This window comes from Emys orbicularis, chromosome 8 (assembly GCF_028017835.1).
Source record: "Emys orbicularis isolate rEmyOrb1 chromosome 8, rEmyOrb1.hap1, whole genome shotgun sequence".
Lineage (NCBI taxonomy): Eukaryota > Metazoa > Chordata > Testudines > Emydidae > Emys > Emys orbicularis.
In genome coordinates, this window is record NC_088690.1 from 108,160,237 (window position 1) to 108,269,196 (window position 108,960).

Genomic DNA, 108,960 nt, shown 5'->3' on the forward strand with positions numbered 1-108,960 from the left:
AAACATTCCAGTTTGATGGCTTAGTCCATCCTTTGGGATACCGAACGGGATAGAACATAAGGCTTTCTGAGTGCTCGGACGATGTTGTCTGTTCTTGTGGCTAGTTCTCTGAAAACATCTGCTCAACGTGCAGTGGCAGTCAGAAAAGCGAACAATGTTAGGAACTACTAGGAAAGGGATAGATAATAAGAGAATGTCATAATGCCACTATATACATCCATGGTATGTCCACACCTTGAATGCTGCGTGCAGTTCTGGTCACCCCATCTCAAAAATGATATATTAGAATTGGGAAAAGTACAGAGAAGGACAACAAAAACAATCAGGGAGATGGAATAGCTTCTATATGAGGAGAGATTAAAAAGACTGGGACTGTTCAGCTTGGAAAAGAGGCAACTAAGAGGGGATATGATAGAAGTCTATAAATGAATGGTGTGGTGAAAGTGAACAAGGGAGTGTTATTTACTCCTTCACATAACACATGAACCAGGGGTCACCCAATGAAATGAATAGGCAGCAGGTTTAAAACAAACATAAGGAAGTACTACTTCACACAACTCAGCGAACCTGTGGAACTTGTTGCCTGGGGATGTTGCAAAGGCCAAAAGTATGAGATAAGTTCATGGAGGATCGGTCCATCAATGGCTATTAGCCAGGATGGTCAGGGACGCAGCCCGAGGTTGTGGGTGTCCCTAAATCTCTGACTACTAGAAGCTGGGACTGGACAACAGGGGATGGATCACTTGATAATTGCCCCATTCTGTTCACTCTGCCTGAAGCATCTGGCACCGGCCACTGTTGGGAGACCGGGCACTGGGCTAGGTGGACCATTGGTCTGACACAGTATGGCCGTTCTTATTAACTCTGCCGTTATCGTTACTACCGAGGGTCTATGGGGGGAAGGAGGAGTGATACCTTTAATCCCAGAGCTCCTGCAGGGTAATCCCTAGACATCTCATATACTTTGTATCACTAGATAAATACTTAATATGGAACCGCAGCCCCTAATACGTCAATGTTGACTTCATCTACATCTTCCTTGGACACCTCCCATTGGATCAGCTGAGCCCATGTTTACTGGACAAACCACACAGGTTTGTATCCTGTAAATTACCAGACAGTTAAATGTTATGGCATCTCCAGGCTCCATTCCATATTTTGACCCTTCAGATTATAACTTAGCACCAGCAGAAACTCACAAGCAAGGGTAAACTGACAAAAGGAGGTTCCTTCATGTCCAGTATAAAGAGGGGCTTCTCCCTCCCAATGTCAGACCGCTGGCACTTTCCTTAGTGTGGACAGACTCCTTAGTTCAACTCCTCTTTCCCCATGCGTTGATTTAGCATTGCTTATGGCAGCCCAGGACAACACAGCCTTATTGGCCAGCTATGTCACATCATAGGGAGAAGGTGAGGGTCAAGGGGCACCGTCTGCATTAATGTTAGGGTAATTGAGCTGAGTGGCATTGGACTGGTCCCTAACAGTACTATAACCTTATAAAGGCTTTCCAGAGAGCTTTAGACCAGAAGTCCAGGCTGGACATATGTACATAAGAACATAAGAACGGCCATACTGGGTCAGACCAAAGGTCCATCTAGCCCAGTATCCTGTTTTCTGACAGTGGCCAATGCCAGGTGCCCCAGAGGGAATGAACAGAACAGAGATCCATTCCCTGTGATGGTGTGTCCTATGTGATGGTGTGTTTACTCTACACGAGCCCTGGGGCTCAGAAGGGGCCAATTAACCTTCACGGTTGCACCTGACTGGAGGCCCGGGGATTTATAAATATTAATGGCTGATGAAACCCAACTGGGAGAGAAGCTGGGAAGGGATTATGATGTGAGGAAGTCTGCAGCAGAAAGATGCTGCCGGGACAGAGGCTGCAGTCACTGTCTGGACACAGAGAGGTTGGTAGGAGGAAATCCAGAAGGAACAAAAGCCCTGGGATCCTAGCCCTGCAGGAAGGGTTTATCCAGAGGAGCTGTGGGGAAGAAAGCCTGTGGAAGGCAGAGTAGGAAGAAGCCCAGGGAAGCCGCAGTGAGGGTTGAGGCTGTGCAGGCCTTGGCTGATGATTATAGGGTCCCCAGGCTGGAACCCAGAGTAGCAAGTGGGCCCAGGTTCCGCTACCAGCCATTGGGGAAGTGGCACAGGATTGGTGAAAGCAGCAACTGGACAGATGGACCAGCGAGATGTCAGTGCCCCAAAAGGGGAAAACTCTGTAGTGACCTGGTGGGAGGGCTGGGTCATGAAGCGAGAGCACCCCGAGGCCTGAAGATGAGAGGGGCTGCAGGCAGGACAGGTTCTAGGCAGCAGCAAAGCAAGCATGTGCTTGGGGCGGCACAATTCCAGGGGTGGCATTCTGGCTATTTTTTTTTGCTTGGGCAGTTGTGCTCTCGGAGCTTGGGGCGGCAAAAAACCTAGAGCCGGCCCTGGCTGCAGGGCAAGCAAGCAACAGAAGGGGGTGCTAGACTGGATGAGCACTGATCCCCAGCCACGAGGACATTTCTTTGGGAGTGCCACAGCAGCGCGTGAACCCCATTTCAACATAGTACAGCTCATTTAACACCCCTCAATAATACCAACTGGAATGTGAAGCTCTATATGTTTGTAACACCAAGTCTCCGTGCCGTGACTCTGAATGACTCTCCCTCGCTTATGGATAACACACACAGCCAGAGAAAGAAACAATTACTCTTCAAGGGACCTTTGAGAATTAATATGGCTCATATCATCCACTCTGGTGGCTAGGGTTGGACTTTGTAGAGGTAGCCCATCAAGTCAATGGGTACTAAGAGGCTTACAATAGACAATGGATACCAGAAACCTGATTTGGACAATACAATACAATGGTATGTATCTTCCTGGTCAATCGTAGTATCAATTTAGTACCTAATAGGGGACTATAGACCACACTTGGATGGAATGGACACCGTGACTCCATGGACTCTAGTAGTTCTTTTCTATCTATGGTGCCCATGATTCTGTGAGCTTTCATTAGCCTGGTTCAGACATCCTTTCTCGCAGCACTTTGCAACAAATGAAAGGTGCAGACGGGTGAATAAGCATTAACCGTGCCGGGGGAGGGCGGGGAATGGTGTCACAACAAAGCTTCAATAAAATCTTAGAATCAGAAAGGCAAGAACTGTGATCAGAAAGGCGAGAACTCCAGTGTGGTGGAAGGTTTAATATTGGAACCCATCACTGAGGATGGGATCCCTGGCCCCAGAGGACTTCATTTGAAACAATGGGACAATCAGAGGGGGATGAGATTCATCTAGGGGCTCCCCTTGAAGAGGTGGATATTAGGAGTGTAGGGCCAGATTTTGAAAGGTATTTAGGTGCCTAAAGATGCAGAGAAGGGCCTAGTGGAATTTTCAAAGCTCCAAGGTGTCTAATTCCCATTGAAACCCCTACTAAGCACCTCTCTGCATCTTTAGACACCTAAGTACCTTTGAAAATCTGACCATTTGTGCTGACATGAAGATGTTAGCATCAGCCAGCACCGCTGGCAGGGCAAACCAGACCACCATTTTAGGGTTTGTGAGGAGGGGATCGTCCAGATATTTACTACGATCCAGGAGGGCCAGCCTAGCATGGCCATCCACCCTCCAGAGTGTTGAATGTCTTTTGCCTCAGTCATTAACATGGACAACTCGCAAGGGGAGCTGGGAATGAGATACCACAAGGAGATTTCACGCTGGCACTAGAAGTCATTTTTTCTGAGCCTGCACTTCATTATCTTTGTCCCTGCAGAGTTGAATCTTCTCTGCAGTGGATTGGTCATGCCTCTCAATGAGCCTAGCGTTGAAATCATGCAGCTGTTCATACTTGTCCTGTTAAGATAAAAAACATCTGGAAAAAAATTTACCAAAGAAAAGAAAGAAAGGAACCACCCCTCTCTTCATTCTGACAACGTGGCAACTGCTCAGTGCTCTCTACTCTGGCCTAAAGCTAAAACCTCCTCTAAGGAGAACCAAATGACAGAGGCAGGGAGATAATTATAATAGGGATTTCTTCATATACGTGGCAGCTAAGTGCTGATCATGCACAAAAGCAAAAATCAACTTGCCCTGACTGTGCATTACATCAGAAAACATGACATGGGTGCATGGTTATAATGTCACAATGTTTGCAGTCGGAATCCTAGCACACATGCCTCTTTCCATCTTGTCAGGGTTGTCTAAGGCAGGAAAGAAGCTCCATCCTCTGTGTAAATTGCAGGAGCAGAGTTCAGGATATCCGGCAGATCATAGAATCATAGAATATCAGGGTTGGAAGGGACCTCAAGAGGTCATCTAGTCCAACCCCCTGCTCAAAGCAGGACCAATTCCCAACTAAATCATCCCAGCCAGGGCTTTGTCAAGCCGGGCCTTAAAAACCTCCAAGGAAGGAGACTCCACCACCTCCCTAGGTAACGCATTCCAGTGCTTCACCACCCTCCTAGTGAAATAGTGTTTCCTAATATCCAACCTGGACCTCCCCCACTGCAACTTGAGACCATTGCTCCTTGTTCTGTCATCTGCCACCACTGAGAACAGCCGAACTCCATCCTCTTTGGAACCTCCCTTCAGGTAGTTGAAGGCTGCTATCAAATCCCCCCTCATTCTTCTCTTCTGGAGACTAAACAATCCCAGTTCCCTCAGCCTCTCCTCATAAGTCATGTGCTCCAGACCCCTAATCATTTTTGTTGCCCTCCGCTGGACTCTTTCCAATTTTTCCACATCCTTCTTGTAGTGTGGGGCCCAAAATTGGACACAGTATTCCAGATGAGGCCTCACCAATGTCGAATAAAGGGGAACGATCACGTTCCTCGATCTGCTGGCAATGCCCCTACTTATACAGCCCAAAATGCCGTTAGCCTTCTTGGCAACAAGAGCACACTGTTGACTCATATCCAGCTTCTCGTCCACTGTGACCCCTAGGTCCTTTTCTGCAGAACTGCTACCTAGCCATTCGGTCCCTAGTCTGTAGCAGTGCATGGGATTCTTCCGTCCTAAGTGCAGGACTCTGCACTTATCCTTGTTGAACCTCATCAGGTTTTTTTTGGCCCAATCCTCTAATTTGTCTAGGTCCCTCTGTATCCGATCCCTACCCTCTAGTGTATCTACCACGCCTCCTAGTTTAGTGTCATCTGCAAACTTGCTGAGAGTGCAGTCCACACCATCCTCCAGATCATTAATAAAGATATTAAACAAAACCGGCCCCAGGACCGACCCTTGGGGCACTCCGCTTGAAACCGGCTGCCAACTAGACATGGAGCCATTGATCACTACCCGTTGAGCCCGACGATCTAGCCAGCTTTCTATCCACCTTACAGTCCATTCATCCAGCCCATATTTCTTTAACTTGGCGGCAAGAATACTGTGGGAGACTGTGTCAAAAGCTTTGCTAAAGTCAAGGAATAACACATCCACTGCTTTCCCCTCATCCACAGAGCCAGTTATCTCATCATAGAAGGCAATTAGGTTAGTGAGGCACGACTTCCCTTTGGTGAATCCATGCTGACTGTTCCTGATCACTTTCCTCTCCTCTAAGTGTTTCATAATTGATTCCTTGAGGACCTGTTCCATGATTTTTCCAGGGACTGAGGTGAGGCTGACTGGCCTGTAGTTCCCCGGATCCTCCTTCTTCCCTTTTTTAAAGATGGGCACTACATTAGCCTTTTTCCAGTCATCCGGGACCTCCCCCGATCGCCATGAGTTTTCAAAAATAATGGCTAATGGCTCTGCAATCTCATCCGCCAACTCCTTTAGCACCCTTGGATGCAGCGCATCCGGCCCCATGGACTTGTGCACATCCAGTTTTTCTAAATAGTCCCGAACCACTTCTTTCTCCACATAGGGCTGGTCACCTTCTCCCCATATTGTGCTGCCCAGTGCAGCAGTCTGGGAGCTGACCTTGTTTGTGAAGACAGAGGCAAAAAAATCATTGAGTACATTAGCTTTTTCCACATCCTCGGTCACTAGGTTGCCTCCCACATTCAGTAAGGGGCCCACACTTTCCTTGACTTTCTTCTTGTTGCTAACATACCTGAAGAAACCTTTCTTGTTACTCTTAACATCTCTTGCTAGCTGCAACTCCAAGTGTGATTTGGCCTTCCTGATTTCATTCCTGCATGCCTGAGCAATAGTTTTATACTCCTCCCTGGTCATTTGTCCAATCTTCCACTTCTTGTAAGCTTCTTTTTTGCGTTTAAGTTCAGCAAGGATTTCACTGTTTAGCCAAGCTGGTCGCCTGCCATATTTACTATTCTTTCTACACATCGGGATGTTTTTTTCCTGCAACCGCAATAAGGATTCTTTAAAATACAGCCAGCTCTCCTGGACCCCTTTGCCCTTCATGTTATTCTCCCAGGGGATCCTGCCCATCTGTTCCCTGAGGGAGTCAAAGTCTGCTTTTCTGAAGTCCAGGGTCCGTATTCTGCTGCTCTCCTTTCTTCCTTGTGTCAGGATCCTGAACTCGACCATCTCATGGTCACTGCCTCCCAGGTTCCCATCCACTTTTGCTTCCCCTACTAATTCTTCCCTGTTTGTGAGCAGCAGGTCAAGAAAAGCTCTGCCCCTAGTTGGTTCCTCCAGGACTTGCACCAGGAAATTGTCCCCTACACTTTCCAAAAACTTCCTGGATTGTCTGTGCACCGCTGTATTGCTCTCCCAGCAGATATCAGGGTGATTAAAGTCTCCCATGAGAACCAGGGCCTGCGATCTAGCAACTTCTGCTAGTTGCCAGAAGAAAGCCTCATCCACCTCATCCCCCTGGTCTGGTGGTCTATAGCAGACTCCAACCACGACATCACCCTTGTTGCTCACACTTCTCAACTTTATCCAGAGACTCTCAGGTTTTTCTGCAGTTTCATATCGGAGCTCTGAGCAGTCATACTCCTCTCTTACATACAACGCAACTCCCCCACCTTTTCTGCCCTGCCTGTCCTTCCTGAACAGTTTATATCCATCCATGACAGTACTCCAGTCATGTGAGTTATCCCACCAAGTCTCTGTTATTCCAATCGCATCATAGTTCCCTGATTGTGCCAGGACTTCCAGTTCTCCCTGCTTGTTTCCCAGGCTTCTTGCATTTGTGTATAGGCACTTAAGATAACTCATCGATCGTCCCTCTTTCTCAGCATGAGACAGGAGTCCTCCCCTCTTGCGCTCTCCTGCTTGTGCTTCCTCCCAGGATCCCATTTCCCCACTTACCTCAGGGCTTTGGTCTCCTTCCCCCGGTGAACCTAGTTTAAAGCCCTCCTCACTAGGTTAGCCAGCCTGCTGGCGAAGATGCTCTTCCCTCTCTTCGTTAGGTGGAGCCCGTCTCTGCCCAGCACTCCTCCTTCTTGGAACACCATCCCATGGTCGAAGAATCCAAAGCCTTCTCTCCGACACCACCTGCGTAGCCATTCATTGACTTCCATGATTCGACGGTCTCTACCCAGGCCTTTTCCTTGCACAGGGAGGATGGACGAGAACACCACTTGCGCCTCAAACTCCTTTATCCTTCTTCCCAGAGCCACGTAGTCTGCAGTGATCCGCTCAAGGTCATTCTTGGCAGTATCATTGGTGCCCACATGGAGAAGCAGGAAGGGGTAGCGATCCGAGGGCTTGATGAGTCTCGGCAGTCTCTCTGTCACATCGTGTATCCTAGCTCCCGGCAAGCAGCAGACCTCTCGGTTTTCCCGGTCGGGGCGGCAGATAGATGACTCAGTCCCCCTGAGGAGGGAGTCCCCGACCACCACCACCCTCCTCCTCCTCTTGGGAGTGGTGGTCGTGGAACCCCCATCCCTAGGACAGTGCATCTTTTGCCTTCCAATCGGTGGAGTCTCCTTCTGCTCCCTTCCCTCAGATGGGTCATCTAGTCCACTCTCCGCATTAGTACCTGTGGAGAGAACATGGAAACGATTGCTCACCTGTATCTCCATTGCTGGTGCATGGACGCTCCTCTTTCTCCTTCTGGAAGTCACATGCTGCCAAACCTCTTCACAATCCTTCCGTCCCTGCTGTGCCTGCTCTGAATCTTCAGAACATTGTGGCCGTAGAAGCATCTCCTGACGTCTGTCCAGGAAATCTTCATTTTCCCTTATGCAACGCAGTGTTGATACTCGTTTCTCCAGCCCTCGAACCTTCTCTTCCAATATGGAGACCAGCTTGCACTTTGTACAGACAAAGTCGCTTCTGTCCTGTGGAAGAAAGACAAACATGGCACAACCTGTGCAGGTTACAACAGCTGATCGCTCACCTTCCATATCCCTGTCCTCTTAAGAGCTTCCTCAGCTGTTGCAGGAACTACTCAGAGAAACCTGCAGATGAAAGCCTCAGTGAGCTCTCTCCAGGCAAACTCCCTCTGTTAGCCTCTGCTGTTCGCCGCTCAGCTGGTTCGCTGCTGACTGCCCTTATATACCAGTCAGGCCCACTCAAGGCCCACCTGGAACAAAGCACTCCCAATTCACACTTTTCAAACAAACAAGCAAGCAATCAAGCACACGGTCAAACTGACCAACTGTCCCAGCAGCAGACACTCAGATACTCACCAACACAGCCCCCCTAATGCAGCACTTAGCGTACCTCCTCTCGGACAGCTCCCAGGCAAACTCCCTCTGTTAGCCTCTGCTGTTCGCCGCTCAGCTGGTTCGCTGCTGACTGCCCTTATATACCAGTCAGGCCCACTCAAGGCCCACCTGGAACAAAGCACTCCCAATTCACACTTTTCAAACAAACAAGCAAGCAATCAAGCACACGGTCAAACTGACCAACTGTCCCAGCAGCAGACACTCAGATACTCACCAACACAGCCCCCCTAATGCAGCACTTAGCGTACCTCCTCTCGGACAGCTCCCAGGCAAACTCCCTCTGTTAGCCTCTGCTGTTCGCCGCTCAGCTGGTTCGCTGCTGACTGCCCTTATATACCAGTCAGGCCCACTCAAGGCCCACCAACACAGCCCCCCTAATGCAGCACTTAGCGTACCTCCTCTCGGACAGCTCCCAGGCAAACTCCCTCTGTTAGCCTCTGCTGTTCGCTTATCTTATCTCCTAGAACTGGAAGGGACCTTGAAAGGTCATCAAGTCCAGCCCCCTGCCTTCACCAGCAGGACCAAGTACTGATTTTGCCCCAGATCCCTAAGTGGCCCCCTCAAGGACTGAACTCACAACTCACATATAATGCTTGATGGGCACATTGCTAACCCTGGATTTATTTTATTGTCTTGGGTGCGGGGGATTGCATTGCCCAGGAAGTGAGAAGCTGGCAGAACTGGCTAAACCCTCCAACCTCACCAGCTTTATGAAGACCTGTGGACAACTCAGAACTAGCAAAACGTTCTTATGGAAACTTCTCGTGGGTATTGTAAGGCTTCCTGAGGCCACAAAATAATATTTTAGATGCTGGAAGGATGTGTCTGGCTCACTGAAGACAGATTAGATCTTATATGTGGTAGAAGTTGCATCTCAGGAGAAGGTGATCGAACGCTCGGAGAACAAGATGGAAGAAATGGATAAAGCTGAGAAGCATTCTTCAATGGTATAGGAAGAAAGGAAGGGATTATATCAATCTTTGGACCTCCTACAGCGCAACTCATTCTGCTGTGCAGTACTCTCTGCTGCTCCAGACTTGAGTCCCTACAAACAGCACTGTCAATGCATTTCACTTTTAACCTGCAGCACCCCCTGCTATTCCTCTCCTGGGTCCCTACACAGCTGTCTGAATGCACCTCGGTCCTGATTTGCATCACTCCTTGCTGTCACAGCCCCAGCTTCTCCTGATCAGAGACTGTCAATCATTTTGAGAGATTCATGATAGGGCTAAATATCCGCTAGGGGCTAAGATGAAAGACTCATTTAAACTCATTTTCACTCTTAACCTGAGTCAGGATTTGAACTTAGGCCTGCTAGACATGACAGTAACTCACTGCACGATCACACCTCCAGCTCTACGGCATAACATGGTTCTGTTTTCACATGGATGGTGAGGTTAAGTCCTGACTGTGTGATAACACCACTCACTACTGCTTCACCAGCAATCCAATCGAAGAGGGCTTGGCTACTGACTTCACTTTCCCTACCATCCCTCTTCAATCCAGATACCAGACTGAAATATACAGCCAGCCCTTGATTTTTCAAGGCTTATGTTATTCTGAAAGTTCTCCGTCAGGCTGTGATCCTTCCAATCTGAGGGACTGGCTCAGTGCCCTCCATGACAATAAATCACCATATGTAACATGTGAAACAGTCTGTGGTTTGACCACAAATGTTTTTGCCTTGTTGACACAATTTCCATTGATCCCCTGTATGCAGAGGAACCCATGAGCAGATTCTTTGCCAGTGCAAACTGGTTTATCTCCATAAAGGTCAATGAAGCTATGCCGATTCACCCAGCTGACAATCGGATCCTTACCATGTACCCTTAGAAGGCTGCCAAGTTTCTGGAACTAGGGGTGCTGGGGGTGTGGCAGCACCCCCTGGTTTGAAGTGGTTTCCATCATATACAGGATTTACAGTTTTGTTCAATGGCTTTCAGCACAAATTGTTCCAGCACCTATGGGGCTGCCTCCCCTTCCAAAGAAATGTGCTGCTCTCTAGAAGGGACACACTTATCCATTAGGAGACCCAATGCTTTGGAGCTGTGTGCCTCTTCATCACAGCCCCATTGCAGTTCTTCAGAGCAGCAGTGATACCTCGCAGTCCTGTGCATGAGGCAATTGTGGGAAGGGCCAGCGGACAGAGAATAAAAAGGACAGACTCTCCCATTCACAAATCCTGCAGTACAAGAAGCGCCTCCTTCTTTCAGCTTTGGAAGAATTTCCCTAGCGACTTAGTTCCAGAGCAAATGGAGTGACCGTCTCAATCGGCAGCGCATGAGTGGACGGTATATAAAGCAGGGCATATATAAATAAATACAACACTTAGGGACCACTTTAGGAATGTCATTGGATATATCAGCCGCTGCTTGATAGGAGTCTGAACACTAAATGTCTTGCATACACCATGCAACTGTCCCAGAGTAAATCAGGGGGGAGGGATAGCTTGGTGGTTTGAGCATTGGCCTGCTAAATCCGGGGTTGTAAATTCAATCCTTGAGGGGGCCATTTAGGGATCTGGGGCAAAAATCTGTCTGGGGATTGGTGCTCCTTTGAGCAGGGGGGGTTGGACTAGATGACCTCCTGAGATCCCTTCCAACTATGATATTCTACTTTATGATCACTGCTCAGAATGGTTTATGCTTGTCTGGTGAGGACCCATAGCCCTGTCTATAAGAAAGACTAGAAATAGTAAATGCAGAACAGACAGGACTCTTGCTTATCCCAGGGAATGTTTGCACAGCCCAGGCATCTTTGCACACCAAGAGTGTGTCATTAGCTCCTGGCTGAGGATTGTTTCCCCCTTTGCCTCATTTATAAGAAACTTAGTGGGCTGGGCAAGGAGATTGGCTGGATGTGTGTTAAAGCACACGACTGCCCAATGCTCACATCACAGGATTGCATGTGCTGTCATCATGGGGACCGATGAACCCACACTAGCCAGTCAACTGGATCCTAGTATGGCAGGTACACTCTAGGCACTGCAGCATAATCACAGCAATTACATTAAGGGGTGGAACAGAGCTACTAATCCATTTAGCCCAGGGGTTCTCAAAGTGGGGGTCGGGACCCCTCAGGGGGTCACGAGGTTATTACATGGGGGGTCGCGAGCTGTCACCCTCCACCCCAAACCCCGCTTTGCCTCCAGCATTTATAATGGCGTTAAATATATTAAAAAGTGTTTTTAATGCATAAGGGGGGTCGCACTCAGAGGCTTGCTGTGTAAAAGGGGTCACCAGTACAAAAGTCTGAGAACCCCTGATTTAGCCCATCCATCTACCACTGCAAGATATTTTCTAGTGCTCAGTCTAGTCTAGTGAGAGCCTGAGGGAACCCACCGCTCTGCAAATAGCCTTGGGGTGCTTGCCCAAGCATTAGGTTTTAAATTCTAATCAGAACATGACTAGCGAGTGGGGCTGCTGATTAGTTAGAGAGCAATGCAGCAAGATGAGCAGATGTTACTGCAACACCAAAGATTTCCAGCAGCATGCCAGGGACTTGGGAGATGGGAGGGAGGAATCAATCCAGCGGTGCATGACTGTGTGGTGAATCATGATCTTTGGAGAGACTTGTTTCTACTGCTCAGACCCAGCTCCTCATTACTGCGGGATAGTTCACTTTTTCCATGGGGGGAGAGTCACAGCCCACATTCCTCGCTATGCATTCTACCCCGTAGCAGGGCAGATCTCTCATTTCCCCTGTCCTCTCCTCACAGACATGAAACGTGGACATGTTTGAATAAGGAGAAGGCTGTCTCTTCTCTCTCTCTCAAACACACACACACCTTCTCCATCATCTCCTTCAACTGCACCTCCTCTCCCAGCCAGGAGTTTGGTGGAGCAGCGGTTTGGGGGGAAGTTGAACCCACGTCCTCTGGAACACAGCAGATCTCAGAGCGACGCTGGCATAAGACCCCCTCAGCGCCCACATGTTCAGCTTTAACTTCCTCTCAGCTTCATCCAGAGCTGGGTCTCAAATATAGCCAGCATCCAGCCATAAACCCCTCCTGGCCATTGGGTAGAGGCTGAGGTATCAGCCTTCCTTTTCAGGCAGTTACGGACCCAGCTGTCTGCTGATATAACTCCATTGATTTCACTGGGGTCACGCAGCGGGCAGTCAGGCCTGTAGGCCTTTCACAGGTCCTGTTCCTGGTAGGCAAATGTGCTGTAAGCAGAGGCTCAGACCCCCAAACTCTTCTGTGCAGCCTATGGACCAGACAGTGCTGCCCCCGGAGTGCCCACGCCATGGCTGTGAGCTGCCCCCGACTCATCTGCACAGGCTAGCCATACTGCAGACACTTGTGTGGGGTGGGAGGCGCATCTCTGGGAGGGTTTTTACAGCCCCCCACCCAACTATGCTTCAGGCAGGGAACGGGTGAAGTCTTGATTCTGTTTCCACCCCCTCGCCCCATGTACTGTCTAGTGCAACTGTGCTGATGCGCCAACCAACAGACATATGCTGGGCCAGGCATAGGGCTGGGGGAGGGCATATCCCAGCAGAGACAGGAACTGGGTGTCACCGTCTGCTTCCTGGCACGCTCCCAGGGCAGTGCAACCAGCCGCTACCCCTTGCTCAGACCAAAACCCAGATCAGACGCTGTGCTAGCACTGCTCTCTCCCCTCCAAGCCGCTGGCCTTTAAAACGGGTGATGAAGGCTCAGCGTGAGGGACACAACAAACAGGGCAACGCCTGGGCAGCCCCGTCACCTGGCCCAGATTGGCCTGATAACCTTTCCAGGCTCCTCTGTGGACGCACGTACCGTATGGCCAGCATTTGAAAGCTATGACTAGGAGGAGATAAACAGGATACACCGTCGAACGCTCTTGGCGTGCATTGGACTAGGAGAGGTGTCTGGATGGAGAGTGGGATGATGGTAGCTGTTGTGCCTGGATAAATAGGACCTGGCCCTTCTAAAAGGGAGGGGTGATGTACACACCTTGGCGGGGGCCGGGCCTCCTCATAACATCCAAACATTGGCCACCCGGCCTCTGCAGGCCAAAGCAGCAGGAATAACAAGTAGGAACAATTTAAGCTACAGAGTGACGGGGTCCCTTGTTCTTGTGCTGGGCTGGCGTGTGCCTGACAGGCAACTGCTAGTCCCAGGGACAGTGGGTGCATGCTGTGAACAAGCCTCACTGGGGAGAAATGGCAGATGCCACCTGTAATGAGAGGAGATGTCCTGCGGGATGGGGAGAAAGGCAGGCGATGCTGAGGTGAGGAGAGGTGTCCGAGAAACAATCAAGTCAACTGCTCTGGGGCCTTGCAAATTTTATATAGGGAAGGGCAAGTCTCTGAAAAGACCAGTCCAGGAGAGAAGGCACAGTATGCCCCCGCTCCTGAAAGATGCTGCTCCAGGAGGTGCTGAGCTCTCTCCCATTGAAGTCAATGGAAGTTGAGGTTGATCAGCACCTTGCAAGACTGGTCCCTATGGGAGCCACCGTACATGTGTTGTGGCCTCTTGTTGCTTCCCCTTAGGAGTCCAGCTAGTCACAAGAATGGGGCCAAAAGTGCCTGTGTGAGCTCTCCTGCGTGGAGGGCAGTGTCCCGAAGGGAGGGCTGTAGCTGCTTAGGATGGAGCTGGTGAAAGAGCAGAGGCCTCCAGACGAAGGATGTTGGTTGGGCCCATGATGCCGACCCTTGTTTGATTCACTCAGCTCTCCATGTTGCAGATTCCACAGTGACCTTTACAGCCAAAGGCCAAGATTTTCCAAAGTTTCTGTTGCGCTTCGGTGCCTCCATTTTGGGGCCTGCCAACTTGAGAGCCCTTAAAGCGGCCTGATTCGCAGAGGGCAGGTGCTCTGCACTTACTGAAGATCAGGCTCCATTTAAGGCCTCTCCGTATGCCCCCCCCTCCCAAAAAAAAACCACACCCACCCACCTCCCAAAAGAACAGAGGCAACCCCAAACCACTCAAGACTTTGGGAAATCTTGGCCTAGGCTTGGAAGTTCTGGTTTCTTGAGGTGCTAATGGAGAAGTTTGCTGCTTTGAACCAGAACAGTGACAAAAACTGTGTTCAGGCCTGCACATTGCTGATGACAAATGAGACTAGGGGAGGCTGTTTGGGGGGTGTTGGGCGAGTGGTTTTACATGAAAATGAAACAGAAGCCTGGAAAATGTAGTAATTCCCTTGTGGCGGCTGAAAGATGGGATTTTATTGTCCTTTTAATAACACTCAGCTTCAGTGAACGCTTGTTAAATGCTCCCCCCTCTTGCCTCAGCCTGTAAGTAGTTTAGTGACTGGATTGCACTGGGTGTCTCCTGTGTGAGTTCTCCCCCACCCTCCCTCCTTCCTGTGTTATTGCCAGCTGTACAAAATGGCTGCCCTGCAGCTGGGGACAGTACATGTCCATATCCTGCCCAAGGGGCGTGGTTCTGCAGATGTGGTTGTGTAAGTTGGGAGATACAGTTTAAGGGATCCCAGGAGGCCACGTCCCCACTGGCATCACTCACAGTCAAGCTGTTATTAGTATGCGTGTAAGGGTAACCAGTCTGTACATGAGCAGTAACGTTGGCTCGTCCCCAGACAAAGCCTCTGCAGCAAGGTACACAGAGTCGGGCGTGTGTGTGTGTTTTTACAACAGACATACCACAGGCACACTGGCAGAGCGTGTGTTTATATTTGTGCATTATGTGAGTGGCATTTGTGTTGCTTGTGTTAACGGTTTGGGCAAGTCTGTGCTTAACCCTCTCTGTGGCTAAGCAGAATTTCCATCTTTAGGGCTGTCACACCAACATCTCTGGCCACTTAAAAGTGCTGAAAAATGCCCTCCAACCTGAGACGTACAGAGCAAAACATCCTGCTTCCAAACTCAAAGGGCTCCACAAGTGGATAGCAATTGATTGATTTTGGTCAAACAAGCTCAGCATATGTGGTAGGGCCCCACATCCCTGTTTAGAAGAAAGAGACTGTACATTGTAAACACAGCACAAGCTGATCCCGGGGAATGGTTAAAAAGGATCCAGGCATCCTTGGAAAGCCATCAGCCCCTGGCTGAGTGTTTTCTCTCAGGCATAAAGCAATAAGGTTGATGCAGAGAGCTGTTGCTTGTTCATTGCTGCTATCGAATTGCGAATGTTCAGTATCTCTCAGGAACAGACCGAAAACCAATAGAGCAAGCAGGAAAGCCCCAGCGTCCCGGTCACAAGTATCTCCAAGCTCTCTCGGACTCTTCTCAATACTGTTATGAGCCATTATAAAATCCTCTGGCTAGGCCGGTGATTAACGTTGACTTTATAGTGGAGAGAGAAAAGGGCGAAGAATTTGATGTACATAAGAGTTCTTATGCCTTTGGCAATCCATTGTTGTATGCGGTGTAGTTGTAGTGGTGTCGGCCCAGGATATTAGAAAGACAAGATGAGATATAATATCTTTTACTGGACCAATTTCTGTTGGTGAGAGAGACAAGCTTGAGATTAGCTCACCTGCTTTGTCTTCAGCCACCCAGATATTTATGACTATGCATAAATATTTCATTCCATGCACGGAATAATGAACCAAGAGACTACTTGCTTAATCCGAGTGGATTTAATTTTATAGGATTTTTTGGATAGGAAGGCTAAAGAAATCAGAAAGCACGGAAACATGGAAACTTAGTCTGGTTAAAAATATAATAACTCAACAGAATATATTAACAAACATAAAATACTTCAGATCCTTTACCACGGAGACAGCGACATTGTTTTTTATGTCCTTGATGATGCAGAAAGGAACCCGTTGAGTCCTGGGTTAATGCACCAGCGCTTCGCTGCTGCAGTGAAATGAGTTTGGGTGGGTCTCAGACTAGCCCCTCCAGCAGCAGTTGTTTGCTCATATCGGCAACCACCAGAGTGTGGCACAATTTGGCAAGACTGGTGCTCTGTCCATGAGATGCTTGGGACAGATAGAAGAGGGGATGTCACGTGCCTCGGGGCAGAGGTGCATCAGCAAAGCCGAATGTGTTTGTGTGGCCAGAACTGAAATAGCAGGGGTGCTGCAGGACTCAGACTGAGAGTAGGGTGACCAGACAGCAAATGTGAAAAATCAGGACTGGGGTGGGGGGTAATAGGAGCCTATATAAGAAAAAGACCCAAAAATCGGGACTGTCCCTATAAAATCAGGACATCTAGTCACCCTAACTGAGAGGCACTGGCAGAGCTGTGTGAGTGGAAGATTGCACCAGGACTGTCCATCCCGTGCCTGGCTCTAACTAACTCTGTGATCCTTCACTTTTAAGATTGCTAAAATTAACCAAATTATACACTGAAATTAGTCCTTTGCCACTGGCATTGTCTCTCCTTGAAGCATCACCATAACTAGGGTGACCAGATGTCCCGATTTTATAAGGACAGTCCTGATTTTTGGGTCTTTTTCTTATATAGGTTCCTATTACCCCCCTACCCCGTCTTGATTTCACATTTGCTGTCTGGTCACCCTACTATAACCCATGACTCATGCCCCCTGCCTAGACCCTCCCTGAACTGATCACAGCTGGACAAATGCAGCTGTTTAAATAAAGTGTGTGGGGGAGAAAATTCACGATGAGCTCGGCAAACATTTTGCATCCATTGATCAGCTGGGAAAGCAGCATATGAGGTGAAGCTGGAGTGAGTGATTACAGGTCCCAGGAGCCTGGTGAATTACCAGCAGCGGCTTCCCGTTCCCCACCAGGAGTGACTGTCGCCGTGTCTTTACCCATCACCATTTGCCAGTCCGGTGTGGAAAGAGATCAGATTAGAGGTGGGTCTGAACCGACCAACCTGCATCCAAAGAGCCCAGAGCTTTGGGGCAGTTTGGAACTAAATCCAAACTGTTGTGGCCTGGGTCCAGATCACAAGTCGCAGGACAAAGACTCCCCATTGTGAGCTCTCTTCCTGGCCCTGCAGGGATGGCTGCCTTCGCAGCACAATTCAGTCTGGCTGCTGTTAATGCTTTGAATGCAAGTGCTGACTCTCCGAGCTCTCCGCCCCCTGGCTCCCCACAATAAGGAGCTGCCGGGTGGGGGCTGCTAGCAAGTTATTATTTGTTGTTTAAAAAATGGGGTCCAAATGGAGTTTTAGAAACACGGTTTTAACATGACGCTTTTGTAACAACCGGTTTAAAATGTCTCATCTATAGAGTGGGAGCCTTCACTAGCCAATCAGAATCGTCCCGTCCTAATGTTTGTTCCTGTTCATTAGCATCAACTCCTCATCAGCTGAAGAATTTTTTTTCTTGACTTTCGGGGTGGAAAATTTTGGAGGGGGGGGGAAGAGAAGCACGTTGGTGATGTTTCTCCCCCGCACAGCTCCCATAAGGAGCAGCTCCTCTGCTGCTTCTCTGGTCCAGCCCAGCCCCAAGAAACCTGCCTCATTCCCTCACTTGTATTAACCTGCCTGCCTGAGCCCTGCTCTGAGTGCAAGAGAGACTTTGGGCACGTCTTCACTACCCGCCGGATCGGCAGGTAGCAATCGATCTATTGGGGATCGACTTATCGCGTCTAGTGAAGACGCGATAAAATCGATCCCTGATCGCTCTGCCGTCGACTCCGGAAATCCACCGCGGCAAGAGGCGGAAGCGGAATCGACGGCGGCGCGGCAGCGGTCGACTTGCCGCCGTCCTCACAGCCAGGTAAGTCGACCTAAAATACGCCACTTCAGCTACGCTATTCACGTAGCTGAAGTTGCGTATCTTAGGTCGACCCCACGCTGTAGTGTAGACCTAGCCTTTGTAACCGGGATCAGAATCCCAGTTAACTCTGTTGCTGAATCACTGGGGAGCCGGCTGATAGCTAAAGAGGTAGGAACGTACCAACTCAGCCTCAGAGGCTGGATGGTAGAGTCCTAATCTGCTGGGTTACACCCATGTAAAACAGATGTAAGATCAGAATCAGGCCCTAGCTCTGCAGCCGGGCGCGTGCTCAAATCTAGGCAGCTTGCGACCCTCTTCTAGAGAAGTTTCTCTCTCTCTCTCTCTCTCTCTCTCTCTCACACACACACACACACAAGCCAGGAGTCCTTTCCCCTCCCAAGTGAGTTGAGGGTTGGAAAATTGTGTTGGCTCCCTGGGATATGCCACAAGCTACCTGGCCCATGCTACCCTATTCCAAGTGGACTTTACAGAGAGAAGATCCCAGCCAGCCAGCTCTCCGCAGTGTGTCCGTCTTTACTGTGACATTACTGAGCTCAAGGGTTTTGCCGCTCCAACTTGTCGCCTTCCAGGGAATTAAAAATAGAGGGGTTAAGTGATGAATCCGGGAAGGAGTTTGTTTTTCTGCTGGATGGCAAGTCAGAGAGAGATTAACCACTTTTCTGCTCTTGCCTGCCCCAAATCTCTCCTAGTTTAATGTAGTTCAGTGGAGTTAAAAAGCACATCCCCATTTTCCCCACAGCTCTAGTCTCCCTGTTCCTAGCATTCCAGTCCTGGCACGCACGGGAGAGGGGGAGAGAGAAAGACAGACATTTCATCTCTCTGCGTGTGCCTAGTGATAACTTGCATCTGGAATGAAAGCAGATCCCTATGATCACAGGCTGACGTGTCAGGGGGTTGGCTCCCAGCCTCCTTCCGCTCCCAAAGGCAAGTTCTACCCTGCAAACTTTCTGACAACGCGTCAGTGATAACAAGGAGCCAGCCGAGAGATCCCTGCGCGTTCCCGGCTCTGAGTCTCCCGTCCATTCTGCAGGGAGCTGAGTGGATTTTTTTTTCTGGCCTTGATTTTTCCATTAATCAGCAGCTCCCAGCCTGTTGCCATCCTAGTCCTGGAAAGAAGAGCTGGAGGGTTTTTTTTTGCAATAGCCCCCACTAGGGACATGTTTTAAAATCACACACCCAAGAGTCCCTAATTCTTTTCCACCCATAGAAAATAGATGATTCTCTACAGCAGAGCCTGCCCATGTTCTCTCTTTCTTCCGGCATCTGTCCCTTTAGCACAGTTTATCCATTCACCAATGTGCTTTGTAGCCAGGCAAGGGTTTGCATCTCTGCCGCTGCTGTTTGCTGGCTTCTTTGAATGCAACCCTCTCATGCTATGTAATAAGAGCTTGGTTTTCAGAGGGGCTGAGCGGCACTCCACTCTGAGCCCCAGTGGAGACCTGCCTTGGTAAATTCCATGCTGATGTCTTGTGCAGATGGTGCAGCTCTCGGTGATGGGGCAGAGAAGGGAAGCAGCTACAGGGGCAGGAGGAGTTGGCAGGACTTGGTGCTGGAGATTGGAAAAGTCAGACAGGGTGGGAAGGGCCAGGTCCCTAATTTAAGACAGCCATGTACAGCAGTGGACAGGTGTTCACATCTCCAGCACCTTGCTGGAGACCAAAGATTCAGTGGGTCACAGAGTCTGAACTGCCCCTCTTCTGGCCAGGACTGAGGTCTGTTGGCAGGATGGCGCAGCTCAGGGTGGCGCTACTGATATCGCTGAACCTGCCCTTGCCCAGCTTCACTCTCCAAGACGTTCAGTCTATCACCTCTTACCCTCACTACGCAAACAACCTAAGGCGGGCTGGATTGCCCCTTCAAAAGCAATCGACCCTCCCCCAAGGAAACCCACCCTCGCCTCCTAAAAACCCCATCAGCCGCGCGTCTGCTTTCCTTGGCTTCTCCCCTGGCAGAGCAGCAGCTGAATGAAGAAACCAAACGGAGAGGAAACCGAGAAGTAATAACAGTGGCGCTGTGAAAGGAGCCCCAGACTTGTCCAGGACGGGCCTGACACAAGCATTCAGCCCACTGAATACGGCCCTGGAAATCAAGTTTTTTCCCACTGAGCTGCCTGCTTTGTTATCTTTTGGCTGCAGTTTGGAGGGCACAGGTGTTTTAACACTGGACCCGGGGACGACATAAATAAGGGGAAATGTCCAGTCCAACATACATCCTGGAATTTTCTCCATCAAAGAGAAACTTCAAACTCTTTTTTCACTTGTAGAATAAAACCTAGTGGGGTGGAGTTAGGTCCTGCGGGACAATACAATGGCCTGGAAGGCCAGCCTAAACCCCACTCACCTGCTTACTCGTCTTTTATCATGCAGTGACCCAACAAAATGGCCTTAGCCTCTCTCTGTATGCTGGTAACACAGCCCAGCCTTGCAGCCATTGCCAGACGCCAGGTAAGAGAGACCCCTCCCTGCAAAGCACTGTTTCTCAGCCCCTTGTGTGCTGCCACAGACAAGGCCATTTCAGACTTGGATCCTTTTTAAAAAGGATGTTAATAAGCCCAGCAGCTATTAGTAGCCCAGAGAAGGACTTTGGAAAGGCTCTGGGGCTGGATCCTGCTCCAGTCCATGCTCAGGTCCCTTTGTGCCAGTAGAAAGGCTGCCCTAAATTGGCATCTTGGGATGCCCTCAGCATGGGGGATTCCTTGGCTGCCATAAAGCAGGGGGACCCAGCTCTATACCCCCCAGCTCAGGTGGGTGCTGGGGGTAAGAAAGAATCATAGAATATCAGGGTTGGAAGGGATCTCAGGAGGTCATCTAGTTCAACCCCTTGTTTAAAGGGGAACTAATCCCCAGACAGATTTGTGCCCTAGATCCTTAAGTGGCCCCCTCAAGGATTGAACTCATAACCCTGGGTTTAGTTGGCCAATGTTCAAACCACTGAGCTATCCCTCCCCCCTGGGACATGATGGTTTTTCTGGATGAGTTTCATCTGAGTGGTTTGAGACTAGGGCAGATCCCTCCAGCCAAACATGGGCTGTGTTGCAAAAACACCGGAGCAAAGCCTGGGGCCCTCCTCTCCCCTGCCCCAACAATATCCCACTTCCTTCATTCCACCGGGGGGAGGAAATCACAGGGCAATATGCTGCCAAGATCCCCATAGGCATGAACTTTGACAGTGAGGCCAGAGAGTTGAATGAATTATTATTATCCTGCAAGGAGAGGAAACTGTAGATTGTAAGCTCTTTGGGGAAGGGGACGTCTTTTTGGTCTACATTTGTACAGAGCCTAGCGCAATAGGGTCCAGGTGCTCCTAGGTGCTACCACAATACCAATGAATAATAGTTGGCTTTGCCTGTTCTGCACTTTCCCAATATCTACTGCGCCCCCCAAAGGGATTACAGTGAGAAATACTGGGAAGGGTCCCTAAATCTGCCTGCATCTGTTCCCTGACTGCAGGATAATCTCATTTCCGGACACTCCTGCTACGTGTTTTACTTTCACAAGAGACACAAGTGTAACAAAAGCAGAATCCCCCTGAGACACAAAAACTTGCAAGAACGCTTATAGCTAGTACATGGCATGAGTTGATCAGGGCTTGTCTACCTAGGCCTGGCTTGACATGAGTCACTGGACGTGGGGGAGGCCTCATTTCTTGGGAGACAGGATTAGGGAGGTAAATGGATCAGCAGGCTGGAAACAGACTGTCTACTAAAATAAGCATTTTTCTGTCCTAAAATTTCCCACCCTTGGTGCCATGAGTTCAGCTCCCCCCATAGCAGAAGGGATTTAAAAAATGGTAGTACCTTTCCAAGCTCTCCCTATAAAATAAGCCCCACCTGCTGGAGATGCTGCTCAGGGTAGGTTATGTAGATGTTTAAAATATGATCACACATGCTCTCTGGGCTTCGGAGGGCTTGCCTGGTGAGTTGAGATGAATAGGGCTGTTCACTCCTCTCAGAGCCAGGCCCTTGTTTCAGGCTCTCTGCAGGCAGACATGACTGCATTGGTTACACTCCCTTCATATGTTCAAGATTTTCTTTGGAGCCATGGCAACCAGAGACTGACTTGGTTTTTCTAAGTGAAAGGTGAGATCCTGCTGCACAAGACAGCACTTGGGAGAGGTGCTAGCGTGCTCCAGCACCACGGATGGTAGCAAGCCTGAGAAAGGAACCTCATTAATGGGGGTAGAGGGCTGGCAGGAAGACAGGGATTAGGCATATATGCATCTTGCAGGTTTTCAGGGGATTTTAAAAAATGATTCACCAAGATCCAAAGAAATTGCTCAGGTAGGATCCCAGAGCATCAATCCAGCAGTGCCTGATGCTTCAGAGAAAGGTGACAAGCCCCATCATGTCTCTGGCCAGAAATGCAATGATGCACATGAGGGGAAAATGCCTCCCCGCTCCCTGTGGCAATCAGCTGATGGCCCGAAACCTGAGATTTCACTATTCCCATCTTAGCACTCTTTAGCCCAAGCTCTTGTTTTTGTTTCAGAGCTGAAAGCAGGCCGGGCTGGAATGCAGGCAGGAGAGGCCCAGTTGTGCCCTCCCAAAACAAACAGAAGATAAAAACTGCTCAGCTCAGAGAATTGTTTTCATTCCCCTCTGTCTGGCTTCCGCTAATAGAAAAGTGATTGAGTGGTCACCCTTTGCAATCTCTTTGCTTTACTCAGCTCCTGGAAAGGCAGATGTGAAGATCACAGTTTTTCATATTGGGAAAACCAGGCCCAGAGAGCGTCAGAGACTTACCCAAAGTCACAGATCACGTGAGCGTGAGAGCTGGGAAGAGCACACAGAAATCCTGATCCCCAGCCCAGTGCTCTCACTCCGAGCAAAGCTCCCTTGGATTATTTAAATTCTTCAAAAGGCCTTTTTAGTTAATAACAAAAATTCTTTAAGAAAATCCTCCCTTTCTCTGGTCTTAGAGGGGAGACCTGCAGAGAAGATTCTGACATGAGATGACCCTGCAGCTACAGACTGGATGCCCCCGTTAGTAAAAAGACAGCTGGCAAAGTTATTTGTATGGCCCCCCACTACTGTAGCATTTGAATACTGCATCATTGTTAATATATTTATCCCTACCACCCTCCTGGGGGAAATGGGGCACAGGAGAAAGCACTCACCCAAGGCTAGCCAGCAAAGCAGCAGCAGAGCCAGGAATTAAACCCAGGTCTCCTGCTCTACTGTCATATCCACCAGGCCACATTGCTGTCTATGGGTCTCAGCCTCCATTCCTCTAGAGACAGCATTTAATGTATCATTATAATTATTATTATTTATTATATCAAAGACAAAATGGGTTCTGCATTTTGTTTAGAGTGAGGCAAGATTTGTGGTCATGCTAATCTCTTGTGGAAGTGAGTTCCACAGGCCAGGACCAGCTACCAAAGGAGCTCTCATTCCTGCATTCATTAGCCTCACCCTTGTTGTTGACAGCACCATTCCTCCTGTCCTGGTGGTGTCTTTTAGGTACTGGCCCCTTAGAGGGTTTTGAGGATTAGCACCATGACCTTGAATTTGACTCCATGTTCAGTGCAGCGAGCTGAGCGCCAGGGTGATGAGCTCTGAGTGGTGTGTATCATTTACTAGATGGGCTGCCCCATTCTGAACCAATCGGTGCTTTTGTCAAAGTCCTAGGAACAACTTACTGCAACCTGCAGTAGAAGCCTGGAGATCCCAGATGCCAGGATCACTATGGCCACATCTGCATCTGCAGCCTCCTAATCAACCCTAGGCTGAATGTAAGCGGGGGAATGGTCCTGCTATTGTGGGGAACTTTCCTGGCTTCTGCACTACCCTGGTGAAATGGGCTAGCGGAAGGATCTGAGTCCTCGCTCCCACTCCCTTTACCCAGAGGCCTCCCTGCCCTGGAGGACTCCACTTTCCACTCTCCTGTCTGGCAGCGTCCTCGTAACCCTGACAAGGCTGGGCCCAGGATTCCTGAGGGGCTCGACCCCCAACCTTGCTGTGATCACCCAGGACGGGGGCTAGGGTGTCCCCACTCCGGGGTACTCTCTCTGCACTGGGCACCTCCCTGACCCACTGATCATTTCATATGATTTAAAGCAAACACAAGTTATTTAATCAGCAATTAGTTTAAAAAAGAATAAGGAAACATGGGAAAGGTTAAAGGAAACACATCACCCCGCTCTGTGGCCGGGAACATCACAAACAGTGTCTCTGGAACGTCAAGGCAGTTCACAGACTGTTCCTTGTAGGTCCCAGGCTCCTTCTCAGGCCCCGGCTGTGCTGCAGAGACGCTGCGGGTTGGACACTTGCTCTGGCGGTGGCCACACACCTCCGGGATTTGGGTGGTGGGACCCTTCTTCCCAGCGTCAGCCCCCCGTTGGGTTGAGATCCCCCTCCCAGTCTGGCCTGCAAGGACCCTTGGCTAGGGGTGTCTTTCTGCTCTGGATCCTTTGCCCAGGGCCCCCCCTTGGCTGGACCCAGTTGTTCACCACACCCGGCTCCAGACTGCTCCAGACCCAGCTCCACTGTTCTAGCTCCGGCTCCACTCGGCCTCAGCACTGACGCTGCTGCTCTGCCTCCAGCCCCCTGGGCTGCTTCTCTGGCCCCTCTGGCTCTGTGGCTGCAGCTCTGCTCCCAGGACAGGATCTGCTCTCCCTGGGCTGTGTCTCTGGCTGGCCCAGCCCTGCTCCCAGCACAGGATCTGCTCTGTGGGCTGTGTCTCTGGCTGGCCCAGCCCTGCTCCCAGCACAGGTCTGCTCTCCCTGGGCTGTGTCTCTGGCTGGCCCAGCCCTGCTCCCAGCACAGGATCTGCTCTGTGGGCTGCTTCCATGACTCTGCTCCCAGCTCTGACCTGCCTCCTAGGCTGCTTTTCTGGCCCCTTTGGCTGGCCTGGCTCTGGTCACCAGCTCAGCTTGGGCCCCTGCTCTCTCCTTAGCTCAGCCCCACTCTGTCTGACCCAGGCAATTCCAGCTCACAGGGAGGACGGGACCCACCCTGGCCTCCTGACTCCCTGATTAGCCTGCCTGCCCTGTCAATCAGACTGACCTGGAGCATTGGCCTCCCCCCATTCTTTTAGTGCTGGGAGCTAGCCAACCCAAACACCCCCACTGAATGTTAGTAAGGGGACAACAGTCCCCTTACATGAAGGCGGCCTTTTTAGCAGCCATGGGTAGCTATTTGAGTAACTACTAGCAATGATGGGTCCTGAAGGACCCCAGGGCCCTGGACCATTCTGATGATCAAAGGCCAGATGCCCTCAGCAGAGGGTGTTCTTGGATTGGTGGCAAGTTTTCTAGCAATTCTGTCCCATGTCTCTTTTGACTAGGTTTGGCTTCAACCATCTGCTCTGCATGCAGGTGCTGGTGCCTCCCAGACTCTATGGTTTGGAAAAGTCTATTAATATTATCTCATGCTCTTTATTCATGCAAAATATGTAAAGGGAAAGCAATGCAACACCGCCATATCTAGAAGCAGGGCATATTTATTTATTTCTGGCTATTATCTTGAGGCACCGATCATATTAGCCATAACAGTAACACACTCTACAGTGTCTCCAAGCTATCTGCATCTGTACGGAGAACCTTGATAACAAAGACCTCTTTTCACTTAGAGAGGTTGAAATTTACATCTCACTTGCCTCCCGTCATTTTCAAGGCTCTTAGAGCCGCTCCGCGCAGCCCAATCCTGAGCACTCTGTGCTGTTATCCTCTGCCCTGCACTGGTCACGGTCTGGGTTAAGGCTGCGGTCAGATCGCCCAGGTTTTTAAACACATTTCTGACCAAATCAATGGAATGATTCTGACAATAGCTGCACACTTTGTTAGTGTCGTACGTGACGGATTACACGAGCGACTCCTGTTTTGATGACCGGGCATTGTGCACCTAATCCCAGCCTGCATGATGCTGACAACGGGCTCTAGGGGCTGAACTCTGCCCTCAGAGGCCTGCGGATGGCAAAACGGGACTTCAGTAAGAGCCACACAAGAGCAGCTGAGCAGGGAATTTAGCCCTGGGATCTAATAGGGAGGGCACACTGTTGGGTGCAGTGGATTCCTCTCTGCATTCCTCTTCCTCTCTTCTTCTGCAGGGGAACAAACCGTAGTCTCCATGCATTTACCAACTCTCGATCTATCGGTTTAAAATATGCAACTGGATCTCGAACTCTGAGATTGTACAGAACAGACTGTATTGCACCGGGAATTTTATAGCAGCAGGGAAGCAGGATGGTTTTGTTTTAAGCATTGCAACATTCCACTTACCGTTGACTAAATTTTGCCCTTAGCTACCCACTGCAGCTCCATTGACTTCTATTAGGATTGCCTGGGTGGAAAGAAGGGCACAATGTAGCCCTACTTATCTGTAGTGTCAGAGATTGTTCTAAAGCATCTTCCCCACACAACGGACAGTGCTACAGTCATGAGTGCAATGGGTATGCAGATAGATGGTAACGTAGGAATTGCCAGATGGGCTCAGACTCGTGATCCATTGAGTCCAGTGACCTGTCTCCAAGAAACGGCAGCGATAAAGGTGCAAGAAACCCTGCTGTGGGTAGCTATGGAACAGTCTATCCACAGAGAAAGTTTCTTCCTAAGTTACATTAGATAGAGACTGTCTTGTGCCCTGAAAGAGAGCTAGATAGATGGTCAGTCTATGTATTGTATTGGTTGCAGTGGCGAATTGCCTTGCGAGCACAGCAGCCAAAGCTCAGCACGTCTCTTGCATCCTGTGAAGCCTCCCAGAGAACTGAACCATCTCTCTGCGAGTCAGGAAGAGTGGGATGCTTGGCAGTGTGTCTTAGCGAAGGCGCCAAGGCTTTCGTGCCATTCATTTGTATTGATCATTCATGAGAGACGTCTCCCAAGCTGCTACCCACCGCCACCCGAAATGCCACTTCCTGTGGCAGCTGCCGGGCCGTGAAAGCAGCAATGCTAATCAGCACCTCCGGAGTCAGATACATTCTCTGTCAGACCAAGGACCAAAGAAGCACGGGGCTCTTACAAACGTATCCCGCCACCAGAGCTACATTTCTGCATGTCATTTGACTTTGTATTCTTTCCCTCCCCATCTGCTCTCAGCAAAATGGTTGAATAGCTTCAGTTTCCACAGTGGGAGCCTAAAGCCAAGCCCTGAGCTAGACCAGGCCAAATTGCCGGAGAAAAGAGAAGCAAAACAACAGCTCTTCGCGGTGCTTCTACATTCCACAGCGGCTGGGAGATGTGATTTTTGCTCTTTATTTTTAACTTGGCCCTGACCACCTTTCCTAAGCCTTTTATAGAGTCACTCTGAAATAAAATATTTGCACACTGGCTTCACTGGTGTGTGTGTTTCCATATTCTGACACCATTAATTAAGCTTGTTTAATAGATGTTCTTTTACTGATTTTAGCATCTGTTTGGGGGAGGGCCTGTAACAGATGTTTGCCAAGTTGTGTCCTCGTTCCCCTCTTGTGCTACATTCACAGCACAGACTGCTGCCTGGCATGGTCAGAAGACCGTGCTTATGTGCATTGGCACGGGTGTCTTGGTATGCCGGCAATCTCATCTGGGATTCGTGTGAGCATCAGGTGCAGAGAGGTAACTGACTGGGTCAGCATGATAAGAATATAAGAACATAAGAATGGCCCTACTGGGTCAGACCAAAGGTCCATCTAGCCCAGTATCCTGTCTACCGACAGTGTCCAGTGCCAGGTGCCCCAGAGGGAATGAACAGAACAGGTAATCCTCAAGTGATCCATCCCCTGTTGCTCATTCCCAGCTTCTGGCAAACAGAGGCTAGGGACACCATCCCTGCCCATCCTGGCTAATAGCCATTGATGGACCTATCCTCCATGAACTTATCTAGTTCTTTTTTGAACCCTGTTATGGTCTTGGCCTTCACATCTTCTGGCAAGGAGTTCCACAGGTTGACTGTGCGTTGTGTGAAGAAATACTTCCTTTTATTTGTTTGATGGCAGGTAGAGAATATTCTGAGCCTGGTCCTGTCCTTGGATTGGAGCTTTGTACTCCTCCTTCTCTTAAGCCCTGGGTTCTCCCTTGTAGGAATGGGTGAATCTGAAGGCCGAAGTTCAGGTTCAGTTCGGAGAGGCACCCAAAAGTTCTCCAGCCAGTTTCCCTGTTTGAACCCCTCCACCTGGATCTTCCGCTGAGGGAACACGGACACGTGTGTTTTGTCACATTTGGCCCCATCAGCATGAGGCTGTAGCGCAACCTGGACTGGTGTTTATAAATTATGACAATAGCCAGCAGAGGGAAACACATGCCTCTGGCTGCACATCTGGCCTGGCTGAACACTGCTCCAGTTCCAGAGGCAACTTGCCAGAGTACATGACAATGCTGAAGCAAAGTGTGTGTGTGTGGGGGGGGGTTGCGTGTTTGCCTGCATGTCAAGCATCACCCAGGGTGCATTTCTAGCTCATGGTTGCTCCAGAGCAGCATTGGGGGGCAGAGCCAAACTGGAAGGTGTGAGCCTGCCTGTGTGTTGCACTGAGCATGTTGTTTTACAGCACAAATTTAAAAGTGAAATTTTAATAGGCAAATGCCAGAAAATCCCTGTCTCGGTTTAATGAATCCCCCATTGTCAATGGCTAACACTCATTGCCCTTCACACCACGTGCCAACTGGATTGTTACCAAAGGAAGAAAGCCTGAGATTCCCATAAGCCAAACCATCCCTCCTCTTTCAAAAAGATCATGAAGAGTTTACAGTTTGCCCAATGTTTTCACTTCCAGACCTATCAGAAAGACCATTTGTCTGTGGTCGCCTTCCTTTGCTTTACACACCGGGCAATGTTATTTTGGAAACTCTCTCACTTCCTGGCTGTTCCACATGAGCTAACTGCTCCTTTGCCCTACACCAGACCCACAATGTCACTTGTTAATTACAAAGAGTGGAAAACCCAGTGTTCCTTAAACGGCTACAGAATAGCCGGCGAGGCTGCTTTTTGCCAATGCACGACTGGGCCCCTTACACCTTGCCGTCAAACAAAGACAAATTCTTGTTTTAAGACTGAAAGGTAAAAGGTTATCCACCCGCCAACGCCAGGATGATGACAGTATCTTTAGACTATGCTTTTGGGGAAGGACAGGTATTGTGTGGCACCGGGAATCCCTAGAGTAGTGGGTTATAAAATACAGTGGTTTGCTGGTAACTGAGACAGCGAGAAAACTAGGCTCCCACAAATGCTTATTATCTTATCAGAAAGGACGCAAGGTGGCGAGGAAGAGCGTGTCCTTGTGGTTGTTGTGAGGACTGGATGAAATGCTCCATTCCTTTGATAAGCTAGCAAGGTTGTGGGATCCCGGGAGCCGTCCCATTGTCCCGCAAGGCCAAGGCTCTGCTCGGGGTAGGGGGATGCAGCGAATCAGGCTTGCGCCGCTCGCTCTGCTCTCACATAACATTAATCCTGCTGCATTCTTTGGGGATTTTACATTCACATTCTCGGAATGCCGCCGCGCTGCAGCATGTGTTAACGGCCACCTGGTACGAGCAGCTCTGTGCTCAGGGGAACACCCTGCTGGTCAGCACACCCCCTCCGGGGCAGAAGGGGTTATGGAACAATGAGCCCTCCAAGTTCTGCTCCCTGGGGCAGGAGGTGGGGGGAGGGGTGGCAGGGAGCAAGCAGCGGGAGGCTCTATGACTATGCTCCTTCACCACCTAAGGGCAGGTATTGCCCCAGGCCCCCTCTCAGCCACAGCTAAGCAAAGAACAGGTTAAGTCTTGCCTGACCTGCTCTTCACACAGCCCATTGGCTCAGGCTACACTGGGGCCAGGGAAAGACCCCAGTGCCCGGCAGGATCTGAAGTGCATGGGAAATGAGTGACGGATGCCTGTCTGGTTCCAACCAGGCAGGAGCACACACCACCATTGGCAGGGTCTGTTCTCGCTGGGCATGAACACCCCACTCCTCTCTCTTGGGCCCTCCAGCGGTGCCAGCCCTGGGGAGAACGCACTGCCGCTGCCCACTCTGCGCCACCCCAGGCACGAGAAGACGCCAACCTCCGGTGCCAGCCAAGTTTAACACATAAAAGCCCCCAAGCACGTCGCTGTGGGATGCGATCCTACCCACCAAAGGGCTGGGAGGGTTTGTCTCCACAGCAAGCTGCTGTTACTGGCATCTGCACTGGGCACAGAGGCTGCTGCTGGAACCCACCAGGCTGAGCGCAGCAGGAAAATTATGGAGGCCATAATGACAGGGTTTTGTTCTCATTACGAGATAATGGCAGGGGGAAGAGAGCAGTGTCCTAGGATAACGATCGCCCACAGCTAGACACATCCAGAGGCATTTCTCAAACCCCAAGGCAGATAGGGGCACAGGGATGGGCATCAGCCCTGGGACATCGGTTCGCTACAGTGAATATATGTCAGCTGCATTCAGGCACCAATGATGGGTCTGTCATGCACCCGCCGCTCCCAGCAGACGCTCATCTGAACCGATAGCGAGAAGTTTGCACAGTCTGGGGGAGTCAAGGCGTTGTTCCCAGCTTCACCCACACACAGCAGCTTAATCCCAATCCAGGCCTTATCTCCCGCCCCAAACAAGCCTACTGGCGTTTAAGGAATAAACCGGCTTCCGCTTGCCTGTGTTTTTAGCGAATGAGAGGCAGGCCTAAGGGGCAGAGGTTAATGGCATCTGGGGGGATTGTGAAGTGCTGCAGAAAGCTGGGTAGTTAGAGAGCCCTTGGTATGCAGGGCGCCCCAGAGTGCTCTGTAAGACAGGCCGATACTTGGGCTGGCACATGTCACAGCCATGCTGTGCTCGACCACCACTCACCCATCCCCTTGTCCTTCTGAATCTGTTTTATCCACAGGGGGAGGCTCCCACTTCATTTCTGATTAACTAGAGGTGCTCTGCACCTGGCTTCCATGTGCGTCTGCAAATGGGGGCCCAAGGAGAGCTCCCAAGGGGCTGCCCATCTCTCCGTGGGTAGGGGCTGGGCACACGGGAGTGAGTGCGGCTGCTGAACCAAGCTACCAGCCACAGTGGCAGATCAGGGTCGTACAGCGACTGCCTTGGGTGAGCTCTGGGCAGCACTGAACCTGCCCACCGCCCCACTAGCATGGGGCACCGCGCCACCACACAGTCAAGCCCTTGCTGTGCCTAGCGCATTTTGAGATCCACTGCTCTGCCATCGGTAGCGTAGATGGGACCCATAGGTGCACGGCTCGTGGGCAAAAGCTTAGGAGAATCCACCCTGACGTTGATGGGAGCGAGGGGGCCAGCATCTCTGGGAAACACCAAGAGGGGAGGAGAGAGGAAAACAAAGGAAGAGCTGGGGAATGGATTCTGCGGCCATAGCAAAGACATGAGCGAAAATTCTCTGATTTATAGTGGGACGGTCAGTGATTGTCCTCTACCAACGCAGCAAGGCCGCAGCGCCTGCTGGTTTGGCAGGGAGGGCTAGCTCCTTAAAGACTGCTGTTTCCACTTAACTCCCACTGAGACAGAGCGGGTAGCTGTGCCTTCACGTCACACCGTTCCCCTCACCTCCTTGTCAAGCTAACGCCAGACTTCCCCGCCCCCTCAAAAAAAAAAAAAAAAAAATAGCCAACGCATGTACGTTATGACTGGCTGCTAAAATGAATGCCCAGCCGTGTCTGCCATACCTGAGCGGGAAGGAAATCCAAAGCAAAGAACATCGAGTCAATAAATAAAGCTGGTTAATGTGAACCCAACGGTGAGGTGAAGAAACTGGGTGCATAACAGGCTGGCCATTCCCGAAGGCTAGGTTTCACCCACTCCGTGAACGTGGCTCCAATGCACATCCTGTGTAGTTCTTAGGAAAGATTCCATAAATACTAGCAGTGTTTGCATTTGATCATAGAATCAATCATAGAATCAGACAATCAGAAGATTAGGGTTGGAAGAGACCTCAGGTCGTCATGTAGTCCAACCCCCTGCTCAAAGCAGGACCAACCCCAACTAAATCATCCCAGCCAGGGCTTTGTCAAGCCGTGCCTTAAAAACCTCTAAGGATGGAGATTCCACCACCTCCCAGCTGGGATCACGAGGTGCTATTGTAATATAACTGTTCCCTTGGATGGGGGAAATGATACTGTTAAAAGGAAGGGACTGATCCCACTGTCCAAAGGATCCACTCAGCAAATCTTGTGCTTCTCCCACATTTCGAGGCCCCCGCTGCAAAGTCTGACTATAACAAAGGTCCACTGAGACACCAACTACTGTGACTTATCACCTAATCAGCATTTGAACTCAGCTCTCCAGAGACATTATCTCAAGCCGACTCTGTAGCCAGCACACAAGGCTCAGTGCAAGTTCCCTGGAGAACAAGCAGTTTGGAGATCCTCTCCTAAGTAACAAGCAGTCTCCTATTTCTAAGAGCCCTACTTGTGCATCGGCCACCTCTCCCGGCTGAAGAAAACACCGGGCACCAGAACATGTATTTGAAAATAGAAGCGGCTCCTTCGTTTACTGCAAGGCCAGAGAGGGAGAGCACACCTGAACCCTCCATTTCAAGAGGGGAGTTTTACAAACTATGGTTCAAGTAGATCCTGGTCCTTTACTCTGAGGGTCCTTCCTCCTCCCAGCCTTCTTCTTTCCAACATCTGGCAGGGTAACCGGGGTCAAATGACAGAGGGTGTCGACAGATCTGTATACAGACCATCTTCTCACTGAAGCCATCATGTTAGCACTCCTGCAAAAACAAGGACAGGGGGAGGGGAGTTATACTGGGGTGCCCCCTGCTGGTTAAACCTTAAAGGAAACTCAGCAACCTGACATCTAGTCAATTTCAAAATAGGAACTGAAGAGTTCCAGGTATTAACTCCCCCCGGGACCCCCCAGCCAGTGCATGTGGTTTCACAACTAGTATCCTCATTTTAAAGAAAAAATCCTCTCCCTTCTTGCTATGTGTAATATTCGCAGGAAGTAACTGGCTGTATGAGAAGCATTGTGTCAGATGTAAAGCAAACTACCTGAAAAGAGAGGAAAACATTTACTGTCCTCCAGCTACACTTATCTAGGAGGTTCCTTGTAACAAGGGTAGACAAAGGATATTCTAAGAGTGATTTTCAAGTAGCAACAGCAACAAATATAATGTACGTGATCCAAGTCCATTCTCTACCCAGTGCTTGCAATTGTCAGAGCGCTACACTAAAGATAAGGGCCAGATTTTCAGAGGCAATGGGCACGTGCAGCTTCCATTGACTTCAGTCGGATGGGTCAGTGCTCAGCAATCCTGAAAATTTAACCCTAAGCAAAGAGTCCTCCAGGGTGGATTGATTTAAATCATAATTTAAATCAGCACCTGGAAAGCCTCAATCTAAATAATCAATTTTAATCAACTTTTCCATTTGCCCTTCAGGTGCATTCTCATTGGTTGATATAACCACTAATACATATTGATTTACAACTGAACAGACAGAGCCTTTACAATAGATTTGGTCCATCTTTTTGCTACCTAGGAGGGTACGCTATAATTATGTACATTTATTTAAGCAATTATATAAGTAAATATTTTCAGATTCTTATTAGCTGTACATTTAGTATGTTAGAAAATGGTAAATGATGAGCGGGGTCATAAATATTCATAATTTGAGAACTTAGCCAATCAGAGCTCAGGTAGGGAGAAGCTAACAGTATGAGAGGGAGACTGAGTCATAAAAAGATTAAGTGACTTGCCCAAGATCATATAATGAGTCACCTGCAGAGCAACGAACTCAGGACTTCTTGGCTTCCTATTCTTTCCTGTTCACGGAATATTTCTTCGGTGTTTTATGTTTAAAAACAGTCTGAGATTTCATAAATTTTTGTGTTACTCTTTTTTTTTTTTTTTACTAATGACATTTTCTTAAAACCAGGATCTTTCTTCAAACAACATTTTAGAAGAATTCAGGGCTTGTCTATATTAGCAAAGTCGCACTGATTTAATATCAGTTTTGTTAAACCCATCTAGTTCAAGCAGTGCAAATCCCTAACACAGACACACTTAAACCAGTTTAATCCTCACTTCAATTGCTTTATCTTAATTCAGGAATTTACCAACACAAACTGGTTTAAATGCGTCTACATTAGGGATCTGCACTGCTTGAACTAGACAGATCTTAAATCTACTTCATTAAACTGGGTGCAACTTTGCTAATGTAGACGAGCCCAGATGCCAGATGGACAGCTTGGGATATCCAAGGTACAGCACAGTGTCAGCTTCCCCTCCCTACCTCACCCCACTTGTCTCTCAACCCTGCCCTGGAGAAACAACCTCTTGTGGCAGGAGGACAGTTCAGTCTGTAGCCTCTCCCCTAAAGGTCTTAGAGGACGTGCAAGCTGCAGTGATGGCTTCTTGGCTATCTACCCACTAGGAACTGGACTGACACCCACAAGGAACCAGACTGAAACCCACTGTCTTCCTTCACAGTGTCCACCAAACCGTTACTAGCTTAGTGCTCCATCTTCTGCACCCTCATGTATTCAAGTCCTCAACTAGGTTAAAAAACTGACTTGAGGTTGGCGCCTCTTTAGTTAATGAGCAATCTCCTGAGCCATCGTCTCTCTGGGTCTATGTCCTGCTCCCTTTTAGCGCTACTGAGACACCGGGAACCTTGTTGGCTGGGTTGTTTTGTGTTGTTCAGGCTTTGTTTTCATTGATGGTACTTTCCAGCAGAGCGTAGATTCAGCTGGGAATGGTGCTACGCTGGTGTTCTTCCACCTCCCCAGAAAAAGTAGCCCAAACAATTAAAAGTCCCATGAAATTCAAACTATTTCCTTTTCTGCTTGTTCTCACTGAAGTAGTGTTCAGCATTACTTGGGCTTAGTAGCAGATAAGGCCCAGGGCCCTGTAGGGAAAAGGGGTTGGTTTCTGACAGCACTAAAAGCAAGACCCGGTCATGTCTCTAAGCGCTAGAGGCAAAGACGGGGTTCCCTGAGCTTGCTGGAACTGGCTGAATCAGCCTTCCCCTCTTTCATGTGGCCTACTGGATAGGGCACTGGGCTAGGAATCCAGAGAGCGCCGTTCTTTTCCTGGTTCTGCCATGGACCTGCTGGGCGACCTTGGACAAGTTACATCCCCTCCTTGTGCCTCAGATTCTCCATCTGTAAAATGGGGTTAGTGATACTTGTGACAGTGTACCCCATAAGGCTTTATGGGGGAGGGTGCTTATAAATGTATGTATGACATAACTGGAATATGTTTTGTGCTGCCTGTGCCACGTAATATATCTCCGTAAAGGTTATGGTCTACTATATCTATTCATCCTATTTGTACATATATATCATTTTCTACTTTAGGTTAAGAATATGGGCTGTATGCTTGCTTGGTTTCTAAGTAAGCTTTTGTGAGGCATTTGGTCAGCTTCTTTAGGAAGGAATTCGCCAGGTTAAGTACCTGATCAGGAAACACTTGGGGAACAATGCATCTTGGAATGCTCCAATCCACATAAGAAGTCTTCCTGGAGACATGCAAGATACCATGTGGACAATGGCTTCGGCCTGTAAAGACTGAGTCATGCAGGGACATGTGCCTTGCCCAGGTGACTCCAGAACTCCATCTTGGAGCTGGACTTTGCATAGGAGGGGGGTCTCCACACACAAGAGAGTCTATTAAAACCCGTGGAAGACCGCTCCATTTGGGTCTTCAGCTGGCTAAGGAAGGAGCCTCTACACCCCCACAGGATACTTGAAGGGAACAGGAAGAAAGGACAGTAACTACAGGGGGTGTGAGTGATTGCTGGACCCAGGCTAAAAGGAGATTAGCCTGTAAAAGGGAGCATTCTGGAACTGGTGAGGAACTTATCTGTATTTAGTTTGATTAGACATAGATTTGCGCATTTTATTTTATTTTACTTGGTGACTTACTTTGTTCTGTCTGTTACTACTTGGAACCACTTAAATCCTACTTTCTGTATTTAATAAAATCCCTTTTTATTTAGTAATTTACTCAGAGTATGTATTAATACCTGGGGGACCAAACAACTGTGCATATCTCTCTATCAGTGTTATAGAGGGCGAACAATTTATGAGTTTCCTCTGCATAAGCTTTATACAGGGTAAAACGGATTTATCTGGGTTTAGACCCCATTGGGAGTTGGGCATCTGAGTGCTAAAGACAAGCAAACTTCTGTGAGCTGTTTTCAGGTAAACTTGCAGCTTTGGGGCAAGTGATTCAGACCCTGGGTCTGTGTTGGAGCAGACTGGAGTGTCTCGCTCAGCAAGACAGGGTGCTGGAGTCCTGAGCTGGCAGGGAAAACAGGAGCAGGGGTAGTCTTTGCACATCAGGTGGCAGCTCCCAAGTGGGTTTCTGTGATCCAACCCGTCACAATACTCGCCTCTTTTGTCAAGTGCCCTGAGATCTACAGATGAGAAGTGCTCTGCGAGCACAAGGCATTCTTCTGAGCGGAGGCTCAAAGGAGAAGGATCAGGCCTAGTCAGGCTTCCCCAGTTCCTGCTCCAGTGGCAGAAATGTTGGCTGCAAAAGGCATCCTTTAACCAGGGGAGAAAGTCTAGCCTGGGAGGAGTATCATCCCAGGAGAATGGCAGATTCCCTGGCCATTCCCCTGTCACATCCGACATGCTGGCACGGAGGAGGGCGTCTCTCGGAATGAGGGGCCATGTCTAATAGGGCAGAAGGGACCATCAGGGGGAGGAGAGAGCCCCTCTCAGCCTCATCCCTCCCCCTATACACACACCGTTTGGTCATCTCGGGGTGGGAAAGGGAAGGAGCCACCCTCTGGCTCCCCTGAACAGCCTGCTAGAGCAGAGCCCGGGGACACGCAACCCCCCCAAACTTGCCCTTTGAGAGATCACATGTGGCTGCTGAAGAAGTAACAGTGATGCAACCACAACGGGGCAACTGCTAGAACCAAAGCTCATATTTGCAGCCAGTCAACATGGTGGAGGGAAGCAGACAGGTTTCCAAATGTAAAGTCTGCGCAAGGTTCCCCCTGGAAACAGCAACAGTTCTTGAATGTCCCTCACCCCGGCCCTACACACGCACCGCTGCGGGAGCATCAGCTCTGCATTCAGAGGGGCCAGTCTGTAGGCTTCCGGCCATGCTGGCTGTGAACGCTTCCACCTCAGATCATAGAATCATAGAATATCAGGGTTGAAAGGGACCTCAGGAGGTCATCTACTCCAACCCCCTGCTCAAAGCAGGACCAATCCCCAGACAGATTTTTTCCCCAGTTCCCTAAATGGCCCCCTCAAGGATTGAACTCACAACCCTGGGTTTAGCAGGCCAGTGCTCAAACCACTGAGCTAGAAACTTGTGTTTCCCATCCCGGATGGGGCAAGGGGCTGGTGCCTTGTGGCAAGGAGGGCAGGGGAGTGGGATGTTATGGTGGTTTTAGCTCCCGTGCCACAGCTGAGCACCAGCCAAACCTTCCTTACGTGCCAAACTCGACACTGGCCATGACTCCCCAAGTCCCACCTCACTGGCATCACAGCTCAGCTTGCTGCCCAGCTCTTCACGCTGGAACGTGCCCAAACCCTGCTGCTACTGCACTGTCGGGGCTGCCCTGACCCAACATCACTTCACGTGGGACCCTGGGCAGAGCGGGTGAGCTCAGGGTTCCTCCTCAGTGTCTTGCATCCACTAGCTGTGTAAGGAGAGCAGCAGACTGACCTCCTTTGGGGTGTGGAGAAAGCCTGACCCTCGGACCCGTCGGCTCGGGGGTTATTTCTCCCCCAGGTAGGAGGCGCTCTTCCCGGTTTTCTTCAGCGTGGCCAGCAAGGTGTCGACGCTGTGTTCCGAGTCGATGCACACCTTCTTGTTGGGCAGGTCGATCTCAAACTGGACACCTGGGGGAGGGGAAAGGATACCTCACGTGTGAGAGGAACCAACCGTGCAGCCTCCAACCAGCGCACCCACCATAGCCATCACCCCCCGACTCTTCCCCCTCCCGTATGGATGGGGTAGAGCTGATGCACTGAGTATCCTGTTAAGAACCAGGTGAGCAGGCTGAAAAAATAAACAAGACTCGGGTAGCGTGTGCCCATCCTTGCTCTGATGCAAACTCAGACATCACCCAACCACTGCTCCTGCTCGGACATGCCAGTCCTGCCCCACCGGTACAGGCCCCCAACCATGCAGCTTCTCATGCTGCTAACTCAACCTTTTGACGTCTCTGTAACCTCAGGAGAGGGCACGAATACCCCTCTACTGCATTTCTTTAGCCCCTTTCCTCCACGGGTCTCAGAGCGCTTTGTGGGGCTCCTTCCCCACAACCTCAGCCCATGGGAGGAAGGTACAGCCTGTCTTATTAGCCCTCTTTCACAGAGGGGGGAACCGAGGCCCAGGGACCTTGTGTGACATTCCCCAGGGTGAGACAGCAAGTCAGGAGCTTCTCAGCCCATGCCTCCAACCACCAGAAGTCCTCACCCCCTTGGTTTAATTAGAGACAATCCTTAAAAGTGCGACTGGCGAGGAAAGTGCTGAGAAGCAGGCCAAGGGTGCAGGGATTCAGGATTGAGCTGAGAGACAGGAATTTAGTTTCCAGTGGCCCCCAGAGCAAAGTCTCTCTCTGTCTGCTAGGGTCTGAAAACTTAGCTCAGGGCACACCGTTAACTAGAAAAACTACCCCCGGGATACATGGAGTACATCGCACAGAGCGGGGCAGTCAAAGGACAGTCTGTTAACCCAGGTTTTGTGCGCCTCCTGCTGGCATGTCAACATATTACCACCACCAGACAAAACTATTACCGTGACCTATCCACTTTAGAGCTCGCCTGCTGCCTCCCGCCTGGCCCTTCCCTTCCAATGGCAGCACTGTCTATGACCTCCAGAGCAGCACGCAGTTACTCCAATGAGAGGCTAAGCAGCAGGGCTGGACTGATTCAGTGCTAGCACTGCCAGCCTGCTGGGAAATGGCATTTTCCTGATCTCCTCCTGATGCAGCAGGGCCACTCAGGGTGAGGGAGGGAGAGGCATCCATGTGAAACCAGAACTGGCACGAGCCACCAGCGCCGGGTGCATTTGCATTCATTCAGAGCGCTCTGACGTTTCTTTGCCCTGTCAGTTATTGTTCCACCTGCCACGTTGCTAGGGAGCGGCCATCTGGTTATCTGGGAACCCCAGCGTGGCTTTCTTGGTAAATACAGCTCAGCAGACACCAGCGTCAATATTTTATTTTATTTTGAAGTCTGTAATAAATAAAAGTTCAGCTCCAGCAGGCCAATTGGAGTGCTGGGCATTCCTCTGGTGATCTTAGCTCTCCAGCTGAAACTTGGGCTAACCCACTCTCAGTCAAGCTGAACAAAGCTGGGCTTTCCATGAGGAGTCGCTCCTCTACTGCGTAGGGAAGGCAGCTGCCAACTTACCCACCCCGGGCCGACTCCACTCCTCTTAACACAGATGGGGGCTGGGGGCTGTCGTTTGGAAGAGGTGGTAAAAGCACCTGGATGGGAAAGTGCAGGCTCTTTGATCAGTGGCTGGGAAGGTCGGCCTGTTTCTCCATAGTCACTGCAGTGATTGGCTCCCTGTGCTTGGCAGGGCCGCTGTTCTGAAGCTGGCAATATCCCTTAGGGGAATCACAATAGCTCTCCCTACGGCAGCAGTGCACAGGGAGGAGTATGCTAGATGCACCAGAGGCATCAGGCCTCTGCTCCTTCTGCTCTCAGGGCCTGGTCCAAAGCCCAGTGGAGGCAGTGGAAAGACTCACAGGGACGTCAGTGGGTTTTGGAGGAGGCCTTGCACTGAAAGGAGAATAGAAACTGCTGCAGTCCGGTGATTGCAACTTCCTGCAGTTACAAGCTAGTGCCGAGCAACTTTCCTCCCCCCGCCTCAGCAAAGGTCACAGCGTCCAATTAGCCATCTTGCCACTGCAGATCAATAATTAGTTACTGACTAACCAGCTGCAGCAGGGGCTCCCACAGGAACAGGGTGGGTGGCTTTCAAGGAGTGGCTTGACCCCTAGCTCATCTGCAGGGAGAGGGCAGGACTGAGTTTGGAACAGGCAACCCTCCAGCCCCCAACTGTTCCTCTGGGAGCGTGGTTGGGCAACACCGTGCTACGCCGACTGCAACGGCAGCCAAAGTCCTTTCTGCTTCTCTTTCCCAGGAGTCTTTCCCCAGGCCTGGGTCGGCAAGTGCCCCGAGAATGGGCTTGAGAGGCCCCATCATCAGACTACAAAGGCTCTGAAATAGCCAGAACGGGTGGGGCAGGGTGGATTTTAAAAAGGAACGGGCACGTCGGGTTTTAGATGTCGCCCGCCTCTCTGCCAAGGATGCCCAGAAAGGAGCTGCATAAGCCCCCTGCAGGGGCTCTGTCCCTCGCTGTCTCTCACAGGTGCAGCATTAATGCCACTGCACGCCCCTGCTTCACGCCCCTTCTCCTGGCTGCCCAGAAATGCTACTTTGCCCAGGCAATTTCTCTCAGGAGAAGATCACCTGGCAGACTCTTGTCTGGTGCCAGCAATGCAACCGATCAGGGACAGAAGGGCCCAGCGAGAGTAGCCTGAACATTCCCCAGAACCAGTCCTGAAATGGTGCCACACATGGCGAAGTGTAAACCGAACGCTAGGAACAAAAGCAGGAGCCGGTTTTGCAGAGAGGGGAGCAGGTGAAGGCTCTAAGTGAGGACCCAGTTCTTTAGGGAAGTCATTTATAACATACAGGGTGAAATCCTGGCTCTATTAAAGTCAACGGCAAACCTCCCCTGGGGTTCAGCAGGGCTAGGATTTCATGGCCCTTCATCCAGGCCAGACAATCCACACTGTGCCTTGACAGGCTATGTCACCTGCCAACAGAGCAGCTCTCTGTTGGTGGAGGGCATCGTCTGGCACGCCGGAGCTTCCAGGACAAACGCCACGGCTGGTCAGTCCAAAACAACACACCTCTCCTGGGGGGCTGCACTGTCTCTTACCAAAGGGGGAGTCAGCAGAACGAGGCCTTTCCTCCCACGTGGGGATTGAGAACTACCCCCGGCGACGGGTGACTTTGCCAGGACACAGTGACCCCAGTGATGCTCGTTTTAACTCCACACACAGTGTTAGGCAAGCAACAGCTGTGACCACGGAGATACGGGGAAAGAAAGATGCCTCTGCGAATAGCAGCCACTGTCCAAATGTTCTGGACATTGCAATTGGCCTGTTAATGTCCCAGACACAGTGATAACACCACAAACTCTCGGTGTTTGGGCCAGAATGGTTCTTCTGATGCAAGGGCTGCCATGTGCCAATCATTAGCTTGAGGCGGGGGCCAGTCTGAGTGGGGCACTTGGACCACAGTTTCCATTTCATTGCCACAGGAGCCGTTGGTCCCTTAAGGCTAGTATGGAAACTCCCACATCCGTGAAAGCTGTTTGCTGATCCCCATGCAATTCTCCACCTGGCTCAGAGCAGTGCCACTCACCTCCCAGCTTGTTGAGAACACGCGTGACCGCGTTGGAGCACCCTTCGCAGGTCATGTCGACAGAGAACTCGTGCTTCTGAAATAAGGAAGAGAACAGATTGGAGACAACCAGGAGCCCTTCTTGCTTTGTCAGCAATGATCCCAATACACTGGCCTGGGACCTCTGGAGACCTGGGTTTGAAACCCTTATAACGTCACATACAAAAGGTGCTCTCACCCCAATCCTACCAGGCCCTGATCGTAATCCAAACACTGCACACCTACTCTGGCATAAACCCAAGCTTTCTGCAAACTCCAGCATATCTAGTTACTTTATCTCATTGCTTCCTTGTGCTCCACAACCTGTCTGTATTCCCCTGCTGTGTTGTCTTAGACTCTTAGCTCTCTGAGGTAGGGGCCTTTTTCTTATGCTGGCCTAGTGTAATAGGATCCTTGTCCATAATTGGGGCACCTAGACACCCCACTGCAATACAAACAATACTACTGTACCTTGAAAACATGAGTAAAGGGACATGACTGGCACATTGTTAAAAAAACAATAACACACATTTTTAATTATGATCCTAGCTGCTACTCAGAGATACTCTATCAGTAACATACAATATATCTGCCTGTGTTATTAATGAACATATTCAGTTATTTCTTTTTTCGCACTAACGCTGTATGTCCGCTGTTCAGATAATAAAACCAATTGGCTTCATTTTACTGCTGCTTCAAGGCTATGGGCTCCTTGACCCTAGAAAATTAGGTTGACCCAGTTACATCATTCGGGGGTGTGAAAAATCCACACCCTGTGAGCGACACAGGTAAGCCGACCTACATCCCCGTGTGGACAACGCTAGGTCAACAGAAGATTTCTCCCGCCAACTTAGTTGCTGCCTCTCGGAGAGGTGGATTAGCTACATTGACGGGAGAACCTTTCCCTTCGGCGTGGGTAGTGTCCACACTGAAGCGCTGCAGCCATAGGGTTTTAAGTACAGTCAAGCCCTTAGTCAGTTTCTGTCCCCCTCCCACAGCATTTGAGTTCCCAAGGTTCCAAGGGAAAGTTTTCATCCAGAAAGACAACAATTTTTGTTCTCGTTGACATTTTAAAAATTCATTAAGGTTAGTTTGATTTTGAGAGAATTTTCCCAAATGAAAAACTTTGGAAAATCCCTCCCCTTCTGTTAAACTGGGTGCAGACATCTGGATGGCGGCAAGAGGTATAAATAAGGGGCATCATGGACCAAGCCCTCCATCGGGCCAGGCGCTGTTCAAACACAGTCCCTGCCCCGAGGAACTTACAATCTTTGCAAGTCAAACAGAGAATACGTGATACAGACAGATGGGGAGCAGAAGGAAGCAATGAGAACATTGCTTGGCGCGATGACAAGCAGTGGTCTCAATACCCCAGCAGCCTGACCTTCAAGCATTTCCTAGCCTCTACAGCAAAAGAGAATATTACGGATTGGTTTGGAGGAGGAGAACGAGCTAGTTTTGCGGATGTTTGGCTTCTCCCAAGCGTGAGGATAAGGATCCCCCATGAGTAAGAAAACCAGGTCCCATTAACCTGTGCTGATGACTATCTCCCAGCGGCCCCCTAACCCTAGAGGCCCGAGCGTGTCCCCACTGTAGCTACTAGTAACAAGTTATCCGATTTTCAGGCAAAAGCCCAGCCCTGAACCAGTTTCCCCTGGTCCCTGCTGGGCACAGCATTCACTGGCCCAGGCCCACCCAGGTTTGGGGGAAGCCTGGATCCGCCTCTGAACTTCGTATCCGGACCAACCCCCCTAGCGGGCCGAACCCGGATCAGGCCCCTCCCTAGCCAGTGGGAATCCAGGCCGGAAAGGGCCCGCTTCGCAGAGGCGTGGGCCCGGGGGCTGGGGATGCTCCACCCCTCCGGCAATGGGGGCCCGTCCCAGCTGCACCCCCTGGCCACGCCGGGGTTCACGCCCCAGCTCCGGGGCAGTCCCGGCCCTGCAGCAACAGCGGCTCCCAGCCCGGGCCGGGCCCAGCCCGAGCGGCCGCAGCACCCACCGGCATAGCAGCGGCGGGCGATGCTGCTCCTCTCCCAGCTCCGCGCGGACTGAGGCACAGGCCGCCGGTACGTGCCGCGCCCTGCCCAGCGCCGCCGCCTTCTCCTCCTCCTCCGCCCGGGGGCAGGCTGCTCGCCCGGCCCGTGCACGCCTCCCCTTGTGCCGCGGGAGGGCGCGGTGCTCACTCGGCTCCCGGCCCCGTCCCTGCCTGGCTCCTCCGCCGCCCCGCTCTGCCGGGAGAGCTCCGGGGCTTTGCAAAGCGGTGTCATTATTGCCTAGGGGGACAAATTGACCCCAGCCCTGGCTTTGCCTCCCCGACTCCATTACCCCTCCCCCCCTTTGTAGGATTAATATAATCCCCCATGGAGCTTTCTGGGGTGACCCAATCGCCCCCTCCATTTCCCCCCTGGCTGAACCCCCCCAGACAGAGGCTGAGAGCTCAGTATGAGCCCCCTGCCCAGTAGCCCAGTGACACTCAGCCATCCCTATTTGACCCGCAGGCTTTTAGGGGGTGTCTCAGGAGCATCCCCCCAGCATTTTAGGCCGTGCTAAAGCTGTGGGCACCACGACAGGGACAGTGTGACCGCTGCCTTCTTGGCTGACGCCCTGGGGATCGAACTGGGGGCCTCCAGAGCTGAAAGCATGGGCTGGAAGAGCTACAGAGCTATCCTACACGGGGCTATAAGTAGACCCATAGCTTCTGTGGCTAGCATAGAAAGGGGGACCTGTAACACAGAGGAAGAATAGATGGGTCCTGCCCAGGCAGGCCATAAAGAAGATGGAGAGCCCCTGAGGTTTGGAGCCCTGCAGTTGTCCAGATTCACTTAAAGGGAGGTGTTATGTATTTATTTATTTATTTTAAAGTGATTGTTACTTTTTGGGTTGGAACAGCCCAGAGACTTGGGGAAGGCCCGTCACAGGCGTGTCGCTGTGTTCCCATCACGCTAAGGGGGCCCAATAATTGCTAATGTGCATCATGGACTTGCCAGGAGTACTACCCCGCACCCAAACGGTGCAAGCCTCACAGGCTATACTCTGCCAAGCTAGTTCAAGGGGAGTGTCCATCCAGCTGGCGCTCCCCTAAGCATCCTGCCGCCGGACATTGCTGTCACACAGCGCCTTTCTGTTCCCAGGTTTTGGGCAGGCTCAGGGCACGGTTGACCCACCATTTGTTACACAAAAGCTGTGTCTACACCAGAGAATAGAACTGCTCCTAAGGGACTCCCTGACGAGGAACCGCTTTAAGTGCAGCTGGCTGGCCTGCTGCATTCACACAGGTCACACAGGTCACGCTGCATTGTGCCTCGACCCTGCCCACCCACACTAGCGCTGTTCTAAACCATTCCAAGTGGCGGTGACTTCTGTGTAACAGTTCCTGTTCCTGGCGCGGCTTCTAGAAGTGGTGGATTCTGCGAGATTTTGCAATGCCACCACTGCACCAGAGGGCAGTAGCCAGAAACTCTACATGGAGGTTAACTGAATAGGGAGGACAAATCAAAAAGTGCAGGGCGAGGATTGAGATCAGAAGTTACTTGCTACTGAGAGAGAAAAGGTAATTGTGGGAGGACTGGAGTTCTCTGTTCATGCTGGGATTAAACTGGTTTAAAGTGAGCTGCCCTGCATTTAGACCTGCTGAAAGCAAATTTAATCCAAGCTATATTTGGCATGATGCATGTGCGCTATTTGGAGAACTTTCGTGGAGGACCCAATGTTTCATTAGGAACCAAATGGCTTTTAGGCTGGTAAATTTCTCTAGCATAGGTGAGACCCAAATGTAACCCCACACACTTACATTTCTCCTCCCTTTTCTACAGAGCTGTGACTGGGACAGTAAATCAGGGTTTGAACAATTTAGGATGAAGGGTGAATTTTTTTTTTGAGAGTAGAAGTCATGTTAGTCTGTATCCTCAAAAAGAACAGGAGTACTTGTGGCACCTTAGAGACTAACAAATTTATTTGAGCATAAGCGTCCGATGAAGTGGGCTGTAGCCCACGAAAGCTTATGCTCAAATACATTTGTTAGTCTCTAAGGTGCCACAAGTATTCCTGTTCTTTTATTTTTTTTTAAATAATGAAAGAGCTTTCACTCCTAATTAGGAAATGGATTAAAGCTGATGTCAAGAGCAGATGCTGAGAATCTGATTGGGTTTGGGGAAAGGAGACTTTCTCCCAGCTGAACTTGCTGGACAAACTGCTCCATAAGAATGTGTGTGAGAGACAGCAATAGAAGTACCTGCTAAAAGAAAAGAGATTTAAAAGGAGGGTGGGGGCGGGGGTGTTAAAGAAAGAAGTTGGTGAAACAATTGGGAAAGTTCTAATCAATGGTGGATACTTAACAGCTGTTGGGGAATTCCACCATCCTTAGTACAGAGCCACATGCACCCTGGAGATTAAAGTGGTAGTCCTCAGCACTGGAATAAAAAGGGTGCTGGTGGCTGGGAGAAGGTCTCACTGGTGGGGAGATAAGTGAGGATTAGATGCCTAATGGGCTGGAGGGAGCTGGCTTGGCTTGGTTGCTTCAGGAAATCATCCTTCAGCCAATGAGTTGTAAGAGGTTATTAAACTGTATAGGAGCAGAACCCTGACCAGCATGGGGTAGAGCATTGAGTGAAAGCCGGATAGGTGCTCTGGTTTTTCTGCTTTAGAATAGGTCGGGTGAAATGACAGACAAAAATCCAGCTGGGAACACTGGAATTGCAAGTACACCTCTACCCTGATATAACGCAACCCGATATAACGCGGTAAAGCAGCGCTCCGGGGGGGCGGGGCTGCGCACTCCAGCAGATCAAAGCAAGTTCGATATAACGCGGTTTCACCTATAACGTGGTAAGATTTTTTGGCTCCTGAGGACAGCGTTATATCGGGGTAGAGGTGTATCTCCCAAGCTCTGGCTAGTGAGCTGGTGGTTCCTGTCTTTGGCCCCCATCCCAATACACTGCATTAAATTAATCTTTTGAAGAAATGGAGTGAAAGAAATCTGCGTTGTAAATTTGAGAGTAGGGTGTGATGGGAAGGAGGTGCTGCACAGTGGGACTGAGAGGCATGGGCAGTGGTGTAGAGATTCCAGGATAATCGGTGTTGAAAGTGTGACAGATCAGGATTGAGATGCATTGGTCGAGCTGTCTGAGGAGCCCAGGACTGGAATAGAAAGGGGCGTGGCAGGTTGGATTAGATGAACTGGCTGAGCCGTGCATGGGGAGCTGAGGACTGGAATAGCAAGCCTGCTGCAGGGCAGGAATGAGGTGCGTTGGCAGAGCTGTGTGGGACAAGACAGGAAGTGCACTGTGTAGGAGGGAGTTACAGGCAGCAACTGACCACTGTGTGCCTGGCTCACCCCTCCCTTGTAAGAGCACCAAGCTTCAGTTGGATAAATAATCTGAATGGGGAGCGTCTCCTGCAGGCCCTTGGCCAGAGCAAGCTAAGTTGCTTCTTAAAGCAATTGTTCTTTGAATCAAGCTTAACAGCAGGTTCCAGTTGCCAGTCATGACTCTCACTGAATTAGCTGGACATGGGCCCACCTCAAGGGAGGCAGGGTGGAAGATGATACCAGCCTTGAGGCCCAGTAGCACAGGGGTCAGGACGGATGCCATTTCACTGCACATGAAAATGTTGTCTTGTTTCACTGCTGTAAAAGTAGGTGCTGATGTGATCGTTTTTATAAGAACGGGGGTTAATCGAGAGACCACGCTGCTGCACTGTGCCGTGTGCCTCTCTGAATCTGTATCACAAGTGTCCCAACTGTGGGGCTGGGAGAGGGGTTATTTTACACGGCTGTCCCTTGGCTTGTATTAAAGTCTGCAAAGGCCTTGCTACTGATTTATGAGCTGGCAGCTTGCAATGTGGCTCAGGATATAAATAGCAAAAAAAAAAAAGGGGGGGGGAATATTAATGCTGAGGATGGCATAATGCCAGCTGTAAATCTCCGTACAAGAGAAGAGGGGAAGAGGCTTACACAATGGCTTCTTAAAAGACTGCCCGCTAGGGGAACAAGAGGCATTATGTCCCTGCTATAGGGTCAGATGTTACCCTCGCTCTGACAACACCTTTGATTTAGTTGGTTTGCACAGGATGTAGGTGAAGGGAAATTTTGGTCCTTTGGAAGAAGAGTCAATTCGGTCCGAGCAATTGTCCGCCCCCTGTCCACCACCTCCACAGACTTGCTGAGGTACAGCAAAAACAAACACATGCTTTAGGAAACTGACCTCAAGCACTGACGGCTTTTACTTTGTTAAAGTAGGGATGTGATATGAAAGCTGCTGTTACCTTATGGGGCTCTTTAATCCTTTCAAGTGACGGAATGCAATGCGACTTGGATTTTATGTGATGGATCAGTAACTGGGCATCTCTTTCCACTTGGACAGTGATATTTTTAGGGTAGAGAACTGAAAAGGCAATGCAAAAAACCTCAACTCCAGGCTCATTTTGGTGACTTGTTTCTTATCAAAACTCTAAGAGCAAGTTTCAGGTGGATTGATTTCTCTATTTATTTCGGTAAGAAATTGTGAAAGAAGAATGCTAATGTACAAACAGGTGAACTAAGCTATTTGTCTTCTCATCCAGGTGCTCCTGCACTCAACTCTGTTTGAGGTGAGCATAGATATCCAGTCTGTGCTTTTCTCACTGATCATAGCGGGTGACCTTTACTGATCTGATATCCAAGCGGACTTGTCACTTGGGATGTTTGCTGGGAAATTCCCAGGATGGAGTTTGGTGTCTAATGGGAATGGATTTTATCATATTCCTATGCTGAAAATTCTTAAGAGCAGGCCCTTCCCTTTCCCAGTGGGTTAAGGGAGCAGTGAAGTTCGAGCACACCTGCCTCACAAGCTGGTAGGGCTTGGTAAACCCAGGGAGCCCTGGGTCAGAACCTTTTAGAGGATGCAGTATCAGCCCCAAGGGCGATGGCACTACTGAACCTTGATACTGAATTACACATTGTGACAGCCCCAAGGAACTAAATGGGAATGGAGACGATTTAGTGCTTTGCACAAAGTGGAGCAGCAACAGGACTCTTCCAGGGAGACTGGGATGGTGGGAAAAAGCACTGAGATACCATGATAATCAGTGCAGCACACGTGCCTAGATGAAGACAGGCGGCAACACCTGTGTGGGCCATACTGTGGTATGGAGACCGTGCGAGGCCTGGGCCCAGCGGGAGGCTGAGCGAGGCAGGTTCAGCGGGTGACTGGGCTGTGCTGGATCTGGAGGAGGCCGGGGCCCAGCGGGAGGCTGGCCGTGCAGGGGTCCGGAGGCTGAGCGAGGCGGGTTCAGCGGGTGACTGGGCCGTGCAGGGATCCGGAGGCTGGACGTGGTGGGTTCAGCGGGTGACTGGGCCGTGCTGGATCTGGAGGCTGAGCAAGGCGGGTTCAGCGGGTGACTGGGCCGTGCAGGGGTCCGGAGGCTGGACGTGGTGGGTTCAGTGGGTGACTGGGCCGTGCTGGATCTGGAGGCTGAGGGAGGCCGGGGCCCAGCGGGAGGCTGCCATGCTGGGGTCTGGAGGCTGGATGTCGCGGGGTCAGTGGGTGACTGGGCCGTGCTGGATCTGGAGGCTGAGGGAGGCTGGGGCCCAGCGGGAGGCTGGCCGTGCAGGGGTCCGGAGGCTGAGCGAGGCGGGTTCAGCGGGTGACTGGGCCGTGCAGGATCTGGAGGCTGAGGGAGGCTAGGGCCCAGCGGGAGGCTGGCCGTTCAGGGGTCTGGAGGCTGGATGTGGCGGGGTCAGTGGGTGACTGGGCCGTGCAGGGGTCCGGAGGCTGAGCGAGGTTGGGGCCCAGCGGGAGGCTGGCCATGCAGGGGTCCAGACGCTGAGCAAGGCGGGTTCAGCGGGTGACTGGGCCGTGCAGGATCTGGAGGCTGAGGGAGGCTAGGGCCCAGCGGGAGGCTGGCCGTTCAGGGATCTGGAGGCTGGATGTGGCGGGGTCAGGGGTGACTGGGCCGTGCAGGGGTCCAGACGCTGAGCGAGGCGGGTTCAGCGGGTGACTGGGCCGTGCTGGATCTGGAGGCTGAGGGAGGCTGGCCATGCAGGGGTCCGGAGGCTGGATGTGGCAGGGTCAGTGGGTGATTGGGCCGTGCAGGGGTCCGGAGGCTGAGCGAGGCGGGTTCAGCGGGTTCTCGGCGTGCTGGGCTCTGTGCAGATCCCTGGCTGTGTAGAGGGTCCCTTGGAGCCAAGGGGGCAGGGGCCACTGGCCTGGGCTGCTGCTGGGGCCCAGGAGGCTGGGGGGAGGCCTGGGCCCTGGTGCTGCAGGCTGGGATAGCCGTGGCAGGCTCAGTGGGCTTGCAGCAGCCTGGGGCGGGATGGGGAGCAGGCAGCCCTTCCCTCCAGCAGGGGGTGCGCTGTCTGCTGGCTGGGGAAGGGCAGCCCCTTTCTTAGTCGTGCGTTTCCCTTTAAGAGGCTCTAGTCTCCGGCCTGTCAGTCACGCCCAGTCATGCTCCCTAATTGGTTATCGCGCTCAGTGCCGGATTGAGTGCCGCCCCTATCTAAAACGGGGTTTACCTTGCTAGATTTCAAGGACGCCGCTGTACGGCTCAACCACGCTACTAGGGCATCTGAGTCCCCGCCTCCTCCAACTCTCACCTAATAGCGAGAGGTGCGTCGCCTCATTGGCCAGCGGGGGAGTCAGTTGAGCTTTGTCCCACCTCTGTGGCTGAAACTGCAACGTCTGTTAGCTGGTACTTACGTCGCTCACATTAACGGCCGCCTGCCTCAAGGCAGTGGGATAGGGTGGGTTGGCTGCCACTCAAACAAGTACCGCCCTTTTTTGCAGCACTGGCCAAACGGCGTCCGAGCAGGGAAGTGCGGCGCTCAGTGATTGGCTGGCGGGTTGCGGCGGGGTTAGGCTGCGCGCCGGATATATGTAGCCGGCGGGTGAGCACGCCGTTGCGTGAGGTCTTTCCATTCCCCAGCCGGCCTGTAGCGAAGCCTCCTGCTCCAGTCCCGCTCCGTCCGCAGGTAACGGGGGAGGGGGCCGGCCGCGGCCTCTCCTTCGGGCTGCTGGGATGGGGGCGGCTGCGAACGGCCTCACCTCCTTCCCGGGACGGTTGCGCCACCTCCCACTCCCAGCGTCACAGACACGCGCGGGCCGGGCTCGCCCAGGCCGGCTGAGCCGGGGGGCTCGGAGCTTCTTGGCGGGATGGGCAACAAATAGAGGGGAGGAAGCTGGTGTTATCTCCCCCCAGGCCCGGCAAAGTGTGTGGGGGGGTCTGTCCCCCGCGTCTGTGCCCCTGTGGGGAGCTCCAACGGCGGTGGCCCGTGGCTGTATGTCACCGGGGAGGGGGGTCGATGTGGTGTCTGTGGGAACGGAGGGGGCGGGGCTGTAAGTCACCGGTGGGGGGGAGTCGGGGTGGCGTATGTGGGAACGGGGGTGTGGGGCTGTAAGTCACGGGGGGGGAGTCGGGGTGGCGTATGTGGGAACGGGGGGGCGGGGCTGTAAGTCACCGGGGGGGGAGTCGGGGTGGCGTATGTGGGGACGGGGGGGCGGGGCTGTAAGTCACCGGGGGGGGGGAAGTCGGGGTGGTGTATGTGGGAACGGGGGGGCGGGGCTGTAAGTCACCCGGGGGAGGGGAGTCGGGGTGGTGTCTGTGGGAACGGGGGGGGGCTGTAATTCACTCGGGGAGGAGGACGGTGGGGGGGGGGGGGGCTCCCGCAGCTTCCTGACCTGCAGGGATCAGAGTGCCCCATGCACACAGGCCGGAGAAGGGGGCTGCCTGCGCTGTCTGTGGGGACAGTAAACCTCGAGCAGTTTGGGCTAGAACCGCAAAACCGTTTCACGAAGCGGTTCCTTTGCTTTGAAACCCCTTGTGTGTTTGGCATCATGGATGTGAACAGAACCTGCCTCTCGCCGTACGGAAAGGAGTGACGCTGTAGAAATGAGTAACCGTTGTTGGAACCGTGGACAATAGTGTTCTCGCTGAAAGCAAACATTTAAAAGGGGGAGGGGGAGTTCAGAGGAGGGACCCAAACAGAAGAGAACGAAACTTCATTGTGTAAGGCTAGATACAAAGCTGCAAGCTTTGTTCTGTGCTTTACGTAGCCTGTGTATTCTATCAAATATGTAAAATGCCCACATGAGGTAGCTAGGCTGCAGAGTTTCTTCCTGGGTTAAGGTGGCATGGAAAAATACCCACCCGTCGAGAGGATAATACTTGGCATTTGTGTAGCCTTAGTCACCTGTAAATCTCTGCATCGTACAAAAGAGGATAAGTTTCACCCCTCCTTTGCAGATGGGGTAACACTCTCCTCTCTGTGGCATTAAATGATTTATCCAAGGTCACACAGCAAGACAACGGTGGAGCTGGGATTAAACGCAGAACTGTGTATAGAATAGTGTGTCTGAAGAGCTCCCAGTCACTTGCGAGGCCCCAGACTGACTTGATTGTGAAAGCCCTACCTGTATTACTGTTCATCACTTTGGATGCCTTCCATAGAGTTAGTTTGTAAGATTGTACTTGGAATTACTGGTATGTGGATGTTATCTGTGTGGTGAGACATCTGCATTAAGCATTATGTATATAATGTATTCCATGTGAAGGAAGTGGCATCTTCCTATTTGGATGTGAGGAGTGTTTGCAGCAAACAGCTATGTTTCCAGTCTGCTATTTTGTCAGGCCTGTCCTTTCACAGACAAATGACTGCTTTAGGAAATGTAGAGGCTACCAAGCCCTGAACATTGTAACTTCTAGTTGGTATAAATAAAATCATTTGGAATGTATGTTAGGCCACTATGCATATCTTCTCAGCTGTGTTTCAGCTACTGAGGCTTACTTTCTCTAGAAAATTGCATCTTCTGTACACTAAATCAGTCACTTCACTTATTCATGGGCAAAAGGGGTTAAGAAAACATGCTAGGTTCTCAAATAGGATTTCAGGGAAGATGAGAGTAGACTGCATATTTGCTGACTGACTTAGATTCTCAGATGTATATGGCAGTTGTTGTTGACTGTGGTAGAATGTTCACACTTCACATCTTTCAGAAGATACTATGCATTTCTCTGACTTGAAGTAAAATCAAGTCATGACTTGCAGCAAAATGTCTAAAGTGCAGCTGCTTGTTCTACCCAGTTACACCTGAATGTCATATTAAGCTGCAAGTTTCCTTTAAGTAGTTGGATAACTAAAGAGCTGCCTGAAACAGAGCAATACTATTGTGTGTGGGGGGGGAATTCATACATCTATGTTCCCAGGTATCAGAAGTGTGCTTTAAACATTAAAATGTATCCCTCAGATTAATATGCCTTAAGAGCAATTTATAAATATCTTATAACATGTAAGCATGCAAAATATACCCATTTACTTATTTTCCTGTGTTAGAAGTTGCTAGAAAGTAATACATTTCAAGTCTCTTGATTAAATCGGTTATCATAAGGTCTTAGCTTAGTAGGAAGATGGGGAAACCTTCAGTGTCTGACTTGGTGATTTTACATTAATACTTAATGTAACCAACTTGAAAGCTAGAAGATGTGGCAAGTATTTTCCCTTTCTTTGCTTCCATGTGTTCTTGACATGCCCAAACTCCCTGGCAAGACATAAATCATTTGGCAATCTTTTGTAGGTGCCCTAATGTGGAATGACATAGCAAAGAATCCTTTGCATGCACCCTTTCATGGTCCCGGGCAGCTACAAAAGCAGCAAAACTAATAAAGGTACAAAAATAGTGTCTTATCGTGTCTGTTAGTGATAAGAGGACATTTTTTTTTTTGTATAATAGTTCACTAGTCCTCAATTGGCTATCTGTCCGTTCTGCTGCAGCCATGGTATCACTTTAGATGGTGACTGGCAAGGATAGTAATGACACAAATTTAAACTTTATCTGTTTTTAAAATCTACTAAAATTTCTGAAAATTAATTTTAAAAAGTCCATTATTTGCCTAGGAACTGTAGTCATGATGTTCTTATCTGTTTGTTAAAGTACCAAACCAGGCTACAAGCTCTCTCAGGGGAAATAACTAAATTCACTTTAGTCTCAAACTTCCACAAAGGTTGCTAGAAATAATGTGAACTACTTTAAAGACTCACTGTGTTGAGTTTACCTCCTTTAGCTCAGTGTTATCAAACAGCATTCTTAAGGCTGAAATTTAGACCAAAATAGGAAAAGGTTTTAACATTTCAGTTCATGCTGCAGAAAAACACCTCACAGGATGGCTTTAGCACATGTCACCTGCTGCAGATAGTTGAGAACTCTACTGAAAACACATGCTAATTGAGGTTGTGCTTTCCCCTTGCACATTGTGTATACCAAATTATACACAGGAACACTGGTTAAAGAAAGTCCCAGTTTAAAGGGCTAGTTTCTCAAACTATAGGGATAGTTGTTTGGTTTTTGGCCTTTAACCTTGGTGACTTTGAGCAAGAGCTGCTGAAATTGACACATGACAGGCCCTGTTGGATGAGTTACGAAACACTTGTAAACTAACTGCTGCAGCTTTCCAGTGACATAACCCAAGCCTTTTTCGCTGCGTATTTTTAAGTGACATGGCAGGTGGGAAGTTGAAGGAGAAGTCAGAAGGTGGATTAAAATGGAGTAGTTCTCAGATCTTATGACAAGTGATGCTGCCCTGTGCATGTATGTGTCAGCTACTGCGTTCCTTGCACTTCATCTTTGGTGTCATTTATGTAATAAGACTTTTTTCACAAAGTATGGGCATGTGTACAGTTATTGACATGCATTTTAATTGACTGATTGGTATTGAAAATCTTTAGCATTGCATTAAAATATCAGTCAGAATTGTTTCAACTAAAGCTGCTGTGTTGGAAATGTCTCCAGCTGCCTTGACTAGGAAAAAAGAGAGGTCAGATATTAAACACAAACTATTAAATGAATGCATCTGATACTACAGCAGGGGTTCTCAAACTCTTCTGAATCATGCCCCCCCCCAACTTTTAAAAATATTTTTGGAGCCACCCCCAATATCCTACACATTTGGAACGATATGCTTAAGATTACCCTTTAAAATCACCCTCTTAACTTTGGTCACTATCTTGCATCTTCGGTCGTATCCCACACCACTTTGGTTCCAATTTAATTTATTAGTGCTATTGTGCTAACTATTAGATGAAGGAAAAAACAGTGTTATGCACTGTGAAGTTACCCAGGGTACAATCTGAACTGATGAACAGCTGTCTCTACTCAGTTCTCCAACATGGGGAGCCTTTTACATTGCTTTGCTCTGAGAGCTACCACTCCTGGTCTGCTCAAACACAGTCTCTAGCATTTTACTCCCAGTTGTATTGTGTGAGTGCTATAGCCAGCCCCTCATGAATTACACTGCAGAACAAGACTAGGAAATTCCAAGTCACACACTTCTGGGGAAAGTCTGGGTCTTATACTATCCAGCTCTCTCCTGGACAATGCATGCTCATGTAAAATCTGTCATTTTATTAATAGAAAATGATCTGCACAAATCCAGTTATCCCAAATGGGGTTTCCTAAACATACTGTTTTAAATAAAACAAATTTAATAATTACAGATGGATAGATTTTAAGTGACTACAAGTAAAATGCAACTAATGCCTAACTTAACAAGCAAAGTGAATTCAAAGCAAAGGTCTCTCACTACATTTTTCAGTCTTGCTGGCTGAATGTCTTTCAGTCAGAATCCCTCCCCCATTCCAATGCTGCTTCCTTGTTCCTCAGGTCTTGTCAATGCTGTGGATAGAGAGAGAAAGGAAGAGAGAATTTGGGGCATCTGCTCTCCCTTTTAGTTCTTTCTCTTCAAGAATCATCCCCAGCTGAGGTCCAGGAGACAATCTGTGATGAGAGCCCCAATCTGTTTTTGTCAAAATGTAGATTTCTCTCCCCCTCCTACACCTTCTTTCCTGCCAAAGAACAGCCACTCAACCATGCGATGGTCCACCAGACGCCATTTGACACCTGACTGAGGTGTCGGCCACCCCCTGTCTCCGTGGAGCTGGCCCACGACTGCTCTCCAGACCTGGAACATGTCCCAGCAACATCACAGTAGAATTCCACAACACTACACACAATGCTGCCATACACATCCCTCCAGGACAACAATGATCACTCTCAAATGATCTCACAAGGCACATCCTGCACAAAATTTATCATAATCTTGTAAAAGGGGTGAATATAGGGTACAGACTGTCACACACCCATTTCAAAACTTCTGGAATCCTGTTTTCAAATGGCAAAAACATTTTTTGCATGTCTAAAGTCATGCCAGCATTGAAGTGAGGACAAGAGCAAGATGGTCAGGATAACCTGCTTTTTTTTTTTTTTAAAGTGTGCATGTTGCCTAACATACTAAAACGATTTTTCCATATGTTTGTCCAATGCTAATTTTGTCAATCTCTCTTAGCATTCATACTTAACTCTAACATTTGTATTGCTACTTAGTTCCCTCTTAAAGTGAAATCTGAGGGGTTACTTGTGTTAACAATAAAACAGGACTGAAATAAGACCTGTGTCTATATTTAGAAGAAGCTGCAATGGCCCAATGAATCCAGATGGAAAAATTGTGGACCTATTGATGAATGATTTTTCTTCTCTTCATTGAGCCATTGAAGCTGCTCTTGACTGTCAAAACAACTGGTTATTATGGCAATAACCTAGCAATAGCCACTCTCACTTTGGTTGGTTGAGGGAACTGCAGAAAAGGTACAAATACTGAAAAAAGCTGACTTATAGGAGTATTGAAGTACTTAAATTAGCACATGGTACACAGAAAATATTGACTATCTTAATAAACTGATACCTCATGCTTCTAGGCTCAAATATCTTGTGAACTTTCAGGACTAGAAACACTAGAGCAGGGGAGGCAAACTACGGCCCGCGTGCCAGATCTGGCCCGTCAGGGCTTTCAGTTCAGCCTGTGGAATTGCCAGCCCCATGGCGCAGCAGGGCTCAGGCAGGCTGCCTGCCTGCCCTGGCCCTGGCTCTGCACCGCTCCTGGAAGCGGCTGGCACCACGTCCCTGTGGCCCCTGGAGGCAGAGGGCTCAGTGCGCTGCCCTTGCCTGCAGGCACCGCCCCCCGCAGCTCCCATTGGCCTGGAACGGGGATCCACAGTCAATGGGAGCTTTAGGGGTGGTACCCGCAGGTGAAGGCCGAGCATGGTGGAGCTGCCTGTCCTGTCCTGTCCTGCCCCACCCCACCCCCAGGAGCCACTGCTGGACATGCTGGCCACTTCTGGGATTTGGCATGGGGCCAGGGCAGGCAGGGAGCCTGCCTTAGTCCTGCTGCGTGCTGGTGCCACCCCGGAGCTGCTCGAGGTAAGCAGTGCTGGGTCGGAGCCTGCACCCCTAACCCCCTGCCCTGAGCCCCCGCCGCACCCCTCCTGCACCCCAACCCCTTGCCCTGAGCCCCTTCCTGCACACTGCACTCCCTCCTGCACCCCAGCCCTACATTCATGGCCCTGCATTCAATTTCCCCACCCAGATGTTATACCCGACCAGGGCTGGCTTTGGCTTTTTTGCTGCCCCAAGCAAAACAAAAAAGACAAAAAACAAACCTGCGGAGCGGCAAAGCGGGGGGAGGGGGGTGAACCTGCGGGGCGGCCGGAGCCAGGGTGCAGGGGGACTCCCTGCGCTGCAGATGTGCCCCACATAGCGGGGGGAGGGGAAGGGAGCGGGGGGAGAGAGACGGGGGGTGGCCAGGGCTTCAGCGGGGCGCTCGCCACGCGGCCCCGACCAATGCGCTGCCTGCTGGGAGGGCGCCGCTCCGGTCGGCGGGCAGGGAAGGACGTGGACTGCCCTGCTGGGCTTGCTGTAGACCTGGCACCGGCTGGGGCAGACGGAGTGCACAGCCCGCTCCCAGCAGGGTGTTCCCCTCATCCGCACTGCTGCCCACTACAGGGCGGCCGGAGCAGCGAACCCCCCCCCCCCAAAAAAAATGGCCGTGCCGCCCTAGGATTGGGTGGAATGCCGCCCCTTAGAATCTGCCTCTCCAAGCACAAGCTTGCTCGGCTGGTGCCTGGAGCCGGCCCTGCACCTGACTGTCATATTAAACTGCAAGTTTACTTTAAGTAAGCTTTAGTTTGCCCACCCCTGCACTACAGAATCAATGCAAATGGTTTTAGGATCAGTAAACTTCTGCAGGCACTGGTCCAGTACCACAGATCAGAAGTTTCCTATGCCTGAACTAGGACCAGCATTTTGGGTGGGGGGATGGGAGAGGGCATTGTGTCCTAGGATTTTACAAAACCTAATGGTAATTCAAATTTCTATGAATTTTCTGAAGCTTTTACTCTGTGTATTTAGAAGGCAAGTAGGGTTGGAGATCTGCTTTCATGTTGAGTTTACAGGCAGATGTGCCAGTAAAAACAAACATTACCCAGTAGTGTTTGCAACACATGGTACAACCTTGTGCTAGTAGCAGGAGAACCTGAAAGTGAAACTGCTTAGTCCATGGTACATCTTATTTTGGACAAAAAGTACTCCTGGGAGAATTTGCCTAAAAATTCTGCATACAGTATTTTAAAATTCTACATATTTTATATATCAAAATAACACAGAATAATGGGGCTCCCGCTGCCAGGCAGGAGTACTGGGGAAAAAAATAAAATTCTGCAGGAAACATTAATTCTGTGCAAATTATGCATTACGCAATGGTGCAGGATTCCAGCAGGAGTTTTAAAAAAACAAATAAATGGTGAAATAAACTGGGTCTGAATTTTTTTGTCTAGAATGTAAGTAAAATCAAAACCATCTTCTCTATACCAAGCACTCAATTTTTAACTCGCATGGTGTCCCTTTATTTGACCCCCTTGTATCCAGATCTGCAAGGGTAAATTTTAAAACTTATTACCTTCTGGTGAAAATAATACTAAATAGATTAGTTCTTTTTTGAGACTGGTTCTTGTGTTCACCTGCTGAGTGATGCTTCTTGTTGACTCCAGCAATATAGGGAAGCTAGCTTCCAACCTGTTGTATATTGCTCTGAAAAAGTGAAGAACTCTGTGTAGGTTAGTCCTTGTTCTTTCACAGAAATATTATAACCCCCCAATACCCCTAGTATCTCCAGCAGCACTGTATAGCAATGTGGTGTTTGGGCCAGGGTATGAAAAACTTACTAGATACCTATTAGGCAGAGAACATTATGAAATGTCATGAAGCTCAGTCAGTGGGGTCCAAGGGCAACATCTTAATGAGAAGCCTTGAGCCCTGCTATCCTCAGGTGCTGATGATGGGAGAAAGTTGGGATTTCTACCAAGTTTCCCTCCCTGAGCCCTACTTATGTGGGACTACTTTTTTAATATCTGCCTTTAGCTAGTAGGTGTGGTGATAGAGTGAAAGCTGCACCCTCCCATGCTCCTAGCTGCAGGTAGGGTAAGCATTTATTTATTGATTGGTCTGTTTAATTTCTTCCCTGCCAAGAGCTTCTCGTCTTCTCTGAGGGGTGCAGGTCTCCACTACTCTATCTTCTCCTTCATATTCTGGGGTTTCTTCTCTTATGAACATCCTCCTGTGCCTGCCTCTATAGCATGAAATTAACATTCTTGATCCACTACTGCTCTGATTCTAAATAGCAGCAACCAAAAGCACTAGTTAGTTTAGCTCTTGCTGGTTGGCAAAACTATGAACCGCAGCAGAGGCACTGGATTTTGTCTACAAACTGGCTGACAATGCTCCATCTATTTACTGTTGGTTCGCCTTCGGAAAGGTTTATTATCAACAATGAGACTAGAAATGTAACTTCTGCAGAATACAAGTCATTTAAGGAGTTTGTGGCTTATTTATTAGTATTGTGTAGAGGCCTGTGTGGAAAGGTTTCCCCTCTGCCATTGGCAAGTGGTGGAGAGTGAGAGAGTGTGTGTGTGTGTGTGTGTGTGTGTGTGTGTATATATAATGTGTGTGTGTGTGTGTGTGTATATATATATGTGTATATAAAATTTCCAAGTATTGGTCTGGGCAATGCTAACTTTAAACTTAATTTTGAGCTGTTTTGCATGTTTTTTACACGTGAACTTTTTAGCATGTGTCATTGAGCAAAAAAGTTGCATCCCTCTAAAAAAATTTTCTGTGTGGTACAAAGTGGATTTTTCAAGGACTCTTTTAAAAATTTAGATGTTTTCCTGTCATGATGGTTTGGCTATATTATTTCAACTGGGAAATATGCCTCTGGTTCAGACCTCTGCCCCCCAGCTGCTATAGTACATCACTCATATATAATGTTTTTCATCAGATTTTCAATGCTCTCTACAAAGGAGGGAAGTTGTTATCCCCATTTTACAGATGGGGAAACAGGAGCAGAGAAGTGAAGTGACTTGCCCAGGATCAGGTAGCAGTCAGTGTCAAAGCCTGGAATAGAACTCAAATCTCCTGAATCCCAGTCAATTGCTCTTTCCAGTAGGCTGTGCTGCCACCCTTCCATAAGTTATGTGGCCTCCCTTCTACAACCGTGACTAGAGTTTATTGCAGACCTAGTGCATGGCTGGCTGAAATGAGTCCATTTTTGTTAGGTACAGCTACATTTTTGAATTAAAATGTCCTTTAGTAATCATAATCCACTTAATTGTATTAGCACTGTACACTTTTTAATTCCTCTATGCTGGGTTGACTGAGGTTCACCTGCTGCTGTTTTCTAGGTTGCATTAGTAGTATTTCACAGGAGAAAGTAATGGAACAGTTAAAATACCAGTTACTGTAACTCATTACAAATTCCGTTATTCAGGGATAAAAGACCTTACGTCAGACATCCCATCACTTAGCTTTGTGCACCTACTTCCAAAGAGATGAGGTTTTGGATTTATTGTATCTTTAGAGGCAATAGAGCAGTTTGTGCCCATTCAGCTGCTGCAGTCTGTTGGCTTTACTGTAAGCTGACTATGCTTGGAAGGCCAGCATGTACGACTTTCTCACACTCTCCCATACAGTAAAAGTACAAAACAGTGCTATTGTCTATAAACAGGTAACTTCCTATAATGCTTTCCGCTTTCCATCTGCCTTTATATAAAGGCTTTCTTTTTCATTTAGGGTTCTTGGCTTTTGAAATTTAATACCTAAATGGTTCACTTTTATAATAATAAAAAAAAAGGCTCCCTTTATCTTTGCGAGTACAGTAGAACACCAGAGTTACAAACTGACCAGGCAACCTCACACCTCATTTGGAACCATAAGTACACAATTGGGCAACAGCAGAGACCAAAAACAAAAACACGAATACAGTACTGTATTAAACGTGAACTACTAAAACAAAAAAAAGGAAAGCAGAATTTTTCTGCATAGTAAAGTTTCAAAGCTGTATTAAGTCAATGTCCAGTTGTAAACTTTTGAAAGAACAACCATAACATTTTGTTCAGCGTTATGAACATTTCAGAGTTACAAACAACTTCCATTCTCAAAGTGTTTGTGACTGAGGTTCTACTGTAGTTATTCCCCAACTCATGGAAGACAGAACTTCGACATTAATTGCCCATGTTACTGTTTTTAACTAATGCGTCAAGATTTCTGTACCTGAACTTCACTGGGTGCTGGCCCCTACCAGTGCTTGCAGTCTTGATTGTCAACAAAAACTGTTCTTTTAATAGCCTCTTTCCCCATGTAGTTGAGGGTGAGTTTAGTGGCCTACCCATTCTTTCTGATCTCTTGTAGCTCAGTATTTGTTACCTTTTTAGTGTTTAAATATGCATTTCCTTGAAAAGTTCACATTACTTATTCTACTTCAGAACAAGCTGTCCTAATGATATGCTTCACCAGCTAGGAGACCAATGCTCTGGATTTCACTTAGAGATGCAAGTTTATCCTGCTTGTACCATATTGTCTATCTGATCTGTAGTGTTTGTAACACTATAGTTTTCCACAGGTACCCACTTGCTGCTCCCCCCCCCCCTCATTTGAGCAAACAAAGCCAAATGGATCCATCTAAAAGATTTTGGGAGCAGAAGCTAACAGAATGGAATATTTATACTCTCATTAATAGTTATCTATATTTTGTTGTTTAGTCCATTTTCGGGGGAGGTGGGGATTTTCTTTACTATGTTCTTTTTCATTTGTCCCATGGTGGACTCACGTTGGACTGTGATTCTAGTGTAGGCTATTCTGCAGTCATATTGACAAATCACTGTTTATACTGAGCCATTCTCACATGAGCAGGTCATTCTCACCTGTTACTAAGCAACCTGGAAAAAACTGAAAATGGCACTTCATTACTGCAATTGTGATTCCTAATGACTATATCTTAAATATCCAATATCCTGTGTCTTTCAAGTATGGAATAGGGTATACAACTTCTATAAATCTCTGTTACTGTGCAGGTTTTTTCTAAGCAATTCTTCAGCTTTCAAAAAGTAGCAATTGATAGAGGTTAAGGAACTACCAACATAGTCAAGAGCTAGGGTATATAGTAACTATAGTCATACCCTGAAGTTTGCAAAAATCCTCACATGGAGAACCTATTGAGTGCATGGTGCCAGAATGTCCCTTCTATAACTAGATAAGATTATGGAGGTGAAAAAACTAAAAATGTGTTGTATTTTCTCAAGGCTATTGTGGGTGTCACTTAAGTGGTGTGACAGTGGTGAGAATCCTTGCACACACTTACGTTATGGTTACAAAGGCTTGGGACAGCTTTCCTCAGAATTCTGTAAATTTACAATAAGTCATAAAAATCGGACGGATGTAACGGAGATATCAGATGTCTTTATTTTTAAATATGGTAACAGTAGAAGATTGGGAATCAGACTGCTGCAGGATTATTCACTTCATTATTCTGCAAAATCTTCCCATCAAAAGAAACTAATGCTTTGAAGTGATTTGTTATTTTGGTAGATATTTTCTCTTAGGTTGAAATGTTGGCAAAAAGACATAGTGATGAGTTAGGTGGAAGATAAAGGTACAAGGGGCTGTGAAGGTAGACTAGTCAGAAAAGACTGTAGCCTGGTCCTGAGGTTTCTAGAAACCATTTCTTCCCCTCTTTGTTTTGATTTCAGCTGTGTAAAGCACCCTTCTGGTAGCACACTTGGTAGTACTAAACACAACAGCAGTCTCCTCAAAAGGGATGTCTGGAATCCTTTTGATTTAAAATGTCAGTTGAACCTACCCCTCTGGGATCATTATGACAGATTAAATGGCTTTAGTGATCACTAGCTGGCCTCAGTGTGAACCTGAACTCTGCATATAGAGCACAGGAGATAAGGATATCTGGAGGAAATGTGACACAACTAGGACTCGCATTGAATTTTATAACTTCAGTCTTGGGTTATTTGAAAAGCACGGGTTAGTTTATTTTGATTATATAGTAATTTGGGTGAATGCTTTAGAAAATGCTATTCAGTTTTAGCTGAAACTAGGCTGAAAGGACACCTATCTATCACAGTCCAGATATGGTCATGAGTTGTTGTGACTCTAAATCTTAATTTGTTGAATGCACTGTTTGCATAAATCAATTTTTAATTTACATAACTGTACTTTGGAAACTCAGTGACTATCACTGATTTTCTGCAAAGTTATAGCATTATAACAGATGGTGGAATTTTCCACCAGCCAAGTGAAGACCAGTTTAGCTGAGGTATTTGTCTAAATTTAATCTCTTGCTTTAATAAATGGCTAGGATTTAAATTTTGGGAGCAGTATACAGAATGTAGTTAACCTGTTAGTTTTATGTTGGAGTAGAGTAACCTAATAAGTTATTCCTTACACTTGGGAGTAAGGTGAATGAATGTTAGGAAATCATTCGGTCTCCAGCTCTTCTCTTAAGGCCCTCTCCCTCATCGCCACTGCCAAAAAGATGGGTGTGTGATAACTCAGGCACTCAGATGCTACTGTGGTGTGGACAGTATAAAATACATGTTTACATTATCCTGTTCCTTGACCATAGGATAATGATAGCAATATATTCTTGAGTGGTGTGGAGCAAATATTCTTTCTGGAGAAATGAGGTTTATATCGTTCAGGTTGTTGGCTGGAGAACATGAGCAGATGGTTGCTGGTAGAAAAGCAGCAGGTGCAACTGGAGTAAAAACAGATTGCTGTCCACTGATTAGATCCTGTTTGGTTTTTCACTTTTTTTTTTTTTTTTAAATCTGCTTAATAAGAGTTGGACACTCTTTGCATGGTACAAGTCAGCAGTAAATATGAAAAGTCTATATCAGAACTAAGTAGCAAGTATTGAATTAGAATTGCCCTGTGCTAATTTAGTCTGGTATTTGTATGATAAAATCCATCTTTGATTAGCAGAGGTGGAAATCTGTCTTCAGTATAGTAGTGGCACAGTTTAACACAGCAGCATGCAAAGTAATGTGAACCCTAGTGGCTGAATGTAGCTAGGAAACATTCATCTATGAAAGGAAAAAGATACACATCAAAGGGGGGGAAGGATTCTGATACTGTTTTTGTACAGTATATTCTGTTGGATTTGGGACTGTGTCGAATTCTGTGGTAGTAGGTCATGACGGCGCTGTGAAACAAAAGTGTACCAAATTGGACTTCCATTCTGAAAGCAATAGAAAATGGTTATCTTTGTGTGTCTATTCAGCTTCCACTGAAGTGAGTGAAAAGTCTCCTATTGAGTCACTGGGAGTTAGATCAGGCCCTATATGTGAGTATTCCCAAATCTTTTGTGTGCTAAAAAAAACCAGGCTTATAGGCAAACAAGCAAGTATTAGGTCATCTACTAACATGGTATCCAGCTCATTTACAAATGTAAACAATGATATGGGTATGAAAAAATCAATCATTTCATGAGTTTATTGCAGCATCACTGTGTGATCTGTGCAGTAACTAAATCTTGCCTCTTTTCTTAAAGTGGGTATTGGATAGGACTTTACTCCTATTTTTCATCTTTTGTAGTTCCGCCAATTTAATGCATTCTCCCCCCCCCTTTCTTTACTATTTGCAGTGTCATCCTTGGGATTTAGAATTTTCACCCAATGAAATTAAGTACCCAATTAAATTAATAGTGGATGGGGAGCTGGATCTATACATATGATTCACCTTTGAAAGGCTTTTTGCATAACCATCATGGTTAGAAATTTTTTTTTTTTTTTTAAATGAAAGCTGAGTCTACAGAATCTGAGTGTGTCCGTGGGCCAGATATGTGCAGCTTCCTTGGTCTGTGGTGACTTGCAGAACTCTTGAAATTTATATCAAAAGACTGAAAGCTATTCAGTCAACTTTGAGAGAACCTGATTTTGGTTTTAGTGCTTGTTTAACACCATTACCTGTAGGACCTTGAAGAAAGGGTGTGTGTGTGTGTGTGTGTTTTGTTTTGTGTCCAAGGGTTTATACACCAGCCTTTTCAACAAAAGGAGCAGGCGCTCACAAATATGTATCCTCCGGGGCATGTCAAATCTTATTTTCCGGGATTTGGCATTCCTGATATTGCTAAGGTAAAACACGAACATGTTTCTTAAGTCACAAATTAGACCTCTTTATATACATTTTGGGGGTGGGGGAAGAGAGCACAAATCTTCTTTTAATCCTCTGTAGGTCATCTTTAAATAGCCCTTCACAACTTAACCCTACTTTACCTAGCTGATCTAGTAACACCACAGTGTTGAGCCATGCTCTTCCTTCAGTCTGTAAAAGTTTCCAGCGTTTGCCCATCAGTAAGGCTGTCACTTTAAACACTTTTGCAGTCTCTCCCACACCACTGCCTATGTAGGCAAAACTCCTGATACAGTCTGTTCAGCCATTCTCTTATCCTCCAATTCCTTAAAATTCATCTCAGATGTGGGGTCTACAAAATCCTCGCTGCAGGTCATAGCTAGCATGGCTGTTCCCCCACTTTCCTTTTTCCGACTCCCTCATGCTGCTTCAATCCTTGTCATTGTTCACCCTTCACCACCCCAATTTAAACAACTAAATGTGTAACTTACACAGCTGTATCAAGCGTCACCATATTATTTTGCTTGTACGTTGTATCCCTGTTCCCTACCCTTTGTCTGTTTTTGTGTCTTTTTGACTGTCTTCCAGGGCAGGGATTGTCTCCTACATTTTCATAGTACCTAGCCCAGTAGCAACTTGGTCACAACTGAGTTTTTGGGTGCTACTATAATACTTAAATGTATTATTCATAAGTCCTACCAAACCGAGAATAAACCTCATCTGCATGGTTTTGTTCCTGTAGAGAAGGAGGCATCTTGTGGGCTATCAGACGAACAAAGCTGAAATGTATAAAGAATCTGATAAGGTAGACTTTGGAATTTGTGATATTCAGGAGTTCCCTGTTTTTCTTTTTGGAGTTTGAAATTACTGTTTGTATCTGCTACATCCTCCACTGTGGCCATAATTTCCTCTGCATGCCTATGTGCATACTGGAAACCATCAGTATTTGTCTCTTACTAAATTGTTCTGGTGTACTCTTCGTTGCAGACCATTAGACTGCCACATGTTGTAAGCTTGATGGGGCTTCTCGCCTATAATTTGGGCAAAAACACTCTCTTCTCTGGCAGCATAGGGCTGGATCCTCAGGTATGCTGGAACAGGGCATAGTGCATCTGGGCAGGGGAAATCAGTAATTTTTTTTTTTTTCACTCCTGAATCCTGAAGGTAATTTGGGGCAGTTCTGCTGTCTCAAGGGTGCACTGGGCTTCTGGATGCCCCTGTATGCAGGGGGAAGGGAAGAAAAGTTCAGGAGCAGGTGTCAGAGCCAGCTATATTAGCTTGGTTTCCCTGGATATTCTACATATGGGGAGTATCCAGCTGGCTTTCCATCCCCATTGGGTTGCCAGAGCAGAGCTGAGACTTTGGCCCAAAATGAGACGGCATACAATTAAAGGCAAGAGCAATACTTTATATATGTGAATGTAAAAAAACTCTGTAGGCTTGGATTTGATTTTGATTATTGTTTTTGAGAGTCAAGCGACTTCTGTTCAGGATTGTTCATTAGAATTCTGTCTCTCGAGACCATCTCTTGCTGTTTCTTTTTTTGATCTCCTCCTCCCCCCCATCCCCCTCCGGCCCGGCTCTTTATAGAAGACTGAGTCTTGTGCAAAACTTACGCTCGGCTAATATCAGGGCATCTTGATAACGACTTGTCCTACTGAGAATGGGACCATTATGATCCCTTAATAATCAATTTTTGTATGTCTGTGTTTGTAGTTTTCTTCATCTTTGAATGACTTGCTTCCTTGCGCGTAGCTTTTATAAAACATGTGAATCCAGCAGTTTTTAGGATGCACTTGAAGTAACATGTCCTTAAAGTCAAACACCGAAGCTATTGACTTTCGCTTTCAGAATATTTCTAATGAATTGGTTTATGATGGACTCCAATTGGTTGTCACTTTAAAATAACAAAACTAAGAGTGTGTCTACACTGCCCATGTTATAGTCATGCTTTATCGGTGTGGGAGAGCTCTCCCAGCAATAAAAAATAACCACCCTGAAAGAGATGTGGTAACTTTATCGCCGGGAGCATGGCTCCCGGCAATAATTGTACTGGGGGTGTGTGTTTTCACACCCCTGAACGACTAAAGTTTTAGTGCTGAAAGTGGCAGTGTAGACACAGCCTAAGATTGAGATGCTGTGCTGTACTTCTTCAGAGGTGCGGCACAAAAGATGTAGCCCAGGTAAGAGAGGGCAAAGGTGGCTATGTACCACTCCAATTCTGGGCTACCTCCTGGGCTGGTGTGGCCTCCAGAATAAGTTAAAGCAGGTCCTGAGGCTGTTCTGACTTAGGGCAGCCTTGCCTGACCATCTATAGAATATTCAGAAAGGCTATTTTCTCTCTCTGTATACCTCCACGATGGCATTATGCCAGAGGGCAGAGTAGGGCTACCGTTGTTGGTTCTGTGCTGCTTTTGTGCTGGAGAAATTCCCTAGGAGGTTGTTATGGCCCCTTCAAGCTGTTGGAGGAGACCAGATTCCAGCCCTGAAGCTATTTTTAGTAGCACAAATTTAAAAGAATGTAACCAATCTAAAATTCACTGTTGAGGCTCAAGTTGAGTGATGGGTGTGTGGGGCAGGTATGGCACATTTCTAAAACCCTGATTGGCAGCAGGAAGAAGGGATTAGGGTGTCGAACATTGGGGGGAAGTGTCTTTCATATGCCTTTTGGGTAACATCTGCTTGGTTTAGTACAAACTTTTGCTAGCTTTTTATTACTGACTGCACTGCAGAGCCAGTATAGCCAGCTGTCATGTATTCTGCCTTACATCAACAACAAAACTGTCAACCAAGCGCCGATCCTAGTACCCATCTCTGTAATGGTGATGTATGAAGCAACAATCGCCCAGCTTGAACTCCAGTACTGGTAGCAAGAAAACTCTGGCATTGATTTATAATCTGCACCGTTTTTATGTGAATAATTGAGGGGAAGCACATAGGGACCACATGTTCTTAGATTCCTTTTTTAGACTGACCTAGACATTAAGATTTAGAAGCTGGATGTTTTGTGAATCTCTCTTAGCAGCAAAGATTTTCTTTTTATAATTATTGATCCAGTCGGATTAAATAAAAGGTAAATAGACTGTCTATGTCCGAGGGCTGGGTACGCTGTAACTCATTTGACTTATCTGGTGGATTTAGCTGACACATGATCAGCTAAGTGAGGGAAGATGGGTGGGAAGGAAGGCGTTTGCTTTTTTTCATTAGGCTACCTTAATACAGTCCAGTATGCCTGTTAAATTTGAGATTGTTTAGAACTGCATTAGAGTCCTGTAGGAGTTTTGTGCTGTTGACAAAAATGGGTTGGACTGACCTTTTTAAAATGGTCTTAATACAGTAGCATAGGCTTCAAACTTTAGAGTGTCCTTATTGTGAAGTCAGGTGAGGTAAATAGAGCTTGAATCTGCTGTGAATGACTTAACCGCTTAGGAAATCCTCTTGAAGAACCTTACTTGTATGCTTGCTACCAGGGTATGTGGTAATTTAGGACACTTAAACTCTTTCTTGTTGAAATGAAATGGAACAAAAATCCAGTTGTTCACGCTGTCGTTTTCCCCCCAGTAAAAAAAAGTTGATAGTACAGCCGTATGAATTAAGTGGATAACATTGTGTTAAAACTAATCATAGATGTCAGTGTTTGTTTTTCATTGTAATTATATAATTTCATGTTGTCTCATGTCTCAATATGTACAACAAAATAGTAAGCTAAATTTTCATGGAGCTTTTGTTCTTCAGTTTTCAGTTGACCAAAGAAATGGTGATGGAGAAGCCAAGTCCCCTGCTGGTCGGGCGGGAATTTGTGAGGCAGTATTATACTCTGCTGAATCAAGCACCAGACTACCTGCACAGGTAATGCGTCTTAATGTTTCACTTTGTTTTTCTTTGCATGTATGTTATAAACTGTAACAAACCTGTGCCCTCCTTTTGGCTTGCCAGATGCAAGATTTGGATACTTTTTTTTTTATGCATTAACTTGTGCTGGGTGGATGCTAATCTTACATTAAATTAATTCACTCCCAGCTGCGACCAAATAGAACAGAAGATAAAAGTAAAGTTTACAGCAGACCATTTTTATTTGTCTAAGGTATTTCTAATTGTAAGTGCTTAAATTTTGAGAACTGCTCTGTTTGGTGTTAGTCTGAAGCTTCTTTACTCATTCAGGTCTCATTCGTAAGACTTAGTATCATAACAAGGTTGGTTAAAAATGAATATCTTTTTTTTTTTAAAAAGAAGATTTAAATTAAAATAAACCTGTTGAAAATTTAATCGGAAATTATGGCAACCTATTTTAAGGCCTAAACTTAATTTAATCTATTAAAATAATTTTTAAAAGGCACATTATATCATTGACCTGCTCCAAAAGTGTAAGGAATTAAAGCGTTCTGAAATTTTAAATTATATGCAGAATCAGAGGAAAAAATCTCTAACTTTTGAGATCAACTCAAGCTTTATAACTGTCACAATGTCACGTATTGCATTAAGTATCCATATTTTCAGCTTTACAATGAAATGAATGCTGGTATTTACATGTCTACTTCTGGTTTCTGTTGTGCGGAAATTTTTTTGTCTCGATTACTTTGGGTTTCAGGTTATCTAACAGGTACAGAGAGAATATTTTCCTTTGGACTAGTTTATTCAAGATAAAGCAGGGCCCTTTTGAATTTTGTACACTTTTAACTGAACTCCAATTTCCATTCAAATGCAGTTTGACACACATGCTCAGGGAAATCATTATCTAGTAAATAAGAAACTGATGAATGATGCATTTCTAACATAAAGTAAAAATGTATGTTATCGTATATCTATACACATTTATTTAAGCAATTATATTGCTTATCATCCTGTATATTCCTAGATTATAAGGCCAGAAGAGTCTGCTGTGTGATCATCTAGTTTGCCCTCCTGCATAACGCCTGTCATAGAATTTTCCTGAATTAAATCCTGTTTGAACTAGAGCATTGCTTTTAGACAAACATCCCATCTAGATAATTACCAGTAATGGAGAATCCACCACAGTCTTTGGTAAATTGTTCAAGTAGCTAATTACCCTTATTGATAAAAATCTGTGCTTTATTTCTTGCCTGAATTTGTCTCGCTTCACTCTGCAGCCCTTGGATCTTGTTACACCTTTGTCTGCTAAATTGAAGAGCCTATTATCAATCACATTTTCGTTTCTCATGTTTTTTAGTTATAAACTGTGATAGTCACCCCATAACCTTCTTTTTGTTAGCAAAAAGACTCATGAAGTGTAAAGGCCAAGTTTAGTATAAAGGGTATATTTGATTGGAAATGAACACATTTTAATGGTTATACCAACCGTGAAAATTAACCTTTTTTAGAAAAACAAGCGCAAATGCTAAATAAGGTTAAAATCAATTATTTAAATTAGGGTTTCCTGCTTGCTGACTTAAATAGGTCCACCCTGATGATAAATATCATTCATTGGGAGACTTATGCTTGCTTGGGGTTATGCTTTGCCACACTACATAAGCTAAGAACTCCCACAATCCTGAAATCCTCTTCATGCATAAATGTCACCAGGTATTGGGTGAAGATGATTTAGAATTGTTCACAAGTGTGCAGAGCAGCTAACCCACTCATTTAGTCCAGACACAGTTTACTGCATATTCTCAGGGTTTTTATTCTAATCTAACTTGTACCTGCTGGCAAAATTCTCTGCTCTGTAATACTACTGCTATTTTAGCAAATAGTAGAAGAAGCTATAAAATGGAAGTTTCACCTGTAGTTTGCACATTAGTATCTTTTAAGTCTCTAGGTTAATAAAATATCATTCTGAATATAATTTATAACCAGGACTTGACTAAATATTGCCAGATGGCACCTGCTAGCCAAAGGACTAGGTTGATATGGAAGATGAGCTTTGGGCTTGGGGGAGAGGAGCACACCAAGATCCTACAAAGCCTAGCACCAATCCCAGCTGCTGGAAAAGGCTGATAAGATTCTTATCAGGGAGCTGTGGTGGACCATACTGGTGGTTCTGTCTCTTGGGCAGAAGAAAGAGCTCTTCTTTTGCTCCCCAAATCATAGAACCTCCTGATGGCTCTAATGGTGGAGACGGGTGTTTCCTGCTACTTTAGCTGTTTTTTTTTTTTTTTTTTTTTTTTTGGCTGTCTTCCCGAATACGTTAGTGCCTGCATGTGCTGCTGTTCATAGTGTGACGGGTTGGATCACCGAAACCCCCTTGGGAGCTGCCACCTGATGTGCAAAGACTACCCCTGCTCCTGTTTTCCCTGCCAGCTCAGGACTCCAGCACCCTGTCTTGCTGAGCCAGACACTCCAGTCTGCTCCAACACAGACCCAGGGTCTGAATCACTTGTCCCAAAGCTGCAAGTTTACCTAAAAACAGCTCACAGGAGTGTGCTTGTCTTTAGCACTCAGATGCCCAACTCCCAATGGGGTCTAAACCCAAATAAATCCGTTTTACCCTGCATAAAGCTTATACAGGGCAAACTCATAAATTGTTCGCCCTCTATAACACTGATAGAGAGATATGCACAGTTGTTTGCTCCCCCAGGTATTAATACATACTCTGAGTAAATTACTAAATAAAAAGTGATTTTATTAAATACAGACATTAGGATTTAAGTGGTTCAAAGTAGTAACAGACAGAACAAAGTAAGTCACCAAGCAAAATAAAATAAAATGCGCAAATCTATGTCTAATCAAACTACATACAGATAATCTCACCCTCAGAGATGCTTCAGTAAGTTTTTCTCAGACTGGACACCTTCCAGGCCTGGGCACAATTCTTTCCCCTGGTACAGCTCTTGTTGCAGCTCAGGTGATAGCTAGGGGATTCTTCATGATGGCTCCTCTCTCTCTCTCTTCTGTTCCACCCCTTTATATATCTTTTGCATAAGGCGGGAACCCTTTGTCCCTCTGGGTTCCCCCCCCCCCCTCACTGGAAAAGCACCAGGTTAAAGATGGATTCCAGTTCAGGTGACATGATCACATGTCACTGCAAGACTTTATTACTCACTTGCCAGCACACACACATACAGGGAGACTCACAGGTAAACAGCCATCTGCAGATAATGGGAGTCATCAAGATTCCAAACCATCATTAATGGCCCACACTTTACATAATTACAATAGGCCCTCAGAGTTACATTTTATATTTCTAGTTTTAGATACAAGAGTGGTACATTTATACAAATCAGATGATCATACTCAGTAGATTATAAGCTTTGTAATGATACCTTACAAGAGACCTTTTGCATGAAGCATATCAGTTATGTTACATTCACTTATTACCGTATTTTCTCTAAAACTATCCCAGTTACATTATATTGACTTATTATCAAGTTTTTATAAAACCATATAGACTGCACAACGTCACACACAGTTCTCCAAAACAGCAGCACCAGAGACATATTCGCATGGGTCCTGTCAGTTTCACTGCTGTCCATAGAGTTCTGAATAGCAGGAGTTAAACTAACCTACGTCTTGCTAATTATCCTAGGCAGCAGTGTGAAGCTGTGAGGCTTGCTGCTGTCTCATAAGACTGCATTGCATTGGCTCACACTTAGGAAGTTTATTTTGCAGTTACTAGTGTCAAGAACTGTTTTAAAAAGCTGAATTTCTTCAGAAATTGATGTATGTCCTTCACTTGCCAGGAGAAGCTCTTCACTTAACTGAATGGATTGTCAAGCCATCGAAGTGTCTAGGAAGTATTACTCGTATTTCTCAGAAATAGCCTTGGCAAATTGTACAAAGACAATGAGAGGCAAAGTTTTGTAGTTTGTGGCACTGATTCTGCTTAGCAGCACTTTGAATGGGAAGTGTCAAGGTACTTTTGACTGAAACAGGCCTCTTTTGTGGGTCCTCCCTCCCCCCCGCCCCGATCTCTTAAAGATGATACTATTCTGTCTGTAAATCACTGCATTCTCACTCTTGTGATGTTGCTCCTGCATACTAGGTTGCTGACTTTAGAAGGAAAATTAAAGATGAGTTGTGGTACGTGTCAAAATTAAAATAAATACTAAATGTCTCCACTTGAGCTATGTATAGAATGGAAGTTTCATTTTGCAAAGGATTTCAAGATAGGAATTTCTAAACTCTCAAAAAAAAAAAAAATCTGAAGAAATTGTTTTGGGTTGATTAAAACATTTTGTTTCTTTTTTTTTTAAGTCAAAACTTGTGTATGATATAAAATTTTCAAAACAATGTTGTTTGAAAACAAAAAGTCAAAATGTTTCATTCCGAACATATTGAAATGGGTGTTGTCAGAACTCTTTTCTTCCAAAACAAAGCTTTGGCAAAATCAAAAACATTTCACAAAGGATTTCAATTTTGATGTAACTGCATGTTCCAGCAGAATATAGTTTTGTTAAAGCTTCTCTAGGCTGTGGTTGAGAGTCAGCATGCAAATGTGTTTAAGAACCTTTTTAAAAAACAGTCTTTATAGGCTTTTTGCAGTCATTTGGTGTCCTTTAGGGTCAGTGGAGCTCTACTTGGGTAAATAGTGGTACTGGGGCTGGCATGGCTTGTTCAGTTTTTTTGTTTAAAATAATTCTATTTCCTCTTAAGAGTGTAATAAAACCAATCTAGTGTAATTATGATCAGGAAAAGTCTGTAAAATTGGCAGTCAACAGAACCAAGTTCCACTTACAGATTCTTTGTTGAAAGTGTCTAAGCCAGAAATAATTCAACTTGACTTTTATATACTAAGGTGAGTTTACAGGGTTAGCAGTTAATTGGGGTAAAAGAGTTTTAACTGAGCAAATTTTGATCTAGAAATCACTGAAGCAATAAACATGAACGCTGCTGTTTCTAGAGGCCACTTTCCAGAGTACAGTTGTATGTCAAAACTGGTGTCTTGAGCCTCTACCAGTGGTTTGAGTATCTACCCATAGGGAAGATGACAGATTCCAGAGTACTGTCTTCCAGAGAACCTGGAACTGGCTAGGTGACTTTAGACACCCCTTGAATTCTTTTAAAAGAGCAGAAAACTCAAGGGCCTGTTCAGTGAGAGTATTATCTTCTGTGCTGAACTCTGCACCTTGCAGTAGGAAAACTGAAGAATTTTGGTTTTGAAGAACAAATACTTGCAAATAGGAATTTGGATTTGCTTGCGCTGAAATTTTGGACTGAGCAATCTTGACTGTGTGCCGTTAATAAGACTTAGTTCAAATATAGTATTTTTATAGTAAAATACTGTCTGCTGAAGACCAGTAACATGATTCAATTTTTAATGCAACAAGGCTTAATCTATAAATTCCCTCTTTTACAGATTTTATGGAAAGAATTCTTCCTATGTCCATGGTGGCTTGGATTCTAATGGAAAACCAGCTGATGCAGTCTATGGGCAATCTGTAAGCTTCTGTAAAACTGAGTGAAATACTTTTACAGGGAATTAAATATTTAGTTAGATTTTTCTGATCTAAGATCTTCTGGCTTGTTTAGTGTTTCAAGCAGATCTGTCTATTAGATGATACTGAGCATATGTGTGTCCATACTCTCTGAGGTGTTTGTAGTTTTACTGGGTGCAATATGAACATCTTGGAGAAATCTATTTTGGGACTTGAGAATTAATTTGCAATAATTTGCCATCCTTTTGTGCTTGGTAGGCAAACTTGTCACATGTTCCCAAAACTGTCAACAGCTATGAAATTTGGAGATGGATATAAAATACTGATAAGAACACCACATTAAAGCAGAGTCACAGTGGTGAAGCATTTAATGGTATTCAGGCAATGATATCTTCTGCAAACTAAAGCAAAGTCCAAGTGTCCTCTTTGATTCTTGTCTCAACTCAGAAGAAAAAGTGCATGGCATGGCATGGCATGGCTGTCTGTCTGTCTGTGCTGCCTTGATGTGAGTTCATTTTATGATCAAATTTGCAAGTGGCACCAAAATTGGAGAGGGAGGGGGGGAAAAGCCAAACAGCAGATTGACCTAGAGAGACTAAAATAGTGAAGACTGAAGGTATTGAGGAAAGTTTAAATATAAAGAACTACACCAAGGGGGAGTGGCTTTTGGGACTATGCTCTCTAGGGCTTTGAGGGCAACCCTAGGCTGCAAGCCTCACACTAAACTTGATATTCTCTGTACCCACCAATCTGCACTATACAAGCCTTTCTGATAAACTGAATTAACTTAGAAAATGGGTAACTGATTCTTCTCTGCCTTTTGCAGGACATCCACAAGAAGGTGCTGTCACTGAACTTTAAGGACTGCCACACAAAGATCCGTCATGTGGATGCCCATGCTACTCTTAATGATGGTGTTGTAGTCCAGGTGATGGGAGAACTCTCCAATAACATGCAGCCAGTGCGCAGGTTCATGCAGACGTTTGTACTTGCACCTGAGGTATGCTTTATGGAGTTTTGCTGTTACTTTAACCCGTGTGCTAGTACTGACATGAAAATAGTTGTAGCTATTCAGCTCAGCACTGGAATCTGAAGATTCCAATTGGGAAGTATTTCTTGCACAAGAGTCCAACAGTGGTGTGCTGCAAATGCTTTAAGAAGTTACATTACTTTAATTTGTTTATGCTAACCTGGAACCGTATCAGGAGGGGATGTAACATTTTGAGTTGTGGCTAATAAGCATCATTAAAATATTGCTTAGGTAGGTATTCTCAAAATATTGCAGATCCCCACTTAAGTTGTATCTTGCAGCTGATACCTCAAACATCTAGTGTTGGAGAACAATGCTCTCCAACATTTGAAGACTTGCATTCCAAGCTTTCTGATGCTATAAAGTATTGACTTCTTGCTGCAGTTGCTTTCAAAATAGCAGTTTTCAAAATCATATGACAGTTGAAAGTGGGAGTGAAGAAAGAGTGATGGTAATTGAGTGACATTATTTTTAACTTGGCAATTTCCAATTTACGTTTTGGAAGCTGTAGCTCCCAGTTTTTGTTTTTTTTTTTCAACTTTGGTAGTTCATAACAAATTGTTATCTTTGCTGAGTCATGACTAACGCATGGAAAGAGATGTCGATGAGCATCATTGCAGACCACCCATCTTATTTACAAGTATCTTGCTATGTTGAGCACGTGCCTTTACTTCTGTATTCTAGAGGCTGTATAGTTGAGGGTAGCTCCTAATCTCCGTGTCTCCAGCCTTTCCTAACTGGACTTAGTTTGACCTAAAATCCCACTTTTGTGTTTGTGATCTATTAAACTTTTTATATTTGGCATGCTTCAAATATCACTTCTTAAATACAGCACCATTAGGGAAACAACTACTACTATGCAGCATCTCAGCAAAGAGTTCGTCTCTGAGCTTATTAATAAATTCTCTAACGCTTACATAGGCAATATGACACTAGACTTATCCATAAAGTCAGGACGCTTTCAGGGATTTCATTTAGATTACTCATCAGTCCCTTGGTATTCATAAAGAGCTGGCTATTCTGTATTTGATCACCTTTTCTTCTCTGAAGTCCAATCACAGACACGTGAGCTATGGTGTGCTATCCAGATACAGATGGATTAAAAGTAGTTAACCCTTGGTATAGAATGGAATGAACTTCTTCTGACCCTTTTCTTTTTGAAATAGAACTCATTCGTGTCTTAAAAGTAGAAAATAACACTGTCAAAGTGCAGCAAAATAGTTGGTATATACATGTCTCTTACTATACACTTCTCCTCCTCATGGTAGTGAAGGCAGGTCTATCTTCTTCAGACACCGCAGCAGGTCCTGGGTTGGATTTGCTTTCCCTGAACAACTGCCTGCCCCTCTTGAACTAACTTCCCTCTAAGCTGCACGGCCAGGCAGGTGCTTAGGGCCGCAGCGGGGAGAGGCACCTCTCCTGCAGCTGCAGCCCCAGCCCCAGAGCTGCTGCAGTCGGGAAGAGGCGGCCCCCTCCCCTCCAGTCCCGGAGCTGCCGCGCCACCTCCCCTCCAGCCCCAGAGCTGCTGGGGAGAGGCAGCTCTCTTCCTCTCCTCCCCCCCCCCCCCAGCCCCAGGGCAGCCTGCACCCCAAACCCCTCATCCTCGACCCCCATCCCAGAACCCTCACCTCCCTGCACCCCAAGGCTCTGCCGCAGCCCTGAGCCCCCTCTCGCACCCTGAACCCCTTGGCCCTACCCCCACCACACATCACCTCCATATTGGTGCACATAACAAAATTCATTCCTCACATGCATGGGAAAAATTAGAGGGAACATTGCTTTTGAGTCATAAGAACGGCCGTACCGGGTCAGACCAAAGGTCCATCTAGCCCAGTATCCTGTTTACCGACAGTGGCCAATGCCAGATGCTCCAAAGGGAGTGGACCAACAGGCAATGATCAAGTGATCTCTCTCCTGCCATCCATCTCCATCCTCTGACAAACAGAGGCTAGGGACACCATTCCTTACCCATCCTGGCTAATAGCCATTAATGGACTTAACCACCATGAATTTATCCAGTTCTCTCTTAAACGCTGTTATAGTCCTAGCCTTCACAACCTCCTCAGGTAAGGAGTTCCACAAGTTGACTGTGCGCTGCGTGAAGAAGAACTTCCTTGTATTTGTTTTAAACCTGCTGCCTATTAATGTCATTTGGTGACCCCTAGTTCTTGTATTATGGGAATAAGTAAATAACTTTTCCTTATCCACTTTCTCCACATCACTCATGATTTTATATACCTCTATCATATCCCCCCTTAGTCTCCTCTTTTCCAAGCTGAAGAGTCCTAGCCTCTTTAATCTCTCCTCATATGGGACACGTTCCAAACCCCTAATTATTTTAGTTGCTCTTTTCTGAACCTTTTCTAGTGCCAGTATATCTTTTTTTAGATGAGGAGACCACATCTGTACGCAGTATTCGAGATGTGGGCGTACCATTGATTTATATAAGGGCAATAATATATTCTCAGTCTTATTCTCTATCCCCTTTTTAATGATCCCTAACATCCTGTTTGCTTTTTTGACCGCCTCTGCACACTGCGCGGACATCTTCAGAGAACTATCCACAATGACTCCAAGATCTTTTTCCTGACTTGTTGTAGCTATATTAGCCCCCATCATATTGTATGTATAGTTGGGGTTATTTTTTCCAATGTGCATTACTTTACATTTATCCACATTAAATTTCATTTGCCATTTTGTTGTCCAATCACTTAGTTTTGTGAGATCTTTTTGAAGTTCATCACAGTCTGCTTTGGTCTTAACTATCTTGAGCAGTTTAGTATCATCTGCAAACTTTGCCACCTCACTGTTTACCCCTTTCTCCAATCATTTATAAATAAGTTGAATAGGATTGGTCTGAGCACTGACCCTTGGGGAACACCACTAGTTACCCCTCTCCATTCTGAGAATTTACCATTAATTCCTACCCTTTGTTCCCGGTCTTTTAACCAGTTCTCAATCCATGAACGGACCTTCCCTTTTATCCCTTGACAACTTAATTTACGTAAGAGCCTTTGGTGAGGGACCTTGTCAAAGGCTTTCTGGAAATCTAAGTACACTACGTCCACTGGATCCCCCTTGTCCACATATTTGTTGACCCCTTCAAAGAACTCTAATAGATTAGTAAGACACGATTTCCCTTTACAGAAACCATGTTGACTATGGCTCAACAGTTTGTTTTTCTATGTGTCTGACAATTTTATTCTTTACGATTGTTTCGACTAATTTACCCAGTACCGACGTTAGACTTACCGGTCTGTAATTGCCGGGATCACCTCTAGAGCCCTTTTTAAATATTGGTGTTACATTAGCTAACTTCCAGTCATTGGGTACAGAAGCCGATTTAAAGGACCGGTTACAAACCTTAGTTAATAGTTCCGCAACTTCACATTGAGTTCTTTCAGAACGCTTGGGTGAATGCCATCTGGTCCCGGTGACTTGTTAATGTTAAGTTTTTATCAATTAATTCCAAAACCACCTCTAGTCCCCTTTTAAACTTCTATAGTCTTTTTGCCTTTGGTTCCCAGGCTTTTTACATCCTAGCATTGTCTCTTAATGCCCCCTTGTGTTTATCAACAGGTGTCTTATCTTGAGCCATTCTGTTTCCTTCCTGCTTGTTTTCCTTATATATTAACACAGTAAACATCCCAATTTGCCAGGTCAACCTACAGTATTCATGAATTATTGTAGAGCAGCTCCAAGCCCATAAGTCTGTTTCTAATTGTGATCTATTGTTCTCAAGTTGTTACTGAGATGGCCTCCAAAAAACTTTTCAAATCCACAGCTAGATACAGTTGCTAACCTTTTGTTTGGCTTTAATTTGGCCTTATTGATCCTGTCAGCCATAATGAAGCAAGGTATAGTTGCTTGTTTGGAATGAATAGCATTTTTCCTTTCTGCTTCAGGAATCCTTTCAAAAGCTGTACAGTGTCTCTTTGCTTTCTGCGGAGTTTTATGGGTGTTATCCTAGTTCTCTTCATCACCTACAGCTGTGTGCTTGCTATTATGGTGGAGTGGCTGTTATGATTGCAACAGTATTTCCATTTTGACAGGCGTGTCAAGCCTTTATTCTTTTTAAAAAATTCAATATGTCAAAGCAAATATGAACCTAGTACTTGAATTTTCCATATTGGAGATGAGTTTATAGGTTTTTCCTCATAGACTGGCAAATATTCCCTAATCACTGGCAAAACCTAGGGATCTGGGCCACAAACTGCTTAGTGCAGTATATGGAATGGGGGGCAAAAAGTGGTACAAAGCAACCTCTCCACTCCCGTGATCCTCTGCTTGACTGGAGGCCAAACCAGTCCTATCATAGCTTAGGGCAACCTCAACTACAAATCTGCTCTAAGGTGCATCACCTAGTGTGGTGATTCTTTGGAGTGCAGCACATGCTAGTATTCTCCCCTCATAGCCTGCCCAAGAATGTCCCTTGTGCTTGGGGGCTGAGTGTAGAAGCAACTTTGCTGGTTTTGTGCCACCCAGAGGTTCCCTCTGTTGGGGCAGTTGCTACTTCCGCACAGCCGGAGGGGCAGAGCTCTGACCAGGATCTGTCACTATGGCTGTAAACTCTTCATAATCATGTAATGTTTTGCTCTGGGACTGAATATAACGGAACCAACTTCTTATTCCTGCTTGCCTGCAGGGTTCTGTTGCAAATAAGTTTTATGTCCATAACGACATCTTCCGCTACCAAGATGAGGTTTTTGGTGATTCGGACACCGAGCCTCCAGAGGGTAAGTAAGTACCAGGAGCCTGGAGAATTCTACCAGTGCCAGCTTTTGTGGCATTAGTGGGCATAGTAAACAACTCTCAATTCTCAGACTAGAGAAGATTCTTCTCTTATGAGAAGGCATATTTGCAGTAAATTCAAATTGTCTCTCCTGTATTTTTTTTTTTTTTTTTTCCCTGTCCCTTCTGTACTGCTGGTACTTCAGCATGGGCTGGTGGAATACAGACTGTTGCAGTCGCTGGTACGGTCCTTCTTCCTGCAGTGATATTAAAATAAAACTTCCCCCCTCCCCAAATTTTATTTATTTTTTTTTTTTTGGGAAAGAATCCCTTTGCTGAGCTTGGACAGCGTGATAGGTGTAACTTGAGTTCTCTTCCTTCCCTAACCCACTCTAGAATCTGAGGAGGAGGTGGAGGAACCTGAGGAAAGACAGCAGACCCCTGAGACAGTTGATGATCCCGGTGCTTACTACGAGCAGTCTGTAAGGTAAAAAGACTATACTCTTAATATGGTGAAGGCAAACTTGGCATTGTGTGATCTCTTTAAGGACCAGGTCTGGAATCAAATGTGAAGAGAAGTCAGGAATGAAAATGTTTTATGTCTAGAAGTCGGGCTTCTGCTGCAGAAGCTGTAGCATAAACATTGTTAAATGATACACTATTAGCTGTGAGGCTGAGAAACTGTTTTCAGCTGATATAACACGTTCTAAGTATATGCCTATTGAAGTGAATTTTGCTGTGCTGCTCATCTTGATTGCATTGTACTTTGCATACCTGGGTTATAAGCATGCCTTCAATACTGTTCTTTATCCGAATTGAAAAGACATCTTGTTTCCATTTGTGATGTTCTTCAATAGCAATGACTTGGAGGAACAGCTGGAGGAGCCAGTAGTGGAACCAGAACCTGAGCCTGAACCGGAGCCTGAACAGGAGCCAGAACCAGAAGTGCAGGAAGAAAAATCTGAGCCAGTATTGGAGGAAACTGTTCCCGAGGAGACTATGGAAAAGAGTCCTTCTCCAGTCCCTGCAGACCCCGCTCCTGTGGTGCAAGAGGACTCCAGGGTAATGAAATGAGTGACTTTAATCTATATGTTCATCTTTTTTCTCCTCTTCATTATGTATAACACACCATCATCTTTGCTCTGGCAAGATGGGGTAGCTGGATGAGAGGTATCCAAATTCTTTTGCATAAGACTTCTCTCCTGCTCCTGAATTGTCCTTTTTGCCTCAAATTGAGCTTATCCACAGAAAAGCGATTGGTCAATTAGCTCGTTGCTGGTATCTCAATATTACAACACGTTATCAAGGCCCTCTGTATTTTGTACCTGTTCAGTTTGCTCCAGGAACTGGCTTGAATTTGTCCTTAAATTGAATGCTTATGGTAAGGCTTGGAAGGATTAGGTTTTTATTGGTGGTGGTTGTTAATCAAAATTTAGGCAAAGTAAGAAAAGTACTGCTTGAGAACTTATTAGAGCAGGGGTTGGCAACCTTTCAGAAGTGGTGTGCCGACTCTTCATTTATTCACTCTAATTTAAGGTTTTGTGTTCCAGTAATACATTTTAACCTTTTTAGAAGGTCTCTTTCTATAAGTCTATAATATAGAACTAAACTATTGTTGTATATAAAGTAAATAAGATTTTTAAAATGTTTAAGAAGCTTCATATTAAATTAAAATGCAGAGCCCCCGGACCAGTGGCCAGGACCCGGGCAGTGTGAGTGCCACTGAAAATCAGCTCGCGTACCGCCTTTGGCACACATGCCATAGGTTGCCTACCCCTCTATTAGAGTTTGATTTCAGCATAATTACTTTTATATTTTGACATGTGATATTGACCGTTTGTGTGTTAACGGTTATATGTCTGCTGTCATTCAATAAGCATCTGCCCCATCTAACTTCCCACAACTGTGAAAATTTAAATAGATAGAAAGAAGTCTTAAAATGCATTTTGCACAGTTGTGAAAATTTAATCAATAAGCATCAGTAGCCGCTGAATTTTTTCTTCTTTTAAAGTCAGACTATGCCCAGCCAACTTATGGTTGTGACAGTACCTTTCCAAATACGGTTCGGGTGTAACCCCTGCAGTGAGGAGTCTAACAATAGCCCCAATTCTGTGCTGCATCCCTGCCTGTTTATGCAATTTATGCAGTGTTCAGGGGTTGGAAACAAAAATAAACCTATCTCATAGAGCTGGAAGGGACCCTGAAAGGTCATCGAGTCCAGTCCCCTGTCTTCACTAGCAGGACCAAGTACTGATTTTTGCCCCAGATCCCTAAGTGGCCCCCTCAAGGATTGAGCTCACAACCCTGGGTTTAGCAGACCAATGCTCAAACCACTGAGCTATCCCTCCTCCCCCTGCTTCCACCATTGCAGCTGGGGGTGGGGATCCATGGGTGCCACAGGCCTAGTGTAATAGGCCTAGGCTACTGCTGGGAGTGAGACAGTGTGTGGCTGGAATACTCTGCACTCTGGCTTTTCTGAGTTGGGATGGTTCATAGGCAGCTGTGGGGAAACTGCTGAGGGCTGGACCCAGAACTCGGAAGGCTCAAAAGTGGCTTTAAAGCTGTGTCCACCACCTCAGCTGCCACTCCTGAGAGGCACAGCTCAGGGTCTGGGCCTGTTGCTAGAACTAGAACTGCAGGCCTTGAGTTACTAAGTAACACTATTCATTCCTTTAGACATTTTCGTGGGCATCTGTAACCAGCAAGAACCTCCCACCCAGTGGAGCTGTTCCAGTATTGGGAATACCACCTCATGTTGTGAAAGTACCAGCCTCGCAAGTAGGAATTCTGCACTAATCACAAATTACTTGGTGACCTGGGGGGAAAATACGCAGTAGAAATTTCCTGCTTATAGCATGCATTTTAGGATCCTTGGTGGGGTTTTGGAATTGTTAGGGGTTTTCTAAATAACCTTTTAAACAAAAATCACATTTGTAACCCTTGTAGCTGTGAAGAAAACCTTCATCAACGTGGACCAAATGTGTTCACTGTGTGTGTTGAGGGTATCTGCCTTGAAAAACATGCAAAAATCTAGTGAGGGCAGTTCCACAGAGCTTGGGCAAACTTGCCAAGTTAGAGGTACTAAAATCTTTCAGCCATGATTAGGCAAGATACGCTTCATCTCACTTTCTGACATTGTGTAGCCCCAGGGTACATTTTATTGACTGAGCACTACGCAGTAAAAACAGAACAGCATTTCATTTTGAAGTTACAAGTATAACTTGAGCTGAAATGCATTCTGTAGCCACTGATGAAAAGAACTACCAATCTTTTGCAAATTGGAAATTATCTCAGTATAATCTAAACTTTGATAGTAAGCTCTGAAAAATGAACCTTGCTACTAGCCTTGCCTGTTTTTACATATCACTTACTGGTGGTTCATTTCTGCAGCCCCGTCCTGAGTCCAAGCCTGAATCCCAGACTCCGTCACAGAGGCCACAGAGGGATCAGAGGGTGAGGGAGCAGCGAACAAGCATCCCACCACAGAGAGGGCCTAGACCAAGTAAGAAAAGCTAGAAGAGCATAAGTACTTCACTTTTTCCCCCCACTTTCTATCACCTTTTAATTGCCTAAGGAGCCATGAAGCACTCAATATACCATGTGCCAATTAGTGTTGGTTTTTCAGTTCTTAATGATAGATATTCTAAGTCACTCCTGCTACTGTTGCTGTTTTAGCTGATCTGGACCTGAACCTCTCTGTTTTAGAAATGAACTTTCACAAATATAAAAAAGTTTGTAGTATTTCGATTTTGTTTTGATTTGTTTGCTCATCAGTGTGAGTTTCTAATGCATGGCTATTGTGAAAATTATTGAAATTCCACTCGAACTTGAGACTGAATCTTACTGCATGCCAGTTACACTGATGATTAGAACTGTTCAGGTATTGTGCATGATGTTTGGCTTTAAGCAAGTGTTTTTTTTTGTTTTAAGTTCGTGAAGGTGAGCAGGGTGACATGGAAACTAGACGGATTGTTAGGTACCCAGACAGTCACCAGCTATTTGTTGGGAACCTTCCTCATGATGTGGATAAAACTGAACTGAAGGACTTCTTCCAAAGTAAGTTGCTGACTTTGCTGTGTTCACCACAGGGTTTTGGGTCTGCAACCATAAGCACATGTCTGTTTCTGCAGAACATTCTAATGTGTGACCAAAGAACTTGGCTCTTCTCTTGCAGATTATGGGAACGTTGTGGAACTCCGCATCAACAGCGGTGGGAAGCTCCCTAACTTTGGGTTTGTGGTGTTCGATGATCCTGAACCAGTTCAGAAGATCCTTAGCAATAGGGTAAGGTGGTGGTGTTTGGACCAGCAGAGATTGGATTCTGCAAAATAATGTATTTGAATTCGTTCCTCTCTGTTAATGGTGGGCAATGTCCGTCTGACCCTTAAGGAGAAGGGACATTCTTCTAGCCAGCTGATTTTTAGCCCCTCTCTTCTTCCTCTGCCCCCAGTTTACGTCCATAAATGAACCACTCTGAATAAGTGTGATTCACGTGTTCATGCTGTTTGGAAATTAACACACACAGTTGGCCAAATTTAGTGCTGAAGCAAACTAGTATTTTACAAACCTAAACGGTTAACCGGTAAGCATTAGTCTTACTGGTTAACAAATCCTAACTAACAAATTTATTAGAGCATAAGCTTTCGTGGGCTACAGCCCACTTCTTCGGTTGCATCCGAAGAAGTGGGCTGTAGCCCATGAAAGCTTATGCTCTAATAAATTTGTTAGTCTCTAAGGTGCCACAAGTACTCCTGTTCTTTTTGCGGATACAGACTAACACGGCTGCTACTCTGAAATCCTAACTGTTAGCCCCCAGACTCTGCCAGTTGCCTGCTCCAGGAGCAGCCCCTCTCCCTTCAATTGGTTAACCATTTAAAGAACATAATTTTAATAATTTAAACGGTTAACTTTTTGAACGGATATTTACATCCTTAAAGCAAACCAAAAGCGAGATAAGGTTGCCATGGAAAACAGAGCCCAAATAAAGAAGCGTTGAAAAAGCGGGGGGAACCATGTTAGTATTTGACTTGAAGAAGGAATTTACACCCTAAACAAGGCAGGGTGCAAAGTCACTTGCTCTCAGACTGGCCACAGCCACTATGAATGTAAAAGGCTATAGTTAGTGACCTCAGGGGGATTGTTGTGTAGGTGGTAGATCTAAACACCTTGCACCCACACACATCTGCACCTGTACAGCCAGCAGTTAGAGAGTTGTAGTTCGCAGCAGTCAGGGGCACTTCTCTTTCACCCCCTTGGTGAGACATCACACTTACAGGCTCTTGGAGAGGAATGGCCAGTCCTTGGCCCTTTTCTGTATGTATTCTGTTTATATCATTTTTTGTGCTCTTTTCCTGCAAGCTACAAATCTGGAGGCTCTAGGGAATGTTTGTGTCAGACTTAAAGTATAATTAACTGTGATGCTCTCCTTCTTGGTAATATAAGACAGTAGTGGGGGCTTTATGTGTATATTTAACCCAGGGCTGAACATTTCAAATATTTTTTTACTTCTAATAATTCAGAACCCTTATTTCCATCTGTAATTTAACTTTAGTTATCTGTATTGATTTTCTCCAACCATCATGCACAGTATGCTGGACACAAGCATGTTTCCTTTAATTCTAGACCAGTGCTTGCAACAATATTATCTCTGCTACATTGCAAATACTGCATATCGGGACTTAAAGATTACTAGTAAACTATCAACCAGAGAGCTAAACCTGCTTGCTAGCAGTTCGTGTGAAAGGGAGGCCCTGCCAGTGAAGTCTAGGGGCAAAGTGACAGAGAGATACTTAAACCCTATTCCCATACCTGGTTGCTGGGAAGGGTGTTGGTACCCCTCATGCCAGGGCAGCTCCAGGGGAACTGATCATCAAGTGGGAATCTTAGCTGAAAAGCTTTCTGCTTGTCACTAGCAAGGGGGATTTTCAAGCCCTTCTTTATATGTTAGAGCATCCAGAATAATTCATGGTCTCTAATGAGAGATAATTGATATATGTATGAAGGAACCTTCACTCTTGAATTTCTTAGCTTTTTGTAGACTTAATTCCTCAGCCTTATGTGGCAGTAGCTTATTTAGCTTTTAGTGCTAATAGGGCATATGTTCTGATTGGCCTCTTCCCTGCTTCAGTGCAATTTGCCAACTCAAGGTTTGTCTACACAGTGAGTTACTGGGTCGCAAGCCAGGTGGTGAATCTACAACACACTGTGCACTAACTCCCCATTGGTGCACTGCTGCAGCACATTGAAAGGCCCAGAGTGTGGCTTCGTGTACTAGGGTAGTTCTCTTGCTGCCATATAGACACGCCCTCGGTAACTCCTCATCACACAATATAAAATGCTGCTTTGCTGAAAGTGAAGGATTTCACCAGAATGCAGGAAGGGTGCAGTATGGGCCTCTGAGCTGCTTCAAATCCGAGGAAAAGTCAACTGGAACACTAGCAGTGATCTGAATGACTTTTCATTGTACTAAAGTGTGTCAGTGAAACAAGCTCATCTTATCTAACGACTTGCTAGGAAAGGTGGAGCATGTAAAGTGTTCAGCTGCCTGAGAAGTCACTGTTCAAACAATTGGAAGGATGGATCAACTGTCCCTTTCTTTTTTCCCCCCCATAGCCTTCTCCTGCCACCCTAACAAAATGTCTGGCTGAGTACACAACTGATGTAGTATTTTTTTAACCTGTAAATAGGTAGCTGCCATGAGCTTTATTTCCTTCTTTCTTGTCTTGCTCCCATTCCTAATATTAATCCCATTGAAGGGAACAGCATAAACTTCCCCACGTGAAAGGCTTTGTTGGAGAGTTACAGCTGCATTGTTAATGCTGGTAAATCTTTTCTTTCTCTTGCAGCCCATCATGTTCAGGGGAGAGGTGCGTTTGAACGTGGAGGAGAAGAAAACACGAGCTGCCAGGGAGGGTGACCGCAGAGACAACAGACCACGTGGACCTGGAGGCACCCGGGGAGGGCTGGGAGGTGGGATTCGAGGGCCTCCACGTGGAGGAATGTCTCAGAAACCAGGATTTGGAGCTGGAAGGGGCATCGGGCAACGCCAGTGAATGCATCAAGGATGTTGGCATGGTGGCACAAACCCTTGTTCCTGCAGATTTGTGAATTTCAGCCTTGGGTATCTTGGAATGTGGCCCTGGCCTGTTATAGACTGCTACGTTTGATACTGTTTTGGCCCCTTTTTGTTGTTATGGTTTTGTGTTTTTTTGTTTTTTTTTCTCCCCCCCCCTAGTCCTTGTCCCAGATTCCAGCTTTGTGGAACAATATTTTAGGAAAAGTGGATTTTAAAAAGAAAAGAACTGAAGTTCCTTGCTCACTGCAAACTTACGGACTGGATTTTTTTTTTTTTTTTTTGGTGTACCAGTGGGTCTTTCCTAAAGGAATGTGTGGTTTTTTTTTTTGTTTTGTTTGTTGTTTTTTTTTTTTTTTTTGCGCTCTATATTGAAATTGGGTGCATTTCAGTCAGTGGAATAATCTTTCACCTGCATGTGTTCAAGAGCCTGTAGGAAAACCTAGCACTTGGCAAGCATTTCAAGGCAGGAGAAACTATTGTTTGTCCCTTGAGGGTCATGTGCACATCCTCTGGTCTGGCCATGTTGCCACTTGAAAAATTGACATTCATTCTTCTCTCTGTGGCGCTGTAAAAGTGGAATAAAGGGTATCCATAGAATCTTTTTTCTTTTGATACATGATCACGAAAAGGAATTCTAACTACTGTTTTACCACTTACAAATTTTGGATTGTGGGATAGGTTTTAAATGTCTAGAACTTGACTCTTAAAACATTTTTCCTGAACTTGTGAAATTTTTTATTGAAATAGGGAGGTTTTTTTCATGTTTTAGTTTGTATTTGTATAAAAAAAAAAAAAAGCAAAATTGTTGTGCCTTCTATTTATCTCTCATTCCAGTCTTGGCAAATTGTTAAAAAAATAAAAAAAGTCTAGATTTGCTTTATCAAGTGGAGTATGTTGGAATTCTTGTGAAGGGGGAGTTTCCCCTCCATTCCTCCCATCACTACCTTTGTCTAGGATAATGACAAAAGGTGCTTTGGAAACTGAACCAATCTTTGCTGTGGTAGTAGGTAGAGATGTCTAATATTATAAAGCACGGTGGTGGTTGGCTGAATGTTTGTTTGCTTTTTCCAGCTGACTGAAAAGTTACACGATTTTGTAACAACTCCTGTTGTGACTAGGAAACTGTGGTTGTAGATATCTTTTATTGTTGCAATGTAAATGTGCTTTTTAGGATCCTGTATACTTACTCTGTTCTTTATTGGGGGGAGGGGGAGTCGCTTTTGCAGTTTGGGCATCCGTTTAGCAACTCCCCTCTGCCAGAGGTGAAACTACCTAGATCAGATGCAGCCTCTGACAATTTATGCTAGAGGTGTACTGATTGCCTATCAATTGCTGGTATATACTCCTGGTATTGAATAAATATCTTATTCATTCTCAGACTCCACTAAAATTGAAAATAAAAGACAAGACTGTGTGTACAATCTTTATTACACCAGTCTTAAAGGATTCCAGTGCACAGCTCACTATTTTGGTAATAGGTATGGTGTTTAACTTCCATTGTATGGAAAAACATCTGGAAGAAAATTGCAGTCTTGCTTCCAGATTAATATCCGAAGCCATTGGGGTCAGATTACAGCGGTGGCTCCATGCACCACCACCTTACGTTGATATGAAGTGACTGGATGGTATATCATATGCCCCCTGCAGTATCTGCATCACAGTGGACACCCTGGAGAGCTTATTAGTAATTGTCTTTCGTGTGAACCAGGATTCAGTGTCTAAGTTCTGGGTTTTCTAATGCAGGATCTGTGCAGATGTGATGTAATGGCATATCCATATTTCATGGCCTCTGACACATTCTGCTTTACAAACTAGAACAGAGCTGTCTGTGGCCAGGGGGAGGTCACTATAAACCATACCAGAAAAGTTACATGTGAGAGTTGGTGTAGTTTAAACGGTCCACACCTCACTAAAGTCATTGGAAGCTTTTGTCAGAGACTTCAATGTTTTGTTTAAAGACTCTCCTCAAATCTTTTACGGACTGACTTGACTTTTTTAACCTGCTCCCAAAAGTATAGAGGCACGTCCTGGCACTTGAGCAGAGCCAACTGTAATGACTATCCTCGCAGTGTGCCACTTTAGTGCACAGACATACAGGAAATACACAGTTCCCTCTTGCGGTAATAACTGGTAGTGTCTGTTCTAAATGGTTTTCCCAACTTCAGATCAGGGAAACATCGTGTCTACCATTGCCAAGGGGTTAAGTGCAAGTCTTTCTCTGAAGTCTTCCCCGCTGGCGTTCTTTCATTGCTTTTCACAACTACAGCTCCATAACGACAGGTACGTATAATATACTGCAGGGGTGAGGGAGAAGGGCCTCTGCTGAGGAGAAATCAGACTCTAGCAACAGATACTGCACTTTAGATTATCAAAGCTTCAGTAAATAGCACCTGTCCCTTGTACATGCCAGAGCTGTGAACACCTCTCCACTCGTTAAACGAGTATGTCCTCAAAGGGATTTTGTCATAGTTTTGGGCTCAAAATCTAATTTCAGGAGGGCAGTGGAGAAGACTTGCAAAGCCTAAATGAGTTGAAATGGGTTTTGTTTGCTGTCTCTGTTTAGACAGCCAGTCTTCTGTGGTGTGAACCACATCATTGTTCTAGTGCCAGAAGAAAGACAGGAGGCAAAACTGACCAGATTTTTTTTCATAGTCTAAGGTGAATGAAATGCAAAAATTAAAAAGATGCAAGACTTTAATGTGTTTTTGTTATAGGAGAAACTATTTTTTAAAAAGTTTACACCAACAGCATCTCAAACTATATGAATTCATGATGAAGGCTACAATTTTGACATGGAGGTCACGATGTTCACAGTAACAATCTGAATGAAGTCTGTGATGACCCCACCTTGCACCCGTGGTGGCTTCTGTCCCATGGGTGTGGGCCCGCCTCCTCCCGCTAGGTGTTGCAACCTGGTATACGTTGCAGCATCACCCAGTGTTGGCATGTCTGCTCCTCTGTTCATCTGTGGCAGGGTGGCCCTGCCAAATCTGAGTGGCACTGTGGCGGCATATGCCTGTTCCCAATGCCTTTCCGGTAAAGAGGAAGTACTTGTTCCAAGTGAACAGGCCCCTTTGCTTAGTAAGGCAGCAGCAGGCCTTCGTAAGCCTTGCTCTGAAGGGTTCCTGAGGTTCTGGATTTCTACGAAAACACAGCGAGGTGTTAAACTGAGCCTTCCTTTCTCTAGGTTAGAGGTAACAAGTGCATAGTCACTTTCTCAGGGAGCAGGCTTTTGTGTGGAATTAACACTAGTGCCAAAAGTATAAACGTACCTGTTTTGCCTTCTACCTGCTGGTCTAGCCTTTATGCATTTAGCATTGTACTGTCAAGTCTACATTGTAAGGAATGGAGGGCATGTCCTGAGGCGTCAGTTCTAATCTGTGTATGTAAATGTACCTGAATTAGAGCTTTCTATAAGTATTGGGAGGTGACCGGTAAATCCTATCGAGGAAAAAAGGTTTTCAGTCAACTCTAAACTCTCATTCAGTCAAATGTCTTGGTCTTTGTAATTTCCCCCCCCTCAGCTGAAGTAGCATGAACATAATACATTTTATTAAACTAGCAAGCTACGGTGAGAGCTCAAACTGAAGAGGGATGGAACGGTTGAATGGCTAAAGGGTGTTTCTATAAATGATTCTGCTGTTACAAACCTTATAGTCCACAATTGTGCTAAGGCCCTCCTATAGCATGCAGGCCCTGTTCAGTGGACAAGCATAGCCAAGAGGCTTAACCACCTCTCATGTACCAAGATTTTTTTGTTGATCCCTTGAGTGATAAGATGGATTTCAGTGCATGAACCGCTGTCCCTGATACTCTTACGGATGTTGGCTGTGCTACCTCTGCTTGTAGAAGGCGCAGTGCCTTGAATGAATAGAGTGGTTGTCCTGAAGAGCGGCAGCTGGCGCTATAAAATAGCATGTGTCTGGCGAACGTTTGTCTTGGCCCAGAAAAAGTTACTACCTGTGTGTGCACCTTGTAGTGTGAGCCCCAAGAGAGTAAACCGGCAGCAGTCTCTGTTGTGCTTCTTGCTGCCAGTGTTCATTTGGGGGGATGCAACTGCAGCATTGAACTGGAAAGAAATAGCTGATCTCTTACCACCTCCACTTCATGGAAGAATTGCTCTGCAAGGATGGCTAGTCATGGAGAAGTTACAGTATCCATGCATTCATTTCCTCCCCGTGTCTCAAACTGAGCCCGAGATTTTCAAGGTAAAGACATGGTATTTTGTAGCTGCATATAGCTCTCCCTGCATGCTGCTGCCCATGGCTGAGAATACTAGCAATTTGCCTAATCACTTCCTGCTAAAGCATTTACAGCTTGTGCCTGTCTTTGTTTCTCTTTCCAGCAATACCTTTCTCAGCCTGCCTGGTAACTGAAAAACCGTCTCAGGCCTTCTGGGAAACTTATTTGAATGTTCTCTGGTTAAGGCCGGCTACATAATAATTGGATTTAATAGTGAACTTCTTGACATGCCTAATCAGAAATACGTTTTACTAAATGGCATACTTCAGTGTTTCTTTAATGTAAATAGGCTTTAAAAAGGGGGGGGGGGGGCATGAGGCTGAAAATGGCCTGCATTGGGGAAGTATAAAAAGCTGGCCATGGCCCTCTTTTTCACAGGTATTTCCAGTCTTGGCTTAAGCACTGTACCATGTGCTGCCTGGCTAATGGAAATTCAATACTTAGTTGCCTTATCAAGCATTAAAGGGAAAATATTGTGTCCCTCCTCTCTTGTTTCTCTCCCAGGCTTCAGTTTTGAGGAAATTGCTTGAATAAGGTCTTTAAAAAAGCCTTGGGCACTGCAGGGATCACTTCATCCAACAATGAAAGACAGTGCTGTATACAAGCAACGTAATGCAACAGTTCTCAGAAAGGTAGTTAAAGAGTCGGTGGCGTATAGTGCCCATGCATAAACATAGTTCCCTAGAACAAGTAGGTAACATACTGCAGGGCCAGGAACCATACTTCAACTCGCGTGAGAACTTGGGAAGTAGAGCAGTACAAAAGAAATACCACTGTTCCTAGGAAATCACCTCTAACATGCTGTTTTTAGGCTCCAACTTATTCTAAAGGCAAGAAAAAATGTGCCCAACCTGCCATCTGGACACCAGTTGATGCTGGTTGGAAAAAGCAAAGCCATTTTGACACTTAGTACGTGGGTACAGGGCACACTCACCTGTGTTCAACAGAGTAAAAAGTTACTTCTTTTAGTAGGTGACCTAATAACAGACCTGGGCCTAAATCCTGCTAGAGTCAATCTGTGTCGTGTAAAAGAGATCAGGCTGTATTCCTGAACTGCTACAGCCCTGCTAATGTCCAAAGCGGCAAAAAAGGTTTGGGGATCTGGATAGTTTTTCATCTATCTGTACTGCAAGGGTAAACCCTAGCATTGTTGTGAGGAACTGCAGTGTAGATGAGGGCTCAGAGGGAAGCAGTATGAGAAGATTCTTCTCTCTCCTCCCCCCACAAAGCAAAATTAGAGTACACAATACAATGATCCTACTTAAATGTCCATGAAATACTAAAGGAGAGCAGCACTTCTCAGCCATTAGCACGGGCTTTAAAATGACATCTCCGGTACTAAAAATCCACTGAAAGCAAATTTCAGAAAACTTTTATTTTGTTTTTAATTGGAATCGGCATGAATGTATGGTTCAATAAATATATATATATATATATTTTTATATACACTTACAACAGAAATCTTACATTCCATCTTCAAACTGCTGAAATAGAACTTTTTTTTAAATTTGTTTTTACAAGCCAAAAAAATAATCTGCCATTGCTTCTGTGTTCATGTGTTCATGCAAATTGTACTTGTATAAGTTATAGGTTTGTTTATCATGATGTAAAAACGTTACTCTTAAGGAAGCAGTTGCTTTGCACTCTGTGCCCATATAGCAAAACACGTCCTTAAATGGAGCATTAAGGCCATACCAACTGTATCGATATATACAAATAAATTTCACATAGAAAAGACAGAGAGGTCACTATTTTTTTTTTTTTAAGAGGGGCAGGGGAGAAGAGAAACTTATGCAAGCTGTTTTTTTTTTTTTTTTTTTCTGTCTAGAGCAGTTTGCACTTGTTGGAAAATGCAGTCCCTTTGCGTGAGAATCAATACCTCTTTCAGTGCGTATTTTCTGTATTTCTCTAGCCCTGGTTTTGTTCTTGATGATAGCATGAAAACTAGTTTCTGCTCCTGCTGCTTGTTTCCTACCTGACTTCCCACTTTTGGGCATTTGATTGCCACAGAGCCAATGGCAATGCTACAACTGAGAGAACGGTTTCAGCAGAGGAAGGAGCTACAGGCGCATGGGCGTTGCTAAGTTCTATTACAGCAGGATGTTCAAGAGCAAACCTGAACTTCCTTTCTAGCCCTAGGAGTGGTTGGAGAGTAGTTGGTGGCTGTCCAATTTTCTCTTCCTGCTTACCAGAGCTCAGGAGAGAGACAATTCTTTCTCTAACCTGCCCAAAATCCCTTGCAAGAGGCTGATAGTATTTTCCCACCCATGTTGCATCAGCACACATAGCAGCCCAAACCTTGGCAGGTGAATATGAACAACTTTTTGTATTTTCTTTTTAAAATGTTGTTTTGAATGAAGTTAAAGGGAAACTATCTGATTAAAATCCCTGTACTTAAAATCAGTCCTCTTCTGTGTTACTAGTAACCCCTGAGGCTATTAGAATGGAAAGGGTTTTAATAATCTTGGTTACTTTCTGTCTCTGATGCCACTGCTTGTGTTTAATGCGCCACTCGTTGAAGCAAATTATCTACAACGAAGCCAAGTTCTAGTCTCCTCTTTTTCTGACTTTTCTGGTTGCATGTGTTATCCCAAAGCTGCGCTGAACAGGTTGCAAATGTTGCAGGGGCATGTTTACAAGCAGGCTAGCAAAATGTCTGACACCCATTTTAAACTAGAGAATTGAAAGATGGTGGAGGAAGAGCAAATCAGGAGGCAGCACTCTGCTGCCATGTATAAATAGTACTAATACGCTCCACTAATGAGCAGTGGGAGGCCAAATGAGCTTTTAAAACGAAGATTCTCTTTTCATAGGACTGTCAGAAGAGAGAGAGATGCAGAAAATATGAGAGAACAGCATTGTTTCAAACTTTTCAGGGAGACCTTTTTCACAGGCACAAAGTCTTTAAATACGAGTAGGTCAAACTTAACGGTTGATGCTTCTGGGGAACTCTGAACTGCTGTATTTCAAGGATATACTGAGAAACCAGTATTCTGTATTGGGCCATTCACTTCTCTAATGTTTTAATTCCTACTGTGTGTGTGTGTTCTCCCTTCCACAGTAAAACCACACATGCATTATTTGGCCTAAATAGAAATAATTTATAAGCAATTAATTTTAGGAGTTTATTTTGTGCCCAAGTTAGGTCTATTCATTTTGGAATATAATTTAAATGGCATGTGTGTATTTAGAGGGAGGAGATCTCTGCTGGTTTGGTGGCTTGTTTTTTGACTATTTATGTATATGTTTTGCACTACCCACTTCAGTTTGCATACATTAAATGTGATGCATAATACATTGTGGTAGAACGTTAGTAGACAACATAGCCAATAAAATGTCCCCATCCATGATGATACTGTTCCTCTGCCTGGCCATTGTAACCATCCACCTGAGACGGCAAGCAAACAGCTGCTTAGACAGGCAACGCAAATTTCCCCAACGTCAGGATTCAAAGGCTGTGTTCAGAATGGTCTTAACTGATGTTAGGGAGATGATACACTGCAATGGAATGTGATGTGTGACTTGTTTATATGTACGTCCTTTCAGGCGAACTCCTTGGCATGTTGCTTCAGCTTTACAAAATCTCTCGCTTTGCCTTGGTCTTGCTGCCTTTCAAACCCACTTGCAAAGTTACATTTTTCCCAAGGACTCGCTTAGTTCATGAAATAGGTGGAGAGTTCTGGCCACGGTGGGAGCTGTCAGTAATGTCATAACCAGGCCCTGGAACTGCCCCCGGTCTCTGTTTTTCACATCTGAATTCAGCTTCACAGTAGGAATGAGATGCTCCAGGCTGTGCATTTCAGGGTAATCGGTGCACCTCTCAGGTGGATAAAGCTACTTACCCTTCAGCTTTGTGCCTTATGCCAACATTTATGACCTGCTCCAAATTCCCAGCATGGGCCTGCCTCTCATGTCTGACTGCTTAAGCAGCAGGGAATGCAGTGCTAGTGTACAACGAGACGGTCAGAGGCTACAGTGAGCAGCAGTCTGGCGTTGCAGATTGCTCATCCCTGCCATTCAAGTGCTTACTGAGGAGCATAATTCTGAAGACATTTCCAAACCTGACAAGCCCCCAAATTAACCTGCCTTCAATTCAACCAGTGGGGAGCTGAGATTTACTGTGCAAAGATTTGGATAGTGCAGGTTTCCCTGCTGGGTCTCAATGGGAGAAAGCCAGGAGCCAGTCCTGTCTTCCAATTGTCCCAACAACTTCAAGGGCCTGGGTCAGTGTTGGCAGCTTTTAAAAGCAAGACAGACCTTCAGTAGGAGGTGACCATTTGTTTCAAACAATCATTTTTATAATGTAGGGTAATTTAGGAGCTTGTCAACCTGGATGGTGTCCTCGTTAAGCCTCACATTGTGTCCTGCTAACCACCTATGTCATCCCTGTATCAGAACAGTGCAACTTCTTCGGATTCAAACCCAGACAATTAATTGGGAATCTCGGGAGTGAAAAAAAGGAAATAATGTAGAGCTGCAGGTCTACAAAGGAGGGCACCAAATCTCAAAGTCCTTCTTTTGTGGTTTCTCCATCAAAAGCTGGGAATGAGCGACGGGCTGGATCACTTGATGATTCCCTGTTCTGTTCATTCCCGGTGGGGCACCTGGTATTGGCCAATGTTAGTAGACAGGATACTGGGCTAGATGGATCTTTGGTCTGACCCAGTATAGCCCTTCTTATGTTCTAAAAAGTCCCCCTTGAAGGCAACAGGCCCAACTCAGCTCTGGTTTAAATAGGTGCTGCATGCTTAAACCAGGGCAGCATTTGGCCCCTTGGGAGTTAAGGATCTGGGGCAACGGAGAGTAAAGAGCTATTCCAGAGCTGGAAAGGCCTCCATTACTCAGTTCCCTGCTGAGGCCACTTTCATGAGTCAGGGCTACATTAACAATGACTCCAGAATGAGAAATTTGGGGGATTTTAAAAATAAAGGTAACCTGATTCCTGGTGGACAAGAAGCAGCATAATGTGAAGCTACTGCCCCGTGGGGGTACAGAATCCTAATGAAAACGAGGTAGAGGGAGGGATGGATCTGGCTGGCTGGCCAGGTGCATTATATAGTGCATCAATAAGTACCAGGAATGCGCTTGTGGCAGGAAAGGGAAGGGTTAGCTGCTTTACTGGCTTTTCCTTTATCTACATTTTAGGGAGGGCTGGGGGAGCTGAAGAACCACATTCTCAGTAACTTTCCCTTACCTACCATAGCTATGTAACCTCTACTAGACAGAGGTGGCTGATTGCTGGTCTTGCCCCACCACATACACTGGGAGATGTATATCCCTGACCCTATCGCTCCAGCAATAGTGTACTGAAAGGCACCCTTTCATTACTGTTCCTATGTTATGGCTATTGCCTTTTATTTATGCACACATCGCAGGATTTGATTGCTGAGATGTTGCCAGAGCTGATCTGGGTCTTGAACCCTTCCCTTCCCTTCCCTACCGTTCACATTTCCTATTTCAAAGTCCCCACTCCCGAAGCCTCTCCGTTAAGGGAAGAATGAAACCCCATCATCCACCTTCCCATGTGAGAACCGCAACAGCGTTTCAGTCCTGGGGTTGGTCTGCTGTGGACACGGGAAATGACACATGCCCGGGGCTAGTGTATTTTCCCATTGCTGCCATAGCAGGGAATTGAAACAGGGGGGCATCCTCCGTTCCAAACACTTCAGAGCTACTTTGCAGGGTTGCCTACTGTCTGAGACATGGAGCCGGCCCAGGAGCAATGATCAATAACATGCCCACTTGTTGGAATCTGCTGTTGGCTGGTCACCAACCTCTGGAGCAGCCCCCACCCCTCAGGGCTGATAATTTGGTCATTTCCCCCCATCACAGGTCTAAGGGGAGGGATGGGACCTTTTAAAAATGATTTAAGTGCATCTCTAGGGGAGGTTTCAAATGTATCACCCTTGACAAACCCTTTAATATTTCATAGCTTTATTGCAGTAAAGATCTGCCTGTGTGATAATAGATGTAGCAAGAAGCATGAAGACCAAGACCTGACTGATCTACTTGTATTACTCTGCCAACCCCCATTGAACTCAGTGGAGTTATAGAAGTGCAAAACTGGCAAAAATGAGATCAGAACCAGGCCCCAAGCTTAAGGGGGAAGGGAAATTATGACCGTAAGGGTCTGTCTTCACTGCAGTTAACCCAGGCTCTTACTCTGGTGGTGATCCTATTCTGGTTCCTGTCCACACAATACAATCAGGGGTTATTGCAGAAAAATTCTGATGGTAGGGAGCAAAGTTGAATCAGCATATAGAACATTTCATATATGAATATATTATATCCTGCAAATTTGAGGCACAGGAGTACAAAAATTGGATCATAGGGACCTATGAAAAGTGTGTGTGGGGGGGGCAAACCAAGGTTTGGGTGGTGAACTGCCCCCTTTTCCCCATAGTAAATTATGCCCTTGACTAAAATCACTGACCCAGGTTTAGTGGTGCTTTCAGCCCCACCTAGCTGGTTCATCTGAGGCTGGTGGCTAAAGTCTGAGATCTACTTTCACTCAGGCTGGTAACTCACCCACTTAGCAGTGAGGATGCAGGCTAAGCCACTCAAGTGCTGATAGTCCTCCAATGTCTTCCCACGTTTTCCCCCCATGCGCACAGAAGGACAGGTAAGTTCTCCCACAATTCCCTGAGCGAGAACCCTAGAAAGTCTCATCTTACTGCAGCCCAAAGAATCATGGGCTGGGTCCCTAGAAGTCTTAGCGACGCAGGTGAGTGCAGCACCAGTGTGGGCCCCGTAACTGGAGTATGGCTTTGCAGTGCAGCTGCTCACAACCAGGCTAAGATAACACAAGTGCTCTGCAGTGTGAAGACTTACTCTTACGGCTTTCTAAATGCACAGAAGTGGCACTGATTTAGTTAAACCGGGCAACTTTGTGTGTAGACGCTCTCATACTGGTTTATTCCTGGTTTATATTAGTTTAGCTCCCTCGTGACAGTTTCCCAGATACACTACAAGTCAATTGAAAGGAGTCACTCGGGAGGTATCAAGAAACCATAATGTAACTGCACTGAAAGCACAAAAAGCCCCCCCCACCACCGCTGTTCCAGAGTAAAGGCCAAAGTTTTGTTTTTAACTTACCCTATGGTGCCTGAGCAACGTAGAGTATACCATTATGTCCCCCCAGCTCCAGAAACAACTCCAGCCTAAAATGTTCCTTAACTGAAAGGGACTGGAGTTAAATATCTAGACACAACAGGGTGAGTTGAGAAGGGGGGATTCAGTGTGAAGTTAGATTGTCAGCCTTAACGTCCCACAGTCTAGTCATGGTAAAAATCCTTCATTTATGTATTTTCAGAGCCACATTTAGCACACATCTCCTTTCACCTCACGTTAACAGACGACCCTCAGTGCTATTTGATCCCTGTTCACAACCAACAGAATCCATGTAGATGACATGATATTTGTGATGTACCAACCCACTAGCAATGAGTGTGAAGGTAAGAAACCGGCGTAGGACAAATGCATGAGCTCTATTTCTAGTCACGGCAAAAGCCCACAACCAGTGAGTTGTTTGATGGTTTTCTGAGCGTACGGAAAGGACCAAGTCAACACCACAGACCAAGGTCCTGCCAAATTTCATTAAAATGTAAAAGAAAAAAAGTCCCTCTAGAAATCTGAAGATGCAAACGTGAGAGAGAGAGTGTGTGTGTGTGTATATATCAAATATACATAGAAGCACACACTGATCGTGTAGTTAAAAATTAAATGGCAAGTTTTCAGCCCGAAGTGGCTTTTTCAGGGTTGTGTTATAAGTCCCCTGAAGCAGGTTTTACAATGGAAATGCCAGCAGACCCTGACCTCTCAGGAAATGAACAGGCACCGTCCTGTCCTCCCCACCACAGTTATTGGTAGGATTTAGAGCCCAGCTGGAGTAGGTCCAGAGGGAGTTGTGCTCTTTGTAGCTGGCATCTCCCTAGCACAAGGAGAGCAGACAGCACCAGGAAGTTTTACAGACCACGGGCACAATTCAGCTCTGGCACATTAATTATTCGTTGAGTGCTGAGAAGGTGGTTAGGTAGTCCCTGCCCAAAGGAGCTAGCAATATCCTCCTGTCTATCAAGTTACGCCAGGACTGAATTTGGCCCAAGGAACTTTATACCAGCACTCTAAGTGCTGCCTCTATGTTTATCCACAACAGTGCAAAGTCACACCTAGGACATCTCCCCGCCTCATTTCCACCACCTTATGGACTAGACCCATCTAACAACCACCTAAACACAATAAACGCCAGCATACAACTAGACAATTGCAGACAGGAGGGGTGTGGCCCAGGATCCCAATGCAGTCGGCCTTCAGATCCCTGGAGGTAAAGTACGCGATGACCAGGTTTGATCTGCAGACTGGCAGAAGCTTGGACATATGAATGATATAAAACAGAGTAGCATCTACAGGTGCTGCACCCTGCCTGTTAATCAGCACGTGGCATGTCCACCTTTTGATCGGTCAGTGGCCAGTTGAGTGCTTTAAATGCCCATGGAAGACAAATAACAGAATGTGGCATGAAAAAGAATCTCTCCTGTTTATCAGTTATTAATGAATCCCCCCCCCTCTCATCACATACTAGGATGCTTACACCTCCTCATTCACCAGGGAAATCGGCAACTCCCTACCCTATCAGCTGCAGTCCTCTCTCTCTCTATGGCATAAGCCTCATTCACATCAATTCCCCTGTTGGATCCACGTTACAATAGCCAACACTTGGCGTCAAACTGGAGTTACTTCCACATTGGTACAATGCTGTAATGAAGGTACAGGGGTGGGAGCAGGGAGTTCTTGGAAATGACCAAGTTTCCAGGTCTCATCTTTTTAACTTACGCTTGTAGCATCAGCAAATAATAAATACTAATAATAGTTAATCCCAAATATCAGGCCTTCATTCCAAACCAAAGACAATCCTTGCCCTGAAATCAAATTTTAATTGCAGGGCAAAGAGTGTATGGAAGAAAAAGCCCAGATTTATGTTGTGTCTTCACTGCAGCAAAAGATGGGGTTTTACCTTGAGTTAGCTATACTGATGTAAAACCCTAGGGGTGATAAGGCACAGGTAACTTTTAACCTGGATGTAGCTAGTTGAGGTCAACACTATACTTTATCTTGACTAGATATAGCGAGATAAAAACTCAAATGCTTTGTCTCTACTTAGATTTTACTGCCAGATAGCCAACTCAATGTGAAAACACACTATGCTTTGCAGTGAAGACAAAGCTGTATTGGAAAATCACACCTCAGCACCCTGTTCCAGAAGTGACAATCCAAACCGAGAGAGAGAGAGAGAGTGTGTGTGTGTGTGTAACAAATCTTTGTGCCCAATCAAAGGAAGTGGTTCATTAAATTTAAAATGGAATTGCTGGGACATTCCTACCTAATGAAGATGCCTGACTTGGTTAGATTTGCCCCCCAGAATGGAGTGCCTATCAGATCCAGTAGTGAAGTTACAATACTTTTTATCAAAACACGGGTGTCTTTGGGATTGTACTGTATACATGGCATTAGTTGCTTAACCATGTTTCTTGCTCAGATGAGCTGATGACTAGTTCAGGTTAGAAGAGAATGTTCCCAGTAAGGAATTGGATTTTTTTTTGCCCTGGAGAGTGTTGAGCAGGAATCACCCGAAAAACTCAGAAGGCCATATTCTATTTCCTACTGTTGGAGTTCATGAAGAGAGAGAAGGGGTGACATCAAGGGACCTCTGTCCTTTTGTGTCATCTTCTTCTTGATCTTGCAAAGTCCTGGGTGCTCTCAACTCTCTGTGAGTTGAGGGCACTCATAACGTTGTAGGAGGAGCACTTCCCTCCTGCAGGATTGGGACATTTGTTTGCTCTGTAGAACGTGATGAAAGTGGAGGCCCACAGTAATATTCTGCATGTGTGTGAAGGGGTGCTTGGGCATAGAAGTGTCTCCTCCAGCCCAGCACGCTCTTAAATTGAAGCCAACGTAGCAAGGCAAATTCAGGAAGAAAAGTTTGGCCGACAAATTAGAGGGAAAGTGTTCCTCAGTCTTGCACCAGGCTACAGGAATCCTATTTATTTAGATGCCCCTTGGCAGGTATTATGTAGGTGAAATATGATGGTGGTATCAATCAATGGCTCATTATCAGTCAGTGTGAAACAATAGACGGGACAAGGCTACATTCAGCCACACTGTGAAGACAGTGGGGTCACACCAGGGATAAGCTGGGCCCTACATGTCTCACAGCGGGCAAGATTCTACCTGAGCCGGAATTTGATACTGGGCTTTGATTGAGCATGACACAGGGTCACTTCTGAATCATCACCCACTGGCTCTCCAGCACTGGAGCACAAACCAAGGTGAGTTCAGTCAGTCTAGTGGGGGACGGAGCTCCCATCTCCTACAAGTCATTCCTAGATAGGCTTTTCGCTAGCAGTGCTTCCTTTCTAGCTACACCTGATCCAGGCTAACTTTGCCCACCGCAGGGCTACCTGCTTATAGGAGCTTTTTACCCAGCATGCCTTTCTGGGGCTGGCCTTTTAAATTGGGCAGAGTCCAGCAGCTGCAGCCCTAATGGGATCATTTTCACATTGTGCTTTTGCTAGCTGCTGCTCTTCTAGTTGCTGGTAAGTCCCGGTCAGCTGCTGCTATGTTTTCCCTTTCTTATTCTTGCCCCTTCTCCCAGGGCCCTTGCTTTTCGCTCCACAAAAAGAGACCGGGAAATATCAGCAGGAGAAAAGAAATTCATCTGCACATTCACTGATGTAAAGGTATTTTCTAACTGGGAGGTGGGTGAACTGGTTTGTCTCTGCTGGAGGGTAGGGGGATGGAGAAGCTTGCTGGGCATTTCCAGTTTCTTAGTAGATTTAAACATTGGCAAAGAGGAGTGATACCCTGGCAATGGGATCGTCCTTGTGGGGTGGGCGCGGCCTTAATTGAGACTGCTGTGCAAAGCTATGATGCTAGTGTGGGTGCACATCTTTCTTCCAGGTGAGGCACTCAGGCCGAGCTGTAGTGTGACACTGCAGGGTTAGTGAGGGCACTTCCCGAGACAGCGGCAGCTGGAGGTCAAACATTTAGGTGGGATACAGTCACTCTCCTTAACTTCCACAATGTTCCTTAATGAAAAGGGACTGCACCCCTGCGGCCCCGCCCGAATGCTGATCCTCCAGCTGTTCCCTTAAATCAGTAGCTCTGCATGGCTCATTCTGGGGGATGAAGGCACATTATATTCTCTCATGTTCCTGTGCTGGGCAATGCCCCAGCTGCCCCTGTGACAGAGCCTCTGTTGTGGGGAGACTGTCTTCTAAAGTGAGCCGATGGGCCTATGCGGTGTTGAATTACTTGATAGCTGGACAGTCAGTGGGCTGGCTGGTAGAGGAATCTGAGTTTGGATCCTATACTTATGCCCTGGGCTCCTAGGAGCTGGGAGGGCCCTTATGAGGCATTCTGCAGGGTTTGGGTCCTCATGAAAGGGGTCATCTTGGAGGGCTCTGTCTGCAGCCATTCATCTCTGGCAAGGACGGTGTTTGGGGTGGGGGTCAGGTGAAAGAGAGAGAAAGATCTGCTTTGGTAGTGAGAGATTGGTCCTGACCCTTTGCACATCTAGGGTCTGAGGCAGGTGTGGGGGAAGAGGGAGAGGGGATGATTCCTAAAAGGGAACAGTGAGTTTGAGCGTAGCCCATGGCACAACCAGCGATTGAGCAGGGGAGGGGTGATCCTGCACTGATGATCTCTCTTTTCTCCACTGAGTGTCTTGTTTAATTGCATTTTAAGATGTAAAGCTCGAACCCTGTGATTTACAGACATGCACTAAAACAGTTCTGGGAGACGAGAGAAGGGTCAATAAAAGCCATGCCATGAAAAGGGCACTCTTAAAAAAGCCATTATTCTCTGAATATGCACTAAGCAAGCGCTTTTCATTCCCACATTAGTTATCTGAGGCTGGTTTGAAGCTGTTTAATGGGATTCTGCAGAATATAATTTCCATCAGAGGTTGTTTTTTTCTTACAAGCAATGTAATTTTTTTGTGTGTGGCTTTGCTTTATCTTTATGCTGACTGTGGGATCTAGTGTTCTGATGGAAAAATTGTAGCGGTGAAACAGAGGAACCAAAGTCACTTTGCAGACCCCCAGGAATAAGTAACAGCCTTCTGGTATAGATTAGTTTGAGAAAATGAGATGCATAAACCTAAGCAATGAAGGTAGTACTGATCATTAGTGAGAGAAAGGGGAGGGAAAGAGAGACGGGTAATGGCCTTGGCTGGTATCAGAGGAAACCTTAATGATCCTAAAATTATTGCATGCTAATTTCCTCTTTGGTGCTAATCTTAATGCCCTCAAGAATGATCAAGTACCTTAATTATCTCTTTAACTAATGAAGTGCCTCTATAAAAAAAATGGTAGAAACCTATTCAGAAAGAGGAACAGCGTTGGAGCTTCTTTCCACCAACAAGCACAGTTTAAAAAGCTTCCTCACGGGAACAAGAGACTACTAAATGCTTCCTGTAAGCCAAGGGATGAGAGCCTAATCCTTCTCCTATTGAGCTGCGTGGGTGTTTTGCAATGGACTGAAATGGGAGCAGGACTGGGCCCTCAAAGAAGAAAGGGTTTGCATTCATAAAGGCATGGTGGGACACACAGCTTCCCAACCGAACAAGGAGTAATGGTCTCAAGTTGCAGTGGGGGAGGTTTAGGTTGGATATTAGGAAAAACTTTTTCACTAGGAGGGTGGTGAAACACTGGAATGGGTTACTAGGGAGGTGGTGGAATCTCCATCCTTAGAGGTTTTTAAGGCCCGGCTTGACAAAGCCCTGGCTGGGATGAGTTAGTTGGGGATTGGTCCTGCTTTGAGCAGGGGGTTGGACTAGATGACCTCCTGAGGTCCCTTCCAACCCTGATATTCTATGATTCTATGAACTAACTAAGAGTGCTTTCGGCAGTGGGTCTGTGGCCTTTACAACTGTGTTTCCTGGGAATATGCACTACAGTATTCTGCTGATGGACAGGTTATGTCCCATAACTGCCTACTACAGGGTTTCTTGCACCTTCCTCTGAAGCATCTGGCACTGGCCACTGCCAGGGTCAGAACACTGCAGTAGATGGACCCCTGGTCTGATTCCAGTTGATCCCTACATTTTCATCAAGTAGGTTCGAGAATTACAAAAATATGATTTTATAATCTCTATGAAAAATAGTCATTTTTTTAACCTAGTGAAACCTTTTCTCCTAAAAGTTCTTTTTAAAAAATAATAATTTTGAAATGCGTGGAATCTTTGCCACCAACTTTAAGAACCTGTAGGATCCCTGGGACTATAAATAAGACACAATGACCATTCTAAATTGAGCCACCCTGGCTCTGCCTTGAAATTGACAAGGCTCAAGCAGCACTATGTGGGGGGAAAAAAAGTTTGACACGTAAATCACTTATTTTCTGTTGGCAGAAGAACTTTCAAAGTTGTCAGTGGTCTCAGGCTTTGAGCCCACAGGGAGCTGACCATGCTGGCCCCGATTCAGCAAAGCTTTCAAACACAAACTTAACGTAAAGCACATGAGTACTTCCATTGAGATCAATGGATCTGCTCACAGGCTTAAAGGTCAGCACGTGCCTTTGCTGGATCTGAGGTCAGAATGCTCAGCATCTTGCAGGATCAAGCACGTTTACCGAATTACGCAGCACCATAAGGTACAGCTGCAACTCTTGCCGATTTCCTTGAAGCAGGATTAAGACCCGAAACTGACTTTGATTGTGAATTATAACTTAAAAAAAAATTAGTAAGGAAAAATGAAAATCTATATTACTACCACTGTGTATATTACTATTATTTTTCCCATTCAATGGTCATGTTTACATGTGAGAACATTAATTCCTGATCATGTGGTTATACTGTTTCAGCCACGTCTGGAAGAAACAATGGGTAACAAGGGGTAAAAATTTTCAAAAGTGCCTTAGTGATTTGGCTACGTCCCATTTTCAAAAGGGATTTAGGTGCCTAAGTCTCATTTGAAAAATTTACCCCCAGATCACTCTTTGTTTTTCTTGCCATTACATAATATTATGATTTGCCCTTAAAACCACCTTCTGAGCCCAATTTCCATAAAGGATTAACTGCTACAGTAATGATATGATTCAGATATGGCAGGAACCTACAGTGCAAATAGGGAAACCTGTAGGTTGTTGCTAATAAATAGTATTGCTGGCAATAATAAAGCAGTATACTTTGGAGAGCAGGCAGTTTCTTTTAGTATATACGGGGTAAATACTGTATGTAGAAACATACTGTGTGAAACCTTCCATAGTTGTCAGTGTTTGGGTACTACAAGAATGAGAACTGTAGAAAAAACTAAGGGCTCTTCCATATGTGGAATGTGACCAGCAGAACTATATTCAGTGGTCTGATTATACTGCTGTATTTCTGCTGGTCAGTTTCCCATGTAGATAGACAAGCCCTTAGCCTGAGATATCACATAAATATTAACTAGCTATGTAATGGGGAGGAAATGACAGAGACCTCATCGTGTTTACACTGAATGGCAAAACTTGACTTTAGCACCACAGTAACTGGGTCCAGAATTTAGTTGCCAATCTCTCCCAGTTTGGCCCCAGCCCTACAAGGTGCTCCATCTGAGTGGATCTATATGGCCCCATGGAGCCCTGTTCGAGTCAGTGGGGCTCCATGCAGGTGCAGCCGTCTGCCTGCATTCAGGGTGTTTCAGGATCAGGACATATGTCTCCTATTCTCTTCCAACATCCCAAACTAGACAGGACTGGAGATGACAGATGAACGTGAGCTGCAAATTTGGCCCTGGGTTCAGATCTGGAGCTGAACTTCCCCAAAGTTTCAGGGTTGTTTTTGCTCAGTGCCCTTCTCTAAGCTGGATCAGAATCCAGTTAACCAGAAGCATGTTTTCTTGGCTCTTGTCAGACCCGGGTCCCCTCCCCCCCCCATCATGCTCTGTACATGGGATGAATTGAAACAAAAGCAAAAAAGGATGTAACAAAGTAGGCTCGAGATTCCCTAGTATTGAATATCGATACGTGTGGTTTGTTAATCATCTAATGGCCACTACTCATAACAGCTCAGCTGTCATCGTGGTTCAGCAGAAAGAAATGTGCAGATGGGAACTCTCCCTACAGCTGACCCCTCCCTGTAGTTCCCTTGAAGTCAGTGGAGTTGCAACTGAGATGAACTTAGCCCAAACTAGGAGTCTGAATCAGAATTTGGAAAGGGAAGGGAAAAATCATTATTTAATGGTCAGGATCCAAAATGTTAGTGCCAAGGATGGATCCAGAATCCATTTCACATGACCAAAGACAGACAAATGCAGGCAGGGCTTTTCCCTGGGCTCCTCAAGGGGAACACGTGGGGGTATGGGGCGTGTTAGCTGCAGAGTCTGCCCTGGTGGCAGACAGGTAGGAAATTCCCCCAATCTGCTCATTCACTTCAGGTCATGACAAGCTGTTGAGAGCAATTCCCCGGCACACAGCTGGCACAACAGGCCATTCATGCCGCAGAAGGTTCAATAATTCAACAAGCAAACTCAAGCCAGCAGCAGTCTCGGTCCCCAGCCAAGACTCAAAGTCATCTTCAGATTAAACATCGGCTCTGCCCGACTGCTTTGTATTCCAGTGACTTCTCCCTTCCTGGGAACGCTCTGTTACCCGGCGACAGAAGAACAAAATCCTCAACGTACAAGATTTATGCTGCTTGAGTGGAGGGAGGAGACTGGAAGGGGGCTGGGATTTCACTCCTGGTCCCCACCCCAGCAATGATAACGAGCCCCTGAAGCTAAGCGGTACCTCTTGCCAAGGCGTTAGAAAATACTGCATTTTGCCCTATTCTGTGCAACAGACACACTTTTTTTTTTTTTTTGCCTTTTTTTCTTCTATTTTTAAATAAAGTGCATTTAGTGCTGGTGAAAGGGGCTGGCCCGGCACCCCTGCAGACTGATGTCTGTCCACAGAACCCGTAGCGCCTGGGCAGCCATGGGCAAGCTTTCCCCACCCTCCTCCCTCCCCTTCCCAAGGTGCATCTGGTCTATGCTAGAGTGGCGTTCAGCCTCCACCCTTGGCCTCTCTACTCTAAGACTGGCAGTTGTGACATGGGCTTGTGGACTGGGAGCTGAACTGAGCCCACCAAACCCTTTCACCGCTCTCCCATCGGATGGCTGGTTGCAACTGACCTGGGTCAGATCCGAGTTGGTGTCCGAGGCGAGAGGCGCTCTCTAGTCCATCCCTGGTCCAGTAGACCTGTATAAAACGGGCTGGCATTTTGCTTAGCGTTGCCTTGTATCACAGGTAGCGATGCAACTCCTGAAATCAAACGCCTGCCTCCTAAATGGATAGAAATGGATCAGTCCTGCCCCAAGCCAGTTGTTTCCAGCTGCTGAAAGGCAAATCCTGAGCAGGGGTGTTGGAAACCTCCCGAGGCACCTCTGATTTGGCTCCCTTAGTTCAGCATCCTGGGTCTCTACATAGCAATCAAGACCCAGCCCGGGTGCTTCCGTGCCAACTGATTGTCTCTTCTTTCCCGTTCGCGGCTTCGCTTTTCACCTGACACACTAAAGAGCGCAAATAAATAATAATAATAATAATAAAAAGATACAGCCATGGCAGCTCGGCAGCCTGGCTACTGGATCGAAGATGGCCCCAAAGACAGGGATAGGACAGCAACTATTGTGCTCACCTGCACTGCTCCTCAGCCTGTCTTTGAAATGCCAGCAACAGAGCTGTATGAAATGCCCCATCCCTACCCCTAACACCGACATTACGCCTGCATCACAAGCTTGCCTGAAGGGCAGCCCCCCTGCCTATCTGCCAGCGTTCCCGTCCCTTTTTCGGATGCCTGCCTCCTGCAAGCCCCCTTCCCACCCCATGTAAATGTTAATGGCCTTCCCTTCTCCTCATCTGCTTGGCTTCCTCGGGGCTCCCAGGGGGACCGGATCCACCCACCAAACAATAGAGGGAAAAGAAGCCTTGTTCCTCTTTCCTTGGACATCAAAGCTAAATGCATCACTAAAAAGTTACAAAAATATAGTTGGGCCATCAACCCAGTCTCAATATTATTATTACTGCTATGCAATGCCAGAAAATAACGACCGCCCTTTCTGTACAGTTACCACCCTCCTCCCCACCCCAGCCTGTACCAATACAACTCAATTCCACTTATTTCTCTATCTTCTTCCTCACTATGAGGGGTGCAGCATTAGAACACATGGATTTTTTTTAAAGCTCTATTGAAACACAATTGCTATTTGTTTTTCCCATTCTCCCTCCACCCCCCGTCCCAAACAAATACGGTTGAAACACAAATGCTGTTTTAAAACCATTTTGTTACTTGTGCTAAGGGTAATTTCTGCCTCTTGAGATTGTCATTCTTTTGGTTTGCTGAAAAGGACAGCACCTTCTCGCCCTTTCTAATGCCCTCATGTTTTCAGATTTCTCATTGGGTTAGTCTCTAAAGGGGATGGGGACTATATTTGCTTTAACTAAGAGAGACAAAATATTTGATTTTCAAATCCTTGGCCAAAAGAATGACCCACAGCCTCTTCCTTAAAGTTCCCCCAATCCATCCCAACTTGAAAACACAGACACCAAACCTAGGGAAGCATAAATGACTCTCTTGTATGTATGTGTGTGGGTTTTTTTTTTTTTTTTTTTTTTTTTTTGCGTGCTTGGCTGGAAACTGGTATGGCCTTTATATAGCAAAAATCAGATTTAAGCATCATTGCAATATCTTCTGCACATGGAATCATGAATCATTCCAGTGGCTTTAGAATTTAAGCTGTTAATAGGCTAAAAAAAGGGGTTTTTTTTTTTGCATTATAATTAAGCATGAATATATATTTAATATATTACACTGCTTGGACT

General features: G+C 46.5%; 2 protein-coding genes across 4 annotated transcripts; one reads left to right on the forward strand and one right to left on the reverse strand.

Moving 5' to 3' along the window:
* Nucleotides 1-32,531: 32,531 nt before the first annotated feature.
* Nucleotides 32,532-43,525, reverse strand: ATOX1 (antioxidant 1 copper chaperone). The gene is made up of 4 exons (XM_065409855.1): nt 43,445-43,525; nt 41,429-41,504; nt 37,704-37,879; nt 32,532-32,783 (listed from the first exon to the last, which is right to left on the reverse strand). The coding sequence occupies exons 1-3, from the start codon at nt 43,448-43,450 to the stop codon at nt 37,755-37,757; spliced, it is 207 nt and encodes a 68-aa protein (XP_065265927.1). The 5' UTR covers nt 43,451-43,525; the 3' UTR covers nt 32,532-32,783; nt 37,704-37,754.
* Nucleotides 43,526-50,280: 6,755 nt separating this feature from the next.
* G3BP1 (G3BP stress granule assembly factor 1) lies at nt 50,281-87,763 on the forward strand. 3 transcript variants are annotated; one of them, XM_065408908.1, is made up of 12 exons: nt 50,281-50,389; nt 68,451-68,564; nt 73,969-74,050; nt 74,874-75,047; nt 79,723-79,813; nt 80,205-80,295; nt 80,666-80,870; nt 82,485-82,586; nt 83,199-83,310; nt 83,739-83,864; nt 83,962-84,092; nt 86,654-87,763. In XM_065408908.1, the coding sequence occupies exons 2-12, from the start codon at nt 68,470-68,472 to the stop codon at nt 86,858-86,860; spliced, it is 1,416 nt and encodes a 471-aa protein (XP_065264980.1). In that variant the 5' UTR covers nt 50,281-50,389; nt 68,451-68,469; the 3' UTR covers nt 86,861-87,763. The 3 variants fall into 3 exon arrangements, with proteins under 3 accessions (XP_065264980.1, XP_065264981.1, XP_065264978.1); XM_065408909.1 differs by having other exon boundaries at nt 83,983-84,092; XM_065408906.1 differs by lacking the exon at nt 50,281-50,389 and having other exon boundaries at nt 68,431-68,564.
* The last annotated feature ends 21,197 nt before the right edge of the window (nt 87,764-108,960 follow it).

Excerpts from the sequence above, each read along its gene's own strand:
- ATOX1 (XM_065409855.1), bottom strand. Across the intron at positions 37,880-41,428 it reads TGTTCTCAACAAGCTGGGAG|GTGTCCAGTTTGAGATCGAC; the intron begins GTGAGTGGCACT and ends CCCCTCCCCCAG.
- G3BP1 (XM_065408906.1), top strand. The coding sequence starts at position 68,431 with ATGGAGCTTTTGTTCTTCAGTTTTCAGTTGACCAAAGAAATGGTGATG. Across the intron at positions 75,048-79,722 it reads CGTTTGTACTTGCACCTGAG|GGTTCTGTTGCAAATAAGTT; the intron begins GTATGCTTTATG and ends GCTTGCCTGCAG. Across the intron at positions 80,296-80,665 it reads TACTACGAGCAGTCTGTAAG|CAATGACTTGGAGGAACAGC; the intron begins GTAAAAAGACTA and ends GTTCTTCAATAG.